At 40.9% G+C, this 137,893-nt stretch overlaps 5 protein-coding genes and 1 long non-coding RNA gene across 10 annotated transcripts; 3 read left to right on the plus strand and 3 right to left on the minus strand.

Moving 5' to 3' along the window:
* Positions 1 to 4,647: 4,647 nt before the first annotated feature.
* LOC135488005 (solute carrier family 15 member 4-like) lies at positions 4,648 to 25,540 on the minus strand. 5 transcript variants are annotated; one of them, XM_064772360.1, is made up of 11 exons: positions 25,099 to 25,540; positions 24,586 to 24,754; positions 23,945 to 24,353; positions 23,517 to 23,692; positions 22,266 to 22,408; positions 17,306 to 17,550; positions 15,817 to 16,010; positions 14,383 to 14,788; positions 14,014 to 14,154; positions 12,423 to 12,551; positions 4,648 to 9,571 (listed from the first exon to the last, which is right to left on the minus strand). In XM_064772360.1, exons 3-11 carry the CDS (start codon positions 24,285 to 24,287, stop codon positions 9,387 to 9,389), a joined length of 1,962 nt encoding a protein of 653 aa, XP_064628430.1. In that variant the 5' UTR covers positions 24,288 to 24,353; positions 24,586 to 24,754; positions 25,099 to 25,540; the 3' UTR covers positions 4,648 to 9,386. The 5 variants fall into 5 exon arrangements, with proteins under 5 accessions (XP_064628430.1, XP_064628433.1, XP_064628431.1 ...); XM_064772363.1 differs by lacking the exon at positions 24,586 to 24,754 and having other exon boundaries at positions 25,142 to 25,540; XM_064772361.1 differs by having other exon boundaries at positions 23,945 to 24,754; positions 25,142 to 25,540.
* A 5,631-nt stretch (positions 25,541 to 31,171) lies between these two features.
* Positions 31,172 to 42,996, plus strand: LOC135488538 (death-associated protein kinase 1-like). The gene is made up of 8 exons (XM_064773172.1): positions 31,172 to 31,248; positions 31,937 to 32,118; positions 38,102 to 38,158; positions 38,421 to 38,610; positions 39,552 to 39,622; positions 41,391 to 41,558; positions 42,261 to 42,557; positions 42,886 to 42,996. Exons 2-8 carry the CDS (start codon positions 31,951 to 31,953, stop codon positions 42,994 to 42,996), a joined length of 1,062 nt encoding a protein of 353 aa, XP_064629242.1. The 5' UTR covers positions 31,172 to 31,248; positions 31,937 to 31,950.
* An 821-nt stretch (positions 42,997 to 43,817) lies between these two features.
* LOC135488008 (uncharacterized) lies at positions 43,818 to 48,565 on the plus strand. Its single transcript, XR_010446912.1, has 3 exons — positions 43,818 to 43,887; positions 45,835 to 46,018; positions 48,377 to 48,565. It is a non-coding gene; the product is annotated as an uncharacterized LOC135488008 (long non-coding RNA).
* A 524-nt stretch (positions 48,566 to 49,089) lies between these two features.
* On the plus strand, positions 49,090 to 70,761 carry LOC135488539 (transient receptor potential cation channel subfamily A member 1 homolog). Its single transcript, XM_064773174.1, has 13 exons — positions 49,090 to 49,205; positions 50,408 to 50,570; positions 52,383 to 52,531; positions 54,495 to 54,613; positions 56,356 to 56,711; positions 57,221 to 57,399; positions 58,952 to 59,105; positions 59,659 to 59,796; positions 65,034 to 65,234; positions 66,399 to 66,593; positions 67,994 to 68,062; positions 68,842 to 69,123; positions 70,100 to 70,761. The coding sequence occupies exons 1-13, from the start codon at positions 49,090 to 49,092 to the stop codon at positions 70,352 to 70,354; spliced, it is 2,376 nt and encodes a 791-aa protein (XP_064629244.1). The 3' UTR covers positions 70,355 to 70,761.
* Positions 70,762 to 100,256: 29,495 nt separating this feature from the next.
* Positions 100,257 to 102,423, minus strand: LOC135488540 (uncharacterized). The gene is made up of 2 exons (XM_064773175.1): positions 101,867 to 102,423; positions 100,257 to 101,078 (listed from the first exon to the last, which is right to left on the minus strand). Exons 1-2 carry the CDS (start codon positions 102,371 to 102,373, stop codon positions 100,257 to 100,259), a joined length of 1,329 nt encoding a protein of 442 aa, XP_064629245.1. The 5' UTR covers positions 102,374 to 102,423.
* Positions 102,424 to 122,347: 19,924 nt separating this feature from the next.
* Positions 122,348 to 123,766, minus strand: LOC135488541 (uncharacterized protein K02A2.6-like). Its single transcript, XM_064773176.1, has one exon. It carries the CDS (start codon positions 123,764 to 123,766, stop codon positions 122,348 to 122,350), a length of 1,419 nt encoding a protein of 472 aa, XP_064629246.1.
* Positions 123,767 to 137,893: the final 14,127 nt, after the last annotated feature.

Consider the following 137,893-nt stretch of genomic DNA (forward strand, 5'->3'; position numbering starts at 1 on the left):
TCTATGGGCGATTTCATTGCAACAAAACTCGGATTTAAACTAAATTCTTTCGTCTTTTATTTTCCACCGAAACAACCAACATTCGTCACAATCCACATCGGCCGTGCACTGCCGAAGACACTTTATCTCGTAAACACTTTCCACTGACGAATATTCCAAGTCGGGATTCGCTTTATCTCGAAACACAAAACCTGCGACACCGCGACAACTTTGCTTCAAAAGACGCACGTTCTCCCCATAATCACCCGAACTATGACCACAGATATATTCTTAAGACCATTTTCTTGGCCTCTGACGAGTGAATTTCGATGCAGTGTTTTAACACGGTTTTGAGGACAATTACTATCGCGAAAATTCACACTTACCGTGGTTTGTAGAAAACTGTCCTGACAGTCTTATTCGAATAAATACGCGATATCAATTTATTATTTTTCATTTCGCTCACTTACATCAAAATTACTGACGGAATCATGGAAAAGAAGTAACATAAAACACTCCAGATCAACACCAGAAAAACCCGACCAACGCCGTCCGATAGAGGCCGCCAGTGTAATCAGTCACGTGCCGCCATTGACGAATCAGCTCGCAGCAATCAATCACAATGGCAGCCTCAACGAGATGCGGTATCCGTTTGAATTACGCTTTGTTATCTGATATAAAATTGCCGAATTACAAGAGAGAAAAACGAGTAGTCCATAATAACACCAGTCAAGAGTTTTATGATATCTCAAACCTGGATGCCAACAAGACCAACCTCCACCCCACCCCACCCCCACCCCACCCCCACCCCAGCCCCACCCCCAAGGTAGGAGAGGCCAAGACCACAGTAAACCCCCCACAAAATGCCCAACTTTTTTACATTAGACAATTAGATATAGGAAAGCTACCATCAGTAATAAACTTTGGGTGCAGGGAAACTGGACTCATGCAGTCATGATTAGCATGATCATCAAGTGAAAAATGAATTTTCAAACTTCATTTAAAATCTAGAGTGAAAAATTTAAATCTCAGTAGTATCAGAATGATGGTGTTTCACATTAGCATGAAACAAGCACGATTTAAAACTAGGTATATTGCATAGATCAACCCCCCAAGCTCCCTAGTGACCCCCTCGCAATGACCAATTCAATTTTTTGCTGTCACATCATTAAAACCTCCAATTTCGGCATGCAAGTGGACAAAGAAAAAAATGTTCCAAAACACCAGAAGCAGTGTTATTATGACTCTAGATGGTATTGCCCTCTCGCGGATCTATCGGCAACTAAAATATTATCTCTAGAAATGCCAGTTTTTGAGCCGTAAAAACGCCTCAAAGGCTTATTTTCCTGATTTTCCCTGTTTGAACTTCATCAATGCATGCAAAGCGGCGGTACAAAGGTGGACAAAGGATTTTTTTGACGAAATTCACTGAAATTTTGCACAGTATTAGCTAGACATTAGAGGAAACCAATGGGCTATCGGCAAAGTGCGTAATGCTCCCCACCGCCTGATTAACTCAGCTTTTGGAGATTGCCCTAAGCTAAGCGCACTACTGCGTTGATCGGCCGAGATGGTAATTAGTGCGCATGCGCAAGTTCGAGGTCGGGGATTTCTGGTATTGTCGTTTACAAGCGTAATGTGACATCAAAAAATAAAAAGTAACTTCGTATCTAGGTGCAATAAAATTGTTCAATGTTCACCGGTCGGTTTGCCAACTTTGAATGAATCGAACATCGATGCGTGAACACATTATTGTGGCAGAAAAATAATATATCTCTCACCGAAATGTTCATGTCTCTTTGTTCCTGCAAGTGGATGGGAGGCTGAGTAATTCCCCTCGGTTTCTTCTAAATTTCTTGCATGGAATTAAGTGCATGTAAGTGTAGAAATTACATGCCTGATTAAAAATGGTAGAATCACAAGCAGCACCCATGGTCCGTAGACATAGACAACAGTTACTGTTTTTACGAATTGTAACTCTGCGATATCTATATACCTGTCAGTTTTGTAGCAAGCTCACGGGTTCGAAGGATCCCGAACAAAGCGACGCCACAAAGCGATACCACCAATGAATATTCATAGGTTGGTGGGTCCAGACCTATCAATTAGATGCGAGTATGTTTTTAACTATCAAGTACATATTTGGAGAGGTATTGAAAAAATATTTGCTGTGGCAAGTCTATAGATATAAAGAAATTGTTAGATGAAAAAATTAATTTTGAATTTGGCTAATTTGGCAATAGGGGGCGTGTTTTGAGATTTTTCTGCCAGTTGGCTGAAACGAGTGGAAATATCAATGTCTGTCCAATTTGTCGATTTTCCAAAAATTTCTGTGGTCAACTACCAGTTTACTTTTTAACCATTTACTTGCTTGACTGTCCGGAACATCATATCAAAATTTCAGATTCACAACCCCACGCAGTATTTGATGCGTCGCGGTCAAACATTGACAATTTAACTGCTAAAAGGCTTAAAAAATCAATGGTGGTCTTGTCTCGTGTGTAATCTGTGAGCGTCGATGTCGAATTGACCATAATTTTATAATGTACATGTAACATTAACACATTGCACGTTTTCCAAAAAATACCAGAGCAGGTAGCCAATCTCCTCCACATATTTAATGGTCAACTACTGAGCACGAGGTAACTATTGCGAGTGGGTTCAATGTGCGATTATATCGATGGATAAGAAAATCTCACCCAACTTCATAAGTTAATAACTCCAGATTTTTTTTTACCCGGTAATAAAATTTGATCCATATAGAGATCTAGAATGTATATGCTTATTCTGACAATTTAGTACAGAAAGCTTTGTTGCTCTCTATTTGACAGCAAAATTTGTCACAAATTGCAATGTCCAAAATGGTCATCGAGACATTAGGGAGGTTGAGAACTCGAACGATCAACGACAACGTAACGACAATGACGTCATCCTCCAAATCGTCTACCGTTTCAATAATGAATAAAACGTTGTTCGGTTCAGAAGGTCATTACAGGCATATAATGCTGTTCATGCCACATTCGCCTGATCCTTTTTCGCCTAAGTCCACTTTCGCCTAAAAAAAATCCACATTCACCTATTCCACTTTCGCCTAATCCACATTCGCCTATTCCTTTTTCGCCGAATCCACATTTGCCTAATTCCATTTTCGCCTAATTCCTTTATTGCCTATTCCTTTTTCGCCTTATTCCACTTTCGCCTCGTTTCACATTCGCCTATTCCTTTTTCGCCTAATTCCATATTCGCTTAACAGGTACCACCCCTATCACTTGGACCCTTCCAGTCAGAGGGGTTAAGATTCCTGTGCCAGATTTTAGGGTTGGGGGAGGGATTTTGAGCTATACGGTAGACTCTTTTTTTTAAATCACCGGCTAACTTGAGGGGGGGGGGGTTAGTGGATGGGGCTCGGAGGGTTTATTGCTAGTAACTGATGCTTTTCAACCCAGAAAAAAGAAGTGTGCGCATTAATGTACAATTCATAATCTTTTTGACATCAATCAAATCAAGATATATGATCGATTCCATCTCAGTTTGTTTAGACAGGTAAAAGCATCAGTAAAAGCATCAGCACAAATTATGTAAGACAAAAAAATAATTTATGATTCATCATTTATTCAAAGGGGTGGAAAAGCTGTCAACCCAAGCTAAGACCACTTAACTTGAGTGATGGCCTTTGGAAAAGGAATGGTCCATTTTATGGATAACCCAAGCTAAGATCACTGAACCAAGGAAATGGCTTTTTGAAAAGGAATGGTCCATATTATGAGTAAGAATATTCCATAACCCAAGCTAAGATCACTGACCATAAGATATGGCATTTTGGAATGACCCATTTTATGTGCCACAGGGGGGTTAGGTATATGCCAAAATAAGGCGAAAATGGAATTAGGCGAAAGGGGAATTAGGCGAATGTGGATAAGGCGAAAAAGGAATTAGGCGAAAAAAGAATTAGGCGAAAGTGGAATTAGGCGAATGTGGATTAGGTGAAAAAGGTTTAGGCGAAAAAGGTTTAGGCAAATGTGGATTAGGCGAATGTGGTTTAGGCGAATGTGCAAGACACCTATAATGCACCTTCATTGAGCGCAATGCAGACCTTTATTATGATTATGAATTGTGCTTTCACACACATTGATGATGTAATCCATAGAGTAGCAAACTTATAACTTCATGTGAGATAATCGTAGCCCAGATGAAACCCTGTCAATCCGGGCCGAATGATCATTCACTTCTGTACAGTCACTTAAGTGGAACATGCCACCGAATTCTGACGGTGCCGCGCCTTCGTTGCCCATCGTACAGCAGCAAAAGATCTTCGTCATTTTCCCAAAAGAAGTGGATCCATATTGGTGTTGACCAATACTGACAACAAAAATTGTATCGAAAACCTACACGTCTAAAGTTGATGCGGTAATTCATTGAATAGCCGTGTATAACAGGCCTTGGAAGGCCAAGAAATTTTCGCGCAGGATTCGGATGTTTTTCCTAAGCAGAATATGGTCATAGTTTGAAACAATCGTTCTATCAGTTGGCGTATGGAGGAAGAGGCTTAGGGCAGTTTAGTAGCAAGATTGGCCAATTTCCCTTAGCGTATGGCCAAGTTAGGACTCTCAAGCAATGAAATTGACTGCTTTTTCTTTTATTTAGCATTACCTAAACACTCATGACAATCACACACGCTGCGGGGGAAGAAGGGATAAAAAAGGCATGAATTTTCATTACGATTGGCAAGGCGGCTTCTGAGATACAGCACTCTGAATTTTGGGATGACATTTGGTCTTGACGATGTCATTCTGGTGATATTTGGACACTGCATATTTTGACACCACATTTTAATTTTGCCATAAATCTATTATTATCAAGCCCATTCTTAAGGCTGGGGTTCACCTATGACACATCTATTGTGCGCTTCAAACAAAAATATCTATAACATATTGATCACAAAAGAGCACCCATTTATTTTAATGGATGTTATAGTTCCGACCTTTATCTTCCCACTCTGCATAAGAAAAAAAATCAATTTTGACCGGTCAGAATAGAGTTAATCAGCTTTTGACTAGAGGTCATAATTTGAGTTTTGAAGAGTCATGCAGACTTTACGATGCGACATATTCAGATTTGAACTCTCACATCGAGGCATGGTGCGTGCAGGTGCTAACGATATGTTTTTTCTAAAAATACATTCCATTTAATTGGTATAAACAATAAATTAATGCCTTACATTCTTTTTGGAATATTGCCCGTTTCTGGCCAAATATTTTTTAAAAAGCGATCGTTAGCATCTATGCATTGATGGCTATATTGTACAAAAATAATTTTTCAAATATATCCATCCATAAAAGAGAAAACTCGTAACAAAACTCGCCAGTTACAGCTTTGTTATTGATATTCACTTCATTCCCGCCACGACCTAAAAAGCTGTTCGGATATCATGTGGTCAATATTGCGAACCCGATCAATGGGCCTATCTCTGACTGACCGACCATGAAAGTCGACAACTACATTAAAATACATTTTTGAAAAGAGTAAGGTAAAATGGGGTTATTGTAGCCCCTTTTCACCTACAACTTAGGTTAGGCAGGAGATTTCCCGGCAGATTCACAAAAACCGGCCTGGATCTTGTAGTGGGACATCTTCCAATAATGCTTCTGAGACACAACAGACTTGTGGTCGGGGGCTACAATTACTCCGTGGATTTGGGTTAATTGTAGCCCCTCAAGTAACTTGTTTTTTATGCATAAGAACCCTTTTTGTTAGGTGTATGGTCTTTATTGGTAATAGAACATTTAATATTGTTACAATCTAGGTTGACGACGTGATTTTGCTGGTATCAAACGGTATTTATTGAACACATTAAGTGATGTTCGATGCAATCACTTACCAACAATTTAAACAATATCGTCGCAAATCAAACTGATCTTAAATTGGTGTAGAAATATTTATCGCCTCTGTTGTAATTACACCTTGTGTCAGACAACAGCTTGTGGTATTCTGAATTGACTGACGGTCTCGTCGTACGCCGTTAAAAACTTAAGTTTCAGGGATGGGTCATGTATCAAACCCAATTATAGCTGGCATCACTGAATGGTAATGCAATGTACATGTGCAATGAGAAATGCTGCTATCTAGTCAATGGTGTGGTTTTAACTAGAGACACCAGTAACTTTGAAAATATTTTATTTCGAAATAATGTTAGATAAACTAGTATGAAACTTCAAATATATCATTGATGGTACATAAAGGGTTACCATTGTATCTATTGTATCTAAATCAGATAGATTTATGATCAAAACATATAATTCAGTTATAAGAATAAAGAAACCTAGCATCTTCATGATTCATAACAGGAGATATTGAGCTATTTATAGGGGCTACAAATACCCCGAACCAACGGGCTACAAATACCCCGAAGGTACCTTGGTCAGAACAGTGTCTCTGAAAAAATTACTTTTAATAGTGACATCAAATGCCGCATAAAACATTCTCTACACTCAATACTGATCACCTGAATCCACGTACCCGTAATACAGTTTTAAGCTGTTTTCCCTTTAAAACCGTACTTTCTACATGCTCATAACTTTTTCCGAGACGTAATCCGGGAGGAACGCTTTCAAAGCCAAATAGACCTATCCTAGCCTGTCAAACCATGACATTTTCGTTGCACGTTATGCATGATAATTTCAGGGTTTGGGGGGGGGGGGGGGTCTGAAGTTAGGGGGGGATTTTTGACGGCTTTTAACCGGCGAGTCAGCTTTTTCACCACGATGGGTTGAATGGAGCCTCAAAACCACATAAGTAAGCCAATTGGACTGAAACTTCATCATTTTCTTCATTTTAAACACACCTTATTCTAATCTTTAGAAAAATTATATCTTAAATCGAAAATATTATTCAACTGATATGGTGAGACCACGCATTGATCTCAAACGAAACTATTTTCGTGAATGACCGCGTGCTGATTGGTTTCATACAGGTGCGTGACCTGAACCAAGTTTCAAACTTATCAATGCTCTGTAAGTGTGGAAAATTCATACCTGCAAAAAGTTCGATCCCAACTTTTTGTGTGCATGTGTCTGATTTTTTTATTTCTTATAGCCATAGCTTTTACATAACATGTTGCATAATCCAAAACTATTTATGTTGTGATACTCAAGAGTCGCCTCTTTCATATCCATGCTTGGGTTGACTGAATCATTCCATGGTTATCTGAAACCTAGTCAGGGGCTGCAATTAGACCGGGTCTATAATTACCCTATTTTACCTTATATCTGCGCCACGAAGAGAATTAATTTGCATCTAAATGGCGTGAAGTAAGCACTAGTTCAGAGGATCGGCCCTTGTCAAAAGTGCTGGCTGTATGTGAACCCCAACCTTAAGCAGAATTGAGAACGATGTAAAGAACAGTCAGGACTTACTACTCACTTAATCTCATTGCCATAGACTGGATATTATCTTCGTAGTTAATAACCCTTAAATCTCGGGGTGGTTTTTTATCCACCCGATATAACATAAACATAGTAAAAGCGTAGAGTTATTGAAGGAAACTACCAATCGACTATTTCATACATCGAGACATCAACCACTCGCTTGCTTACATTACAGAGAGTGGCCCGTAACTGGCCAATAGTGGTTACACATTGGTACCTAGTGGGAGCTCATAATGGTCTTAGGCTATTACAATCAGAGTTTATTCAAGTTGACAAATTTAATAAAGTCATGGACATTTTAGTCCGTTGGCTTATGTAATTTATATGGGTCTTGCGGGTACAGTAGTAGGAAATTTCTGGAGTTGTTAGAAATGACCTTAGAAGTTAAAAACTGCATGTTGCCGAAATGTTTGTTTTTCAAAATTGTCGCCAAAAATGACACTTTTTCGCCTATATCTCGAATTCTACTGCAGTTAGTCACATAATTCCAACGCCTACCCCCAGGTTTTTGGGTTTGCCGAATCGAATGAATTCATCGAAATCGAGGCCAGGTGGCCGCTATATTGGATTTCAAGGTGGTAGCCCCCCAAAAGTTTTCACTTATATCTCAAGTATTATGATAGATAAATCCTGTACCCAGCTTTCTTAATCCATCCAATCAAATGCCACCATCAAAATTTTGGCGGCAATCTTGAATTTCAAAATGGTCGCCAAAAGTGACACGTTTTTGCCTTGATCTCGAAATCTACAGCAGATAGGAATCTAATTATAACGCCTACCCCTAGGTTTTTGGGTCTATCTCGAAAAATACGCTTCAAACTATATCTCGAGTATTGTAATAGATAAATGCTCGATTTCAACGCCTATAACAAACTTTTTGAACCCAATCAATCAAATGGCGATTTTTAACTTCTAAGGTCATTTCTGACAACTCCTCAAATGTTCAACTACTGTACCCGAAAGACGCATATAAAGCCATTTTTGCATACACAAGCCGATGGACTATTTTTGCACTTTTTACACAGACTGTGCTCTTGACGATTTCGGAGACAAAAAGTATACCACTTGAAACGCTAATGGCGTTATCATTCTCTAATTTTCAATTAACATTATTGCGAGTACACATCAACAAAAGTGAAATCGATTTCCTAACAGTGAGGCTCCTTTTGGCTTTGACGGGTCCTTGACATGTATACTTGACTCCCTATGTTATGCAACCTCGAACACCGAATTTCAATCCGATCTGATTCTTGACTTGGCCACGAGGGGTCCAGACGTTAAAACATATAAAGTGTGATATCTCTCTCATGAGTGACTCGTTTTTGATAAAATATTTATGGTAGGTTTTCCTTGCAAGGATACATCACATATAATAAGGGTTTTTGATTTGACTTAATTTTCAAGGTCACATAGGTCAAATGGCGTAAATTGGTCATTTGAGTGTAACTATGGCACGTTTCTTAACCGCTGAAGCTATAAACTTTAAATTTGGTGCAATAGGAATTCAGTGAAATCTTTCCCATACGCTGAATGTGATGTTTAAGTAGTTTGAATCGCCTCAAGCCTGTGCTCAAGTTACATGTATTTCAAGCAATTCAAGCTACATCCAAATATACTCTAAAACCTCCAATACAAGGAACGAAGCATTCGCCCCAATCATAACAATGGTTTTGAATTGGGATGGGCCAATAAGTCAGGCATTATTCTTTTATAGATGGCATTGGCCACTGGAGTCGCATGTGTTATGATCACACTCTTATCTTGGCCGACATTGACAGTGAAACGAAATCAACATCACTTGTTATAGTAGGCCCATTTCTTCTAATAAAAGAGACCCATTGTGTCGTTTCTTTAGAATAGATATTGTGGTTTTCCCCTCCTCCTTTTTTTCCCTCCTCCATTGTATTAAAGGGGGGCGGAGCCTCATTCCCTGTATTCGAGGTTTTAGAGTATATAACTGCACAGCTGTCTTCATTAGCCATGTTAGGCGAAATTTCCTTCTTCCGTATCTGCACTGTAAGGACATTTCGGCTCCTCCAATCTGCATTTGTGTTCAATTAGGTACTGCCTTGCCAGGATGGTGAAGGCCAGAGTGACCAGTATCATCAAGACGGAATGCCCGAAGTAGACATCCTCCATTTGGATATCGTTCAGGTCTTTGAGATCAACTGAAAGAACACAAAAGAAAAGATGTAGGCTATTGGACCCCAATATAAAAAATCTGCATTTTAAGATACGGTGCAGTAACCAATAAAAAAATGGAAGGGATTATTTGGCAAGCCCGGCTTACCAAACAGCGACTTTTGTTGCCCAAGATGGAGAGCCGAACTCATATTATCCTTTCAGGAGCCCATTATCATCCCTGGCAACGCAGTCAACAAGGACCTTAGAAATGTAACCAATGCATTTATTACGCTTATCGGTTTATCACATCTTAAATTTCCGTTGTATCCCATACGTGAATACACCTCTTCATTGATTATTGACAAACCACGAGTTAAGTAAAAGAAAGTGAATCGAGAGCGAGAACCTCGCCATTATTAATAATGCGCCAAGTCCAATATGATGTCACTGCTCTCTGATTGGCTAATGCATGTGTTGTAAAGTTTTTGGCTCGCCAAGCAGGGAAGAATTTTTTACCTGTTTAGCAAGCCTGGGTTGATTTTCAGTATTGTAGTGATGCTATAGTTCGACTAGCGGCTTGGCAAATATCCCTTGCCCAAACAAATATTACCATCTCGCGGATCCCATGTAAAAAGGACTTTAGAAAATTTCTGAATCTTAGTTCACTAATTTCTCCTCAGAAATTCTGATTCTTACAATTTTACAACTGGAGGTACCGCGTTTGGCAATGTTTTGTGGCAAATGGAAGAGTTATGGAATGTATTATAGCAAAGAAGCAAGCTGAGGACACCCGAATTATGTTGTTGGAATTTACCCGATTTATTTACGGAAGAAAAGTGTGTACGGATGAGATACTTTGAATTAATGTTATAGATATATGTATCAGTGAGGTAAATATTGAAACGATTGGCTATCACTCGCTCGGGCCTGAATGAAAGACGCCACAAAGTAGCTATAACTCCAATCATATTTTCTGGTCATAAGAGGTCCGTCGCGTGCAGTGTCCAGTGCTAAATCGTCGGAGAGAATCAGATTGCTGAGTTGGGGGTCTTTGTTCAATTGTTGTTGTTACGTAGGTGTACTGTGCATACCAACGAGCACAAAGGCAACGCTAAGCGTACGCATATCCCAGCGAACAAAAACGAATGCGGTGTACGCGACACCCCTTTGACTGCTGATACACCATCCCTAAAATGTTGGCCCAAAATCTGCCTTACTTGCAATGTCACAAGAAGGGTCAAAGGTCGTCCGCCAGTCGGCCGTCTTGAATGCTAGATACGCTCATTATCGAACTTGGCCATGATATTAACCCCATACACATGCATGCAAAATATGAAAAATCTACGTTAACCCGTTCAGAATGTAGAAAGATCACAAGGCATTTCTGAGATTTAAAACTCAATATTGGCCTCTAGTCGGCCATCTTTAATGCGAGGTTCACCATTATCGAACCTGGCCTTGATGGTCACCCAATACACATGCACGACGAATATGAAATGTCCAGGTTAATTCGTTCAGAATATAGGGAGGACACATACATGTACGGACGGATGGTCAGACGGATATAATGTGAAAGGTAGCTAGGATGATGAAAACGGTAACATGACCATGCAAGGAGGGACACAGACGTATGAGTAGCGCCCATACCAACGTTGTTTTAAAAAAAATCGACATTGTATATAGCGCCATACAAAAAGGCTCAACTTCAACTTGATATTATTATTTAGGGTCTATATAAATATGTACGCAAAGTTTGCTGAAAAAAGCGTCAGATACGTTACGTGTAAGGAATCGAGGCAAATTTTCACATACATTTTGTTTTAATAATTGTACATCTGTAGCGGCCTACTTTTTGTTCATTACATTACGTCTTAATAAAAGTCTGATCACACATAACACGTAGCCGGAAGGCTGATTGAAACAAAATTTAGCTGCGTAATCGATGCAATATATAACTTCAGATTTCGATGATTATGGCTAATTCCGGATATATCTAACTTTTCATAATTTCGTGGTGCACTTTTTTCTTTACTTCACGAATCTTTAGGTACATGTAGTCGAAGTAAAAAAAAAAAGAAGTGGTATACGGCGGTGTTGGGAAGCTGGTGGACCACTCGCAATTAATACAAGTTAATTTGATTTGCACCTTGTCAAGAAAGCTTCGAAAATTGATTGTTTCATTCCCTAAAATGAGATATATTAGGTGTGTCTCTTCCTCGATGATCTAGTGTAATACCCGAAGTTGTTACTTTGGTCACCAGCCTAATGCTACAAATGCCTTGAAATTACTTTTTGGACATTTAAACGCCCGCTTTCAGATTCACAATGACTCAGCAACATGCCGAATCCGCTTTGTAACAGTATTCTGGCTATTAGAAATCCTGATTCATTCTCTTATGTATCCAACAGGACATCAGCCTGTTTTTGGCGGGATGTAAACGGCAGTTGGGGTAAATACAGACCGGATTCCAGTTCCGACATGATCAACATGCTCAAAGCAACATTGGTGTCTGAGTTAAAGGAGGAATATTGCGTGATAATGCCATTGTTCCGTCATTGGTTGTTCCCACATTTCACTGCAATTTCTGATCAACACAATAGACAGCTTTGAAAAGGAGATCACGACTTTTCAATCGGGGAACCAGATAAAACGTGTAAATACGTCTTCAGCGTTCCTTAACAAGAAAGGGAAATGCTCGGAATCGGAAACACTCAATAACGTTACACCGGTTGAAGCATGTAAACAGACATGACAAAGTAGTACTTGATCCGGAATGCATCATAGGTGCATATATCTGATGTACCGCCGCTTACACAGCACGCAACTTGCCAATATTACCAGCCTGGCAGTATCTCGCACTCTTTGATTTTGATTAGTTCTGGTATATAACTTACTTAACGAGCCTGATTCCGCTACATAACAGAAATATGCAATAAAACACCCAAGACCGTAAGTCGATATGAACATGCCAATCGTGAACCCTTGCAGTCCAGGTAAACTTTCGGTACTGGCGAACTCATAGGCTGGAAATTAAAAAAAACAACGGTATTGGGACATTATTATCAAGCTTTCGGCTGTTCAGTTTATACCCAGTCATCTTCCAAACAACAACATTAAGTTTCCATCATGCACGCGAAGAAAATGGAAAAAGTAACATCAGACGGAATTATCAGGTTTTTCCGATTACAATTCTGACTGGCCCTGATATCAGTCCGATGGCGTCATAAATGAAATCTAGGTCTAAAAAGCAACCAAGTTCGGTGGAGTCAAGTAATTTGAATCTGTGGCTATTTGATTAGAAAGACATATTCCGTGCATTCCCTCACAGAAGCATTTATTTGAATCTCTGAGGTAAGGGGGAAAATATTCAAAATTCATATTTTCAACCCACAACACAGGTGGGATATATACTTTTCGGATATCAGGAAGGCATTAGACATGTCGTATGTTTTATCCTTTTTGTATTTACTTTGTATCTTCACTATGAGATTCTTTTGCTCATTTGAATACATCCCGAATACGAACGTAGAGAGTGGCTCGCAAGGGATTTGAACCTCCGACATTTATCCGAATTCCTTCACTTTAACCACCAAGCCCTGCAGAAAGACTACTCGAAACTTATCAATTCCAATGATGACATTGGGTGATTTCAAAGTTGGTTTTGGTTTTAGTGTTGGGTGTTAGTGTCAGTTTTATTCTTAATTTCTACCCCTAAAAACCTATGTCTGGATAAAACCAATTCGAGGTTTTAGTTTAACACCAATGGCAATACCTGGTTTTATCTAAACACCTAAAACCTGGGCTGAAACTAAGAAGAGGTTTTATTCTGCAGGTAAAACTAAAACCAAGATGGACAGAGATAAAACCTTGGAAAAACCAAACATGCATGTTAGTGTCGTTGTTACTGTTGTTTCCCTATTGTAACCACTTCTGATCTATATAAATTTGGTCGTCTTCTTTCACATCCATCATTATTCCCATCAGCGTTCAAAATACCGGCAACTACTTCTTGAAATGGTACGAACAACATGATTTTTTCCCTTCTTAACACCAACACCAACTTTGAAATCCACTCGGTGTTAATGCCTAAGGTGTTAGTTTTATTGGTAATACAAAATGCACTACAAATCTTCCAAATATAACACCGAGCTGGGATTAAGATCAGACCTTGGTGTTCCAATTGGTTTCAGTGTGAAACTGAAACCTAATTTGAAATAGGATAATGCTAAAACTGAGTGTCAAAACTAATACCAGAACTGATTTCATTTCTGGTGTTGTGGAGAGTGTTAGTTTTTGACACTAAAACCATCCCTTAGTTTTAAGCTAAAACCGGACATAATGCTAAAACCAACAAACACCGACTTTGAAGTAGGATGAAACTAAAACCCACTTCATTTTAATGCTGGTTTAATCAAAGGTTCTAGTGTTCCATTTAGTTTTAAAACTAAATCTAAAAACTGACTTTGAAATCACCCATTGACTTACCAGATATTTCGGCGACTTCTCCTATCCCCATTATAACATATTGTGGTACCTGGCAAAAGACAGATAACGTGTATTTCTTGCGCATAGTCTCGAGAATCCCAGCACAAAGAGCAACAATAGCAGCGCAAATGAGACCAATTCCTGAAATAGAACAAGAAAATAAACTGGGAAATGGAGTTACATCAGTTGATAGATATGTATTGTACTTTGTTGACGCAATAAAACGTTGATTTTATTTGAAAATTTTAAAGAAATGAATATCATTATTGGTTCAAAAATGTTCAACTGACGAACAGGGAGTTGCGTATTAGGCATTCATTTTTGGATTGACAATTATCTAAAAAGGTTATGTGTTATTTGTTCACATACCCATTCGAACCAAAAGGTCACGTCTGTGTTTCGTTATAGAAATATCCTCTGCGATTTGTCGCCTGAGCTGTTCATTGAGCGCATCTGCATTAAATCCACCTGAAATGCTACTGAAGTTTCTTGTTCTTGATCCAAAATACTTGCTAATGCTGGCTCGGCGCATGACCGAGGAAGGCTTTTTATTTCCGGTTCCGTCATCTTTTGCCCATTGTGCAATCACGTCGTCTATTTCCGCCTCCGGGACGTCATCAGCCGACTGTTGCTTGCTTGCGAGGCATTCCAATAGTGGCACCGAGAAAACTACGACCAGGCATGAAAAAGCGTTCATGAAGGGCAAGGGTAGGTGAACGGTAATGCCAATTGGTTGTGACAGCTCTATGAACTGTAGCATAAATATTGAAATTTTCTGAAAAAAGAAGTAACATATCAAAACATGTTATACAGTCACATTCATAACAAGGAAAGTCCTTTCAGTCTTAGTTTTACATTGATACTTGATACCCCCAACCCCCAAGAACTGTCTTGTAGTCAGGCGTCTGACGTCCAACGTCAAACCACTTTTTTTCGGCGGTTCATTATTGACAAAAGCCTTACAAAATCTCTAACGTACAGTCCTTCCAGAAAGTAAATGTCATCCGATTTTTTAATACCACAGAGATAGAATAAGATAATTGAATGCGGTTTTCAGCAGAGAATGGTATATCTAGTTGGGCATGTATCTGTTGTATTTGGGCCCAGCTAATCCTGTCTCTTCATTATGTAACAGGCAATTTTAAAAATGTCCGAAAAGTAACTTTTTCATTTTCGTTCTTTTTCACAATGGATGGGTGAACTATGATGCAACAAAGGTTTTTTGTTTTCATTACTAGAAAATTCCTGCTAAATTCTTTCATTTTGAAGATTAATTTTAGCTCACTACAGGTGATTGTTTTTTCAGACAGCTGGTGACCTTTGAGAGCACCCCTCATAGTCAGCAATACAATGAGAAAGGTAGGATGATGAAAACGGTAACATGACCATGCAAGGAGGGACACAGACGTATGAGTAGCGCTCATTCCAAAGGTGTTTGTAAGGAAAAATCGATATTAAATATTGCGCCATACAAAAAGAGCTCAACTTCAACTTGATATTGTTTAGGGTCTATATAAATATGTACTGCAAAGTTTGCTGAAAAAAGCGTCAGATATGTTACGTGTAGGGAATCGAGGCAAATTTTACATTTACTTTCTGGAAGGACTGTACATGTAAACATGTAAGAAAGCATGTGTAACAACTGACCGCTAGCAGGATTCTGAAGGCGTGTATAGTGATAGGTAAATTCGAATAGTCTGCATTTATTATGCAGATGAACGAACAGGCCTTTGTCTAAACATGCGCCGAAGTTTATTTTCATTTGCACCGTATAGTAATCAAGGCCAGACAGTGGTTACCTACCTGATAAGCAACAGCCTCATATATGGCGTACAAGGAAATCAATGCGGCCATGATAAGGGTAAGCCGGAAAATTGCCCGTTTGTAAATATTCATTTGGTCCCTGTACTCCTTGTGTACACTGTTGTATGCCGCAAGTTCGTTCATCCTGCGGTCATGTCGAGTGAAACAGAAGATATAATACATGTGGTTTCCCCCTGCAATTGAAGTATAATTTATGTCTTAAATACTCCATGGATCGAGGAAGGGGAAATCATCTTGCCGAGGGAACTCGCTATGGTCACCCTCAACAGTTTTTCCGAAAGTGCGTCATTGACTTAAGGATGTTCTCTGAATTGCCAATGACACCCATTTCAAAACGGGTTTTGAAAGCGCTTTTCAAAGAATGACCAATTGGTTCTGTTACACCACCGAAAAGGCAGTGATCTCCTCTTTCTGCAGGAACTCACCTCATTTATTAAAGGAATACAAGTCAGAAATTAGCGCAGTATTCGCTCCAAGCACTTGAGGCCACCCAAAACTGAAAATTTCAAACCAGACCCCCAAATCACTAACGCGATTTTTAAAGGTTTTCTTATAGATAAATAAAAAAACCCGGTTTTCACGTGAAGCACCATTGCTAATGCTCCAGAAACATGCGATGAAAAATGTAGTTTTGTCGGCTCAGTTTCGAAATATTTTGATTTTTGTCCAAAACAAAAAAAAAACGCCAAAAATTGGACTGTGCAACAGCTGATCACCGGGCCCACACACACACAAATCCAGTGAACGCCAGCATCATCACCATCATAAACATCACCAAGGGTATTTTTATGACAAATATACAGAGTCCCCTAATAGAGGCCCGAATTCAGAGTTGAAGTTCAAACAGGTCAGATTTCATTTTTGCGGCATGATAAAACTCTTATTCCGAGTTTTAAAATGGAGATTAAGATGTTTTTGTTCCAATTTCAAAGCCTATTTCGGTTTTACGATAAGCGGTGATTCAGTGCATGGAGAAACCTGACGCAAGGTCCGACTTTTTCAATCCTTTTTCATTCACTCTGTATGGTTCCAGTTCAGTTTTCAAGCTTCATGTTTTCAAGTTCATGTTATAGTGGCCCATAATGTAATCATTATGAATTGGCAGGGTACACATTCCTCTTCTCCGGAGTAGGAAGGTATCGGGTTAAAGTTAGATGCAAAGAAACGGACCTTGTCCGTAGTTCGAGTTGGGAAGTCCAGGTAGACATATGGGACCGATGGGGGTGAGATTTACAAGCGCTGTTTTTAAAAACACTACAGCGACAACTTCAGAGTAACATGCAAGTGCGTCCAACGAGTTCGGAACCTACATGACTGAAGAAAACTTCGTACTATGGTTTAAAAGTACATGGTTTCGACCAAACCGGTCAATCAAACCGGTCAACAGGGGCTGGCGCCTCTACAAAATACAAATTGCACATGTAAACGTGAGGTACGTGGCACAGAAAATATTGGAGCGAAGACTTACCAGACGGTTTTATCATCTTGTACCTAGCCTTCCCAATCATGAAAATAAAAATGCCTGCTCCCACAAATACAACTTGGATAACATTCGCTACAATCGCCAAAATGTCCTTGTGATATGTTCCAGCTGTAGGTTCAACTGTTGAGGTGTTATGCGATGTCTTGGGTGGTACTGGTACGTAATTCAGCAGAAACATGGAAATAGGGCAGAAAGCTAACAGCCTTCCGAGGTTGATAGCAAACATGTACCTGCAGCGAGACATTGGAAGAGGTTAATGCTTAAGTTCTTGCAGAGGCAATTCGATCAAAACGTCAACAACTATAAATTTGAAAAAGTGAGGCATATCAAAATGAAACAAGCTCTTATAATACTCCAACATACATGTATATTGCAAGTGATACAATTCGAAAATCCTAAGCCTCAATCTGAATGAATCCCCTCCTAGCCCCCCCCCCCCCCCTCTCCACCCGCATCCTCATCCACAAATTATATAATCCACTATACTGTCGACTCACCGATCTAACACCGTTTGAGAATATGCAACCCAAGCCCCCATAGATACAATGCCTCTTGTAGTTCGATGCCATACAACATTGTTCAATCGAGATGGCCAATAGGGGGAAACACCAAGTTGTCTAACATTTCTGATGGTCATGACATCATGTCCTGCCCTTGGCGTTTTTTGTGTCGATTTCACAGCAAGGGTTCAGAATGACAGGCCGATACTTGAGAGGTCACACGATCTTTTTAATCAACTTATTAGTATTCGTGTCTTCATCAGGTATGAGGCAATAACATTATAAGTACAGGCTTACATCATCGGATTAAAACAGTATACAACCAACACAAATATGGCCAATGGTAAAAGTACAATGAGTAGCAATTAAGTAATTGGTACAGATTAGGAAAACACCAATCCAGTTAAGACAACAGAGAAGGCCAAATAGGCCGAATCCAGTGTGGGAGGCAGTTAAATGGAGTACATCTTGGGTGAAACGTACATTTTAGAAACCCACGGACAGATATACATACCTATACATCCGGACAGTTTCCATCCTCCCCACATGAAAAATACTATAATATACAGCAAAGCCCTGCGATACAACTGACTGAACTCAGAAAAAGACACTCTCAATCGCCAACTCCAGGACCTATCCCACGCATTCATTCGGTAACCACAGCACATGCACATGCCCAAGCAAACACCCAGGAAGAACGCAGACCCCGCTGCACCAATCGTCCACCGGCGGCTCGTTGCTCTCAACAAACAATGCCTCCCTGACTCTTCTTTCGAAATCGGTGCCAGCAGCCGCCAAGACGGAAAAGCCGTCCAGGTCCGAACTTCCCCGGCACGCTGGGTAAACCTCCAAGTAACCGGAGACGGCCGATCGACCGTTGGGAGGACGAATGGCGCAACAGGGGTCTGCGTTCTTCCTGGGTGTTTGCTGGGGCATGTGCATGTGTAATTATTCTATTCTTCTGCTTTCACACATCTGGCCGCACGGTCCTATTATTATGTAGGCCGGGTCTATTTGGCAAGCCGCTCGCCGAATAGGCATCTTTTTTTGTCCTGTTTGGAGAGCCGCTTGCCAAACAGCACTAAAAAGCCACCCTGTTCGGCCAGCCAGGCTTGCCAAACAGAGCAAAATTTCTTTCCTGTTTGGCAAGCCGATGAATAAACCACGCCTACTCATGAATATGCATAATGGCGTATTGATCTGAAAATGGTCTGTTACTGCGGTTTTTCCTTTAGAGTAACCAAATTCCTCTGAAGCGAAATGACGGCAATGGCACTCGATTGCGGAGTGCGTACGTTCGATCATTGAAGTTTTGTGCATAATCTGAAAACCCTTTTGTGCATAATCTGAAAATACTGACAGATGCACACGGTCTCAGATAACCGAATGGCCCCGGTGTCAGCAACCTCGTCCCCAGGGATTCTCGTGTCATTTTACATTGGGATTTCTGCTCATGTGTTACACTGGGTACGAGGTTACAGTGTAATTTCGAGTAAGTTACACCACAGCACGCATCTCCTGTCTCATATTATGCACTGCTGCAGTCATCGGTTCATTCTTTTTGAAGACAGGCTTATGTCAACTTCAATCATGAAGTTTAAAGTTGGCACACATTTCATTATGAGGAAGCCTGCACACTTTATGATGCATTCATTGACACTGGACTTGAAAGTGGGCTTCATCTTCAAAAGAGCCATACGAAGCCCCCACGCGCAACTTTTCTACTGATGAAATCGGCAAAGGTGGCGAGGGCTCCGCCATTTTTTCCCTTCTCCCTTTCCAGCCTCACTTACTTGAGCCTCTCCAGCGCATTACTAACTTATGAATATTAATGAGCCCTTGGGCATTTATAAATATTAATGAGTTCGGCTCTCAATTCAGGACAAAATAAAGTCGCTGTTTGGTAAGCCGAGCTTGCCAAATAGTCACTTCCTATTATGTATTTTTGTAGGCTGCATGGCGGCGAAGGTGTCTGTATTGTACACTTTGTATTTCATTCTGACCTGAAGAGGGATGGAGACGTTTGTCATGTGTTATTAAAAAACTGTGAAAATGAGAACTCTGGTTCTATTAATGTGTTCGTACCTGTGATACTATATTAAGTGCAACTCCTTGCCCAAACTTTACAACCTTAGTTATAATCATCTGATTATCAGCCGTCAAATTGAAAAGGCCAAAGCGATACCCCGCAAGGAATTACTCGAAGACAAAACGGCTGAACCAGATACAGACAGATTCCCTCTAGTCCTAACATACCATCCTGGACTAGGGCCTATCAGAAATGCAATTGAATGAGGCCAACAAATTGAGAAAATTACTTCCAAAACCACCTGTGATTACCTACCACCAACCAGCTAATCTAAAACGTACACTAGTTCACAGTCAGCTCTCGCCATGCCCAACTGATGGCACATTTCCATGGCAAACCTCGCTGCAAACTTTGCCCACTATCAGTAGTGATACAAACACCAGTACTGAATTCAACGGACACATTCTCAATCCAAGGACATGTCACATGTGAAAAAAAAACCTGTGTATACATGATCCGTTGTGTTATCTGCAACATTTTGTAAATCGGAGAAACGTGCCAGAAAATCCGGTCACGCTTGAATGGAAACCGGCAAAAAATAAACCAGCAAAATTTCTTTGTGCCAGTTGGTGAACACTTGAACCAACCTGGCCATTCCTGCAATGACATGTGTGTTTTGGTACTACTAAACTGAGCGGGAGGGGGAAGCCCACTTGGTGCAAAACAGTTAGAACAGTTCTCGACAGTGTGAATAAATTGGACTTGTATAATGATTTAGGTCGCAGTGTGTTAACGAAACCGATGACAAAAACTGTGCTCCGGGAATTTAAAGCGGCACTATTATCAAATCATGCCGAAAATTGGAAAGTCTCCGTCTACAATATGCCTAAATTACGGACTTATAAGAATCTACGGACTTCGTCACTGCCGAATATGTACGTGCGCGTCTCTCAATGAGGGACAGGTCGACTATCGCGAAACTACGAAATGGAACATTCCGCATTAATATTGAGTGCGGCAGGTATCTTGGGCTGCGAGATCGGCGAATCTGCTCGAACGCGAACTGTAACTCCATTGAAAACGAGGAGCATTTTCTATGCCAATGTGCCGCCTATGAGGTTGCACGTGAACTGTTGAAAAATAACATTACAATTAAACTGGGCCTTGGGGATAACATGTCCTTGGGTACACTGCTTATAAATGGTGGAGTGGCGGGACGGGTCTCGGCGTACTACCGTAGTGCTCTAGCAATCCGAAATGCTACCGGATAGATTTGGCACTGGGGTGGTGGCTGCGGCCTTCCCTCTGCTCTGTCGAAGGGTTCGTTAGCCATATTGATTAAAAGGTCTGTCGGCCCGGCTTCGGGGTGGCAGTGTGCATGTCGCATGGCAGCAGGTATGCGCTGTCATGTTGAGGTTGGTCTGGCACGGACAGTGTGGTAGTGTCTTGTCAGCCTATCAAGGCTGGCTGTACACATGTATACAGATGACACTTAAATAATAAATAAATACATAAAATAATAAATAATACTGCAAGGACATCTCTCGAACATTAGGCAAATGAGAATTTGCGAACAAAAAATCACTGCTAAATTTAAATGTAAAGACAGTGGTCTCAACAGGGATTAAATCATGAAGCTTATTAAGCGTCATGGCCAACTACTGATATGATTCCATAACATCTTGACTCTGATATCTTTTTGCATAAAATGTATTGTGACCTTATTAAGTGGCGCCGTTAATACTAGGCGTGGACCGTATTCCTATTCTGCACACCACATTCATGCTATAAATATTTATTGGTGTTGTTTTCTCTGGAATTTTGAGTCAAATATTAAAACATTTGTTTGTATCAGCGCAGTCAGCTTCCCTATACTGAGCACAGTAATTTCCATAATACTCCTCTGTGGTATTCAACCTTTTTTTATAGCTTTACCGTCAATGTTAATACGGAGCCGTTAATAGTTTGTTTGGACTGCTTCACCCAAGATGTACTCCATATTTAACTGTCTCCTACACTGGATTCGGCCTATTTGGCCTTCTCTTTTGTCTTAACTGGATTGGTGTTTTCCTAATCTGTACCAATCACTTTGCTACATTCATTGTACTTTTACCATTGGTCATATTTGTGTTGGTTGTATACTGTTTTAATCCTATGATGTAAGCCTGTACTTATACTGTTATTGCCTCAGACTTGATGAAGACCCGGTAGGGTCGAAAGCATGTCTCGAAAATAAATACAAATAAGTTGATCGAAAAGATGGTGTTATCCCTCAAGTTTTGTATTATCTTCGCAACGATCAACACGGCTACCTGGAATATCATAATATTGTAAATATTGTATTATATTATATTGTAAATATTGTATTTTATGTTTATGAAATGATATAAAACGCTTAGTCTAAAACAACTTTTACCATCTGTAGTACGACTGGATCTTTTGCGCGCTGAAGGTGGTGTCGTACAGCTGTCCTGCTCCGAATATAGTCACATTGGCCTTGTTGAATCCCAAACCAAGAGCTATTAGGCACAGTGAGGTTATGAAGAGGAACTTAGCCACCTGCCAGTAGAACGAAAGCATGATTTCGTTACTTTCTGAATTAACGAGAAAAAGTACATAGTTGACAGTGGTAAAAAATCAAACTTGTTCATAGTCAGTTCAACCGTCGTCCGAGTATTCCGACGGGCCTTTGAGGCAAGGAAATCACTGACCGGCATCTTGGAAAAGCATGCTTAAAATCATTTTGAATTTTAATTCAATTCTTGCCAAACAATATTTATCATCAGCATTTTGACCTCTCGTTTACTCTCTTTGTATCATTTTGACGGCGGTAATTTACAGCAACAAAATATTCGTTTGCGGCATGCTTACAGCACAATTGAAGCTTTCACCCTCTGCGGCCGAATAATTTCGGAAACAGCATCTTTTTGAGGACAATTTAACTCGAAGTTTGCAAAAAAGTTGCTAGCTCCGGCAAGTCTTCTAAATCCAGCAATACATAGGTAGGCCATATGCTGAGATATTTTTGAGTATTCGGAGACGAACGAAACTGAAAGGGAGGCATTTTGCATGTATCTTCAGGGAAAACTATTATCCACTGACAGGGAAGGTCACCCATCCTTCGTTTCACGGAAAACTATTATATCGTTTCATTTTTGACACGGATACTCATAAACCAAACGTCGAAAACTAGACAACGGGGCGTCCTTTTGCTCTTAAAGATCTTTTTGTAACTAGGCCCTAGAATTCTGCTTTTGAGAGGTTCACTTCGACATTCCAATATATACAAGCCTTCTCCAGATGAACTTTCTAGGACACTTTCCCTGATTTTGGAGAAGTTTGCATATACTTGACAAATGCTGATGTTTTTTCATAGCATGTCTGCCGGATCAGTGCATTTAGGGTTTATGATATGAATAGTTAACCAATTTTAAACCAAACTTTTTCATGGGCTGTCAAAAATTCTACAACGAACTTCATCGTAGAATCAATGATGGCCCCGTGGTAAATACGACCATGTGTTTTCATTCATGGATACTACTGTGCGATGGAGATTCTCCATCATAGATCCATGGAGAGCCCATGGTAGGATCATTGACTGATGAGTAATCGTCGTCATAGATCCATGGATGGGGACTCTTGCCTGTGTTCCCAATTCCCTACTTACCGGAATTGAAAGTTGCGGTCCGGCTCCAGTGTTATCAACATACACTAGAATGGCATAGATCAGTAGAATGACCATTCCGAGGAATTGCATGACGGCTCCATATAAAATTGCCTTGTAACGCCCAAGGGCGATGTCTCCAATAATTCCACCAATCAGCGGTAGGAAGAAAGCAAAACCTGAAAGAGGACCATGTCCATGACACATACACATACTTGTTACAGGTCTCAGTTGTATGCAAATTGTGCAATTCCCAACAATGTGATTTATCAAATTAGTTACTTCCAACACCAACATAATATGGAAACCTGCTAAACTCCAAGACTGCTTGTCAAACATTAGGGTCAAATTTAATGGGTTAAGATGATTTATGGAGGCCAGGTCAGAATGAAAGTTGCCGAACTCATAGATAATTACCATGTAGGACTCACCTGTAAACACTAATATGATAGCCGCGGCCTGGTTGTCGGTGTACTTCAGGGGGCCTCCATCCCTCATGTAGTACAAGCCTGGGACCAGCATGTAGAATGCAGCAGAATAGCAACTTTCGTGCAGCACGATGCACAACATTCCAATGGAACGGTCAAAGCCGATACGTTGACACGGTCTCCTCGAATCCGCAAGACTGATTTGCTGGTCAGTTTCACTTCCATGATGCCGTGTTTGGTCGTTGGCTCCATATGACCGTCTAAGAGAGTCACGCCGATTCTTGTTTCTAGAAAAGCTGGTACTTTCGTTGCTTTCACCGAGTCTCTCGTAACTAAAGGACGCCATCTGTCACCAATGACAGTCAAACCCAAATCCTTTGAGCAGTGTGATGTTTTTCTCGAATGAGTGTTTCTGTTTCGGAATCAGTGTTTTCCATTATTAGGCAGGTTTCGCAACCCCTACGAACGACGAAGTACACACGACGAAGTACAATCGACGAAGTACGCACGACGAATGTCTGTCCTGTCATCAAACCATGCGCTTATTCATTTACGCGACACTCGTAAATTATCTTTTGTACTAATTTGTACCAGAAATCGGGGAAACTTTCGAAAAAAGTCGTCAATAAAGTACATTTACATACTAAGTACTTCGTTGTTCGTAGCTCTTCCTAAGGGTTTCGAAACCTGCCTATTCTTAAGGAAACACGAGGCAATAGTAATCCATGCTTCACTGTGTTCCCCTATCATTATTCAAAATTTATGATTTTTCTAGCTGTCTTGTTTGTTTGAAAACTGCATGATGTGTGAAACCTTAAAAAAATGAACACAGGTATCTACCCAAGTATAAAATCATGATAAGATTCTTAGTTGTAATCTTATCTAATTTGTACATTTTTCACAAGAATCTTGTAAGATTCTTAGTAATAGATCGTGACTAGAAATCTTACAGAAATCTTGCATAAACGAATGTACATGTTCTTGAACACGAAACAGAATAAGGCCTTTACTAAGAATCTTATCGGGATTTTCGCCACTGGGAACTCATAAGAAAAGCCTGTTCTAATCCGCTACGATGAAATAATGAAATGGTGAAATACAGTTCCCGTAGAGTTACATCCAGGCGACCCATAAAATGCGAGTGAAGCAGCCTTTACCATGTATGTAGAGCACCTGGAAGTTCTTGTTCCACTCACTTACGTCTAGCTGAGGCTGAGCCACCCCTGTCTAGTCTGGTATAAAAATCAAGTTGCGAATACGTGGTATGGGTGTCTGTTTATCTTGTCATCCCTGCAGGTAGCCTCTAAAGTCAATTGCTTGTGCTTGCATTGATATGCATGCACGAGTAGGCCCTATATAAGAAATTGAGGTCATCCCTATGAAATTTCCCCTTGTCCTATGTTCGTTCATCTGTTCTGTACGTGTTCCCCAAACTATCATATAGACCAAAATACTGATTCCCGAGATAAATTGGTAACTGCCACCAAGAATGGGTAAGAAGAAATGAGTTCAGCGTTTGCTAGAGCGATATGGACACTGGTTCTCAAACGAACCATTTCCGCCAAATAGGTCATGACCCAGAATAACATAACGAGTGTTGATATTCCGCCAATCATTTTATTTCGAGTCAACAGTCATCTAAAAAATTATACGGTGGCCTATTCGAAGAATTTTCAAGTTTTCAAGATGAGCACAGGGAATAAACTTGACGCAAGGGCCCAACGCGCCGCGTAGCGGCAAAAAAGTGAAGCTGGCGAAACATTTATAACGGGTCACCGTCACTTATTATTGGACTTATAGCGCATTTACGGGGTTGCAACTATTTTGCTTTATAGTGTCACCAGGAAAGAAAAGCATGCGACCTAACGCCGATCTATTTGTATAAAGTGATAATTGGAAGGTGTAGAGTAGGAAATATATCAATAAGATAATCATTCCATGTCTTTTGAGGGCATTTTTGATTGTAAAAAATATATGTGTACGTCACCGGAGTCTCTGCAATGATCATTTTATCACAGCAGTCTCGCGCAAGTAGAAGTTCTTTACCTATTAGTTCTTCACTTATTAGTCTGGCGTAAAGCCAGACGTTTTCCATTGCGATTTCACTACGATGTTTGACCAGAAGGAGCAGTGCGCGAGATATGCTAATGAGCAGACTTCCCTCGCTTGAGTTTCGGAAGAATGTTCCATATCGCGCTAAGCTGACCACTGCTTACCATGATAGGCGTGCATTGGACTGGTACAGGTTGGAACTGAACATTGAATATGCTGGTGGTGACGCTTTCTGATGAGAAGTTGGTCGTGACTGATGCAGTATCCTTGGACTTGTCCACAGCATCGTTCAATCATTGCTCTCTGAGCTGGCTTGATTCTGTACTTACCCAAATACTGAGACCAAATGCCTGTTGACTGTGCTTTACGAGAGACTGGCGCCATGCCTAGTCTCTCTTAAAGCACAGTCAACAGACACCAACCCCCTCAGACTTAATACTTCTGGGTATTTAAAGTTGGCTTATAGTTGGCATTTATATCAATCAGATTAGACTTGTGCAGTTAGGGGGGGGGGAACTTGCCTGCCTTTTTTAACTTTCTCGGATAATCAAAGTGGACCCCCGCTATTCCAGAGGATAAGAGTAACACTATCAGGAACAAATCCATATGATGGAGAAACGGTAATTTTCAAGTTAAAGCCTGGGATTAGCTAACGTCACATAATGGGAAGGCCAAAAACACCATTCATGTCAGCCAAAAATACACAGTTGAAGAAATAGAAAGTTTGATTATACCATCATAATTTATAAAAAATAGAATCAATAAATTGGTCCTAAGTTATAAAACGTATTTGAATTTACCTTCAATCATAGGTTTTGGCAATAAAATGACTGGCGGAATATCCATACTCGAAAATAACATACATGTGGAGCACAGAACCAAGTGAACAAATTATGCATGTACAGTCCAGAAAGTAAATTTCCACCGTTTTAAAAAAATATCACGGAGATAAAACAAGATATCAAAATGCGGTTTTCAGAAGAGTATGGTATATTTAGTTGGTCACATATCTGTTGTATTTGGATGCACCTAATTCCATCCCTTCATTATGTAACAGATATTTCAAAAAAGGTCCAAAAATCACTTTTTTTATTTCATGTGCCTTTTCAAAAATTCACATGAGCCCATGAACTGTGCTTTATGACCATCATTTTTTGGCACTTGCAATTCCATATAAATTCATAAATTATAAAGAACATGACTAAAACAATCATCCGTAACGAACTAAAACTAATCATCAAAATGAAGAAATTAGCATGAATTTTCTGATGAAAGTGAGAATAAAACATTCGTTCATCATAGTTCACCCATTCATTGTGAAGAAGATCGAAAATAAAGTAAAATAAAAAAGTAACTTTATGGACATTTTAAAGATTGCCTGTTACATAACGAAGAGACAGGATTAGCTGGGCCCAAATACAACAGATACATGCCCAACTAAATATCCCATTCTCCGCTGAAAACCGCATTCAATTGTCTTATTCTATCTCTGTGATATTTTAAAAAACGTGTGGACATTTTCTTTCTGTTAGGACTGTACATGAAAACGTGACCGCTGATAGTTATCTGAATAACACACAATGGCTGAACGTTTCTACAATTAAAAAGACAAATAGATTACATTTTTCATATAGCAGATCGGAAGCTAAAACCAAAGCTATATGTTTTTGGGAGGATGACACGCACGAAAATGTAAGGAAAACGACAGTGCGAGCTTTGTGCAAAACCGCCACAAAATTAGTTGTAGCTACTTACCTCTGTAAATACAAACTGCGTTATGCGTACATCGGTAGGTCAAGTATGAACACTATGTTTATCTCAACCAGGAAGTTGATAATGGGGCATCATATGGTCATTGATTATGAGACAATACCGTCAATGAATATTTATAGGTCGGAGGTTCCAGACCTATCAATTAGACGCGAGTATATTTTTAACTATCAAGTACATATTTAGAGAGCTATTGAAAAAATATTTGCTGTGACAAGTCTACAGATATAAAGAAAATATTTGATGAAAAAATTAATTCTGAATTTTGCTAATTTGGCAATAGGGGGCGTGTTTTGAGATTTTTCTGCCAGTTGGATGAAAAGATTGGAAATATCGATGTCTGTCCAATTTGTCGATTATCAAAAAATTTCCGTGGTCAACTACCAGTTTACTTTTCACCATTTACTTGCCCGACTGTCCGGAATATCACATCAAAATTTTAGATTCACAACCCCACGCAGTATTTGATGCGTCGCGGTCAAACATTGACAATTTAACTGCTAAAAGGCTGAAAACATCGATGGTGGTCTTGTCTCTTATCGAACCGACGATCTGGAACCACTCCAGACTTCATAGCTGTTCATTAATTTTCGGCCGGGTTGTTAGGTTTCCATGTTGTATGATTATAGTCCCATTCAAAAATGTTATCTCTGCATCATTTGAGGCTCTGGAGTGCGAACTACTGGTCAGAGTTCTTTGAAGTTGGTTTGTACTGACCTGAGCTTCGAATTCTAAAAGGCCTTAGTCACAGTATATCATTGTTTCTAATACAAAATACATTACGCCTTGTTTTGATCGGAGCGGTCTTGGTATCGTAACCAATGACCGCCTGGGTAGGTATAAAATTCTGAATTTTAGCAGACGAATTATTTTCACCAAGAAGCAACGACTCAGCCCCACAAAACAATGTCAAGTGAACTGGCGAGTTCTAAAAAATTACAAAGGAGCAATCACCAGCTTCGCTTCGACAAACTTCTACAGTTATCCTCGATCCGATCCACCCGTCTCCACGCGACTTCAACTAGGCTTCTATCCGAATGTACTAAGGTCCATTCACAACTAACTCCTATCCGTATATCAACACTCAAAGTCTTTACAATTAAGTTCATTTGAAAGTCCAATCACGTGAAGGCCGAAGCGGAATCGGCCGCAAATATACCCTTTGCGGAGGGTTCTCTCAAAAACTGAGGGCTTGTTTAAATTTTGAGCCTTTAGGCTTTAACACTTATACGAACACTATAAATTGTCCACAATTACACAAGAACAAGTAAACATGAAACATTTTTTTTCTTGGTGCGATTTGACTTAGATTATATTAACAAAGATGACTGACTTGACCTGGAACTTAGCAATCAACCCAAATCTGAGTCAACTGCAAGGGCACTCTGGTTTCAAATCCACAGGCATTGAATAAACTCTGAGCCGCGGAGAAACAAGTATGGGTCTTTAGAGGCCATTGGCATACAGGCCAACTAAGAGCTGATAAACTGCAGTGAATCCCCAACCCTCCTACAGACCTAGAAAACTGTCCCAAAACAAGCGCTCACAGCGGAGCGTAGAAGAGCTGACCTAATTTTTAAATCCAGGAAGCCAGGAAGAGACGTCACGCAGACACGTGACCAACTCGGTAAACCCAAAACTCAAAAGGTCAAGGTCACCCAAGTGACGGAACTAAAAACGAACATCAACGAAGTGCAAGGCTCGACAAAACATCTATACTAACGTACATCATGTACATGCATGCATTCCGTCCAACTGGCCTGTGCTATCAATAATAAAACCACGATTTACAACGAACTACGTGGCAGAAACATCCGTCCGCCAAGTCACACTCGGGCATACAAATCTATTCAAAATGGTGGCCGAGAATGGCGGGAAACTACTTCGTCAACAACTCGCGCAAGGTGTAGCGAACAAAGTCGGAAAAACCACCTAAAACATGTCTAGGCCTACCTTGGAGCGCTCCAAAGAACTGCTGAGAAGTCTATCTACAGGAAATCCCGAAACATGACAGGAAAGCTGAACGAAGACGAACAAAAAACGGCCACGAAACAAACACGAACCTGCTAACACGACAGCAAGAATACGAATGGCGACGAACAAAAGTCACACGACCCGATTACGTCTACTTCACGACCTAGTCTCACTTCTGCGAGACCGTCGAAAAAGTTCGTCTGCTTTTTTCTTTACATTGCAACAACATCAAGAACACGAGATTTTGAAGTATTCCCCGATATTGGGATTTGTGAAGTAGGGAGGATACCCGAGGACTCTTTCGAGGTCGTCAGTCAGGATTCAGAAGAGGTCAAAGACGAGGAAATGGTAGAAATCGAGCTAGCAGACTGGGAATTCCCTTGCTGCGTGACGTCATCTTCACAAGCAACAATATGGCGGAGTTCCGGACACCAGGCTGGATAATTCTTTGACGAAAACGGAACATATATACCTTTCAAATCGTATTTAATTTGTTTAATTTTGAAACCTTTTAGAATAGAAATTAATACCTCGCTGTCGGTCATTGCTTGTATAATCAAGACCGCTCGGGTAGACCTCAAATTACGTCCAAAACCCTCGGCGAAGCGCCTCGGGTTTTGGACTGCATTTTCGGTCTACCCGAGCGGTCTTGATTTACAACCAATGACCGCCAGCTCGGTATTAATTCCTTAAACCAAACAAGACTTTTAGGGTGCAGGATCGTCAGCGCAAAAATTAAAAGAATACTTCAGCAAAGCCCAATGGTTATTTTGGGGGTCACCTGAATAGGTCGTATACATTTTGTTTCCGGGTATTTTCACTTACTATTTGCGCTTCTTGAGAAGTAATAATAATATGAAGATATCTTCCAGATTTGTCAAGAAATAAGCTGTACAGAGCGGAATAAGTTTGTTGCTGTTTAAATGTTCCAAAATCATCCGTGTTGAAATTTACACGAGATATGTAAAATACGTTCAGACATGTGTAGAAATTTTGGGCACTTTTTGTCAGTCCACCTTCTAGATACAGGCATTTTTTTCTGAATAACTCAATACAAAGTTGATGTATCAGTCTTCAAAATGGTTTATCCCTCTCACAATCCACAGCATTACACTGATTTGTGTTACCAATGGTACTCAATTACACACTCCAATCAATACAGTGGCCGTGTAAAAATCTGCTGGATATCCATGTAATTTTCTGGTTACTTTGTTGCAACAGCAAGACTCGCAATGCCGGTTACCGAACCAAAATTATGCAACTTATACTACACACGTAACTTTACAACATGACAGCCCAATTTCAGTAAATAGATTATAATTTGCGGCACATTTCAATGCTCGTTCTGTAGACACACGCGCGGAGTGAAAGTCGAGGTTAGAGCACAGCCTACATTTTGTACTGAGGGTTATCGGTGAAAGATGAGGACCTACCAGATCTAACATGTCAACCTGTACGCCCTGTGATTGCTGACGTCAAATTCCCATTGATTCTCATATCAGCTTCATGAGGTTCGTCAATATAATTTTTTTGAGAAACTTGTTATCAATTGTAAATTGTACGTGGTCACACATTGGTCAGTTGAGGCCTAGTCGTATTGACATTTTTATATGAAATCTTACGTTTACTAAATATTTTAATGATGTTGTATTTTGCATGCGTAGCCATGCTCATAAGCTGAAACATAATACGCGCGTGTATTGACGACTGTTATTACCCAGTTTTGGTTGGTGTCCAAAATTACGAAAACGGTGTTTTCGTCTCAATAGACGGCGGCTTGCGGAAAAATAAATTTCGGCCATTTTGAAAAGACCTTTTCTTAGGCAGCGTAAGTTTACCATGACATAAAAGTCATGTTTTGAATCAAATCATCACCAAAAGCATTCAAAATATCATGAACATTGGAAGACATGGACAATTTCAATTAAATTGCTCAAATAAGCTTGTCTATTGTTACTTTTATGGCATGGAAAACATACACTATGTAATGTAGGTTGCCTGTGAAAAGGGCATTTCAAAATGGCCGAAATTTATTTTCGCAAACCATCTATAGTTTCACCAAAAATCTGTTAACCAGAATGAAGCAATACCATAATATATAACGTTATAAATTTGTTTTAGTTCATAACGTAAGTTTAGTTTCCCGTAGATACATCGTTAATTTAGCAACAGGCTGTTCATTCCCGATTTCTAACCCAGCAATCCAGTGTAAAATGGATAAACTACATGGACTGTCCGGACAGAACGCCCGTGTTGATGAAGTCCGAGTGAAAGTGGAAGACAGTCCTCTACGGCATGAAGACCAGATGAAAGAAAATGGTCAGGTACGAAAAAGACGAATAACCGGGCAAGAAAATAGTGGAGTTTCTTTCGAGCAAAGAGTGAGTATTTTCTTGACAATCCCCGACTTTATAAAGTAAGGCTTTGTTCACAATTCTAAAATACCTTGGTACCGTAAAGTCAACTTTTAAATGGAAAATGCATAAGCCTCGTTCTGAGAGTGGAGTGTTTTGGACACGCAACCAAGATGCTCTACCAAAGTTCCCTCGGGTTGCACTAAAATGTGGAACCATGCACACAGCTCACTTCAGAAGTTTGAGGCTCTCAAAACACTGCTTCAAACACAAATCAGCCAAGGAAGCATCAACCACCCTAAGTTTTTTAATGAGCACTACACATATTTGCTGAGAAAAACGCTCCAAATAGCCCATTTGCGCGGATTTTAGCGTCACTTGAGCGAGCCGATCCGGACTTCCTATACGCGCTGCCGTAACATAATGTAAACAACGGCGCTACCGGCGCTCCGGGCAGGCGATGGATGGAATTTGCCAAATTCGCACATATTCAAGTTATTTCGTGGCCTATCTTTTTAAGTTTGAGGTATTTTAGAATAGAAATTGAACCCTCGGCTTCGGACCTTGGTTGAGTTACCAAGACACTCTCGGGTGGAGCTAAAATTTCGTCCAAACCCTCGCCTGTCGGCTCGGGTTTGGACTGTATTTTAGCTCCACCCTCGAGTGTCTTGGTAACTCAACCAAGGTCCGAAGCCGAGGGTTCAATTCCTTAAATAGAGGTATACAGATACTGTACTAATAAGTCAATAATGTATACAAAACTCTCTTATTTGAAAGAGAGCAATGATCTAATTTTACTTGAGCAATAGAAACATGTATTCAACACATTATCACATCAACAGTTTTGATTTATGACGTGCCATATGACCAAGTATTCTCAACTTTTTGTATAATTTTTCTTTAAACGCATAAACTAAAACTTACGCTGGGAATATGATCAAATAAGGTAAAAGGGGTATTTGTAGCCTCGGTCTAATTGTAGCCCCTGGCAATATTTTTGATTCATCATCCGGTAACCATGGAATTCTTCAGCCAACCCAAGCATGGATATGAAAGAGGTGCCTCTGGAGTGTCACAACATAAATAGTTTTGGATTATGCAACATGTTGTGTAAAGGCTTTGGCTATAAGATGTAAAAAAAATCAGGCACATGCACAAAAAAAGTTGGGATCGAACTTTTTGCAGGTAGGAATTTTCCACACTTATAGAGCATTGGTATATTCGAAACTTAGTTCAGGTGATCAGTATTGAGTGTAGAGAATGTTGTTTGCGGTATTTTATGTCAATATTAAAAGCAAATCTTTCAGAGACACTGTTCTGTTCAAGGTACCATCGGAGTATTTGTAGCCCGTTGGTTGGGATATAGCCCCAATAAATAGCTCGATATATCTTTCATAAATCATGATGATGATAGGTTTCTTCATTCTTATACCTGAATTATATTATTTGATCATAAAACTATCTGATTTGGATATAATGTTAACAGTTTATATATCAACCATAATACTTTTGGGGTTTTATTCTATTTTATCTATATATTTAAAAATAAAATATTTTCAAAGTTACTGGTGTTTCTAGTTAAAGCCCCAACACCATTGGCTAGATAGCAGGATATATCATTGCATTACCATCGAGTGATGCAAGCTATAGTTGTGGTTGATACATGACCCATACTTGAAACTACAGTTTTCGTGGCGCATGAAAAGACCGTCAGTCAACTTAGAATATCACGAGCTCTTGTCTGACACAAGGTATAAGAGAGTGGTAAACAGAACTTTGTGTTTCACACCAGTTTGAAATCAGTCTGATTTGCGACATTATTGTTTGAATTGTTGGTGAGTGATTGCATCGAATATCACGTGCATGTTCAATAAATACCATTTGTGTATGTTTTGATACCAGCAAAACCTCGTAGTCAACATTAGATTGGAATGATATTGAAAGTTTTATTAGGTCTGTCTCATTATAGAACGTTAGGGACAGACGGGAACCTAAGAAGTACCTAATTCAACGTACCATGCTTGTTAACTTTGATGCTATTGGTTACACGAGCATTACCACCAGGGCTGCGCTGCTGTGATGAATACATATGTAAGGTCCTTCTTCTGATTGGTGGTCACCAAAGCACATTAGGAACGCCCACCTATACATACAATAGCTTTTTGACAACGTGCGTTGGTTAACTGTCAATGAAGGGAAATCGATGTTACCGATGTTACCGAATAGGCCTTGTTATAGACAAGCGGTCAATTATTGATAAAAGCCTGGTTGGCTCGTATTAACCAAATTGAGTGTTTTTTTTTATCTAAGTAGTTACTATGCAAAAGAAAGCGGTTCATTGTTGGACTGTGGCTGAGTAACAGTAACAAGTTATGACTATGATAAGGTGGGGATCCTCAGACTTTGGGATCTCGATTGCGTGTACCGTTCCATCTATCGCCCCAACAGCATCTGGAATAGTATCCCAGTTGCCCCGCAGTTGTTCCCACTCTTCATCGGTCGGCCATGTTATACCGTCTTGAAAATAAGTCCACAAAACATCTGTCATAAAATAAAGTTCCCTGCAAACAGACTGCTTGCTGATATCAAACATTGCACTCATCGCAACAATGTCCGGATATTTCTTGATCCAATAGAAAAAAAGTAGTAAACGGTTCTCCACCGACAGCAAATGATCTCGGTACCGTCCTGGCCTGTTTTCCAGAAGGGGCGTAATGTCCTCTACGAGGTGCTGGAAAGAGGCCACTGTCTCACCTGATAGATACCAAAAGTCCATGTGGTGGTTTCTAATCCTGGTAAAGACGTCGTTACCACCGTATGGACCATTTGGTTGATTGGTGAGAACTTCATCAAGTCTTGGAGGCAACGGAGGCGGACGCACTTCTAAATTATGAAATGCTGGTGTGAGCAAAACTGGTGGCGGTGGTATGGGCGGCGGAGCAGCGAACAAAAACATCCTAATTCTCTCCATGGTGAAAGTAGTGTGAGGCCAAGCGACTGCTGGCCAACACAAACCATGGCAATTAAATGTTATCAATAATCAATTCAATTTCTGACAAAGGAATGATATTTTATTGACCATTTTCAATGCGTGTCTAATCATGTCACCACAGGGATAAGGCTATACGCATAATAAAGGAAAATTACATGAACCTTCCCATATGGGCGGTCTATTGCCATTGAATGCAATTATTCAGTGCAAAGATCATTGTTATATGGCCGGCCTCCATTCAGAACTTGGAACGCAAACGTACTCTACGTGACATGTGAAGGCCTATTAGGTCTGTCTCATGATAGAACGTTAGGGACAGACGGGAACCTAAGAAGTACCTAATTCAACGTACCATGCTTGTTAACTTTGATGCTATTGGTTACACGAGCATTACCACCAGGGCTGCGCTGCTGTGATGAATACATACGTAAGGTCGTTCTTCTGATTGGTGGTCACCAAAGCACATTAGGAACGCCCACCTATACATACAATAGCTTTTTGACAACGTGCATTGGTTAACTGTCAATGAAGGGAAATCGATGTTACCGACGTTACCGAATAGGCCTTGTTATAGACAAGCGGTCAATTATTGCTAAAAGCCTGGTTGGCTCGTATTAACCAAATTGAGTGTCTTTTTACTATCTAAGCAGTTACTATGCAAAAGAAACCGGTCCATTGTTGGACTGTGGCTGAGTAACAGTAACAAGTTATGACTATGATATTGGTCTAGTTTTAGCGCGGTTTTTAGTACAGTGTTGTCGAAGTGAACGAACGGTCATGTGTGATAGAGTGCTTGTTGGCATGGAGGAGATGGCCCTTCTCCGGGAAGGGTACCAGCGACGTAGAAATAATAATGTTCGCATTCTAGGTCACATCCGGCAAAATGTCAACCGTTTGCCGGAACGCACAAGGGCATTATCCGCTAGGCGAACCGCAAAACAACTCAGACGAAGGATAAGAGAAGTTATTGCAAGAGAAATTGCTGAGTTAGTACATGTATCGTATACCTCCCTCCACAAACGCACCCGCACCCCACACAACAGTAGCACAGTAACAAAGGGGCCACTTCCATATACCGATTATTCAAGGGGAGCACAACTCATTCCACGATTGTCGATAATGACCTGAGTGCTGATACAATATTTCTGGACATGGCCACTGTAGAACAGGTGCGGGGGATCCTCAGTCTCTGGGATCTCGATTGCGTGTACCGTTCCATCTATCGCCCCAACAGCATCTGGAATAGTATCCCAGTTGCCCCGCAGTTGTTCCCACTCTTCATCGGTCGGCCATGTTATACCGTCTTGAAAATAAGTCCACAAAACATCTGTCATAAAATAAAGTTCCCTGCAAGCAGATTGCTTGCTGATATCAAACATTGCACTCATCGCAACAATGTCCGGATATTTCTTGATCCAATAGAAAAAAAGTAGTAAACGGTTCTCCACCGACAGCAAATGATCTCGGTACCGTCCTGGCCTGTTTTCCAGAAGGGGCGTAATGTCCTCTACGAGGTACTGGAAAGAGGCCACTGTCTCACCTGATAGATACCAAAAGTCCATCTGGTGGTTTCTAATCCTGGTAAAGACGTCGTTACCACCGTATGGACCATTTGGTTGATTGGTGAGAACTTCATCAAGTCTTTGAGGCAACGGAGGCGGACGCACTTCTAAATTATGAAATGCTGGTGTAAGCAAAACTGGTGGCGGTGGTATGGGCGGCGGAGCAGCGAACAAAAACATCCTAATTCTCTCCATGGTGAAAGTAGCGTGAGGCCAAGCGACTGCTGGCCAACACATGGCAATTAAATGTTATCAATAATCAATTTAATTTTGGACAAAGGAATGATATTTTATTGACCATTTTCAATGCGTGTCTAATCATGTCACCACAGGGATAAGGCTAGACGCATAATAAAGGAAAATTACATGAACCTTCCCATATGGGCGGTCTATTGCCATTGAATGCAATTATTCAGTGCAAAGATCATTGTTATATGGCCGGCCTCCATTCAGAACTTGGAACGCAAACGTACTCCACGTGACATGTGAAGGCCTATTAGATTAATCCTACCACGCGTCCATGGACGTTGATTTTGGTTCCCGCCCGTCCCTTACGTTCTGTTATGAGACAGACCTATTAGATTAATCCTACTACGCGTCCATGGACGTTGATTTTGGTTCCCGTCCGTCCCTTACGTTCTGTTATGAGACAGACCTATTACAAATAAAGACCATAAACCAGTGAACAAAATGTTCTCATACATGAAATTTTAACTTTTAGTCAGGTGTTACAAATACCCCAAGGCCCAGGGGTATTTGTATTGTCTCTCAGAGGCATAGTTTTAGATTAAGGGCTCAGAATTACAGGTTGTAAAATTGGAAGAGGTGCAACTATAAGATGCAGGCCGGTTTAAGTGAACCTGCCGGGAAATCTCTTGCGAAACCAAAGTTATAGGTGAAAAAGGGGCTACAAGTACCCCATTTTACCTTACATTATTCATAAGTTCACAGTTAAATGGTTTTCTTCTTAATTTTTCTGAGTATGATCGCATAACACCAGTGCTCAAAGAGTTACACTGGCTTCCTGTGAAAGCCATGTGAAAGCCAGGATTGAGTACAAACTATTTCTGACTGTTCATAAGTGTGTGCATGGCTCGGGGCCCGTTTAACTGAAAGGACTGCTGGAGCCAAACCTTACCTCCCGCGGTGCACACGGACTGGGTCGGAGAATTCTCTGAGGGTGAATCGCACAAGGACTGCATATGGGGAACGCAGCTTTTCCATCTGTGGTCCAAGACAATGGAACGCGTTGCCATGTTCGTTGCGAAGAGAAACTGATATTGACATATTCAAGGCAGAGTTGAAGACATTTCTATTCGAACGGGCCAATGGTTCGGTGGTGCCTTGAGCGTGGTATACCACGGAAAGACGCCGCAGAACTATAATGTTTTCTTTATTATATTATTATAATACAGCGCAGTAAAAGTCGTCTCTGTAAAATCTGTCTCATTTCCAGGAACCAGCAACGGCTAGTCACCAATTCACATGGGAGATGAAAAGGGACCTGCAAACGGTATTCTCTATATCCCCCTTCTCCATTCGAATTCCCTTACCCATAAATTACGTGTGGACCGCCACAAAAAGTAATGGCTTACAGTGGCTTCGAACGAAAATTGTATTGGAAAACAAGCCTACTGTTTCATGACCGAAATTATGGGATCTATCCATTGAAAAAAACATTGTTATAAAGAAACATTACGATAAGGTACTTTGTTTTTTCAGTGTATTAGCATGATTTAAAAAAAACCTGTTTCTTTATGTGCCGTTTCTTACAGAATGTAGATTGGGGGGATGGAAAAGAATTCATCACACTTGTTCAAAAGGGCCTGACATATGGTCAGTTGATCTTCCTCTGTCGCCCCCTGAATGACCGAGATATTCCTTTGTTGCTGAAAGCGACCGGTGCTGGGAATCTGAGCGTCGTAAAGCTCTTGGTTGAGAGTTTTGGATCTATGAGGAATACTGGTAAGCAATTCTTAAACAACGTGCAAATAGCAAGTGTCTTAGATCGCAACATCTAATGTCTATGACTATCAACGTACTGGTCTGGGTTACTTGAGCCTGAATTTCTTCAACTTACATTCCATTATCCATAAAATTGCTAATTACCAAAAGGAGAATCAGCATGGTTGTTGCCGTCACCACCAAAATATAGTTTTGGTAAAGATGCCATTTAGCCCCTGCGTATTCGTTTACAATGCACACCGTAGAGGTATTTTAGTCAAATGAAAAAAACCCTTAAGAGTTTCTTCAGAATCTAAAAACAATTAAGGGCTTTTCATTTTGCCGAAAAACCTCCAGGGGGTGCATATTTTGTGTTGGCTGTCAAAAGCCGCAAAACCATTATTTCTCAGAGTGCAAGAAATTTAGTCGATAATCCTGAGCTTAAAAATCAGAATAGTGCACAATTTTTACGCGATGAAGATTTTATGTTTTAGCTAAAGTGGGCAAATAATAATTTTCTTTTCAATGTCTTTGTTAAATATCCTATCACCACATATCGTATCTCTGCGAAATATAGATTGGAATATGCTACGGTAGATGTTGAAAGACTGCCTTGCGAGTGCCAGAGAACGGGTAAAATAGGAATATATCCCTTAGTATTCGCCAAATCGCTGATGTCATCATAATAAGCCATCCCAAGTCTAATATAACACCAGTTCTTGCGAGAGTTAGACCTGTTTTATCTATTATGTACATTGAGCGTATCTTTATTACCAACATGATTTTGTTAACTATCACGACCTCGGTGAGAGAGTACGCCGCAAGGTTGTCGCTTTTTTTCTGAAGAGTACAAAGGAGGATGGTCCAGTTCTGATGTGCTTTCAGAGTAAACAGGCATGTAAACAAACTTTTGTGACAACTAAAACATAAACCTTACAATTTTTTCATGACTTCTTTTGCAGTTGTCGCCAATTCAGACTTCGATCTATCAAAAGCCCTTATTCACGCTGTTAGGTGCAAAAAGCAAAGAAAGGTTTGTATTGGGAACAAGTCGACTGATCGAAGATTCTTCCTTTATTCGATTCTTTGAAAAACTAAACACTGCAAGCATAAGTTGGTCTATGTAACCAATTCACGCTGGTTTATTACCAATGTCGTTTTGACTAGGCAATTGGTCAAGCGATAAGTTCAGTTGTTAACTGACCAAATGTCTTGGTCGACTTGACTTACAAGGTTGGTCAACGGGCCAATTGGCTGGGCCAACTTATTATCCGGGTAGGTTGGTCACCTGATCTATCGGATTGGTCAATGTTCGGGTCACATGATTAATGGACATGGGAGTAAATGGTTTGCTAAGAGTTGAAATATGGAATGTGCTGAAAAACGTCAAACTCAAAATCATCAAAGCAATATTTCATAAATGCTACGAGAAAATAGTCAATACAAAAGTGCACGTGAAAAAACAACAATATCAGGACAACCTAGTTCGACATGTGTTGAATTGGCGCTCCTTCTTCTACCATCAATCGTACTGTTATGTTTCATCTTAAAATGCCTTTCTGGTTTTCATCTAAAGCTATTACCTACCACAAAGCACCTATCCTCTCATCTGCCCTTTAAAGTTCAAAATCAGTCCATGCAAAATTTAGTGTTGCTTGCTATCGAGACTGGACAAACCAGAAGTGCATTTCCCTCTGATGCAATTACTGGTTGAGGAACCTTATTACCAGATGAACTACAGTTTGCCACACATTATATTAAAAAAGTTCGCCCTTCCCTCGACAGGCCAGCTCCGCATGTTGGGTGGTCAGTCCGATTAGCGGCCACCAGGGGGAATTTGTTGTGTAAACCTCTTTGACTGTTTAACATTCGTATGCGAAGGAAATATTATTGCACAGAAGACAATTCTGAAGTAAACGATCCACCCCAGATCGTCGTCTGTACAGCAGTGAGCGCAATTCAAAGCTTACCATGCAAGTGAGTTGTTGGTGCTTACCAAGCAAATTATTTGTTGATGTGGATTAACTGACCAGGTTCGACGAGCCATGGTAACATACAAGCGGATTAATTTAGCTGGATCTGCCAAACTAACTTAGTCAACTGACCAACTGGGTACGTAAACTGAGAAATATGGCTGGGAGACAGCATAAAATAATATTCGTCACCAGCAGTTGACCAACTGCAAACAACCAGTTTACCAATCTTTGACAAGATTACCTGTACATTCTTTTTCTTCAAATATTAAACTCATTTTATGTTTTATCAGGAAAACTAATGTCATAGTTTTGTGAGCCTGCCATTTCTCAACACTTTCATTAGCGTTATCTGGCATTACCAGTGGCGAGCACGTTGTTGGGGGGCGTGACATGTCGTTTCGAGTGTTGTTGTCGCGTTCCTGTTGGGACTACTCGGGTGACGCGTTGGTAGGCGATTGTCATGACGAGGGGGCGGGGGGTCGTCTCGGCTGTGTATTTTGCGAGTTAGGTGGTTTCTTCCTTTCATGGTCTGTCCTTGTTGTTAGATTGGTGCCTGATTGGTAGGCTAAGGTGGTCATGATACGAGGAGCATATTTGTTCTGTGGATTGAAGTTTATTATGATAATGTGTTCATAAAAGTGCATGGAATAACAGGGGTTGTACAGGATGTCCGAGTTTGTCCTTGTTCGGGACATTGATTTTTACTTTCACTCTGGGCCATATTATTGGGCGGTAACACTATAATAGGCATGACCAATAGTGTTCGGCACAGGCTTGACTATATTTGAAGGTTGTGTCTCTAGGTATTACCGCTTCTCGTTTCAGTCTAAAGGTGTAATCAGATATTTACTGGAAGAAGGGGCGAGGTTAGACATACGAGATGAAGATGACTCAAATCTACTCCACATCGCATGTGCTTACGAAAATGGGGGAGCTGCGAATATTCTCTTGCACGAGTCCTCTAAGCCTCCGCACCATTTATGCTTCCTAACGGTGATTATAAAATTCAGTATACTTTAAAGAACACTCACATGAAAGCCATTTTTTTGATAATTCTCTCCCAGTAGTTTTAATACAAAACAGATATGAAAATTATAGTTTTATTAGTCATGATTTTATTGCATACCTTACGTTATGGGTTGCAATCATTTGTCAGTACAACGCACACTTGAACTGTTTTCAACGCGATTTTCGCTTTGAGGCATGATTACCGCATACACTGGGCGAGCCCATAATACGAGTTCATTACAGGGTCATGTATAAACTGGATCCACTCACCAATAAGATCCCAAGCCCGACAATACCCGATGTGTATCACTGCCTCGATATCATTTTATGTTTTTGTCTTGGGTTTGGGAAGGACATTTCGATACAGTTGTACTAATTAAATTTGTCAGAAAAGTAAAAACGCCCCAGTGGTGTCATACTGTATGCACCGCCTTCACGGGTCTCATGTGAATGTAATTGATAGGGTGACAGTCCCCGACAACGTCGGTTTTTCCGAATCACCTGGTTTTCCACCTGAAGCGCAAATCACCCAAATATTATCAGAAGATAATGAGCCGAATTTGCGCTCAAACCTAATCCCACTGTGTCTGTGAAAATCATGTTTCAAAACCAAAATCTTGGTGCATACCGCCCAGGCATGTATTCCCAAATACCTTCATGTCAACGAAAATTTCGTGTCTTCTTTAGGATAAGGACAAAAAGAACAGAACTCCACTCAATTTGGCAATAGAGAGGAATCATGTCGATATGGCCAAATTGATTATCCAGGCCGCCACGACACTTCAAGAGCTCAATGTGTACACGGGCCACGAGGAAAGTGACAACAATAAGAATCCGTCGGCTGACGAGCCCGCCCACAACCTGGCGGATGATGCCTTGCACCCTGAACCAAGCTTGCATCTAGCTTGTCAATATGGACGAGTTGAAATCATTGACATGATTCTTCAAGCGGAAAAGAGGCTGACGAATGTGAACAAATCCGAGGTACATGTATAAAAATTATTCTCATTGCATAGATTTTGCAATATTTTAATCTACTTTTGATAGCAACCCTAATGTTGTTACGAATGAACATGCACATGTAAACGAAACTGAGATCTTTAACGAATCTTCATCTGGATGTTCGACCTCGGATTCCACTCTACATTTCTTGAAGTATCACAGCCAATCATGACTGTGTGTCGAAAGGAGTAACAGAAGAGGTCGTTTGCTTCCTATTCTGAAACTTCAATCAAAGGTTCCGACATGGCAATTTTGTTGGCGATTCTGTAGTTCCGAACTCTATTTGATAAAATGATGTGTTACTCTTCAGCTGCTAAACCTTTTGGACCGCAAAAATAGGACACCATTGCAATTGGCCATAGAGAACAATCATGCTGAAGTAGCTGTGAGATGCACTGAAGAGGGTACGTGCAGAGTTTGAGGTCTTCAATGAGATAATGAATATTCTGATTAATACGCGACACCTAACAGCGAAACTACGCCACTGCCGTTTATCAGGCTAAGTGACGGAATCAATGACGGTATCAATTGCCCGTTCCGCACTGGGTTTGGCTAAAACTCGATAACGCAACCAAAGATGCATAATTCTTTTCTCAACAAGTCATTTATCTTTTCGTTTCTGTGCTTTTTGTGTTGGAAATGTCAGACTTGTGATGACGACTTGTCAGTCAACAGATGGCACTAATACCATCGTCACTTTGCACGACAATCATAGAATTTATAGAGTTGAAACGCTACTCTGTAGTTATAAAAATCAAAATCACTTCCAGTTGTCCATTATATACATACATGTACAGATACCTGCAAATGAAAACCCCTAAACAGTAAGGCAGAAAAGCACAAGTGTCATGGAATTTGAGTTTTTCTGGAAAATCATTGACTGATAAACAGCACGCTAAGTAGTCGAAGGATACACAGTGGCACATGAATCCTGTGACCAGGGTTTAACATGTGTTGGCAAGATCTCTAGAACTCCTCATTTAGTTGATTTCTCACAATATAATTTCGATGACTCCGCCTGCACCTATGTACATTTTCTTACCGTGGGAGATGCGTACTGGCATATTCGGCTCTTGGCATTACAGCTGGCTCATTCTTCATTGCTTTCAGGTGCTGACCTTAAGTTGATGTCCAACAAGCAGTATAGGGACACACTTTTTCTCTATATATCCGCCACTGGTGCTACAAGTTGTATTTGCGCCTTGCTCGACTTGGGAGTTGACGTAGACGGTGCAGATGAACTTGGCGAGGCGCCTCTGTACCTAGCAGCTGCGAATGGTCATTCAGGCGTTTGTGCGGCCCTGATCGATCGGTAAGTCTCCCTTGGAAGGAAATCTGGGCAACCTTAACTGTGGGAAAAATGTAAAAGACTGTTTACTGCGGAACGGGCTAAATCAACTCTAGTTATTTTATTTCTCGAGCGGGGATGTCGAGTTGACAAGTCCGCGTGGTTTATACCGTTGGTTTGACAAACGAAACTAGAGTGGACTGTATGGCCTTCTGCATGATATAGGTTTGTATGCTCCTCAATCATGGTAAGAACTCGCAAACCGAAGTTCATTACAAATAATTTAAGTAGAGCATCTATAAAATGTCATTTTGGTTAACATAATAGAATGACCACTCACGTTCTTACAAATACAGCAGTGGTCACACAGTGGGCTTTAGAGCAAATATAATGCTTGCGAAAGCCAAGGGTTTTAACTCGTAAAATAAAAGAACACCCTCTTGATGAAAAATGAAAGCAATTTGTTGGAAAAAAGAATTCATTTGCTTTATCATCACGCAGTTCTTTTCTCCTGTGCATTTCCCTGTACGTCAATGTACTGCGATCTAGCGGATTGCATGATTGTTAATCTCCGTTCTTGGCACTAGAACAGTGTTGAAGTATGTTTCACCAGGAACTCTACGAGATTGAGGCATTTATCAAAGACATTTTTGTAGGACTTAAAGATGTCCTGCCATGATGCAGACAAGGAGCGTAAGCATCGGTATGAATAAAATACGAACAAAAATACAATCGAGTGCTTGACGTCAGCCGGGATCTTGGTTGATGGTCTGATTTAGATTGTGGTATACAATGAATGATAAATGGTGATGGTATATCCATGAGACAAAACATAAAATTTAGTACTGTGCCATCGTCTGGTGTCCTCGAAACTGGGTTATGAATAGGAACTTATTCCCGCCTTAGGTCGTTACTGGGCCGTTTAAAGGTGACCTGAAACGCTTTCATTAAAATTTTAACGTGGGATATAAATAATTGGGCATGACATAAGGAACCCAGGTTTGAAACCCGCATAAAAATCAAGCTGCTCATCTTAAAGTTATAGCAGAATATAATTCAAACATTCCAGGTGGTGCAGGAAGAAGAAATTGATGACGCACATTGTGCTGTATTGAAATAAAGTTTTGATAGTTCCATGCTCATATTCTAATTACCTTGCCACAGGTATAAGCTTTTAGTAACCATGTTAATGTACAATTTAAAAAAACTTTATTTCAGTATACAACACAATGTAAATCATCCGTTTGTTCTTCCTACACCACCTGGAATGTTTGAATTTAATACCTGGCATAACTTGAAGATGGGTAGTTCGATATTTGTGCGGTTTTCACCACTGTGTTTGTCATCTTATGCCCTATTTTTTTCCCTACGTTTTTAGCAGGTGACCTTTAAAACTCCCCATTTTTATAATCTTTTCGCTACAGGTTTCCTTCAAATCAGAAATACTTATATACGACCAACTTCAGGGAATCAGCTACCATTAATTTCACGTTGTTTTTTAAATCACCTGTGCCTGTTGATCGAGTCGTTTCAGTCCCTGGCTTGATCATGAAAAACCAATGCAACTCACACATGCATGAAATGTTGCCTCAATGCCCAAACACTAAGTTGTTCCTTATTGTTCACGCTGCAATGCTGTACGACTAATCATCGGGCACTATACTTTGTATTGCTGTTAGAACCCCGTTTAATGTGCTAAACAAGAGAACGATTCCACATCGTCTTTAATTACTAGTGATCAACACGATGGTCGGCGACCCTGACTTTGGCATAATTAGTTCTCGCACAAGGAATTAAGATTTCGTTTTCCTCAAGCCAAGCCTGAAGTAGGACTCTATATTGTAACGAATACATAAGAAAGAAGGAAGGGAGCTAATATTTATGATCAACTCACCACAAGAACTCAAGATATATGATATGTGCCACTGTTCTATTACTATAATTTCGAATAATAATCCCATACAATTCCAGAGGCGCTGATATAGAGAAAAGGAACAAAAATGGACATTGGTCATTGTTGATTGCTGCCAAATGTGGTCATTATCAAACAGTGAAAACCCTGCTGCAAAAAGGAGCCAATATCCTAGCAACAGATTCAAAAGGAAGGTCGGCATTACATTTTGCCACTCTAAAGAACGATACGAAAACCGTTGAGGTGAGACAGACGTCCACTCTGACTTTTCTTTTTGCCTTTTCACGCAACCCACTTGTAATATCTCCGAATCAGTCTTGTTAGATCAGGTTTATGATACGAGGTATTTTCGAATATGTCTGTCACTTTTGTACATTTAGGATTCAAACTACATCTTTGAATTCTATCCAAGTTTCGTAGATATTTCTATAGATTGGTCAGTTACTGGAAAAAACGAAACTTTACAGCGGGCAAAACCTATATATCACCAGTGTCCACACAGGCCTCATCAGGGCAAACTCCACGGCAGTCTCGTAGAATCTCGTGAGAAGACGCGAGGAATGGTATTTACGACCAACAACTCTGAAAGATGGGTCTAGAATGTGAGTAAACGACAGCTTAGTGCTAGTGAGACCAGTGTGTTGAAAAGGGGCCTGAGCTTTGCGATCACGCCGTCAAAATTGCCCTTTGCGGAAGTGATCACTGCAACGAAGAGTGCAATCAACCACAGTGCACTTCGTTTGTCGGACGCGAAAGTTTTACGTTACGATGTTGCCAAGGCGATCACGAACTCGGAACCCCCGAAGCCCAATATCACTATTAAGGAAGAAAGGGAAGCTCTCGACATCCTCAGTAAATAAGTGTGAAGAGGTGATTATTTTGCCGGCGGATAAGGGTAGATGTACGGTGGTGTTGGACTAAACGGAGTCGGACACCAAAACGTATACCAAACCCTTGGTAACTACCGGAAGACAGGCGCTATTGATAAGCCGCTTTACCACAAAACTGAGCACCAATAGTGAGACGCCACCGAGGTTTTATGGATTACCGAAGATCCGCAAACCGCAGATACCCTGACGACCTATTGTGAGCAGCATTGGCTCGGTCACTTATGCGCTTGCCAAACATAAGACCACTTGTGGGAACGTCAGAGCACCTTGTCAAGAACATCCAGGACTTTGTCAAAAGGATCAGGGATATTCGATTGGATTCCAGTCGGACTATCACTTCCATTTATGTGAAGGCGCTCTTTACGTGTATCCCCCCGGAGGGCGCAGTTGAGGTCGTTCGTGAATATCTTGAGGGCGACCCCACCCTGCCAGACAGGACCACGTTATCAGTGGTTCAGATAATATTTGAACCACTCAGCCTGTGCCTGGACACCACCTACTTCGTGTGCAACGGAAACTACTATTCCCAGAAACATGGATGTGCCATGGGCTAACCTCTATCTCCCATAGTGGTGAACCTTTACATGGAGAAGTTTGAGCAGAAAGCACTTGCCTCCTTCGCCGGCCAAGGCTCAGACCTTTGGCTCAGATATGTTGATGAACGTTCGTGATAGTACCAAAAACTGAACTGGGAGATTTCTTCGATCACATAAACTTTGTGGATCAAAACATCAAATTCACACAGGAGGAGGCTAACGATGGTCGCTTACCGTTTCTGGACAGTGCCGTGAGGGCTATTGGTGATGGGCACCTCCACGTATCAGTGTATAGGAAGCACACTCTTGTCGATCAGACCTTGGCATTCGACTCGCACCACCCGCTAATTCGCAAACTTGGTGTGATAAGGACACGGTGGTGACGCAGGACAGGACAGGACACGAGCGCATGAACATTTGCGGCAGGCTCTCCACCAACGTGGCTACGAGGATTGTACTTTTCAAAAGGCCATCCGACCCTCCAATACCACATAGGTGGCATCTGGAAAAGGACAACTTCCAGGCAGCGGTTCTCCGGTCACGATCCCCTATGTTGCCGGGTTGTCGGAAAAACTCAAGAGAATCCTCGATGCCAAGGGATTTTCTGTGACGTTCAAGCCGGGTAGCACCCTTCGCCAAAAGATGGTCCATCCCAAGGACAAACTCCCCAGAACTAAGACCCGTAATGTGATCTACGGTATATAGTGTAGCAACGTAGAGTGTAACGAACAATACATTGGTGAAACGATGCAGCCACTCCATAAACGCATGGGACAACACTGCCGTGCCAGTAATAGCGGATATGACTCCGCGGTCTTCAGACAGGACATTCATTTGACAACAAGGATGTTGTCATTCTCGACAAGGAGGAATGTAGGTTCGAGAGAGGGGTGAAGGAAGCCATCTGCGAAAGACGGGAGTCCCCCTCCCTCAAACGTTACGGAGGACTGCGTTTCAACGTATCACACGCCTGGGACCGAGCCGTTAATATCATCCCTCTAGTCTTCTCACGAGATTCTGCGAGGCTGCCGTCGAACAGCGTAGTTTGCCCTGCTGAGGCCAGTGTGGACACTGACAAAACGTAGGCTTTGCCCCTTGTAAGTTTCGTTTTCTTCCAGTGACTGACGAATTTATAGAAATATATAAATCGATCTACTTTGTATTTTATTTCACAGGTTTTGATGAATCAAATTAAAGAAAGTAATCATAATGCAAGCAACTTCCTTGACAGCAATAGGAATACTCCCTTGCATTACGCGGCAGAATATGGAAAGACGGAAGCTATGCAGGTACTCTGCAGGTATCCGCGACAGATGGGGTTTCTGGCGAACTGCTCCGGCTTGACGGCACTCCATCTTGCAGCCATGAAAGGACACATAAGGTATTTATTGCGTGTATGAAATTTACAGAAATTTGAATGTTGAAATTTTTCCCTTCTGCTGATCTAGGAAACATTACTTATCCAAAGCACAATGGTCAAAGCTTACAATGCGCCTGGTATTCTGGCATGCATACGGTAATTGTAATCTAAGCCCTTTGATCTCGCTAGACATATACTCGGTAATCGACTAATAAGGATTGAAAATGATAGTGGTACTCCTTACTGTTAGACTGATGTACGTAGAAGTAGAAAATATCTTCTGGAAAAAGTGTCCGGCCCACGTAGCGTCGTATATATATGGTTCCATAAAGGCAATGACGGTGAAAAGCTCGGAGAAAAAAGCGCTGAATAGAATCATTTGTTCCCTGAACATTATAGCAAAGGCCGCTTCAAACGTTTACATCGGAATAACACCTGTTTTTAATGTTTGTGTATGCTATTACATTTCAATAATCCAGCGAAGTTCAATACCTGGTACGAGCGCATGGAATCTCAACACTAGTGAACATGATAGTGCCAGTCCACGGCTTCACCGCCCTTCACTTAGCTGCCCAGGCTGGCGAGAATCGGATCGTCCGAATTCTCGTTGAGGGAGGAAATGCCAACATTGAAGCGAAGGCAAGGTACATATACATACTGTGTCAACGGGCAGAAATATTAATAATAAGCCTATTGAAGAGACACTCCTCCACTCCGTGGTAACCGCCATTTTATTATGAAGCAGTGATTAATTTTCATGCATGCAGGCCATAGACTGAAACTGATAATATCGATATCTATTACTCAAAACGCATGGGCACAGTGTAATAAAGTCAAATTTGTGATTAGAAGGTCGTGGGTTCGAGGCCAGTGCTACTATATCTACTGGTTTGAAATGGTTTGGGTTTGAAATGGCCAAGTGCAGGGCAATGTGTGCACGCTTGGGTGTCCACAGAACGCATGTTCGAAAAACATAAGATTTGACAATTAATTCATTTACTTTGAAATGCATGGTCTCACTTGCCAACTGGAGTGATGATAAAAACTATTTAAATTGACTATAGGCAGCACCCAGGCAGACAAGATAAAGTTACGCAAAGTTTCCAACAGGGGTCTCTCTCACCTCAAAGTACGTCTAAACTATTCACCCTTGCACGAGGAATATATTTAGTGAATCAAACATGACATGGTGCCCTTACAGCGCATATAAGTCATCCCAAAAGATGGCCAATTTAACCCCTATGCTCGTGCCTCTATATTCCCATTTCAAAGAACGAGATCAGGACGTGTTTTCATTCTTAGGGTGTTTGATGAGCTGAATACATGATTTGCTGAGGCGCAGGGAAGTAGATTAACCCGTCATTGACCAATGGCTAGTGTCGGTACTAGCATGAATTACTTTCTAACCTCAAAACCTATAAAATGAAGGCCGGGTCTATTTGGCAAGCGGCTCGCCGAACAGGCATCTTTTTTGCCCTGCTTGGAGAGCCGGTTGCCAAACAGCACTAAAAATCAACTCTGTTCGGCAAGCCGGGCTTGCCAAACAGGGCAAAAATACTACCCTCTTTGGCGAGCCGGAGAAGTTACAACATGTTGGCCAATCAGAGAGCAGTGACGTCATATTCGAATTTATATGCGCATATTTAACAATGGCCGACTTCCCGCTCTCGATTCAATTTCTGTTACTCAACTCGGGTTTTGGTCAATAATCCATGAAGAAGCATGTACATGTACATGACTGTATGGATTTACAAAAAAGCATCATGCTTATCAGTTAAATCACGTTTATGACGGGCTTGCCAAATAGTCACTTCCTAAAATGAATCTATTAAATGTACTTCTTCAGAATTACCTGGCCTCACCTGTCTACGTCTCACGTAATCATAACGCCGTTGCACTATGCCGCCAGTCGAGGTTTATTAGAGACCTGTGAACTTCTCCTAGATCTGGGTGCAGATGTGAACTCGCAGCCAAAACGGAGAAAACCAGGCGGCGGATGTGAAGAACAAGTAAGATAATTTTAATACTATGACAATTAGTGGAGAATTGCTGAATCAAAGAACGGAAATTAGGCGAAACAGGAATTAGGCGAAACAGGAATAGGCGAAACAGGAATAGGCGGAACAGGAATAGGCGAAACAGGAATACACCCAAAGAACAACTTGAGCTCAAAAGAGTAATGGATGGCCGAGGAAAAACGTCCGACTATTAAAAGTTGAATGTCCCAAGATTCAACCGAACATAGAAATGGCATTTACCCCGATAATATTACTGCTTCTCAACTGCTTCATTACCACAACAGCATCATTGCTCATCAGTTATGTTTACAGAGAAGGAGCCAATGTGACTAACATGAACTATGAACTATAAATGATAGACAAATTCGGCTGTTTACTGAGTATATCATAACCAAATAGACAGTTTCGAGTAACCATAATGATGTTCACAAGATAGAAAATTTATATTTAGGCTGATTGATAAAAGCCGAGGCACGCTTTTGCAGTCCATTGCGAAGGTTACTGATCATGAATTCTGATTGGCTGACAAAAACGTGACGTCATTGTAAATGAATGAGCATCTGTGTTAACAAGGTTTATGCCTGTTTCGCCTATTCCTGTTTCGCCTATTCCTGTTTCGCCTACAAAATTCCTGTTTCGCCTATTCCTGTTTCGCCTATTCCTGTTTCGCCTACTTTCCAGTACCCCTACAATAAATCGACTCTCCCACGGGGAACCTTAGGGATGCATGTCCTTTTTATGGGGAAAATGTGAGGGGACAATTAGATGATGTTAACGATGTGATGACAATTTGACTAATCAAATGCCATCAACTTTGTTATGCCATGACCGTTTTGAAAGAGTCACCTTGAAAGCGGGGACAGTCCGGGACTTATTTGACCATAGGACCATAGGACCATACTGACACACAGTAAAAACTAATAGATTAAGTAGAGTAAAGCAGTCGTTTATTTTATGAAAACTGAATTCATGAGTTTTTGATAAAAATACATAATATTGTACATTCTCATAATTATTTGATCAAAATCAGCTGTAAAACCCATGTCATAATATACATGTAGGTACAGCACATATAAAGTCAAACAAGGTGGAAAATACATATCATGATATTATGTCAGACAAGGTAACTGATGGCATCAACGTAACTCATTATGTCCCTCTCTCCATTGACGTATTGTTTCAATGCGTACATATGTGGCTCTCCTCGGGTTTGGTCGGTCAGTAAGGGACGGTTCATATTCCTACGTCTGTGGGGAGGTTAGCAATACATTTGAATAGGCGAAACAGGAATTAGGCGAAACAGGAATAGGCGAAACAGGAATAGGCGGAACAGGAATAGGCGAAACAGGAATACACCGTTAACAAGCCGTGAAAGCTAACATAAAACATTGGCTCAACTAGACAAAGTATATTTAATTTCAATAAATTTTCTGCATGTCTATGTCTAAGGAGTAACATATCTTGTAATTTTGAGTTACATGTAAGGAATATTGCCTGTTTGAATGGACGGACAAAACGATATTTTTTATCTATGACGTCATCGTCACGAGAAACAAATAATCAGGTTTTGGTGATATGTATTTTGGTACATGTATTTGTTCTAAAAGTTTAAATTAAAGTAAAATAAATAGCCTCTGATTTATGAATCTTTTCAGCAAAATTGTATAATTTGTGACGTTTTCGGAGTAGCGTAGTGAACAGCAATACGTAACCTGCAATCTGGCCTACTTCGATCAGTGGTGAATTAGTGTATGACACTCGCACTCAATTCATGATAATTTGTTTACGACGTCGTGTTTTCAGTTTTCACCTCTTCATCTCGCCTGCTACAGTGGGAATGCGCAAGTGGTCTCATTGCTCATTGAAAGAGGTGCCAGTGTTACATGCGTCACAAGAAGAACATCAGTGACTTACATGAATTGTCTGGATCTGGCGGTTTATGCTAATCAAACGTAAGATATATCTTCTCGTACATAATGGCTTGCATTTCGGATTTCAATCCTCATACGCTGAACGCCTTGCACAAGATTGCTTGCATTTCGGATTTCGAGCCTTACACTGAAACTCCTTGCAGAATGGCTTGCATTTCGGATTTCGAGCCTCATACGCTGAAACTCCTTGTACATGATGGCTTGCATTTCGGATTACGAGCCTTACACTGAAACTCCTTGTACACGATGGCTCGCATTTCGGATTACGAGCCTTACACTGAAACTCCTTGTACACGATGGCTCGCATTTCGGATTACGAGCCTTACACTGAAACTCCTTGTACATGATGGCTCGCATTTCGGATTACGAGCCTTACACTGAAACTCCTTCTACATGATGGCTCGCATTTCGGATTACGAGCCTTACACTGAAACTCCTTGTATATGATGGCTTGCATTTCGGATTAAGAGCCTCACACTGAAACTCCTTCTACATGATGGCTTGCATTTCGGATTACGAGCCTTACACTGGAACTACTTGTACACGATGGCTCGCATTTCGGATTACGGGCCTTACACTGAAACTCATTGTACACGATGGCTTGCTTTTCGGATTTCGAGCCTTGTACACGAAAAATCCTGGTACATGGAGGCTTGCATTTAGGATTTCGAGCCTTATACGCTGAAATTCCTTCTGCATGATGACTTGCATTTCGGTTTTATCCTGGTTCACTTAAACTCACTTGTGTTGTGTATGAATGTAGGCAATAAAGGCACTGGAAAAAAAGGCACTGGAAAAAAAGATACGGAAAAAAGGCACTAGGTAAAAAAGGCACTGGAAAACAGGCACTAGGTAAAAAAGGCACTAGGAAAAAAAGGCACTAGGAAAAAAAAGGCACTAGGTAAAAAAGGCACTGGAAAAAAAGCACCAGGAAAAAAAGGCACTGGGTAAAAAAGGCACTGGAAAAAAAGGCAATGGAAAAAATGGCACCAAAAAAAATGTATGGGAAGTCTCTGAGAAATCTCTACCACATAGATAAAAAATAAAATAAAAATTTCTATGTGCATTTCTATGTGTAGTTTTTTTCTACATCAACAGAATACTGGGTGGTCCAAAAAACGGAACAGCCTATTTTCAGTAGACAGTACCCTCCGACCAGAAAAACTAGCTTGGATAGGCAGGGAATCCTTATAAAAAATAATACAAAGATCATCCGATTTGGTCCAGTAGTTTAATCAAGTTAGATTCAGGGTTCCCTCACCAATAACCTATTTCTACAAGATACAATAGTTTCACAAGAGTGGCTATTGACATCTAGCAAAACATTCTTGATGAGTCTCATTGCAGTTTTATTGGTGAGAAAGACTTAGAACCACATTACACATAGCACATTACACCCCAAATGAATTTTTAACCTAGAGATTTCCTGGTGCCTTTTTTTCCAGTGCCTTTTTTACCTAGTGAAGCGATTTCCTGGTGCCTTTTTTTCCAGTGCCTTTTTTACCTAGTGCCTTTTTTACCCAGTGCCTTTTTTCCTAGTGCCTTTTTTTCCAGTGCCTTTATTACCGTCTACCGTTGTGTATCAGTGAAATCAGAATGGAGTTTGCCTTGTTTGAGTCAATACTTCAACATGAAAAAGTCGATATCGCCTAAATTTAAGGTTGCGATGCAAGCATCGTTTCAGCTGAATTTGTCGGAGACCTAGGTGTTTACTTAGACAGACTCATAACAATTGGGAATCACGTAATATTGGGATTTTTCTCAACCTTCCTTTATAAAACAGTTGTTATATATATTCATATTCTACCTTATCCATTGTATCAAAAATATATAAGCGAGCTCGCTTTAAATTTTTTTGATCGTATGCATAGAAAGGAGAAATTTCATGATTTTAGGGAGTAAATGAATTGTGAAATGAAGTGGCTGGAAGAATCTGCTTTAGTTTTCGATGCCTGCACTGAATTTCTTCATTTTTGACATACAGAGAGAATGCGTTGGCTGTGATCCGATCGAATAGATGGAGGGAAGCATTGATGAACGAGACCATTTTCCACGGAACGGCTGAAACGACAATCATGGCTAAACTGGTCAAGGTTATGCCGGGTAAGTTGTTTGCAGAATATTAGAAGAATCATGGCGTGAAAGCAAGAACTTGGAGCTCATATCCGGTGGATTAAAAAAAACCGCCCCGAACTTCAGGGAATAATCACTTCTGCTTCCATTTTTGTATTCTAGTGAAATGTAGTTCATTTATAGAGCTGATATTTTTCTGCTCAATTTAAAATTTCAGTGCAAAAAGGTTGATTAGTCTTTATTTGATAGCGAATTGAAACGAACTAGTCAAAAATTGCAATGTCCGAAATGTTTCTTGCGACGTTCCCTGCAGATGGCCAATTAAAGTAATACCTGTCAAACACCATTATGTTTATTTTTGGATCTGAATATTTTTCTAGACAGACAAAGAGCATAATCTGAAACAGTATGTTCACCAGTTGGTGCACGGTAGAAGAGGCTTAGGGCAGAATGGAAGCAGGATGATGTGCCGATTCATCACTTAGTGTAATTTGCAATGATTCTGACATTTTGACTGGCATTTCTTTTATTTGACATACCTTTAACACCTATGGCAATATCAAAATGAAATTTACCCATACTGTGGGAAAAATGTAGATTAAGATATACAAGCATTTTCATCTGGATTAACTGGGTGCCTGCGTAAAAATCCCCCCAAAATAATAATAATAATCTGTATTTATTACTAATTTGAACATTTTCACGATCATCAGGTTTGACAGTAATAAACAAAACATATAAAAGACATTAAAATACATCAAAAATGAAATAATGTTGAGTATAAGACAGTTAATACATGCAATAAGGAAAGGCCGAATTCCTATCAGACTGTTATGTACATTCTAAAATCTTTCTGAATAATGATTCGTATATTTTGAAGCTTTAATAGGCTTTACAGTGAGTTTTTCTAAAGGGTTTCACACTGTTCCTGTAGGTAAAAATGCTTACAATGTAGCTATTTGATTATGAAAACTTTCGTTTGCTGAGTGTCAAATGATTGAGTTGCTCTTTGTTTTACAAGAAACCATATAAAATTTGTTACATATTATGAAAATAACATCATTTGTTGTCTGGGGAAAGAAACCATGAAGGGACCAGGCCTTTATAAGGTAGGAAGTTGGAGTACCAGTCATACCTTTAAAAGTCATCATGGAAGTGGAAGTCATGGAAGCGTCGAACAAAGGTGGTTCCAAGTTGTGCGCTGATGGTTTTATTTACCTACGGTAAAGAAGAAAAGTCAAACATCAATTCATTGGCATGGTTTCTTTCCCAAAACAAACAGTAACACAATCATTTGACACTCAGCAAAGGCAAGTTGTCATAATGAAATGACTTCATTTCAAGGATTTTTACCTACAGGAACAGTGTGAAACCATTTAGAAAAACTCACTGTAAGCCTATTAAAGCTTCAAAATATACGAATAATTATTTTTTAGAAAAATACATTTTGGGGGGATTTTTACCAACTTTGAAAATGAAGGGATTTTTACCCAGTGGATTTTTACTTTCCCTTCACATACAGTGCTCGAATAATTATTTTTTAGAAAAATACATTTTGGGGGGATTTTTACCAACTTTGAAAATGAAGGGATTTTTACCCAGTGGATTTTTACTTTCCCTTCACATACAGTGCTCTGAATTGGGAGATAACATCTTTGTATCTTCCAATGATCCCTTTAGATTGTAATTATGTATTGTTGACCACTTCCTGTAAAGAGTATGCCGAATATTGACTATATGTAGTATTTTAACGATAATGTGATTATTTTCAGTTGTGGCAAGGGAAGTCTTGGATAATTGCTTAGAGTCATCGCCAAAAGAACAACCACGCGAGCAAGGCAGAGAAGAACCGGGGCTGGAAACGACATCAGACCACAAGCAAGACAAAGAGGCGTTTGACAATTTAGAACATTCAGGGATGCCGGTGTTTGATCGATTAACACTCCATCAAGTACCTGGTAGTAATAGAAAAGAAAACGAGGAGGAATTTGCATTTAATGACGAGTTCATCTCCGATGAGGAATGGAGGAACGCGCTGATCAAAGACCGATATGCGAGAATAGTTTCAGGAAAATTTACCATAGATCGAATGCTTGTTGTCAGGAAAGGTGACTGTCTCAGACAAATGGTAAGAACCCCTTTTTGATTTTTAGCTAATATCAGTTTGAAGATCCACCCATTCAGCTTTTGAACAGCTTTCTAGCTACAGCATTGTATCCATGACTTGCCGACTGTGTTTCCTCGTGAGCCCTCAATTCAAGGGTCATTTGTGCAAATTGATGCTCTGACAACGTAAGGCGTAGTTGGTTCAGTCTGTGATTTGAGATATGAACAAAAAAGGTTGTCCAATGATAGCAACAGAAGGTAAGAGTTGGGGTTATTTAGCATTATCATAAAATTGTCTGGTGTGGACTGGAAAAAAGGTTCATGGCTCCAGGGGTTAGCATTAGTACATAAAAAGACGGACCCTTTACTCATTTCGTTTAAAAAAAACAACAAATAACATGTTTTCTTTCTTGGGTAAGCGACAAAACATTTCACTTCTTTTCAAATGGCGTGCGAAACAGGAAGGAAACACTCTTAATGCATTCTTTTCCTTTTTTTGGATCTAACCAAATTTCTGGATTCCACTTACAGATCCGTCACAATAGAGTGGAGCTTCTCTCCCACCCACTGGTCAGAGTCTTGCTGCTACTAAAATGGAGGCGATTCGGACGGGCGGCCTTTTTTATGAATCTGCTATCGTATGTGGTCTTCCTATTCTTTGTAAACGGATATGTGCTCTCGACAGCGTTCATGGCACCTCATCAATACAAGTAGGTAATTTTTACTCACAGAACATATTCAATTGAACCATGGTATGAAGGAGGAAACCGGAACTGCGAAGTAAACCGACATAACATGGTCAAATGAACTCTGTGCTTGTGTTTAATGACCCAATAGCTGGGCCATATCATGATCTAACTGATGGAACCGATGGCCATGTGTATGGCAAGCCGTATGTCCAATAACTAAGAAAACCTAATTTTCAGTAAGAAAACCTGGTTTTCTTCTTTTAAAACTTAGTTTCATGGAAGAAAACAATGTTTTCTGGAATAAAACCAGGTTATATACATGTCTTCATCAAAACCTAGTTTTTATTGAAAAAGACCAGTATTATATTTCTTTTAAATCCTGGTTTCCAATCCATATGAGGGAAAACCTAGTCTTTTTACCCCGTACCAACAACATGGCACGCATGGTTCGTCTGGGGGAGAGGTTGGGTTGGAGACCTGGTTTTCTTCTTTTAAAAAATTAGTTTCATAGAAGAAAACCATGTTTTTTTTCAATGAAACTAGGTTATATGGAAGAAAACATAGTCTTTATCTTTTTTGAAACCTGGTTTTGAAGAGAGAACATGAAACTTATACTTTTTCGAAGAATACTAAGTTGTTTTTAAAAACCTTGTCTTCTTGAAAGAAAACCTAGTTTTTTTCCCATATAACATAGTTATATGAAAGAAAACTATGTTTTCTTCGATAGAAACCTGGTTTCATTGAAAAAGACCTGGTTTTCTTAAAGGTCACCTGCAACACTCTTTACCTTAGGGAAAAAATGATAGGGCATAAGATAACAAGCACAGTGGTGAAAACCGCATAAAAAGCAAACTACCCATCTTCAGGTTATGGCAGGTAGAAAATTCAAACATTCCAGGTGGTGCAGGAAGGACGAACTGATGATGTAGATTGTGCTGTAATGAAATAAAGTTTTTTAGAGTTTCATGCCTATATTTTAAAATTGCACATTTACCTGTTCCCTAAAAGCTCATACCTGTGACAGGGTAATTAAAATATAAGCATGAAACTATCAAAACTTTATTTCAGTACAGCACAATGTACATCATTAATTTGTTCTTCCTGCACCACCTGGAATGTTTGAATTACAAACTGCTATAACTTTAAGATGAGTAGTTTGATTTTTATGCGGTTTTCACACTTGTGTTTCTTATGTTATGCCCTATAGTTTTATACCCCAAGTTAGAATTTTAATAAAAGCATTTCAGGTCACCTTTAACTTCCATCAAACTGATTTTTGAAAGAACCTAGGTTTTCTTAGTTATTGGACGAACGGCTTGTCATAAACGTGGTGTGAAAAACAGTCTGATGTTCAAACAAATGCTCGATTATCCTATTTTCAGCATTATTCTTACGATGTGCCATTAGGCTGGCTTTTCGGGCTCGAACAATTTTTTGCTAGTGGTTGAGGGTGCGTGTTAGCGGTCATGCTTTAAATTGGGTGGCACGGTGATTTAATTATGAAGCATAAACCCACGTCACCGTCCAGTGGTGGCACTGGGGACAAGTATTACAATATTCTCTTGCTTTTTAGAGACTTACACATCCTCCAAGACCTCAACGGCACAGACTGTGAGAGGATCAGGCATCACACAGCAACAGTTGGCCCTGAGGCTCTTATATCAACATTCGGCCAGGTTTGCAGGATCGGCATATGGATCCTAGGCATTTCGCTGCTGCTTAAAGAGGTAGGAAGCGTGTTCATTGCACTAAATGGGGGTTGCGAAGTACCAACTTTCGGAAAAGTAATTGAAAGTGTTTGGAAGTTTGTTTGGCAAAAATACACCTTAAAAATTGACTGTGGATGGGTCTTGTATTTTTGATCGTACCCCCCCCCCCCCTGGAAACCCAAATAACGCCAAAGAAGTCCATTGTCCCCTGAAGCCGGGGTGGTCGATGGCATCCGACGTTCACTTCAGTCCTGTTTTCCTTGAACAAGTTTCAGTACTGGCTACACAGATCCCGCGCTCTAGGGTACACTGTACAGCCTGCTTGGGACCAGCCCATGGTTCCCAGTAGCTGGGTTTGTTAAAGCGCTGTCCTTGTCGGGGTGTGTGGTTGGCGAGCAAGTCTCAGCCTCCAGGTTGGCTAATGCATACCCCACTTCCTTCAAGTGTGGCATTCTTAAGGGACAACCAACTATGGAAAGCCCATCAGTTACCCAACAGAAAATACAAGTTCGAACTGTAACTGTCAAAATTCAAGTTGAAAACAACTATCTATTACTTGAATATATTTCAGGTGATTCAGATCCCGTTCTCAGGGCTAGCTGGATATCTCAGTGGTATTGAGAACTACATCGAGTGGTTTGTATATCTAACAGCAATCCTCCTTGTTGTAGATTTTGAACAGTGCCAGACTGAAACAGGCTTACGATTGGTAAGTTAAAAAAAAGAACAATATTATTTTCTTCCTGATAAAATTCTTCAAATTTTCGTTGAAAAACAGCCACGTACCGACTTTTTTATGCCTCAGCCAATATCAGTCGCAGATAAGATTGTATAGTCTGCAGTGTAGATAGGTGCCCGCTAGTTTTTTTTCCTAATACATACCGGGTAACCATTGATTTGTGCCATATGAATATGGCTCTGTGAGCTTACATTACATTAAAGCTTGTGGCACCCTGGACGCCAACTCAAGCGTTCAGAGAGGGGTTTGACAGAACACCTCTCGCCGCCAGAGTTAGTGGCACGATGATCCCGAAGAACACACACCTGGCGGTCAATGGCATCATTTGCCCGTTTCGTGGCCAGCTGATACCAATCATAGACCACAATTTCAATGGGAGGTGCTAATTGTCCGTCATTTGGTTTGGCTCATTATCCTAATGCAACTTCGGAACCGAGGAGCGCCACTATCGGTGCTGAGACAAACCAGGCTACTGGGTGAGAAATTTCTTTTTGCGGGAATGATTTGTACTGCGGTCATGAATAAGAGAGTAAAGTTGGCCCGCCTGGTTAGTGCCCGTGCTAGGGGTGGGAGTGGGGGTGGGGGATCGGGTGTGCAATCACCGTCCTTTAACTACAGATTTATTATCTCTTTATTACTGCATTAGGGGCAAGTAACTTCAACTGTTTTATTATCCGGGATCTCAATTTAGGCACAGGTTTATGGGGTCGGTGAAGGGGGGGGGGCAACCTGCAGCGTGTTAAAAAAACTTGACTCAATTACAACTTGATTCCCAAACACGTGATTTCTAGGCCACGTGAGTGATGTAAATGAAAACAAACCCTCTCATTGGTCAATGACTAAACCCTCTCATTGGTCAATGACTTCGGCAATCATCGGAAATTTCTGAATCAAACCAAACGATGGACAATTAGCACTTCCAAATTTCAATACGTGTTTTAGTTCCAACCGTTATCTTCCCATTCTGAATAAGAAATAAAGAATTGAATTAATTAGCTTAAAAATTGGAGGTCATAATTTGAGTTTTGAACAATCCTGCAGACTTTAGGATGCGACATACTCACTTCAGATTTGGACTCTCACATCGAAGCATGGGGCGTGCAGGTCCAAAAAATACATTCCATGTAATTGGTATAAAAATATTAGGAAAATTAATGCTCAAAAGGCCAAGATTTACAATTTTCTGAATGTTGCACATTTCTGCCAAAATGTTTTTAAAAAGGCGATCGTTAGCATCTGTAATGCACAGGTGGCTATATTATACAAAATACAATTTTTCAAATAATATCCATCCGCAAAAGAGAAATCGGAAAATATCGCGCGCCGACCGCCAGTTTGGCGTTGCTATTGTAATTCACTTCATTCCCGCCACTGCCAAAAACTTGTTCGGATATTTTGTGGTCAATAACAAATCAGGTTAATTGGCCTATCTCTGACTGACTGACTGACCATGTAAGCCGAAACTGCATTGAAATATATTTTTGAAAAGATTATATCTGCCCGACGAAAGGAATTAATCTGCATGTGGATAAAGCATTAGTTCAGAGGATCGCCGCTTGTCAAAAGTGTGGTGAACCCCAACCTTCAAATTAAAGAAATTTAAACTCAGCTCAGAGTAACTTGGCATCCATCATAAAGTAAGAGGATTTGCTCATTGTATTCTGAAATCAAGTAACCAAGTAACTTAACCCCAATCAAGTAACCCAAAAATGTCCTGTCGGCCGCAAACTCCTGACTTTAGTTACACCATGCCACACTGGGGATGCCACATTGGGGAATTTTCTGGCGTTTAGGCACTGGTTGCGAAAGAAAAACCTCCTCTGGACGTCGGAGATGGCGTCTGGTCTGCCTAGCGAAGACGTCCCTCTTCCCTTTTTGTCATGTTTGTTGGACACCCTGTTTTGGTTAGCTGGTTATTATTGAAGGGTTTTGATGGCAGTAGTGATTGTGTCAGCCCCTGTGGTTTAGAAATAGACACTCTTATAAACGTTTAGACTTTATTCAGAAGTAATAGTGGTTCAACTAGGCCTGAATGCCTTAGTGTTGGGAACTCTCTATTGTGTAATGTTTACGGGGTATGAGCTAATTTTGGGTGTTTGAGCAAAATACAAAAACACTTCCAGAGTCACTGGGTAGCGTCTAGGGCCTTTTTGCAGAAGGAGCTCCTGTTCTGATATCCTGGCGCTGGTGCCGTTAAAACTGCTAGACCGCAGTGGAACCTTCTAGCAAGAGTCGTGTAATGCGGCTTGTCCACTTGCTGTTGGCAGTTGTCTGAAACTTTCCTGGCGTTGGTGCTGTAAAGTCGTGTGACGCGGCTTGTTCACTCATTGACAGTGGACTGATTATTCGTTCAGTGCCTGAGGGCATAAGGGGTTGAGGCGACCCAAAAACCTGCTCTACACTGGTCTCACCATTATGTTGTGGAAATACGATACGGGAACAGCCGGCCGGAGTTCGCTACGTTGTTTACTTATCCATCTGTTGCTCGTACCCCCCTGTACCCCACAATAATTGTTGTAAATATTTAATCAGTTTATTTTAACCACTTATTATTTAGTTCTTGCCCGGAGGTACCAATAGCCTTGACGCACTTTGTCATAGCTAAGCCTAACGGTTATCTAGGGTGGTTGTACTTCATTAAGCCCGCAGCACACTAGCCGCCAACTTTGGCGACAAGAAGCGTTCAGCTGACGCCTCTCGACGTCGAAGTTGGTGGCCAGTGGATCCCGGTCAGAGCACACCTGCCCAGAGTCGGCGTCCAGTAGCGTCTTTTCCGCCACTTTAGGCTGCCATTTTAAAATCATGTGACATCAACACGCATACTGATTGGCCATAGCCTCACCGCTGACGCCAATTCAGGCGGCAATCCGTAGCACACCTGCTTCTTCTTGCGTTTAAACGCGGCGACACGCGTCAAAAATCAAACATGTCAAATCAAACATTTGGCGTTTAGTTGCGGCAAGTGGCGTCAAGTCGCGTTCGCCGACGCCGTTCGTAGCAGACTAGGGATTTTTCAGGCTTTCAGGACTCTTGCGGCAAAAACGCCAGTGAACGCCGAAGTTGGCGGCTAGTGTGCTGCGGGCTTTACCGATACTTCATTTAAGGAATTTATACTGAACTGGAGGTATTGGTTGTTTCACCAAAACTGCGAGGGTGGAGCTCAAGTGTAGATAAAAACCTTGGCAGATTCTCAATTTCAACAACAAAAAATGTAGTTTCAATTGCATTTGACAGCTTCCACATTTTGCACCAACCCAAGCGGTTATTATTATTCATTTATTTATTTCTAACGAAATGTGTGAAGTAACAGGCTTTATAACAAGAACATGATTGTTGTATTGTCACAGTTAAAAACGAGTTTCACTCTGTGCATAATACATTTATCAACTGCTCTACCTCTACTCTTTGTAGAATAGCAAACTTCCTGCGGTCGCGCATTCTCAATAAGTCCCTGATTACTGGTCCGTTAGGCTCCCTTTCCTCGAATGTCTCTTTCTTTAGGCACCTATTCCATAGAGCTATACCCTATACTATACTAAACGCGAACAATAGTTTCATGGTCATGCACCCTTTGTGAAGCCATTGTTCGCGTATAGTGTAGTATAGGGTATAGCTCTATGGAGAAGGTGCCTTAGGCACCTATTCCATAGAGCTATACCCTATACTATACTATACGCGAACAATAGTTTCATGGTCATGCACCGTATACCATATACCTCTATGGGGAATAGGTGCCTTAGGCACCTTCCCCATAGAGGTATACGGTATACTACACTATACGCGAACAATGGCTTCACAAAGGGTGCATGACCATGAAACTATTGTTCGCGTATAGTATAGTATAGGGTATAGCTCTATGGAATAGGTGCCTTACAGGTAGATTATCAATAGTACAGCCGAAAAAGTCACATACTTTCGCCAGATTTCGTGACACACTCGTTCCTCCCAGAAGAGTCAGTTCAACACTTATTTATATTCTCTTGCTTTCACTACTGTCCATACAGCTTTTAAAAAATCTCACAAATCTCTTAAAAACCTGGGCATCGGACTGTTCGGCTCTACAAATAGACGGCAGCAATATACGATGGGTTCTGAAGGGTAACCTGAATAACTTTCAAATGCAATTTCTCCAAGCTGTGTTGAATCTGATAAAAGATCGATGAGAATAGTTCCACAGTGCGCTACCGTAAAATAACATTACATAAGATTTAAACAGCCTGTACTTTACTTCGAAATCACAGAAACCGAATAATGATATCATACAGTTTGTTCGCTTGTACATTTCCGCGATGACGTCGTTAATGACGTTCTTCTTAACGTCAACGCCAACCAAGTGACCTAGGTGTTTTGTATGATCTTCGGCCATTATTCTGCCGTTCCATATAATGAAAATCTCTTCATTCGGCTCTTTTATACCGAAGAAAAGCAAAATACTCTTTGCGGCGTTAAATGTGACATGATACTCCACTGAGAAAATATTGCATATCTTCAACATTTCCATCAACCCACATTTCATTTGAGATAGAATAACAATGTCATCGGCGTAGCCAAACGCCCCCATAAACACGTGACCAATATGACATCCTAGTTTGGAACATTCCACTCGTTGAAGATGTACATCCATATACATGTATATGCAAAAAAGAATTGAAGATAAAACTCCCCCCTGTTTAATCCCATGGCCTGACGCTATGGTTGCCTATTCTGAAACAATTTAGTTTGGAATGAACCGCACATTACAATGTAAATGCATATGCGCCAATGAAGCCTCGTTTTGAATTCAGTAGTTTGGGTAAGGAAAGCATTTCAAAAGCACTTAAAACCACATTATTTGACGTTTAATTTGAGATGCTTTAGAATAGAAATTGATACCTCACGTCGGTATTGATTTTCTCCCAAACCACTCGGGTTGAGCTAAAATATTTGCCAAAGCCTTGGCTACGCCTCCGTTTCGGTCTACATTTTAGCTCCACCCTCGCGGTTTGGGTGAGACAACCAATAGGCCTACCTCTAGTTCGGTATCATTTCTTTAAACCATAACCGCTGAATTCAAAACAAGGCTTCGTTTGCGCATAGTGCATTTACACTGTAAATTGTGGTTCGTTCTACATGTATATGACTATGGCAACTAGCAGGCACTTGTCATCACCGTGTATTGCATTTCGCCATAACTTTACATCTTGCTCACTCTCGTTCCCTTCTTTCAGGACTGGCAATGGCAGCTTGGTGCACTCTCTGTGTTCTGGAGTTGGATCAATCTCCTCCTATTCATTAGGAGGCTACCCGTGTTCGGTCTCTATGTCGTTATGTTCACCACCATCCTCCGATCATTCCTTCTCTTCCTACCCGTGCTTCTTCTCTTCATTGTGGCCTTTGCCATCTCCTTTCACTGTTTACTGGCAAATCAGGTATGTAGACCTACTGTGTTTCAAATAAAATCATATCCTACTTTAGAGTCTTAATCGCTGCCGTTTTGCTTCTTCATAAACTACTTCAATCACCGACTAGTTCAACAAAGTGTGTATGCGTTTTTTTTCTGTTCAGATAATCATTACACTATATTGCTTAGTGTAACCGTTGATGATACCGCGAATCAACGGTTTAGGAAGAAGCCAAATTTTGGGAGGATTTTATCGAAGAATCAAGGCCTGAGGGAAGAAGTTTGCACTGTACAGAACTAAACAGAAAAATCAAATTGGCTCAAGTCACTTTTTTCAACCCTCCGTGTTCTCCATTCGTATACACACGCAATTATGTATAAACCCTGTCTGGCACGTTGAGAACTGCGTTATAGGTTTGCGTTCAGGGTATTAACTGTGTCATCCAAACTACTAATAAAGGCATTGCCGAGTTTGGTCCCTAGCACTTGTTGGGTGACTGACACAGTTTGGCCTTTTACACGGGACCAAACCGATCAAGATTGATCTGCAATGTACATGTACACGTAAACGCGCATAAATGTGATCTGGTCTGGTCTGTTTTGATGTACATGTACATACCAATACATGTACGTCATTAAAGGCCAATACACCAGGTATTTGGCCATTTTCCCGCTGTAAGACAGTATCAGAAGTGCACCAAACAATTTATACAACACAGAAAACCCCAATGATGCAATTTGCCCCATTCACCCACAGGCACTTGGGAATAATACCCCCCCCCCCCCCCCCCCAACTCGACTGACAACCCCCCCCCTCCCACTGACTACACACGTGCCTGTGGCGTTACCGTGTAAATGGCCCTAATAATCCAGCGGTGGCTCTTACTACAGACAGCACATCCTAGGACCCTAGCTATCTATGTGTATGCCAGTGGCAATATTATTAGACACAGTAGCATTAGCCATGTTAGCCAAAATGTTCTTGCAAGCTGTGTCCGGCACGCCTCAACTTTTAGACTACCAAGCAGAATCTTGTTCAGTGAAAGAGGGAGGGGCTGTATGTTCGAGGACAAACTCTCGAGCAAAGATCTAGAGGACAACTTATGTTGGGTAGAGCTTTTTCGTGTTTGGTGATTACCAAACGTCAGTCCTTGGATCTGTGACACATTACAACATTCAAACCTAATTTCAGGTATCATTTCGCTATGAGATTACCTCTATCATAAAGACCTTCGTCATGATGGTCGGCGAGATGGACTACGGTAATATGTTTGATGACCGAGCAAGCGAACAACAAAGGGGAGTGATGATTTGGTACGAGGCCGTCACCTATGTACAATTTGCTCTCTTCCTTGTGGTTATGGCGATCCTAGTCATGAATCTATTGGTAGGTAATCATACAGAAATGGAGTAACACAAATTGGTGCAACTGCGGCTCAATAAGAGCTATAAACATTGTAAAACAAAGAGTTCCCCCGATATCCAATGAGCGGGTTCTTACTTTGACCACCAGGGCCCATATTCATAAAACCCTGCTAAACTAGCAGCCAACTAGGCCTTAGCAGACTGCCAAATGCCTAGTTGGCTGCTACATAGTATGCTGCTATTTTCCTATTAAGAAAACCCTCCTAAGAACATTGCCAGGTAGTTAGTTGTCAACTGAGATTTTGTTAGTTGTTAGCTAGGCATTTGGCCTTTGTCCCAAACCACATACCACAAGGCGCGTTAGTTTTACTTTCAAAAGGGGATGGCATGCAAGCATTTTGTGTGTGCCTTTCGACTTGATATCAACATCTAAAATAATTTGTAACTCCGCATAGGATGGACGGTTTTTGATTCCGTTTGCGGCATATGGTTGGAATTGTCTATTATTTCCCTATAGGCTTTTTTTCAATGTTGCAGGGTTTGATAGTTTGATTTTGAGAATTAAAAAAGGCCCCCCCAAAAAAAGATATACCCGGTTGATTAAATTTAGTTTTTTCCACGTTTTTGAGTTTTGCTGGAAACTGGAGTTACTTCTAATACTTTAATTAAAACGAAATTTTCATTTAATGTTCGTGATATTGTATAGAAATTATCAAAATGTTGACATTTTGACATTTTGACATTTTGATATTCTTTGATATTTTTTTGGGATTTTTCAATGTCATTGAATACTAGAGGGGGTAACATGAGCATGCCTAAAACATCAAATCAAAATATCACCTGTAGAGGCAGAAACATATCAAAACTAGTATGATTACGATGATATAATATATCGCTCAAAATTTCAAGATTTCAACATGTGATAATGCTCAAATTCACGGAATATGTCATGGAGGGAATGAACAGAACACAGTTGCATTGCAAAATATTGATATTTTGATATATCACAAAAACAAAATAAGTATGACTCTGAATATCCCGTTCTTTTCTCTTCACACTGTGCAATTTTGCCAGCTCCTGAATTCATCTTGTCTCTGACTTCAAGGTAGAATTGACAAAATTAGTTGCAAACTAGTGACTTAGAGCTACCCCAGAGCACCTCTAAAGTTAGCACACAACTTAGCACCAAACTGAGCTTAGCAGGGTTTTATGAATAACACTTAGTATCCAACTGCGCTTAGTTGGCAGCTAGGGTCAAAAAAAGTTGCCAACTAGGCTTAGCCGGCTTTTATGAATATGGGCCCAGCACGACACACAAGTTAAAAAAAAATGTAGTTCTTTGATTTCTTCTGTTCCCTTCATGAAGGTTTAAAGTGAAACATCCAATTTGTCGTCATGCATATACCATTTTGATCATTACAGGTTGGTTTAGCTGTCGATGATATTCAGGAGGTGATGAAACAATCACAACAGCAGATGTTAGCTTTACAGGTGAGTATCTTGACCAACCATATTCTACATCCACACTGATCATGAATCGTGCAACTGGAATTGACCTGTCCCGAAACTGATGTTTTTTCGCCGAACTCTCAGTCACCAGGCCAATAAATCGAGTTTGGGCATGACCCTACAATGTAGTTGCACGAAGAAACAATTACCTACATGTAATTACCCTAATGCAATTACATGTACATGTACTTGGAGGAGGAAAAAAACTCTCAAGAGCCGAGCACACGCTATATGAAAGAAGAACAAAAACTGGTTCAAACAATTCAAAACAAACCACTTCGACCATTGCATTGATAGAGAAATCGCAGAAATTGATCGTCTCTCATCATATCTTAACAAGTAGTAGCTACCGGACCCTGGAATCCTTGGTCCTAAGTGGGCCCGGTTGTTAGAAAGCATGTCTTCAGCTGGTAACAATCATGTCGGCATGTTGTTGCATATATATCAATGTACAAGTACATGTATATGAAACAACATGTAACATGATGTTACAAGCTGATATACTTGCTGACAATCGGCCCCTGGGGCGTAGCTAACCTTTTGGTCGGGGAAGGGGAAAAAAGGCTCCTTGGGCACAATATCACTTTTTGATCTATTTTTCTTCTCCAAAATCACGGACAAAACTATTTTTGGTGGCTTTCCGGGGGGGGGGGGCATCCCCGCGCAAGTTAGGCCTCTGCCAAATTATAAACACTTCCGACCTCACGTTTTACTTCTTGCACAACACGGTATAATCATCATTTCTTTAATTTTTTTTCTAGGCAAAGTTTCTCCTCGATTGTGAACAAGTGATTGATGAAGTGCTTTTATTCCTCAAAAGGCACTCTGGTGGTTTTCTCGCGAAGGATGGCAGAGGCAAGGGAATGGCCGAAGTTGGGCGGGGGGATGATTCGACGAAATGCACTTATCAGGACATTGTGCAGAGGGGACCAAAACGCAACAGGATCTGTCTAAGGAGGATCACGGGGCCCATGGCAAGGATAGCACGGAATTGGGTTATGTCTGAGACCGCCATAATAGAGGAATGGTACAATTCACGACAGGTAATTAACACAAACTTGGTTTGAAATCATCAGAGTGTGATCAGATTATTTCTGTTCAGCCCACACTTAAGTATTGCCTACAATGTCGAGTTAACATGAAGGTGGATTATGGCTGATTTGCAATTCACAATTCACGTGTGTTTCTGTGGCTTCATACGGGTTGATATGTCGATTGGACAATCATTATTTTTTCACTTGATAGTCACGAGGCATGACATGCGACAATGTGATTTATATGTGAACTCGGTCTCATCAGAAGACTCTAGTAACTCTGTTCCTCACCGCTCAACATCGGAGAGCTTCTGCCCTATTTTAAAACGCGCTGCCATAGCGGACTCGCGTACCATGGTCACGTGAACCACCCATTGAAGCTAAAGTAAGCTTACAGAGAGTTTGCACACCCTTCCTTTTCTCAGTCTGACTTCATCTACGAAGTTGAGTCAGAGTTTCCTGGTTAAACTATTTGATTTAAACTGATTGACAAACGTTTCCACTGCATCTTTAAAAGAATATTTTGAATTCCAAATTTAACCTGTGCATAAGATGGATGAAACGAATCGTTATCGAAGTCGTAGGCCGTCTCCACGACTTGGAATACGTTCGTCAATTCTGTTGCATCGAAGTAAAAGTCGTCATAAGACGCTATGATAATCAAAGTGGGAGTCTTAGATGATACGCAACCTCATATACGATTGCTGATTCACACGAGAAAGGAACTCATCTAAATTTTTCAACTTTTAAAAAGCTCAGTTTTCGCATTTCTATGTCATTAGTAGGCTGGGGGACCATTTTGGAACAGTTTTGGAATATCACGTCAACTTGCTTAAACGCCGCTCCAGCCAAACTCACTTGCAGTCGTACAAATAAGCATGCTGAGATTTCTCGTTGAGAAAGTTCGGGTAGGTATGGGAAGAATATAGACCTTGCCAGAAAATGTCCGCCTCTCCCTTTATACCAATCGGTTCCTTTCCTTCAGGCGACCCATGGCAAAACAGACGAGGACATGAGCAGGATACCAGAACAGATTGAAAGCTTGGCAAGGAAGCATAAGGAGCTACAGGAAGGCTTGGTAACGGTCAAGGAAGAATCCAAAATAAGTGCTCGAGATATAAAGGAACAGATGAAACGTGACATGAATGAAGTGAAAGAAAACATAAACGCAGAGTTCAGCAAGATGACAGGAGAAATGAACAAGATATCTAAGATGTTAGAAACATTCTCAAAAACCTAATTCTATTTCAATAGCAATCATTTCACATGCATTTTATATAATTATCTGGACGTACCTGAACTGTATAAATGATTATGGAGCATGACTTAAAGAAGATCGCTAAGATGTTTAAAAAAATTCTTGAAAACCTTTTAAAAAATGTCAGAATGTTTTTAAAGCAAAAAAATTAGGAACATGTCCATCTCCCTCTCTTCAAAAACAAAAAGTTCGTCTACTGGAATCAGAATTCTTTCTGAATAAACAAAATATCTAGAGAACCAAAAAATAGAGTTTCAAACTAAAAATATTATGTATTTGGGGTATGACCGCTACCTGGGGACCGAATCGCGGCCCCTTGTGATGCCCGGTTTGGCCACCAGGGGGCTTTTGGCAAAAACACAAAAAGTGCAATAAGTCCGTAATAATGGTCGCATCACGCTGACATTTTTATGGGGATATCACATATCAAATATGTTTTTGATTTGACAATGCCGCCACACGTGACTTTTGAGAAAAGGTGGCCGACGATCCCGTAAATGCCGGCTTTGCGATATACACAAAATAATGTGTTTATTGCAACAGACTGCAGTTTGTTTTGCAAAAATGGAGAAGCTGTTGGAAGAAATTGATATCCGGATGTAAAAAAATGACCAATAAGGTTAGTGAGTAGTTTTTGTAATTTACGCACACACGGTAGTGTGTATGGCTATTCTTTTTTACGCTACTTTACCCTAAAGATACTCGGGCGTGGCGCGAGAGCGTTCAGGTCTCACAAGCCAGTGCGGAGAATGTCTTCAGCTAAACCAACGAGTAGGCCCAGGTCTGGGACGCGAGGCATATCATGGAGTCTGTTGCTGACACAATTCAAATCTCCCTCCTTGGGACTTTCTCCAAGTGTTAATTGTTGATTTAGGGATGTTAAGGAAGTCAACCTTAGATTCGTATATATTGTCAGTGCTGGTCATGTTTCAAGCTTAGACTGCCAAGCGGCAAATGTTTGATTTGCATTGGTACGCATCTTGATTCACTTAGTATTTTTACACACTTTTTCAAGTGTCCTGAGTTTGCCATACTTGGGGAAATACTTAATATTTGTAACATAATCGTACCGATTGTTAATTTGAGTCGAGACTTCACGGTGAAATTCTGTTCTCACGTTCCGCTTCGAAGTTCCACGATTTATTGTAGCATTTTTGTATTCTGGTTTTTTTTCACTCTGTCGGGGGGGGGGGGGGGGGGCGATGTAGCTGACACAATTCAAATCTCCCTCCTTTGGACTTTCTCCAAGTTTGGTGCTGTCATCTGTCCTTTATCTTCAAAACCATAGGGAAGTTTGCATCAGGGCATGCTCGTGAGCATGCTCAGACGCAATCTGGGACCCATTTTCAAACATACTTTTATTTATATTTCTCTCCAAAAACACCAAAATTTAGGTGAAACCATTTTTTGTACAAAGTATACAGCATGGCAGCACCCTCAACATAATCCCTGCTCCCTGCTCAATGTTACAACTATAAGTTTCAACTTTCATAAAGGTAAATATTTGAGTAACATTGCCACTGCCCTCAGGCCCTTTCCTAATCACATGTTCATCTCCTATCCATACTACAGTCAGTGCATTGTGCACTGATCTGCATATATCCTATAGTACATTGTCAATTGTGTACATTAAATTTAATTGATAGTGTTTACATTTGGCTTTTCTTTTTTCTAAATTCTATTGTGCTGTCACGCACAATTTAGAACAAAAAATGTCACATTCTAAATTACTCTTTTGGCAATGTGGCTCAGATATTTATCTAATATCTCAATTTTAAATTATTTCACACCGTTCCTAGATTGCCTCTCATGCTCGGCTCCACTCCTACACCCGTCATGCCAAAAAATCCAGTGGTGCCGGGAATTGAAAAAGGTCAGAGCGTCTAATGCTGGTTTACTGACCAAGGCGTGTAACAAGGCTGAGAAAGCGATTGATGATAAGAGATCTAGGGCAACACTAAGAGACTCGTACGATTTTGTCCTGTCAATACTACAAAACTTAAAGGAAACTAATGATTTTTTCAAGTCCGCATTGACTGATCCGAAGGACATTGGGGAAGCTGAGTTGTGAATGAGCAACCGGTCAGGACATGCGAATAACACACTACAGGCATTAGTTACGCAAATCGCTTTACCTTACTCTATGTCGTTCACTGCAAGTACGTCCTCAGAAGTGCCACCGGATGAAGATGTTGAAGTGCTGCCTGATGGAGATGTTGACGCACTACCTGTTGGGAATGTCGAGAAGCCACCTGATGGGGATGTTGAGGAACCACCGCCAGTTTGTAAGAAGAAACTCGACTTCGGGAATGATGCTATGTCAAGGCTTCGTGCTGCGGTTCAGCAGTCGAAATCCAAACATGAACGCAATCAAGCCTGGCTGTTGTCCCACCCGGGGAGTTCTCATAGTTTGAAAAAACCAGACACCACCCAACTTCAACCAAAGGTCGAGTTCATAAAAACACCAGATGACAAGAAGCTGTCCAGGGACCTTATTCACAAAAGACTCTTAGCGGTTAAGTGTCTCTCTTATGTCTCTCTACGGTCGACCGTAATATTTATCTCGCTATTCACAAAGCCTGCGTAACTTTACGCAACGTGTGTAAAGCCTTACTTATCTACTTGAGCTCGACATCATGCGTAAGTCGTACGGATGTCTTCAATAGTCATCTGACAGCTAAGCGTGCTGTACAAGACACGTGATGCTATGGCGGCCGCGTTTTTCGCACTCGAAGAAGAGAATCGTCGGGCACTACGTCGAGAACGGATCTTTCGTGACCGAATCCATCCATTTGACGAATATGACGATGTGGACTTGCTTAAGCGATATAGGATGCCAAGACCCGTGCTGATGCAAGTTGTTGACCTATTGTATGACGATGTCGCACACCCCACGAACCGTTCACACGCTGTTCCCGCCTCATTGCAAGTTCTTTGTGCTATTCGGTATTATGCAACGGGCAGCTTTCAGTTAGTTGACGGTGATACCGTGCATCTGAGCCAGGCAACTTTGTCTAGAATTGTAACGCGTGTCACTGACGCGCTAGCTAACAAAGCAAGTATTTTCATAAAGTTTCCATTCGATTAGGCCTCGCTAGATAGGATAAAGCAGGGATTCTACACAGACCGGCACAGGATACCAAATGTTGTAGGCGTGGTAGACGGCAGCTTAGTTCAAATCAAAAGTCCATCTATCAACGAGCCGGCATATGTTTGTCGTAAGGGCTTTCACGCAATCAACGTTCAAGGGATCTGTACCAACTACTTGAAGTTCACAAGCATCATTTCGTCTTGGCCTGGCATTACGCATCTGGTCGAACTGTGAATTAAATCGGAAGCTACAACGAGGAGCTGTAACCGACGGTTTCTTACTTGGTGACAAAGCTTATCCGTTGCGCCCTTGGCTGTTAACTCCTATTCGTAGACCAAAGACCAACTCCGAACTTAGTTACAACCGGCACCATCAAAGAGCAGGACAGAGGATTGAAGCGACGTTTGGCAGGTGGAAGACAAGATGGCTTTGCTTGAGTAAGGATGGTAAGTTCACACATCTACATTAATCCTTACCCACAATGTCCACAATGTTAAACTTCAACCACCACTTCAGCTCAGGCCACGCCTGATCTCTGAAAACTGTCAAGGAAAATGATTTGGGCTCAAAACAGTTCAGATCACCATGGACACCATGAACATTTATCTAATTCAAAATTTCATTATGATCTACCCTAACGGTGCTAACGGTACTGTTAGCAGCATAAACTGGACGAGGAGAGACACTTACTTCATTCACTTCGTTTATCTTACCTCATAATCAAGACTGACTCGTCCTTACAATAGTTTCAATAGTACAAAGTTTACAATTCATCCGACTATCCGGTATTTATTACGTTTTTCTAACAGACAAATATCCTATGTTTCAGGTGGGGCACTTACTCTAAAACCCGACAAGTGCTGCAAAGTTATTGTTGCGACAGCCGTGTTACAAAACATATGTGAGGAGCATGGCGTCCCTGTTCCTCCTGACGAACCGGTAAATGATGAAGATGCGCAAAACCTAGACGATGATTAACCACTTGGCGATGAAGACGACCGAGACGGTCAAAGAAGGAGGGCCGAACTTATCCGTGAACAGCTCTAAACTAAATCAAAGAGAGAAGAAAAAGATGAGGTTAGCTTGACAAGCATTTACCATTTTTTACAATAGGCCTACCAGTAATTTTTTATCAAATAATCAATTATACTCGTATTTCAATTGCTATGAAAACATAGCCAGCAATACACTTGTGTGTTATTACTTTAAACCGAAAGTTTCAAAGAGACTCTGTTTTTCCACGCTCGATAATGCTGAACCTTTCTTCGATTTGGAGTCATCTTGCAGTGTTAACCGTTCTAGCAGTCGCTTTCAGTTGCTGCTGTCTATGGAATGCCAAAGCGGAATAAACTCAACACAAGAAAATATCTCAAGATATTCTAAATTCTCTACCAACAATCATGAACTTCAACCAAAACTTTAAAGAAACACCCTCAAAACAAAAGAAAAGACGCAAGAAAGAGGAAACAGCTCAAGATAAAAAAAACCTCCCTCAAAGAAAAATAATTCGCCTCAACATTAAAAAAGTCCCTCAAGGCAAAAAATTCCCTCAAGATATAAAAAACTCCCTCAAGAAAAAGAATTCGCCTCAACATTAAAAAATTCCCTCAAGATATAAAATTTCCCTCAAGATATAAAAAACTCCCTCAAGAAAAAGAATTCGCCTCAACATTAAAAAATTCCCTCAAGGCAAAAAATTCCCTCAAGATATAAAAACTCTCTCAAGATATAAAAACTTCCTCAAGAAAAAGAATTCGCCTCAACATTAAAAAAGTCCCTCAAGACAAAAAATTCCCTCAAGATATAAAAACTCCCCCAAGACTCACGTGACCAGGATCAAGAATCACGTGACCAGGATCCGTTACCCATGTCACGTGACCCGCGCATACCGATGACAATGAGCACCCGGGGATGAGAATCTATTCGCGATCTGATCATTATCATGATGATGTTCACAGCTAGTCATATCACAGAGCCAATGGCAAATTCATGAGGAAACCGTAAGTAAATATCGTAATAAACTGCAATGCAAAGTAAGGATTTTGTCAGCCGTGGCGTTGTGCGGCCGGCCTGCATGGAGGGTTGGTGTACATGACCCTGTTGTTGCAGTGTACGTTAGTGTTAATCAATGTCACTGCCCTTTTGCTTTGGTCGCTGTGCAAAAACTACTGCTGGGCCGATTTCTTCAGAGGTTGGTTTTTCTTGAATCTAATTTCGGGACCCAAGAGGACTTTTTCTTAAAATGTTGTTTTCAGGCTCTTTTTTGGTAATTTTCTTCTGTTTCTAACAAATGCATCTGTTTGATTTCCAGCTATTTTGATCATGCCTCCTCACAGCAGTCGAAACCATTCTGACAATGCTGAAGACTTTTTGTTGTTCCTGCCACGTTTTGTAGCTGAGGCAGATGCTGAAAGGAACACATTTGATGTCAATGTGGCTGAATATTATCGGGGAAGAATAAATGACTATGCCGAGATAGCTGTCACCATTGCTGCAGAAGCTCAACAAACTCAGGCTGATGATTTGCTTAATTCACTGTTTGACAATCTGTTAGCTCTGTTACTCGAAGTTCGGCTACGATTTGATGAAAGGATTTCATCCTTGCTCATCACCTCCACACCAGGTTTGCCAAGTTCTGCTACTGCTGCTGCTGCACATCCACGAGAAACAGAAACGCCTGTTCATGGACAAGATGGTCTCATGCGGACTGGATTACCTGGGCGTCCATCGATCGACATCCCTAAACACCAAGTCAAACAACTATGGGAAATGGGATTCAACTGGCGGTCAATTGCTTCTATGATTGGTGTCAGTGAGAGGACTTTGCGGAATCGTCGCAGTGAAGCTTCATTTGAATCATCTAAACTTGAGTATTCTACTATAACTGATGACGAATTAGATGAAGAACTTGGACGCATTCGTCTGATTAGCCAACGATGTGGAGAAACACTTATGATTGGTGCTCTGCGACAACGAGGTAAATGCGTGGCAGCAATGTTTTTCCTTCAAAATGATGTAAATCCCTTTATCTACACTTAAAATTAGGTCGTAGTAAATATGTCCTACGCTTTGCCTTGTTATTATTGCATCGAATGGCCAGACCACTGACCTCTTACACAAGAGAGTATTTTGCTGAGGAATTGATATAGTAACACTTCAATAAAAAAACTAAATATGGATATATTTCAGTTCCCCCTCCACCCTTGAGAAACCAATGGGTTTTAGGCCAAAAAACCATTCGAGGTAGCAACCCAGTTGAGTTACTAGGCATATTGTTTTCCCATTTCCATTAATATGGCAATGATTGGCCCCTCCTTAATTTTTTGAATAATTTTATATTTTGGTTTTACAAGCAATGTGTTGTGTTGTCTAAGCCCAATGTTGTCCAATGCTTTTAAAATTGGTTCTTTTTCAGGTATTCGAGTCCAGAGATCAAGAATAAGAGAAAGCCTAACAAGAATTGACCCAGTTGGTCGAGCTTTGAGGCGCCGGCGTGTGATATACCGCAGAATATACACTGTTCCTTCACCACAATATATATGGTACAAGATTCTTTTGATACATTTGTACTGTTGGTAGCAAAACGAAATTATTCAAGAATTTCTCTTGTCTTATGTACTATTGTAACGAAGACATGGTCGTAATCAGTGAACCTTTAAAAAGAAACTTTCACTGGGACATTACATGTACATGTACACTGCCAACATATCATCTGCCAGATATGCTGAATAAAATATCTATTATTGTTTTCTGAAGACCTGTCATTGCCGTTTAAGCCATAGATTTCTTAACAACTGGGTATGACTAATTCCTCTGAAGTTATCATTAAATAAATGACCTACATGCGATGCATGTGCAAAATCATGAAATGTAAATCATAAAATATCTTTATTTAACAGGCACATCGATGGAAATCACAAACTGATTGATCCCTGGGGTTTTGTGATCCATGGTGGTATAGATGGTTATTCCCGGCTGTGTGTGTATCTCCATTGTTCGACTAGCAATCGTGCTGCACCAGTGTGTGATCTTTTCAAAGGAGCAGTTTCGTCGTATGGATGTCCCCTTCGTGTGAGAGCTGACTATGGTATGGAGAATATTGAAGTGGCAAGATATATGCTGAAGACTCGTGGGCTGAATAGGGGCAGTTTTTTAACTGGTCTCTCTACCCATAACTAGCGGATTGAAAGACTATGGCTTGATGTGAAAGAGGATGTAACTTGTATTTTTAGTGACATTTTCTTTTATATTGAAAATTCTGGTATCGCTGACCGATACAACAAAGTTCATGTTGCAGCTATGCGTTATGTTTATTCTCCTAGAATAAATCGTGCTTTAAAAGAATTTGTAGGTCAATGGAACAATCACCCTATCCGAACATGCAAAAATCGAAGTCCAAATATAATGTGGATCGAAGCTATGATGCGAAATCCCAACCTTTTGGAGTTGGACGATAGCAACATTGAGTTAAATGATGATGATGCGCCTCTGCCTGACATGCAGACTTATAACAATGTCCAAGTGCCTGATATATCTCTCAGTCTTTCAGATGAAGTATGGTCCAGATTGCAGGAATTGGTGGATCCCCTTGCTGATGATCAGTGTGAAGGCATTGGCCTTTTCTTAGAAGCAGCTCAATTTCTTGGACAGTGTGCCAGACTAGATAACTAGGTATTTCAGTTAGGTCCATTTATCATACAATACATGTAGATGTATACCTGCAGCCTAGCAGACATTCTTCTGACATATTCTATTCTGTGGCTTAATTTGGCACTATGTTTACAATGAGATGCAAGATTTATGCCATCAATTTACTGTCATCAATAATATAATAGCGGCCACTATGTGCGTTTGGTGACCTTGGCTTTAAAGGCATACGCTGTTCATTATGGTCTCCACACTCTCAGTGGAGACCATCTTGATATCACTAGGTAGGTAGGTTCTGTTTCTTGTTCTTCTTCCACAAAACATTTATGGAGCTTGTCCAGCCAAACTGCTAAATAGATCAAGGATCAATCACTCCAATCCCATTGAAGGAAATTCGATGCATGGAATATCACAAAAAGATTTTCAATATTCTCATTATTTCCATGACTTTGAAGCGTTTTTTGGTCAATTTTTGGCCGAGAATATTTTCCGGACTTTGCCGAACCCGCTTCCGGACTTTCCCGAATCAATGCTCGATGACGTCGATTGGGTCGAGTGCATGTATCCATTTGCGCATGCTCATTAGTTCATCTGAGGATAATATTTTCGATGCGAAAGGTGAGTGTGTATTATCGTCAGAAAATCTGTAAAATACCAAGCGATCACAATAATTTATGACTCACTCATCAGGGGTTGAGTACATTGGCCATTAATGTAGCCAACTTTCCTGATAAGAGTGCATGATTTTCATGTCATCTGTCGCCTGACGAGTGATACGGACGAGAAACGTTCGGAGTGGCCGCGCCGTCATCCATGTATGCATGCATACTGTGTACCGGTACATGCCATGTGCAGGCAGAGCTTTCCCGTCGATGTTCGGCCTTGGTGTTTGAAGGAGTTCTGGTGCAAATAACATTGGCAAAATGGAGTCACTTTGTTGTCCAAGGCATATGATTTGCTGCCCTATAAATAAACCATGCAATACACGTTATTTTTCTTTTCAGTTTTCATCTTCCGTATCGTCCAGTCTTGATCGCTGGTCCCTTACCCTATATAGTCGGCCCCAGCCAGCTGTTGCTGAAGTCCAAAGTCAGTATAGGTTTGTATAAACATGTGCTATACACCAATTACAGCCTTCCCTTATTTACAAACAAATTTCACTTCCCAGCCTGGACACAAAAATACTGATTAATAACCCTGCACCTCAGCTCCATTTTTGCAATGTGGAACCTTGAGTCCATATCAGGCACACTGTATATTCGATTAAATGTTAACCTGGACTCTCTTAGCTGCTCTACTAAAGAGACTTAAGAAGCAATATGCCTGGGGACGGGGATTGTCCACATGAAAATGTACTGGAGTACCATTTAGTTCATCGTTATTGGACATAAACCACTCATATCCAAGCCTCCCATCGCACCTCATTCACTCAATTAATACTTCGGCCCCAGAAGTCTACAGACTATGCTATTCTATCATACATGTCATTTATTCTGATTTTCTGGCAACGATATTGATGTCGTCTGGCATCCTGATGGATATTTCACCGCAGGAAAATTCCCTCTGCTACATCTTTTTCCAGTCTATGCGTACATGGTGAGATAGGACTTGAACTTAAGCGTACAATCAACCATGTGCATAATGGAAAGGAGTTCTGAATCAGGCTTTTGGTGCATATCCTTTATGGGTGCTCCTAAACTAGATCTTAATGCCGTCGTATTTTTTTCATGTTCAGAATGATGCAGTACAGATGGTCAATTCCAAATCCGGCTCGGGCACCGTGCCTATCCGTCGCGTACTCATGCAAGATGAAACTGGGACTATGCAATGTACCCTATGGCGTGAGAACTCCGAAGCCAACATTGCTCCAGGTGACTTCGTTAAACTGACAAATATGTATTTGTCAACATACAGGCATGAACAGACACTGGGAACAACCCAAAGGACAAACATCACAGTAAGTACGTTAATTAGGCTATTGACCACGGTTAGGTGCCTTTCCAAGTCTTATTCATGTTATTTGTGGAGTGTTTAGGATGTAACCCTCATGTCTGACAATATTCTTTCTCTTCTCCCTCATCACTCTCGCTTAATTAATTTAAATCCAAATACCCACATCGACCTACCAAGACAAATTACGTACCAGGCTTCAACACAACACCATAGTGTTTTCAAGCTGCCATTAGTACCAACCAACCAACCACACAATGACCTAACCATTCGTCAACCTTAACCTTTTCACCTCCATTTCCCTGTATAGATTCTTCCAGTCAATGCATTACAAGTGTCCATTCAGAAAACTGGGGGTGTAAAGCTTAAAAGCACTGTCTCCTTCTATATCAATGTAAAATACAATCATCCTGTTCGATATTTCCAGATTGAAACTCAACCTCCAAGAGAAATGAATGGACAGCTCCACGCCATCCAAGACAGTACGGCTAACACGGGCGATGATCATGCAACCGTCCTCATTCAAGAAGACGATAACTTCACCGAATACTTGTGCCACACCTCGGCCCTCCAGACATATATGCAAGATAACGGCTATGTCTTTGTCTCAACTGATGATTTGTGCACACAAATAGCTGCCTACCTGCCTGTTGATGTGAATTTCCTCGCTCATCCTGTAGACGCAAAGATTCTGAGCTTTCTAAATCAGTAATCTTGAATTGTCAACATACTAACCCTTCGTAATTATGAAACCATCAATATCATGATGCTACTATTTTCACATGTTGTTGATGTTCTCTTTTAGTAAACTGTTCCTCCACATTTGTCTTCGATAATCATCATGGATAGAAATTACAATTAGGAGTAAGGGTTCGGCTTAGGCCCGGTAGAGGTAGCAATAAGTGTTCCGAGTAAGGGACAGGATTCGGTGGCTCAACTCCTAATAATTCCAATCTATGATCAGTAAGTGCACAGATGCTTTTACTGATTATAAATTGGAATTGTCTTCATTAACAGTTGAGCCATCAAAAAGATTGATTTCAGCACTTTTAGAGAAACAATACATTTACCCCAGAGATATGGGAGAGGTGCAAGTAATTTGTTTATTTTGGTACATTTTATCCATGCTGCACTAGATCGGGAATTTGTTTCAGTTCCCGTTATTGACTTGTTTTTTCAAATAATTTGATACAATGTAGATAATGTCATGCCTTCACCTGCCTGTTGAATTGTCAACATACTAGTCTAAGGGTTAGTGACCCCTTCGTAATTATGACACCACCAATATCATGATCCTAGTATACAATTGCAAAAGTACTGCTGTCTATGAGGACTGAACACGTGAGAAGTTCAATAGAAACGACTAGCGCCAGCTCGTAAGCCAGGCCATGGTTGGTCAATTTCCATGTGCACTTATTTACATTTTCATGATTGTGTTGTTGATGTTGTCTTTAATAGTAAACTGTTCCTCCACATTCATCTTCGATAATCATCATTGATAGAAATTACAATTAGGAGTAAGGTTAGGCTTAGGGGGAGCAGTAAGTGTTCCGAGTAAGGGACAGGATTCGGTCTAATAATTCCAATCTATAATCAGTAAATGCACAGGTGCTTTTACTGATTATAAAATTGGAATTATCTTCATTAAGAGTCGAGCCATCAAACTCACTGATTTTAGCATTAGCCTAGCAACATTTATTTCGATTTCATCCCCAGAGTCATGGGTGGGTACTACATGTACGGTAGTAATTTCTTAAGTTTTGTAACTTTAATGCACGTAGCACAAGATAAGGCATTTATTTCAGTTCCCGTGATACTTGACTTGCCAAACTCAGCTCGACGCCGAACTGCAGCGCCACTCGCGGACAAAGATATAACAACTGGACATTTTTTTCACCGGTTTTCTCGCTGCGCATGCGTACCAGCGGAAATCAACAAAAGATGACGCTGGTACGCATGCGCAGCGAGAAAACCGGTGAAAAAAATGTCGAGTTGTTTTATCTTTGTCCGCGAGTGGCGCTGCAGTTCGGCGTCGAGCTGAGTTTGGCAAGTCAAGTATTGAGTGGTGTTTTCAAATAATTTCATACAATCATGTACATAATGTCATGCCTTCACCTGCCTGTTGAATGGTCAACATACTAAGAGTATATAGTAACCCTTCGTAATCATGCTTTTACTCATTATAAATTGCAATTGTCTTCATTAAGAGTCAAGCCATATATTTTTATACTATGTACGTCATATTTTTAAAGATATAAAATACCAATTTGTTCAGCTGAAGACTTCTCTTCTTTCGTTGACACACGTCACTCGCTACAATGTTCAGACGTTACATTTTCGGACCTGGTTCACCCTACCAGTAATTTCCTCGCTATTCTTTTCCCCGTTGTTTGGAAACTCTACGCCAACTACTTCAACTTTCACTAGTACTCCATCTATAACTGCACCTAGGCCTCTTATTCCCAAAACCAAACTGTGGCTTCATATGAAGCAAAATCACCATCCATTGCACAGTTTTCCCTATGTGGGGACCATCAAATTTGATTTTGAAAATTTCCAATTGCGACAAAAGGTTCTAAATTAAGCTTCAACATTACCGTTGTGTAGACTGATCTACAAATACCATTTATAAATACCAAGTTTCAGCAAGTTCATAATAACTGCACTACGGCATTGTGTATAAGTGGATTTCTATTCAACTTGCACTACGGCATTGTGTATAAGTGGATTTCTATTCAACTGGATCACATTTAAATTGAACTGGGTATAAAGGAGATTACAGTGTTTATACATGTCATCAGCCAAGGAGTTCGTGTTCTCCTTGTGACGTGAAAAAAAATCGCAGGACTCGGTATGAATGAGGGACTGAAGGCAGAATTGGGGTCCAAGGACAAATTGGTCGTGTTCATGTGACTGTCATTGAGGGACTACTTGGTTGTGTATGTATAAGCATGAATTGGGTGGGTGACTGTAAATCAAGAAATCAAGAAATAATGAAATCTTGTAAAATGAGAAATGTAAAACGAAAATTGAGTAACTTTACTGTAGATAATCAAGTTTGATATAAAACAGCTATATCACGCTGCATCATTTTAAAGTGCTACATGTATCTTCTCGACAACAAAATATTTTGGCAAGATATCCCTTTAAATGACACAAATGATGTCAGCCTAGTCAAACGCCACCTATAGCAGGAGCAGGAAGCTCACAGTATTATAATTATACTATAACTTCCCAAAAAGAGACCACTGTAAATGATAAAGCGCGGGGCTTAGTCAAGCGCCACCTATAGCAGAAAGCTTGGAGCATCATTGACTTCTTGATTTACAGTCACCCACACGAATGCTAACCAGCCTGGTAACAGCCTTCTCAAATGTCAAAACATGTATATGACGCTCATGAACATTTGTCGTCAATAAAATATATCATAATACAATTTATTGCCTTCTGCAGTTGCTCTTGCTTTGAGGAAACATTCTCCTAGATATGCATATCAGACCATCAGGACTTGTGGGTGCTCTGCATGTCAGAAGAGTTGGGAAATAATCGAGTCTGCATGAATGTTAAAGTCTTCTGAAGGGTTAATTTTAAATATGTTTTGGTTGTGAAGATTGTACATTTGCCATGCAACTCATATGCAGTGGAACCTCCCTTAGCGGACACCTCTATTAAGGACAACCTCTCTATTGAGGACACTAGCTTAATTTGGTCCCAAATTGGTTATTTCCATTCAATTTGACCTCTCTAATCAGGACACCTCTCTATCAAGGATAGCACTTGTCAGTCCCAAGGGTGTCCTTAATAGAGAGGTTCTATACTGTACATGTATTTGCCATAAAAGTCATGTCGTGTAGATACGTATCCCTAACTGCATCGGTTTGATGAGGCCACTGGAAGCGTGGAGGTCATGGCGGTATACAATTTTTTTAGGACAACCCAGACAAGTCTTTGAGCACCAAAGACAAACTTTTAAGTGGAGCAGTCTGGTGTTGATCTGGTGAGGAAAAATTTACTTTCAAGCAAGGTAATCATTCGTGTGGGCAATAGACCAAGCGACTCCATTTCCAACGAGCCAGGTTGATATCAAGCATCAGGTACATGGAACTTCCCAACCTCCCGATTGTCTAACCATTTTGCCACTACGAAATCTGGAGTGCCATTGCCGAAGCGGCTAACCAAATTGTCAAAGCTAGAGCAGGAGGGATGCTAGTTCATCAAGGGTTATTTTCCCAAGCAAGCCTAACCCAATTCGTACATTACTAGTTGCTACCAAACTGTATACATGTACAATTGGGGAGCAGGGGTTTGGTGTCTGGAAGGACACGAGGACAAAAGAATGGTCAAATATGACATCCTGATTATAAGCATGGAGCTCCAAATGTACGAACAACACATAAAACAAACAAATATGGAAAAAACAACATGTTAACTACTTTTATTAAAATTTCGAAAAATGGAAACTTCAAATGCAATAAAAATTTGTCGGGACTATGCCCCGGTGAACATATTGCACAGTGTGAGAAGTCAGTTACCATATCAATCTACAGAACGAATTCCACTGTTTGCAGTAATGTGCGATTCAGTAAGCTTTTCTCGCGATAAACACCTAAATTTGTGTTTGTCGAATTCATCCCTATGACCATGCAAACAAAAGAGCAGTGGATGGCAATCCAACTTGAGCATACTGATCCATGTTCAATGGTCTTCAATAGAACTCCTTGTACATGCATTAGTATTCTGACTATGTCATGATGTTTTAATACAATGTAATCTATCAATATCATCCCACAGTGAATATTCCACCGTAACACTGAAACTTGGATTTCAATCAAGGGAGACTAAAGGTCATGTAGGCAGGAGCAAGCAGGCAAGACAATGTTTTAACAGTCATCAATAGGGGTTCCCCCTATCTTACAATAAATCATGCAATACAAGTTGCATGAGGATACATGTACATGTATTATCATTCAATGGGTTTAGCACAGTTCCATGACTGCATAGAATTCACCTGAAAACCACCAAAATTTACCCCCCCCCCCCCCCCCCCCCATCTCCTGCCTACAAGTCCCTCTCTGGTCTGGAGGCTCTGGCAGACAATAATTTTCAACATTGTCAACAAAACCTACACATTTTAGGAGACCCCTTACCTTTCCCTTAAAATTGACTTCGTTTTTTCTCTCCATTTTTTGAAAGTATAGATCAACACTTATTTCGAAATGAACATTGAATGTCACTAACTCACTCCCCCAAGCACAACACTTATTGTACTCTTTTGAAAATGTTGATAATCATTTATAACCCCTAAATGATATCTAAAACAATATTATTTCAACTCAGAAATGCCAAAATGAAATGGCCAGGGGCCATTGTGCTCATCCTAAGAATATCTACGTAGTAGACAATCAAATCATAGTTACAGAAAGTGCTACAGTATCTAGCCAGATGGAAGTTCTGACCCTTGAAAAATAGGTGAAATCTCAAACCGGTATGATGTGATGTACATGTATCTTTGCAAAGAGTAGGCTACCTACCATAAAATTTTATCGAAAACAAAACAATAACAATATTGCACCAGCAGTATCTGAGTCCTAATTACACAAGTTTACAAATAATAATGCTATCTTAACATCATTAATATCCTTGTCTAGCAGTCACCAACACTACGAGTCCTAATGACACAAGTTCACCAATGCTATCTAAACATCATTCATATCCTAACCAGTTCTCTCTAAAGCAATGTCAAAATCAATATAACAGTGATGTCAAAATGACATCTCGTTTTGTTCTTGCTCTGGAAGGAAAACATTAATCTTTTTATCAGGAAGACACCAAAACGCATTTGTCACCAACAGGGATATTTTACAGTATATTGAAAGTCTTCAAGATTGCAAAAGAAATACATATGTATTGTATGATTTACACGTGTTGCTGAATAAAACATGCTGCAGCCCCTAGACCCCTAGCTCCTGACTATAGGCCACCGTCATCACCGTTACGACGTCAATTTAAAGGCAAATCTATACAGATCAATGCAGAATGAAACGGCCGGGGGCCATTGTGTTCACCGTGAGTATATTCAGTAGACAATTAACTCATGCTAGTTACAGAAAGTGCTACACTATGAAGTGAAACGGAAGTTTTATTAGGTAAAATCAATGAATGGTCCAGGGACCATGTGCTCACCGCAGTTAATGTTAGTGCATGTTATTTGCAGTGGATGTACATGTCACATGGAAATTGGTTGACATCTTATCAACAGTTTAGGGAACAGGGTTTCGTTGAATTTTCAAGATGGCAGTCTGGCGGTCATATTTGTCATCAGATTAGATTGAAAACTTGGGATAACGTGAAGAGTACATAGATACATAATCACATGAAATTTGGTTGCAATCCAATTATCAGTTTCAGAGTAAGAGGACTTCGAATGCTTTTCAAGATGGCCGCCTGGCAGCCATATTAGGCGACAGATTTGACTGGAAATTTTTGACCTCCGTGACCTTGAAAAGTAGGTCAAATCAAAAACCCGGAGGATATATGATGTACCTTTGCTAGAAGTACCTACCATATTTTTTCAAAATTTTTCGACCGGTAATTCCGGGAGATATTGCATACTTTCACTTTTAACGTTTGGCCACCAGGTGGCCAAACCATGAAGCAAACCGGACCGAAACTTGGTCTCCAAGGTGTCATTACATAAGGGTACATGTGTACCAAGTATCAACTCAATAGCTCTAACAGTTACGAAACGTGCCCTGCTAACGGACGCCGGTTGACGACGACGGACACTGCGGTATTGTATAGACTCCCCTACGGTGAGCAAAAAAACAAATGTTTAAGAAAAGTCTGATCAGGCAAACTTGTGTCTTTCAATTGCCAAGAATGCATGGACTACTGAGGATAGCTTCATCCATGCATTCTGTGAAATCCTTAGCACCCTCGTAGGGCCACAGGCGCAAAATGATTGCTGGTCCACACGTGCTGCTGCCAGGAAATTTATGCTCAGGGTGCTGGTCAAATATCAAATTCGGAATTTTGTTCTCACCCCACCCAAGGATTGGTATATCTTCCAGGGCTGTAGCAAACCTCAAAAGATCTTTTGGTTTTGCTTTAGTTGAACCTGAAAAAAAGTTCGTCGTTTTGAGTTAAAAGGTGAGAAACTAATTTTATAAATAAGGCTAACTTGCAAATGACAACATGACCATGTATGACAGATGAATGTTGCAGTGTCAGAATCAAGACTTTCCATTTCGAAAAATGTTGAGCTGGAGACTTCCGAAGAATTGATACAAAGTACGGTAAATGTCTCCAATTTATGGGTCAATTGCAGGTAATGTTATTGGTACTGTCAACAGTGGTCAAAGATTTATACCGGTATACTTACTATTAAATGGTAAAAAATGTCACAAGTACATACCCCCCCCCCCCCCCTCGCACCAACACACACAACCAGTATTTACCTTTGTCCATGTCACCAATATATGTGACCCAGAACATCATCTGTGCTTCCTCAGCCGCACAATGAATGGATCCCTCCTCCGAAAACAGCGGTTTGAAGAGGACCATTATGTCGTCTGCCTTCACAGGCGGCTGATCGGTAGGTACAAATAATGTCCTCAAGGCCACTGTGTTCTCCTGAATCAAGTCCAAGATCGCACAGTGCCGCAACCCTCTCCCAAAACTTTCTAACTCTGATCTGAAACAAAAACAAATGTACATGTAATACATATGAAACCTCTTGCTGGCTGACTAACTGGCTGTTTTAGAGTGAAGCATGTCCATTTAGATGCCGATTTAGAAAATGTGCTCCACCTTCACTCAGGTTTTACTTCAAAGTTTCCATTTCGTAGTTTACAAGATTTCTGTCCTTAGTTATCCCAAGAAAAAAAGTGACTGCAAATCAGTCCGAGCCCTGGATTTACATGTACTGATCTTGGTCTCGAATATTGGCAAAATCATGACTTACCTGTATAATCCAAGAGAATAAAACTTTATCAATCTCCTTACGACAGCTGGTAAATCGCCAAAATTTGGGTTTGGGCTTACACCAGCTGCCAGGAGTAGGGAAGTTCCATCCTCTTGGGTTATGTCATCCACGGTTGTAATAATCGATACCATATCTGCCTTCGTCGCAGCCGTACTGAGCTGAAATACAAAATTTGCAACAAAATGTCAGTTACATTCTTAAGTACTGAACCGGCATTTCAACCCAATATAAGGAACCACATATCATGGCTATGATGCAACAAAGAATCTTGTGTATCCATTTTTGAATTTTTATCATTAGAAATTCAAGTTGTCTGGCCAGGAAAATATCAAATAATCAAAAAGGAAAATCCTCAGTCATCTCTTGAAAGCTGCAGATTTGAATCATGATCAGCCTTATAATATTGATTGCAGCATTGCAGGGTGATTCATCATATTTTTCTTTTGTTCCACAATGGTATGATGGTATTTTGAGAATAGGGAAAAAAACGTCAGAGAAAAACACCTTTGCAACTATACTCTGACCAACTCTAAGATAGCCAACTTTGTAATAGCCAAATCAACCACATCATACCTTGGTTATAAAGTCCCTCACCACCTTGGAAGGGATGTCAACGATTCCAGGGCAGGCAGCATCAAAACCTGTCACCAGGTATTCGTATACAGCTGGTGAAAGTACTGCCATGAGGGCCCCCCCGTGCACAAGAATTGTGGCCATTGCTCGCCCAGCCCAATAGTAGAGCTGCTTCTCCATATTTTCAGCATTGTGCGTTACGGTCAGGGCACAATCCTTGTACGCTGTTGCCTGAAAGATACCCCTCCGTCCGCTGCACATGTCCTGCAGCAAACGGAAGAGAAATTCCCTCCTAGGGCCACCGTCATCCACTGTGCCCAAAGAGTCAAAAAACCGGACCTCAATGGGAACCGTGTCGAGGAAATCCTCCTTGCTCCATTCCCTTACGAAGCTGAGAAATGGCAGGCGCCGACTTGTTGTGGTTGGTTGTGCCTGTGGCCCGAAGAGCTGCTGGACATGCTGTTTAAGTATATTGGTTGGGTTGAAGGCAACCTCAGGGTCAGTTTCATTGCTGAAATGGAAAGAATTGTATTGTGTAGTAAAGAAGTGAAAAAGGATGGTTACTGCATGTTTTGGTAATTTTCTTTGGAGGGGGGGGATCTGGAGACTAAAAGGCTTATACTAAAGACTTACATGTTGGTCACATACATTTATTCATTTAATTCTTGTCTGTGACTCTTTGGGCTCTGTAAACAAAACCTGTTACCTGTGGTTATGACGAAAGGTAATTATTAGGTCATGTGGTGACTGACCCAAGGAAAAGCGAAAGAAAGGTTGAGACATAGTGTTCTGCGAGAAAGAGTAAGAAGCCAAACTGAAGATAGTCGGTGTGCCGGGCTGTGCCCTCCCTCCAAAATGGACACTAAACTTCCACTTGAGATCCCAGCCAAAGAACGTTTTCAAGAAAAAATGCTGCCGCAACAAAATGACATAAACCTTTAATTCAGCAGCACTTTCATAACTTAACACTTACGGAACAGGAATGTTTACTGGAATTCCGTCTTCCAATAGCTGGACGTCTTCCGCAGTTTCAATGCAGCCATCCTCCACATGTACAATCTCACTCTCTGCCTGTAAATTGGGACAGTAGGAATGTGTGGGGTGCCCATCTGAATACGAGGGTGGGATATTACAGGCAATAAAGGCTCCGACGGCTCCAATGATGTACCGGTAGTTGCAGTTATGATCGGTATGGCTGGTGTTGTTAGTTCGTTGTCATCTGAAGACTGAAACAAGACATGACAAGATGAATGAAGATGCCGAGCAGACCTTGGACATCACCAGGAGCCAATGTGTTCACCGGTTGAACTAGCATAATACATGTAGGACAAACTTCATACAACTGATCACAGACACTGTGAAATTGAATAGACTCTGTCTCAGTTCACCCTTCTCTTTTCTTTGCCAATTTTCCTAATTACTGCCCTTCCAAATTTCTGGAAGTAACACCAAGTCCTTGAAAAGACCCCAAATAGAAATTACCTTCGAAAACCTAATCATCAGGTTTACATTAGGTATTAGGTGCAAGTTATATAGCGTCATTCTAACGGAAGATGATGAATAATAGACCACAGACAAGACCAGGCACAACAATTATGACAATATGACACAACCAATTCAAACACTCATTATTACCTCTTCATCCAAACAATACAGCTTCTCATCAAAGCCATCCTGAATTCTCTCGCTTGCCATTAGGTAAACATTTCCTTTTCCAGCAAGGTGGAAAAGTGTCTCACCATCATATATCATGCCTGGAGGTATATTCGGCTGGTAGACTTTGTTGCGGTCCGCCTTCATGAAGGTGAACCTACAAATAAAAATGATTACTAGAAATTTAATAAAGAAGGTGTTGTCATTGAATGCAAAGACAAATGTCTACCTATACTTGCCCCCTAAATACTCATTTGAGGATGGGGGTGGATATGACAACTACTCTAGTCAAATTATCGAACATTATTGAGAAATTTCTCGATTTTCTGAACAAAGTGGTTGGGTCAACTGTAAAGGCCTAGCTCATTCATCATCATAGATTGGAAAGTGAAACTTTCATTCGATCATTCAAAGAACTAACCTTGGAATTGCAACAATGTTTCTCAGTTTTTCTCCGAACAGGCTCTCCACCAGTTGTTGCAACTCATCTGATGTGGCATATTTACACAATCAGCCACCCGCCCGTTGGCCCGCATGTCCCCTTTATCTGTCGGAGTGGTTGTCATCCCCTTGGATAGAAGGAAAACAGTCTTCTTCATGGTTTTTACTGAAAAAGATCATATCATATTTATATAAATTGATTAAATATCAACCAAAAATGTATCTGTATTGACCCAATTGATAACTAGTGGTACCGCATTTGCTGGCAAACGCTAGGATATCCGCACTTAGTGAAATCAGGTTGATGGAAGTGTTATGGAATGGTCACCAATCGGCCATCATGAATGCAATGGAATGGCTGCCAATCTGCCATCCTGATTGCAACATCAGCCATTATTGAACTTGGCCTTGATAGTTGGCCTTGATAGTGATACACATGCACACCAAATATGAAATGTCCAGGCAAACTCGTTAAGAATGTAAAGAGGTAACAAGAGTTTGACATACAGACGGACGGACATATGGTCGGACAGACAATCCTGATAAAACAATATACCCAAACTTTCTCCAAAAGTGCGGATATAATAAGAACTGGGTTCATGCTGTCTAGATAGTAATGATTTCTAGATAGAGTGGAGCAAATTATTGAGGGCTCCAAGTCAAGTCAGCGTTGGTGTAACATGGGGGCAGGCAGGAAAAAAAAGAAAGCGAAATGACATCCATAGTAAATAATACAAAGTAAAACTGTTTTGAAATCATCCAAGGGCTTCACATGTAATTGCAACATAGCAGTGCTATAGTAAAGTCAAATGTACCTTTCTTTACGGTGGCCTGGCTTGGTTTTGCACTAGCAGTTGCAGTTGCACGTGGCCCTCGACTCCTTATCCTACTGCGGGTTTGGGAAAAAACAGATCGCAACTCATCCCCCATAGTTCTGGCTGGTAACAAGGATGTGGTTGGCTGGAATATAAACAAATAAATTATGAAAGTAAGAAATCCGGCCCTTCACCATTTTTACCTACCTTTACCAGTCCATGCGAGTTGCTCATTAAATCGGATAACACCAGTTTGATAGGGAACATTTGTGCACTCGGTCAGACTCGATTATAAAGTGATGCAGGGGATTCAACGCTCACCTTACATATACCGGTAGCCTACAATGAGTAGCTAGCTGTACGGTTCAGCAGGGCCAAGTCATTGATATATTCGCGGGGCACAGGGTGGTGATGGTTGGGGGGGGGGGGGGCCTGTGCCGATGGCGATGCTCTTGACCTGAATTTGCATGCATGATATTGATAGTGCTGCTAGGACGTGCCATACTCCACAGATGAGATAGCTGATAGGCCTATGCAAGGATGGCCATGCCATGACACATCTACTGTTTACGGTGATTTTGGCCGAAAACTTCGAAAAGGGTCATTTTGCCCCCCCCCCCGACCAAAAAACTAGCTACACCTCTTATATATATGATACGGCTAGGCAAAAAATGTCAATTTATAGCTTTGGCTAAAGAGTAATGTATAACAATGAATGACGTCAAGTATAGGCCTATAGAGGTTCTTCACGTGACGTCACGACGTGACGTTTTGACGGCCAAAATGGCCGCCTGCCAATGCATTTTCCTTTACGTCGTGACGCGTTGACGGCCAAAATGGCCATGCAAAACCATTGTCGACGTCATCATGTGACGTCAGTGAACAACCTCTATAGGCCTAGTAGTGTCACTCAGTGCATGCTCACAGCTCAGCATGCTCAGTGACAGTTTTGTTGTCAGTTACATGTGGTCAAATGTCATTAGCAGTGTCAATGCATTGCGAATTGGATCAGTTGGCATGCAGCCTATGTCATGGTGTCCCGGCATGATGTCCGGGCATGATGTATAATGGTGTAGCCTATGTAGGCCTAGCCTTTAGCATAGCCTATGCATGCTCACCTGCATGACCTGAATCACTGGCGCTGCTGCTGCTGCTGTTGTTGACCCCGCTGGTAGTGGTACTGGTAGCTGGCGCCCTATCCCTGCCATGTACGGATGATCGAGCAGCTGCCGGACGATGCCACGTACGCCTTCGGGAGCATCGGTCGTATTACGACGGAGATCTCTTAACAGATCCTCCATTTGAGAGTCCTGGAAGAGTCGATCAAGCTCAGCCTGCTGCATGTGCTGCCTCGCCATCCTCAAAATGTCAAAGCTGACAGCTCGCGCGCCGACGTCTGACGTCAGGGATTTATGCGTTATTCTTGATCCTGGTCACGTGAGTCTTGATCCTGGTCACGTGAGTCTTGGGGGAGTTTTTATATCTTGAGGGAATTTTTTGTCTTGAGTGACTTTTTTAATGTTGAGGCGAATTCTTTTTCTTGAGGAAGTTTTTATATCTTGAGGGAATTTTTTGCCTTGAGGGAATTTTTTAATGTTGAGGCGAATTCTTTTTCTTGAGGGAGTTTTTTATATCTTGAGGGAAATTTTATATCTTGAGGGAATTTTTTAATGTTGAGGCGAATTCTTTTTCTTGAGGGAGTTTTTTATATCTTGAGGGAATTTTTTGCCTTGAGGGACTTTTTTAATGTTGAGGCGAATTATTTTTCTTTGAGGGAGGTTTTTTTTTATCTTGAGCTGTTTCCTCTTTCTTGCGTCTTTTTTTTTGTTTTGAGGGTGTTTCTTTAAAGTTTTGGTTGAAGTTCATGATTGTTGGTAGAGAATTTAGAATATCTTGAGATATTTTCTTGTGTTGAGTTTATTCCGCTTTGGCATTCCATAGCTGTCCTTCTAATTTTTAGCTGAAGACGTTCTCGTTCTATTTCCAGGCGTTCTTTTTCCACATCCAGCAAATCATTTCCGCATGAAGATTTCTTTAAAGGGGTCTGCTGACGGTTAGGAGTCGGCGTGGATTTAGTTGCAGCCGGTGCACTTTTGCGAGTCTTCGAGGGGCTGAAAAATATATATCTCTTTAACAGACAAATTGTTGTATTGTACTGGTTCCCTTATAGTCCGCCGGGGTAACTATAGTTAACCTGGTGGATTGTTCGTGGAATTCGGGCATCCTGCCGCGAGCCTCCCAAAACTAGAAACATCATGTGACCGGCTATAATTGGCTGGCCCTTATAGGGCCTGTATATAAACCAGACCACAGGGCGCCCATCTGAGAGAGAGAGAGCTAGACAAGGAAGAACATCAGGGTAAAAAAGGGAAAACATACCAAGGCCGTTTAAGAAGACCTCTCGAGTTTTATACATCTTCCAAAATAAAGAACAAGGGTAAGTCCAAGAATTGCGTTATTATCTTCGTGGTCGGATGACCTTGTCATTAACATATATAAGGGGAAGGATCTCTGGAGACAGACGGTCGAGCATCTGACCTCTGGGAGGCCGTGGACATTTCCCCCTCCAAACGTGACGGCTCGGGGCGGTTCACGCCCTGTACGTTACAGTATGTTGCTTTCTTCTAATGGCAATAATGAAGGTCTTCTTAGTGACATGGTTGTTCATTTTTTCTATTCCATTACCTGAGATCCAATGAGAGCCGCCTATGCCAAATGCCACACTTGACAAAAAAGTTTCTGCGTTTAATAAGAAATCAAAATTATAAGAGGCAGCGAAATATTTTCAACTGAATTCTCAATCACCGCATAAAACGGAGTGTGATTTTTCCACGACGGTCTTATCGGATTTAGGGTAACAATGATAAATATATTAATTAATCTATGAGAGTTGATGAGTCTTTTTAGCAATGAGATTTGGTCATATCTCAAGAATAATGCCTTCCTGACGAAAAATCTCGGAGTAGTGTAGTCGAAGGAGAACGTGTCTTTCTGCTGATCACCATGTTTCCGGTCAGTTGGCAGACGCGTTGATGATTTAGGTGGTTTTGGCGGTGACGGACGCGACCTTGCTGACATCCCGGTTCCTCTGCCTTGGAAAAGTGACTCTTTGGCAGTTGCAGGAGTTCGGGCCGGATTGGTCGCTAAAGGTAGTCGGTGATGTTGGCGGGGTCGGCGATCTTGGGCTGTAAGTCGCAGTTGATGTCTTTCTTCTGCCTTTCGACGGAATGGTGGCGACCCTTTCCGGTTCCCAAAGCGAACCTCTTCGTCTTGGAGGAAAGTCGGAGAAGATGGTGGGGTCGGATCTGGGAATGCACTTTCCGGAACATCACTCTCGAAAAACCTCTGCGAATGCGGCCCAATTCCATAGGCAACCTGAAAAAACCGGACACTTTCAGATGTATGATCGATATTTTTCCCATGCAAAATTCAATAGGCCTATTCTTTTAATTTGGCTACTCAATGGGAGTGGGTAGCAAAAAGTCCGGGGTGGAAGGGGGTAGGTACCACTTTTGCGAATTTATTTTTCGTTCAATGAAACACGTTTTTCATCCGCTGGCGGCATTTGCGCGCCCGCTAAACCTGCTACTTTGTATGTTGTCAGAGGATCCATTGATATTATCTAACAGCAAGGGAATGCCACAACCTTAAGCCAGTTAGGCCCTGTAGAATTTCACAGATATATGCAGATGACTTCAAAAGGTAGGCCTACCGATAACGATAAGCTAAATGTAGAATAGAAAATGCAAACAATTAAATGCTGTGAAAATCGTGATGAACATACCTTCTTTGAAGGTCGGGGATCAGACAAACGTTTGTCGGTGTCGATTCCGCCTTCAACTCAGTAAACAAGGTCATCGCCTAACCGGCCAATGATCCGTTCCTCCATTTCAGTTAATGCTTCAGATCCTTGGTCTTCATCTCCCGACAGCGGCAAATTTCCCGTCTCGTTCCTGGTCCCTCAAAGCCTGTTTGCCTTCCGTTTGGCTTTTAGTTTTAGATCGTCCCATTTTTTACGAAAAGTATCGGTTTTCCTTACTACATCAGAAATGGCATTTACTCGACGAGTGATTTCATTCCACCCTTTCTGGGTTTTTTCACACGACACAGTGCCATTTAGTTTGCTTGAAATAACCATATAATTCAACTCTACCAAATCTACCAACTTCCCAACTTCCTTGCTGGTGAAGTTTGCTCCGCGGGCTCTCTTCCCTGCAGACATTGTGGCTGCCAATTCAGAAATGAAACATATGTGCCAGAAATGAACTTGAGTGTACGAGTTACATCATCTCACGGCTCGCATTGGCCGCATAAAGGCCAATAAAGTATTGAACATTTACGTGTGACTTATGCCCGCCATACACGATCCCATTTTATAGTATAGCAAATGCTATACCATTTTATTGGACCGTGTATGTCGGGAAACTTTGTCGAAACTTTTTAGTATAGCAAGAAATACACGAATAGGTTCTGTCCTATTTTTCTTGTACAATTAAATGCTATACAATAAAATCATACGGTGTATGTCGGGATAGCATTATTATTGTACAATTAACCCTGCATGCTTTTGGCGCGACGAGCATCGCGTGTCTATCGGGTCTACTTCATACGTGAATTTGTAGGTTTGGCCTGCGCCGGGCTGTCCGCGTGGTTCATTGCTCGAAATAAATCAAGGTTAGATAGCGCGATGTGCACGCAATTGTACTACGTGCGTTGCGGATGATGTCATCTACTCATGTCCGATTTCACAGCGATCAGGGCGACCAGGCAAACGATCAATGCGACCCGTGCGACCCGTGCGACGCATCGCTATGAAGTATAAACTAGCCTTATTAACCATGGAGGTATTATTAATAATACCTCCCTGATGTAACGAAACCCTTTATATCTGGATGCGTTCATGAGCAAGGCTCACATTACTACACCAAGCCCAGTTATGGCAGCACGTAGGCCAATAACTACATGGAATCAGGTCGACGTCGACATCCTCATTGAGGAATATCGGCTCCGGGGTGAACTTTATGATGTAAAGGATCCGAATTATCATAACAGGATAAAGAAGGAGTTGGCCTACCAGGAAATTGTGGAACAGCTCCAGAATCATCGTTCCGATTGCACCGTGGATGGCGTAAAGAAAAAAATTAATGGCCTTCGGAGCAGCTATTCGCAAGAGCTTGAGAAAATGAAAAGTAAAAAGAAGTCGGGCGCTGGGACAGATGACCAGTACACTCCAACTGTTTGGTGGTTTAAAAAACTACATTTCTTGAAAGACCACGTTCAAGCATGAACAAGCACAAGTTCAATGGCGAAATCCCGCAAGAACGTAGACATGGTAGATGATAATGAAGAAACCACTTACGAGGTAATTTTTCTATACGGTTCTTATTTAGGGGAGCTTGCATACATTTTACCAATTTTGAACAAGTACTGATTTTACAGATTTCAGGCCCGAAATGACCAAAGGTTTACATTAATCAGTTTTTTAGGAACACCTGTTTTATGCTACAAGAATCATAAAACCTACTAAAACATACACAACCTGCAAGCTACCTTTATAGAATGCGGGTCGGAGTAATCATTTAAATGAACTTATTCTGCCAAGGTACGCGTCCGTCATCACTGTTGACGTATCGACGCAACTCATCCCTGATATTCTGTGCTGTATAGGTCGTTCTGTTTCCACCTTGCACAGACACGTCCACATATGCATCTTTGGACTTCTTCACATTCCTCCAATGACCTTGGCATACAGTACCACGTGCAGTAACTTCCCGGTCGAGCGATCCAGGAGGATAGAATGAATTTGTTTTTTTAACTCGTAGAAAATTGTGAAGGGCGCATGCAGCTAGAATGAGAATTTCAACCTTTTCTGGAGACAACAGAATTGGTGCTAAGAACACTCTGAATCTATTAGCTAGAATTCCAAAGGCGTTTTCAACAACACGTCTAGCCCTGCTCAGTCGATAATTTAAAGTCCTTTTGGAAATATCCATATCACGGAATGGGTACGGTTTCATTAGGTCTTTTTGCAATGGGAACGCGTCATCGCCCACAATGAAATAGGGGACTGCCATTTGACCACCTGTTAAACGTTCGTGCGGAGGGAAATTTATGGTTCCATCTTTCATCGCCGAGTTGAGGTCACTTTTCCGAAAGACTCCACCATCTCCCACACGACCGTTGGTTCCCGCATCCACCATTAGGAATTTGTAGTCTGAATCAACAAGAGCAAACAGAACAAGACTGTGTGTACCCTTGTAGTTGTAAAAGTATTATCCCTGGTTAAGTGGTGAACGGAAGACAACATGTTTCCCGTCAAGGGCCCCAAGACAATGTGGAAAGTTCCATCGTGTTTCAAACCCTTTTGCGATCACCAGCCATCTTCCGTTGAAGGTAGCTGGAAAAGAAGAATATAGGTATTGTTGAGGAACATTGTATTTCATTGTTTAATTTTTCTCTTTAAGGGCGAGCGTACTGGTGTGTCTGACGAAGAAAGCATAGTTGATGATATGGATGAAGCTTCTACGAGTGCACCTCAAACCAAGACGTCCCTAGGCCTCATTCCCCCGAGCCGTGGAAAGAAGCAAAAGAAGGGGGGAATATCTGAAGAAAATGCCATGATTCGAAAGGCTACCAACGTTCTAACTGAACTTAAGGATGCTGCTTTAACAACACCAGTTGACGATCCATGCGCAACATTTGGTACATTTGTTGCTAGTGAACTAAGGGCAATTAGGTCACCTCATGTTTTGCAAAGTGTAAAGCGAAAGATTACTATAGCCCTGTTTGATGGTCAAGACCACGACTTGATGAGTAAAATCAATTGATGGGTATGCTACCACCAGAAATTATGAAGTAGGCCTATCAGCATCACATCCTGGTACAGAAACAAATGTAGGCATATCTGGGATGCAACAACCACAATCAAGATTGTTTAGACCATATTCTCAAACTCAACATGTTACTGACCAATGTTATGAAGGCGTCAATTGTAGTCAAGTATCAGAGCCCTACGATTATAACCACATCTAATGATGTAACATTTTCATGCTGAAATACAAGATCAATCTATTGAATTAAATCTTCATTAAGAAACAATGTTTTTTTCTTCATTTTTACCTTCAGGTAGTCTTCTTTTAGGCATTCATATAAATGTCTGCACACCTCAGGCACGAATCTTCCGATAGTGGTTGCACTGACTCTGGTAGAATACTCCATACTCTGATATGTTTCACCTGTTGCGAGAAACCGGAGGGTTAATGCCAATCTCTCGCCAGGGGAAATGGCTTCCCTCATGTTGGTATCCGCTTTGGTAATCAGTGGGGACATCTTTACCAACAGTTCATTAAAGATCTGCTCATCCATTCTCAGGTAGTTTCTGTATGAGGCAGGGTCCTCAAGACGCAACTCGTCCATTAAAAGGCTATATGCCCCTTTTAATGGCCTCCGCAATATCCATTTTCTCGTCCAGTATCTTCGCCTCCTCCTCGTCGTCCGTTTCTTCTTGCGGCAAGAAACTCCCACGGCCAACAGTACAACGGCTGCAGAAGCCGCCGAAGCCAGTTTTGATAGTACCTGTGGCATTCTGTTGTCACGAATGGCAAAGCTAGAAGTGCGAGGGCCTATATAGGCCATAAGAACAATACACTGAACAAGACATGACACTTGACATTAAAATCATTTGATGTTACTAGCCAATAAAAGGCCTACATTAAATTATAACCCCGCCATACACGATCCCATTTTTGATGTTGGGTAATATTTGCTATGAAATAATTAGGATGGTGTACGGCGGGGTAGCAAATATTTGCATCCAATTAAATTGGACGAAAAATGGTATAGCATTTGCTATACTATAAAATGGGATCGTGTATGGCGGGCATTATGCCCGAGCCACACGGTAAAATATAATTTGACCAAAAAAGTTTGACCAAAATGTTTTACCGTCTGGCACGGGGAAAATCCACAAATTTGACCAACCAGATTTCCAAATCCAAAATTGTTTTGGATAGAACCCGTCCTATTTTTATCCAAGGATTTGACCAAATAATACAAGAATCCTACCGTGTGGCGCGGGGAAATATTTTTATTGTTCGATTAACGCTTTGAACCCAGTGACCAGGCCTTGTGTTATGGATAGCTATGTCCTCATATATGTCATTTTCTTGGTGTTGAGGCCTATTTTGAATGGTTATGTCACCTACACTGTGCATTTCCTTCACTATATAAACAGATAAGGGTATCTCGTCAGCACATAAGGCCCAAAAACTGCTGGTATGTGGACACAAGAACTCACAGACATTTTGATCGAGGAGTACAGGGCCCGCCCTGTACTCTACGACACAAAGAATCCCATGTACCATAATAGGGTCAAGAAAGAAACTGCCTACCAAGGTATCGTGGACAAACTTTCCCCAAAATGTGAAGGTTGCACAGTTGAAGCAGTTAAAAGGAAGCTGAATGGACTTTGAAGTCATTTGTCCAGAGAATTCGACAAGATGAAGAAGAAGAACAAAAGTGGAGCAGGGGCCAACGACATGTATCAACCAAAAGTATGGTGGTTTCAGAAGATGCTGTTCTTAAAGGACCATCTAGAGCCGAGATGCAGTACATCTACCATGGCCGATGAACATGACGATCAAATGTACAAGGTGAATAGACAGTTAATATGTTTATTTTATATCAACACATTCATGTACATTGCACATCGAAGTATTTCTACTGACAGGCTCAGCTGCAAAATCTGTCCTGCCATGCTACTCGTCCGATGCCATTCACATAGCCGCGCAGAGCATCTCTTTGTGATTGTGCATCATTGGCATAACGGTTTCCAGACTGATGTTCAATACCTTGGAAAGCCCCCTCAGCTTTCTTAACTGATCTCCAATCCCCCTTAGCTACAACACCGCGGTTTAATTGTTCCCTATCTACTGCCCTGGGAGGGAAGTACTTGGCCGAATTATGGACCCTCGGGAAGTTGTGCAGTGCACAAGCAGCCAGAATGATCATCTGCACTTTCTCAGGGGATAGCAGAATAGGAGCAAGAAACACGCGAAATCTGTTAGCTAATATCCCAAATGCATTTTCAACCACACGCCTAGCCCGACTCAGGCGGTAGTTGAAAACACGTTTGTCTTTATCAAGATTTCTAAATGGATACGGCTTCATGATGTCAGTTTGTAAAGGAAAAGCATCATCTGCTACGAAAAAATAGGGCATGGTGGCATCGCAATCGTGTAAGGGTTTTGCCTCAGGAAAATGTATAGTCCCATCCGCCATAGCGTTATTGAGATCGCTCTTCCTGAAAACACCTCCATCTCCGACACGACCGTTGGTTCCAGCATCAATCATCAAGAACTTGTAGTCGGCATCAACCAATGCAAACAGAACAATACTATGGGTGCCTTTATAGTTGTAGAAATAGGAGCCATAGCGCAATGGTGGGCGGAAAACAACGTGTTTTCCGTCCATTGCACCCAAACAGTGGGGAAGGTTCCACTTTGTTTCAAATTCCTCTGCAACCTTGAGCCATTCTTGTTCGTTCGACGGCACCTGAAAAGATAGACATTTATTTCACGAATGAGTGACCACATGATATCTTTGTTTTTTCAGGATCTGTCTGATGACGACGAAGTATCCGAGGATGAATCGGACAAAGTGATACATGTAGATACGCAACCATCGACCTCCAAGATCGCTGCTAAGGTGTCTTCATGGAATCCGAAAAGGAAATCATCAAAATCGGTTTCAGCGGAAGTGTCAATGTTTCAGACGGCCACCAACACTCTGGCGGAATTAAAAGATGCTGCACTCGCATCAAATAGGCCTCCGCCAACAGAAGCGAATGATGTATATGATGTGTTTGGGAAGTATGTAGCCTCAGAGATTCGTGCAATCGAATCTCCAGATGTACGACAGAATGTAAAAAGAAAGATCAGCTTAGCTTTGCTTGACGGACAGGAGGCTGATTTGAACACCAAGAGGAATTATGTTAATGTGAAAAATCGCAGCTATCAGGCACAGCCTCCGTCTGAAACTTTCTTTCCACTGTCTGTTGAGAATGCAGTTCGACCTTCCTGTCAATTTCGTAATGAAATGGTCACTCCCCGGTTTTCCACAGTTCCACTCGGCCAAAATACAGGTTCAGGTACAAGTGATATTGTAAGTCAGGCTATGTATGAAGCATTCTCGAATCATTAGAATGTTGTACACTTGTAGTCAACAACATACATAAGAAAATAATACATGATCTTCCTACAATTTCCTTCGTTTGTATTTCAATTCCAGAAAATGTGACAAATGAAAATCTGATTATCTCGAAAGAGATAGTTTGGACGTACCTTGATATAATCCATCTTTAAGGTTTCGTAGATTGCACAGCACGTTTCTGGTATTATTGCACCGATTGTTGAGCGACTCAGCCGTGTTGAAAACTGAAGACTCTGGAAAGTTTCCCCAGTGGCTAGGAACCTTAGAGTAACCGCCAGACGTTCTGCTGGAGTAATTGCCTCGCGCATGTTGGTGTCTTCCCTTGCCACGTAAGGCGTCACCAGTTGAACTAGGTGCTCAAACGTCTCCTCATCCATCCTCAAATAATTCTTGTATGATCCTGGATCCTCTAGTCGCAACTCATCTACTAGCATGGCATACGATCCCCTTGTTTTTCTCCTCTGGATCCATTTTCTGACCCATACAGTTCTTTTAGTACGGCGACGCTTCATCTTGTGGTATGCCACAGCTGCAGCCATTGCAGCAACAGCTGAACCAGCTGCCAGAGCAAATAGAAGTCTTGACTGGACGGGTGCCATATTCGAAAAGGTTGACCAAATAAATCCACCGTGTGGCATGAGTGGGCAGAATGGAAAAATTTGACCAAAAAGTTTGATGAAAAAGTTTGACCAAATAATTTGATAGTGTGGCTTGGGCATTAGTTACGCATTACATACGAAAGACTTCAGCGGGTTTTGTGAATAAAGCGTAACTGATACGAAACTATTGCGGAAAGTTAGGTTACGCATGACTTAAGTATACGCAAATCACTCAATTTACGCAACCTCTGTGAATAAGGTCCCAGGCTTTTTGGATCTGAAAGGAAAACCTCATTATGAAATGTTCTGGCTGGAAAGCATATCAATGTGCCGATGTTGATTCAAGGTGCGCCAATTTGACAATTCGCAGAGAATTGAATTGGTTGTTGAATTTTGTGAATGGACGATCAACTGTTGTACATTATTGTTCATGGATACGAAAAAAACATACATGTCAAGTTGAGGTAATAAGCCTACCGAGTGGTGGTGGTGGTGGTGGTGGTGGTGGTAACGGGCTCCTTATTGGAGATTCGTACGGATTATAACGTTGGCCCGGCTTTCTTCTTGTTGTTTGCTTTGGTGGGCTTTGGTTCCTCGGCGAATCATTCAGATTACAACCTCCCCATGGACTTGGTACAGTCGGACTGACAGATGATGATGTATGTGGGCTGGTGCTCCTTATCGGCGTTGAATCATAGGGATCCAGACAAATCGATGTGGCGGATGCTGATGGCTTTTTTACTCTCTGAAAGGCAAGCAGTAATTTGTAATAAATATTTACCAAATTCGGCCCTAGTATAAATTGACATGAACACATCGTTGTCCAATTGGAATTAATGACTTGGCAGCCAGTTGCAAATCCAGATCCTTGATGCAAGCAAGTAAAATTAGCCATCATAAGAACACAGGTTGTGGTCAACTGTGGTCTACCACAATGAAATTGCTTGTCTAACACCATAGCCCGCTATCAGACATAGCAAACGTATTGTCATCGACCATGATATTGTATAGTCCAGGTACTCTTAGCAATACAGAATGTTTCATAATTTGTAAGGTATTATATCAGTCTCACCTTTGGAATGGCAGTGATTTCATGTCGGCCCACTTTTTTTGCAAACCAAGCACGGATCGGCGGCACGGTGCAATTGCATTGATTTAATGGCAATTGTTTTCCAAATGTCGGATTTGGCTTTGTTAGTAATGTTATCGCTAAACTTTCTATTAAAAATTTTAAAATTAGCCAATACTAGGTCCACCAACTTTTCTAATTCCCTCGGTGAGAAATTCGCCTTCCGAGGTCCCTTCTCTTCAGTCATGCTGCTTGGTGTGTGCAAACTCTTCTGCGACACGCTATTTTATAGGTTTATGCCACATTCGCCTAATCCTTTTTCGCCTAATTCCACTTTCGCCTAAAAAATTCCACATCCGCCTATTCCACTTTCGCCTAATCCACATTCACCTATTCCTTTTTCGCCTAATCCACATTTGCCTAATTCCATTTTCGCCTAATTCCTTTCTCGCCTAGTCCTTTTTCGCCTTATTCCACTTTCGCCTAGTTCCACATTCGCCTATTCCTTTTTCGCCTAATTCCATATTCGCTTAACAGGTACCACCCCTATCACTTGGACCCTTCCAGTCAGATGGGTTAAGATTCCTGTGCCAGGTGTTAGGGTTGGGGGAGGGATTTTTAGCTCTACGGTAGATTTTTTTATTTTAAATCACCGGCTCATTATTTTCATAATCGAGTCTCAAGGTATAGACTATGGAGAGTAGAATTTTTAAGTGATGCGGGGATCTCTGAATTTCAGGTCCTGTTACTAAGGGGTTGCCCTAACTGGGGGGGGGGGGGGGGTAAGTGGATGGGGCTCGGAGGGTTTATTGCTAGTAACTGATGCTTTTCAACCCAGAAAAAAGAAGTGTGCGCATTAAGGTACAATTCATAATCTTTTTGACATCAATCAAATCAAGATATATGATCGATTCCATCTCAGTTTGTTTAGACAGGTAAAAGCATCAGTAAAAGCATCAGCACAAATTATGTAAGACAAAAAAAGAATTTATGATTCATCATTTATTCAAAGGGGTGGAAAAGCTTTCAACCCAAGCTAAGACCACTTAACTTGAGTGATGGCCTTTGGAAAAGGAATGGTCCATTTTATGGATAACCTACGCCAAGATCACTGAACCAAGGAAATAGCTTTTTGAAAAGGAATGGTCCATATTATGAGTAAGAATATTCCATAACCCAAGCTAAGATCACTGACCATAAGAGATGGCATTTTGGAATGACCCATTTTATGTGCCACAGGGGGGTTAGGCGTATACCAAAATTAGGCGAATATGGAATAGGCGAAAAGGGATTAGGCGAAAATGGATTAGGCGAGAAAGGAATTAGGCGAAAATGGAATTAGACGAAATGGGAATTAGGCGAATGTGGATTAGGTGAAAAAGGTTTGGGCGAAAAAGATTTAGGCGAATGTGGTTTAGGCGAATGTGGTTTAGGCGAATGTGCAAGACACCATTTTATAGGCCTCTACCCGGCCACAAGCGTACATTTCTGTACCACAGGAAGAAAAAGTCCATTGACAATATATACTTTGTTGTAATTCAAAAACAAGTGAAAATTCCCTGCATAACAAAGATAATTTATCAATGGACACTTCCTCTGGCCTCCGTCCACAGTGTCCCCGTAATTTTGGTGAATAGGCCCCGAGGAGAAATGACCAACGTAAGCCTACATTATCATGTAATCCTACATGCGCACATTTCATTATTATGTAGCTACGCATTCACTTAAGTTTACAGACTACGTGGGGTTTGTGAATAAACTTATGTCTCTCTTACGTTACACTTAAGTGTCGCGTAATGCCCGCCGTTCACTATCAAATTTAATTTGACCAAAAAAATATGACCAAAAAGTTTGATCGTGAACGACGGGAAATTGGATGAAATATGTTCCTAGGATAAAAATTGTTGTGGATAGAACCGGTCCTATTTATTTAGTACGATTCGGAAATATTGGATCGTGAGCGGCGGGGTTGGACTTTTTCTGTACGATTAACCGTTTGAGTCAAAGTAGCCATTTCAATAATATCGGGCCATCAATCAATGAACACCTCAATTAGATGGGTTTTTTTCAGGTGTGACGCCCATGGCGTTTTTAGTAACAATTAAAGCATGGTCTTTCACTATCCGAGCTGTCCAAATAGGTAGGCCTATTCATATACTGTACCGATCCTTTGTGAGCCGGGACAGCGACAAAGACAGTTAATAGTTATAATAACGAGTATTACGCGCCAAGAAATAATTCAGGTACACTTTATACAAGCAACTCGCACCATACCTGCACACTCGGTCGAAACGCAGGCTTGTACCAAGATGGTTTGGACACAAAATGCTGTAGATGTGTTGATCGAAGAGTATAGGGCTCGCAGCAATTGCAGTTATGGCTGCACATGCAGCAGCTGCCGCAATCAGTCTTGACTGCACGGGAGCCATATTGGAAAAGATTTGATGAAATAAATCCATCGTGCACGACGGGCGGCTGGACTAGAAAATTTGACACAAAAGTTTGACCAACAGATTTGACCAAAAAATTTGATCGTGAACGGCGGGCATTAGTCAACCTTACGACAGTTACTTGAGAAATCTTTGTGAATATAAATATAAGTTTAATACAAAATATATACAGGAATTCTATTCAAGAGTCACTTAAGAATGAGTTTCGGCGCGTGTCGACATTATTGCGTTTCGCGAAAGGGGGCAGACTTCGATACTAGCTAGATTTCGGCGCTTAGTTCAGAATATTGATATACCTCAGCATACAGGCTAGACACGCCTCGTGGCTTCCAGAATCATTCGTACACGTGCACCTACATCGGTTCCCTCGTGGACGTCTCGTGACACTCCCGAACCATTCTTTCTCGTACAGCATACTATTTCGTTTCAACCGTTGGCGGCACTCGGCCTCAGCACTGGGCTGGCTTCCTTGTATCCAGCCTAACTCCGGGGTTCCGTCTCAACCTTGCGAGCTTTTTCGTTTGCTCTCAATCACGTTCTGGCTTTCTCGGCGTCACTCTCAAGTCTGCTCTCTCTCGGCTCAAAATACAAACGTTCTAACCGTCTGAGCTAGGGGGGCTTTCTTGTGAACTGCTGCCACCAAATATATCTTATATGAATGGAGATTATGCTTTATTTTTGAGAGATGAACTAGACTGCGCATACACAATCACGCACACCAAAAAAAGGACTTTCTTCCTGCAGTTGCCGACTGGAAGCCGCTCAAAGATGTTGAACAAAGATTGCACACAAATGTTTGCACATTCTATAAAGGCGTATAAAACGACAGGCATTTCAAGCATAAGGATAAGAGTGTTGGCAAATAAAACCAGAGGTCTCGAGTTCGAGTCCCGATGAGAGAACCTTTTTATTTTTTTCCTTCCAGAATTCTCTGCGAAGGTCTGCATCGTCCCACGTCTTGCTGGTTTGTCATGTTTCAGGCCGTATTCAGAAGGGTTTTTCGGTTGTTTGAATTTATTACTATTGCCGCATGGGGTGCTCTGGTTTTGTGCATGCAGTTCAGCTTTAAGTTTCATAACACACCAAAGTTCATGTAACACAAAGCTCGCGTAATCTCTACGGCCGACCAAAGTCAATACAGTGAATAGTCAATACAGCGAGTAGTTTGGATTATAACAATTGCATGAAAATAAAAACATCGAACCAAAAAAAGTATTATTGTATAGTAAATTGATTTGGAATAAAGCAACACTTCACCCGCCATAATGTAATCAATTGTTATTGGATATACAATAGCTCATTGGTCGATTCATTATTCGATTAAAAACTGTAAGATAATGATTGTAGGTGGTCAATATTCAACAAACGTATTTTAAACACGTTACCAATGCAGGAATACATTACTTGAATTGGATGTGAAGAAGACTCATGTGATTGTTAGGTAACAGCTGAACTGGTGCGAGTGTAGCGAGTGTAGCGGTGCATTAAAGAAGTTTACCGACATTATTACGGCATTGTTGTGCACATGGCTTGCTCAATATCTTAATCGGAAATTGAAAGGCTGAAAATAAATATTGGCCCTACAATCATATGAATAGGCATTATTGCATCGGCTCCGCGTATAATATACGGGTAGGTTAGCACATTCGAAAGGAACACATTTCCTCCCAAAACATTTCCACGGTGGATAAACGTATCGGTTTAGCGACCAATATGTACGGTTCAACGAACTTCCGTTTTGCCATGATTTTACAGGTAACTAGTATCTTTACAATTTTCGGTAAGTTCCTGTGGTCTAATCCAGTTCTGCTTTTTATGCATGCATCATCGGTCGTTGTAGTTCACATCAGTATGCCCAGGTGGATGTAACTTAGAGAAATAAGCTAATATTCACGTCGAAAGGTGAAACATTGGTGATGTTCAAAGACATCATTTTATGGCGAAGCCTTTGAAATTGACGCCATTCTTGCAGGGCTATCTTGTACTACAATGACAACAGTAAAGACTGACGAAGTAGCAAGTCATAAGCATTTCGCATTGCTGATATACAGCGTAAAATATATTGATTTCAGGAAAATGTACGGTGTTTAACGATACTACTGTACACTGGTTGTGTATGGGTTGTATGGTCCAACGATTAAAATTTTGTTCTCGCATTTCACTTGAAATTTGGCCCTGACAGGCATATTTCCCAATCTAAAATGTAACCTACTACCAATAGTTGATCGTTGATATCTTCGGGCCGCGGGAATTGCCTTCAATTAGCCAAATATTTTACTCTATTTCAGGATCGATATTACTGTGCAACTTTTGTGAGAAAACGTCGACGGAAATGCACTGTCTGGTCGAGCACTATCTTATATACCATCCCGGGGAGTGCAGTTTATGCTTGTAGGTCTTGTCGCAGACCGCACACTTGTAAAGGTTCTCGCCAGTGCCATGTTTGAGTGCCTTGCGCTGATTGAGCTTCCATTTTGTCGCACACATCTCTCCGCACAGATCGCACACCAGTGCTTCGGGCTTATTACGAACTGTTGCTCTGACAACAACTTATTCGTTGAAAGTTTAACTAAAATTCTTTCATTCAAATTGTTGTTTGCTTACCTTTTTGTTCTGTTTTCTATAGAACCTTATTGACGATTCTGGATGAGATGGTCATGATCATGTAGACATGGTAGACAAAAAGAACTGAGATCACCATGCCGGTACCGTGCCATGGAGTGCTGCAGTATATGTTGCAAACTGAATTTTCGACGTACATATTGCCTTTGTTAAGTTGTACTCGGTGAAGTCGCTGAATCGTACTCGAGGGTTCGGTAAACATGTACGCTAATTGCAGGAATCCGTCAAAATCACAAAAAAAAATTAAGAAAAAGGCAGAATTTCGTATCAAATACCACCGAACACCTACCCAGAGGTTGACTCCATAGCTTCGAAGGAAATCTGACGGCCTACCGTTGACCAGACAGCGATTACGTGGTACCCTACTAAACTTGTTAAAGATTGTAATTTAAACGTAACCTTATAAAAGACGAAAACAATCGCACTATGATCTAAAGGATAGTCCATTATATTTAGCAAGAGCCCAGGCCGCTAATATTAAAACAATTATTCATATCTTCCATCTTTTATTACGTCGTCTGCTTGAGTGCATCGGCAGAAGTTCGTTGAACCGTACTTTTGGTCGCTAAACTGGTACGGCTATCCAACGTGATTTCTAAATCGAGCGACATATGGGGTGATATGAATAAAGAGTAGTAAATGCTTTTATCTAAAACTCCATGTACATTTACACTTGGCCTTTCTGTACAAAATTGAAGTAAAAGCATTTGCTAGCCTTTATTCATATCACCCATGGTCAGCGGATAAGTTTTGTGTCAGTCGATTGACTTGATAATGCGTATTGTCCACTATGATTTTGAATGAACTTCACTCTACAGTGTGAATGCACTATGCGCCTTCGAAACCTTGTTTTGAATTCAGCGGTTTTTATGGTTAGGCAATCAAAACCGCTTTGTTTGATGCAAATATTGAAGCAGACGAAAAGCATTTAAAATTGCATTAGTTTAATTCGTTTTAGAATAGAAATTGATACCTCATTGGCGGTGTCGATTGTCTCACCAAAACCGCTCGGTTTGAGCTTAAATGACGGCCAAAAACCTCGTGCATTTGAGCCTAACCGTCGCAGTTTTGGTGAGCAAACCAATACCGACAGTTCGGTTTCAATTGCATAAGAAAGCATGGCCTCTTCGAATTTGAACTCCTTCTTTGAACGGAATGAGGGAACGTGATAGGATTATGCTCGATCATCTAATTAACGCATATGTTTTTCTCATCTCCATGACTCCATTACTAATCGATAATTTTGCAGAATCATCTCCTGTAAAATATTTTGAGTATCATTTGTCGTCTAACATAATATTTCAAATATAATAAAACTTTAGTTAGGTCGCCTGAAAGTTTCGTAAATAGAAGATATGATAACAAGCTCTTGCTTGGCTCAAAGTGTTCTATGAAGTGTCGTAAATTGAATAAAAGAAGGACTGTCCGCTATCATGACTATGGTTATCTGTGTCACTGTCATGACTGTACAAGTGTAACCATAGCGGACAGTCATGGCAATGCATGAAAGTAACCATAGCGGACAGTCTGCCGTCTTATATATATTACATTTCAAGTCACTTTATAGAACACTTTTAAGCTAAGTGCTTGTGATCATATCTGCCTATTCCGGTGTACACGCAATGATCTTTACATCTTAGGTTGATACTGTAGAAATAAGCCCAATTTGTCCCCTAAATTAGGCATGGCATATGGGACTACAAAAACACTGTTTTCTCTATTTATTCAGGACAGCTGCACCGACACAAATCTATTAACAGATGTGTTAAAGTTATCATCTAGAAATATCTACCAACAAATCCATGTCGAGTGCCGTAGAACAGGAATTATTCGCCGTTGAATCGACCTGAGTTCGTCTGCTAGCGCTGTGGTAACCATAGTGGACACTGTACGAATCCCCGCACTGGTTACGTTATTTTCAATATTGCTTTTCTAGGTCTAGAATTTTTTTTTCCGAATCAGCTACAAATTGTGCCTACGACGATGACTGTCCTGAGTACTACAGATGGGCCGAGATTTACTTTTTTGCCGCAAATACTGTCAGTAAATATAGTAATGGTCACAACCGAAACAACTGTAGCAGAATATTTGACACAACACTTGATTGAGGCTTGTGAAACTTATTTAGTACTCATCCGGTTATGGTAGATTCTGCGTTTAGCGCTTGGTCATAATCTATGGGGGCATTTTTATTCATTGCTTGATTTTCTAAACCTTTAGAGCAATGAACATTTAAAATGATTGGTTCACTACTTATTATCCTATTACTGCTACTCGATGGACACTGGGGTTTGCTTGATGAAAGGACATTTGCTTGGGAATTCACCGGGCAAGTGTGTGTACTCTGAAAAATAAAGTATTTTAAGCAATTTTCGACAACTCATCAGCATTTACCGACTTTTACATGTAGTCTTGGCCGTCCTTTTTGGCGTATTTGCCAACGCATATTCGCCTTCGGTTATCATGGCTGTAGTGTTGTTCGATGTAGCTTCCACTTAAAGGTTGTTATTTTCCCCGGGAAACATTTGAGGGTTGCGTACCTTAATTTTTAAATGTGAAAGGTATTTTTATGATGATTTCGCATCCCTATGTGCGAAACGTCTACGAGAACGACAACGTGCATTGATGTGTTGTTCATTTAGTTGTCATGTTCAGATGTGAATGACTTGATGTCATTTTGTCGAAAAGTGACGCATAAAGGTGGAAATTATTGTCCACAAACGCTCGGTTATGCGCTCCTCTGGTAAATCGAACCAAAACATTTTTGATTGAACACGTTAAAGAGTAAGTAGAAAGCATTTAAAATCGTTCGAAATACAGTTTACCCGTGAGACATTAACTCGATATATCACAAGTGACAAAATTTATTTGCCGAAATATTGCCACATGACTTATATCGAAGATTTAAATCGGCCGTTCAAGGGGAAAAAATCTTGGCGCCAAAAACACACGTCGTCCATGTTTTGGAAAATAACGTCATACCATGTAAAATCCGAGAGGACTGGTCGGGTAGGTGGCACTACACAGTGGGGACGGGGTCCACTTTGTCCCCCCCCCCCAAAAAAAAGTTCTTAAGACGCAGGCCGTTTCCTTGTTCATGAATCGGTCCATCCTGTTCCAAAAACTATTTACTTTGACGCCCTGGTATTAGTTTCCATCTGCAGAGGGATCTTTGGCGATTTTATGAGCTTGGCATCTGTGCCATTTGTAGCGGGTCTCAATCGTCAGTTTTGCCTGAATATGTAACATACTTTCCATCTGCAACGTGAGGTTGGGCGTAGTTTTGCGAGTGTCAATTATGCTCGTTCAAATTCTAGGCCATATAGCGAGAAAAAACAACCATGTTTTCACATCAAATAACGAAACTAGATGCATTTGGCTATCAGTTGGTCGTAATGTCATTTCCAAATCATTCATTTTGAACTAATTTAGGCCGGTTTGAAGATCGAACACTCATGCCATTTCTTGGTTAATTCTCTACCATTTTCAGGATCCAAGTGGTGTCAAATGTGGCGCCACCTATCGGTGCATTTATGAATTAAATGCAATGAAAATGCCGGAGACTTCTTCTTTGGATTCATACGAACCTGGAAATGGATAGATTATGGTGCCTGTGATGTATGAATTGGCCTCAGCAGGAACTGAAAGACTACCTCGCGTCGGTTGCCGGGGGCCTATTTGACGTAAAAATCAGGAAAAAGTTATAAAAACCGTTGAGATCTCGGAAATAGCCTCCTACTAGTGATTTGAGCCTCAATCTGAGCGAATGTGTGTTTGTAAAACGTTATGAAGATACACTTTATAGCTTCAACAACTGGCTATGATTTAAAGTTAGTTTAATTGTCTCGTGTTTCATGCTTTTTTGCAAATGTGGTAATTATATGATATAGTATAACATATGATATTGCAATATGTTGGTAATTTTTAGAAGTGTCTGTGCACTATTCTCCTTAACATTCTTCCTCAAGGCCGCCAGGTGGCGGCGGTAACACAAAGAACTTGTGACATTGCGTCAAAATCAAGGCCATCTAGTTGGTTCCCCAGCAATGTTTAAACCAGTTTATTGTCTGTCATGTTCCATAGTTTGCTACTAACATGCACATCACATTTTTGTTATTTGCTGTCCAAGAAACATTCTCTATAACTGCTGAAGGTAGTGGATTCGCAGAAAAAGTGGATATGTGGGTCCGTGTACGATCTGTTGCATTGTCCGCAGTATTTTTCAGTTGGTTCAATACGAAGTGTGCACAATTTTGCCAGAAAGGTATAATTGGATGCTACGTTCGGATCATTCTTTGCACAAATCCAAAGCATGGACGGAAAGTCCAGAGTTTTTTATATATCTATTATTCTCTGATGACCATTTTCTTGGCAGTCTAACACAAATTTGTTTTTTCAAACAATAATGTTGCGTTCACTATGATTTTCCAGACACCTTTATCTGGAAAGCTACATGTATCAGATTCAAAATTATCATTCAGATATTCGGGGCAATTGTATTTGTTTGTAAGTTTAATAAGATTAGGAACAAAGACTAAAATTTTTATTAATATTGTCTTTGACCGCACGTTCGACCACATTAGCGTGTCGGCATTTTAGAACTTTCAAAGGAAGTGCGTTTTCAGTCATTTTTGCAAGTTACCCGAAAAATTGTAAACACCTCCTGTCTAAGTAACACTGCAGCGTAGGACTGTCTACCATTGCTTGGCACACAGTTGTTCTATTTAGCCGATTGAATTCTTGCATCTTTTTAATACCGCAACGATGGACTCTTTCTAGAATCAGTGGCTCTGAGAGAGCAATTTCCTGACACCAACTTTCAGCTCGATATAGAGCTCTCGCAAGACAAATCGTTCTGTACATCATCAATCCGATGAACATTACGCTTAGATTTTAGAATGATGTAACCATCGGTTTTGCCGCGGCAGCAAAAAGTATCAAAACTTATTGATTTTCCCACGTAAGATCTAGAATACTATCTCGACTTTCGACCTGGGCATGCATCAACAATAATTCTCTTAGCCCCAGATTCCCCAGGGATCGTTTTTTACATAGAAACATGGCTTATTGTGGTAAATAATGAACTGACAGTGTGCACTTTTTTTCAGCTCTTTTGAAACTTGAGCCTTGCGACAAATCTTCAAGCAGCATCAGGTTGGTACGAGATGTTGAACATTCATCGGAATTAAATACTATGCACAATAAACTGAAGACGGGGCTTGTCAACATGAAACACTGCAGCTGCATGCTTGATGAATTTGCCCTTTCACCTAGTACACAAAGGGCCAAATTAGCTTAAAATAGCGTTTTACTACTGAATAGACAGATTCAAGTCCTTCATCTTCACAGAATACGAATAGGCCGTGAAACTGATTAGAGAGAAGTTGCACACGTTTAACCCTTTAACGCCCTTTATGAATTTGGCCAATGATGTACCGATTTTCTGCTGTCTGCCTTATGAAATGCAAGAATTTATTGTGTACTCGGGGTTAAGCCGGTCCAGACGGTCTCCGTGTAAACAATACTGATCCTACGCATAAATGTTATAGATATCGTTTCATGAAATTTTACACTCCCCTATACCAATTAGGTTTTCAAGGGAGGAACGAATTGAATTAAGATACACAGTAAACAAAGTGGTTTCCACTGTAAGTCATGAATGAGTGAGTATTTACTTCGCGTAGCAGTGAGGTTAGTAAATCGTTTGCCGAATTTTGTTACGAGAGTCCGAATTATTATTTTTTTCACTCTGCTGTTCATTGATAATTTCTGAATTTGCAAAGAATGTCTAGTTCATTATACGTTTTTGCGCGAACTTTATTTGGATACAACGTGCGCATTCAGCGGCTACAAATCGCCGACGAAGTATACAATGTAAAGGCCCATAATTTTGATTCCATCGATTCATGCCTGCACTTTTGAAAGATCTACTGTGCATCGGGGTTATCTTATCGTTTTAGTGTAAGAAACCTCCTTTGTTTGGCGCAATTCTTTTTGCTTCTCTTGAGATGTGGTAGCGTGCCTCGCTATATTATTTGACGAGTCTCTTAAGAAATAACGGGCGTCCGCGACTGCTGAGGCTCTGGAGTCTCTCGTTTTTGCCTTCCTATGATCAATTTTATCTATTGCAGACTTTACGAAAATGCCGTTTACGTCACCTCGCTTAATCATGGCGATATAATTGCATTCCATGCCAATTCCTATGCCGAACTTCCTTTTATTAACCTAATTACCCAGTTCACCGCAGTCACTGTGGTTGTTAACATCAAGCTATCGTGTTTAAAGCAGTTTATACACAGATGGGATCATCAATTACTTTTTTATAATTCCGCCAAGTCTTACAGTTTTTTCCTGAGTATTCGGAACGGAAATACTCTTCATGTCATTGTCAGAACATTGCGAAAAAGATTTGTCTATATGACGAGGGAAACATTAAGTTTCTCTGAAGACTGGAATGAAGTACTGTTTCTGATAAAAAATAAGCTGCGATTGATTGATGCAGCAACATTTGTTGTATATCTAAATCGAAAAAAATACAAAGTTGAGAAAACTTCGAGTTCGGAAGTCAATGAGCCCTTTCGGTTACAAAAGAAGCTGACCTTTGGTAAAGCTTATACTGGACATCGTGATTGGGTCTTTTTCGGATGGATAGCAAATTTAACAATATTTCCGAACATTCTACTTGACGAGGACAATATGAACGACTGGAAGAACAACTCTATCCAAAACATTGAACGGTTCTGCTTGTGCACAAAGGGATGCAGAAGGTGTCAATCAGGGTGTTATTCAAACAGGTTAAGAGGGCCTTTTAATGAGCAATATCAATTGAGATCGGGTAGGTTTTCTGGGTGTGATCATTCATGACTGTTTATTTTGACATCGTTTATGAATAACCTCGGTCCAACAGCAAAAGGTGGAACCACGAACGGCATCACGAGATTCTTTTTCAGTGATTTAGTTTCTGGTCGTTTCCTTAACTGTTAGTTGCTTACAATATCTTTCTAGGAACTTGATATTTGAAAGAACAGCAGTGTATATTAGAGGCCATAGTCATCCGGTCGATACCAGCTGCAGATCTGTTATTAGCTGCAATGGCCACTGTAGACATTCAATATATCCCACTCAGCTAATCTCAGTGCATCAAGATACATGATCGTGCAGTGTCTATTTTCATATAAAACTTAGAGAGAATCAGGTAAACCTTGGTGCTCATAAGGACGTATGGGGTGATAGTACAAATGAAAACTGCCTCTGATAAAAGGTTTCAAGAAAAAACTTTTAACTTGGGGTTTAAATCATATGGAACAAGATAACAAACACAATAGTGAAAACCGCATGCATATTGGACTAACAATTTTCAAGTTTTGGCAGGGATAAAATTCAAGCATTCCCAGGTGGTGCGTGCAGGAAGAACGAACTGATGATGTGAATTGTGCTACTGATATAAATCTTTTGAGAGTTAAATGCCTTTTAAAATTGTTGTACATGAACACTCTATCTCTGGAACTATAACACCAGACAAAGAAAAGTCACTAGGCCCACCTTAATGGTGAATATTCATTTCCCTAGCAAAAGCCTATTATAGAGCAAGGCCTATCAGTCATACCTGGTCAAATAGCAGAAGTTAAGGTCTAGGCTAAGGCTGGTCAGCGTTGATGACGCCATCCTTCTTACGTCTTATTTCATGCATCAACCCACCAGAAATAAGCCGGTCATAATTGTAAGTCATGGTGAATATCAATTGACTGGTTCGGGGTGGAGTTATCTGATGTTATAGTTCCGGAGATAGAGTTTGTTCACTAAATATCATACATGTGACAAGGCGTAGAATGTATGCCGGAAACTATCGAAAAATGTGTGTCAGTAACAACACAAGGGGCATCATCATTTAGTTCTTCTCGCACCTGCTGGAGTGTTTAAATACTTTAAGATGGTTGCTTCGATTTTTATTCGGTTTAACCATCCATCGGGTTTCTTATTTTTATGCCCTATTATCTATATCTAAAGTAAAAAATGTGAAAAAAGCTGTGAAGGTAACCTTAACTGCTGATACAGACTTTTGTTAACCACACAATCTGTGCTTTTACATCCTGTTTTAACTGCAAATCGAAATATTTTCTCCCGTCTCGTCAACGTCTTTAGAATCGATTTCAGATGCCTATTTCATGAAAACGCTATCTGACTTAGTCTACCGCCAACGGCATCAACAGTTCGTAAGGTCGAACCTAGAGTGTTTCAGCAAATTGATGCATTCCCCAAGAGACATCAGTCGACATAATGCCGACGCTTTCTATTCTCTCGAAACTGGGGCATGTGATTTCCTTGTAATTGATAATATTCTTGAGAGAAGAGGGCAGTCATGATGTTCAAGTGAGGTTGCATTAATTCTGGAGTGAAATTATCTTTGTTGGTCAGATCTCAGTCGAATCATTCAATGCCTGGCGCAGCTTGATCAAAGATAACTTCTCGTTCCACCTGACCGTTCCGCACGTAGAATACAATGTCGAACAGAAACCGAGGCGGAGTATATTGAAAACCTCTGGTTCTGCAAGGGTGAATAGAAACTGAATGCTGGATCGAATATCCCGATTATCAACTAGATCGTTTTCAACTTCGTGGACATAATGAATTTGCCTGTATATATCGATATAGTCGTCACAAGATTCTTGTACGATTTGTAGTTTGAACAATAGGATATTGAGCAATTATGCTGTGGCTTCACCTTCTATTAGACCGGTTGAGTAGTTACAACGAAATCTAACCCTTCTTTGTGCTACCATTCCAGGTCTTCAAAGGCCGATAGACACTCGTGTGGAAATGTTAAGCTTTGGCACTTAGGTTTTTCTACAAAAGCCGAACCTTTTTTATGGCGCTCCATCGGTGTGCCAGCGTTAGTGTTTGACAGGGACTGGAGTCATGGTATACATATGTCCTGGCTGAGTTTGGGCGCGAGGAGTCGGACTCACAACATGCAATATCAAAACTCAACCTTGCACCTTTGCGAATGTATGTTTGATGTCTTCAAATTAGTAAAGAGTTCAGTCTACGGTAAAACTATAGTTTTGTTCAAGATATTCAGAAACTTTAAAATCGCTCTTATTTTCAAAATCGCTCGTAGATTTTCATGAAACTATAGTTTGTTCATGAAATGGACAATAAGATGACATATCTTCGAGCAGTGTTTATTTATCCATCTTCAATCTCCGAGGTGCCCGTAGAGACACCTAGTGTTACAGCAAGTGAACTAAACGTCTTGAGGACAGAGACAAGCATCAATCTACATCCTCCCCTTTGTGATTTTAGACTGGGTGTCAAAATTAAATGTTACACTCACTAAAGAATACCCCTAATAACTAGTAGGGTCTACCTGTATAAATTTGTCGTTCAGTAATACATGTATAGCAAATTCCAAATACACAGAGACTATAAATCGTACCTCAACACATCAATACCAAAAGTCCAGGGTATACCATCTTTCATAAGCGGTCAGCTTAGCTACGCCTAGTCTTAGTAAACTTTACAGTACACAGTTCAATGTCACAAGTAACTCAACTTCAAATGAAACTTGAAAAAAATGTCTCTCTGATTCTCTAATTGAGTAAGATCTGATAGTCAAACGAAATACCTGATTAGGCATAATACTCTCACAAAACATGAAAGCCTTAAACGATTATGGTAGGCCTATAGTATGCATCAAAACATGAGAATGGTTTACCGCAAGACCCACAATGGTAGCAGCATGGTAGAAAAACATATTCATCATGATACAGCGAGAATACACACATCTCAACGAACCAATTACAATTACTTCACAAAATCATTAAACCTGGCAGGTGGTCTAACAACTCTACCACTGCTAGTAGTCTCAGTTGATCTAGTTTGTAAGCCAGTAGCTACAGGAGTAGGTGCATTTACTGCTACAGGATCAGTAGTTGGTGGTGTGTTATCAACTGAAGTATTACTGTACTGATTATCAAGAGTTGCAGCTGGTTGAGAGATTCCTAAGCTATTTCCTGAGTTTACATTTTCCCCCCTTGATGGTTTACAGGCTGCCTTACAGTAACAGAATTTGGCACTTTCAACAGATGTCTTCGGTTCCTTTGATACACTCTACTGCCTGGGGTCTCAACAATGTAGGACCTAGGTTGATCTGCTACTCGAACTACAACCGCAGGAGTTTCAAAGCCTTTCTTAGTCTGCATCCGAACATTGTCACCAGAGATCAAGGGTGCCAAAGGCTTTGACCTTTGATCAATATATTTCTTCTGAACCTGTCTCAAATCAGTGAGACGTTGGTGAACCTGGGTAGGTGCAACTACCTCTGGTTGAAGCAATGATTTAGCTATAGGCAAGTCAGTTTTGGTACTTCTACTCAAATTTCGCTGTGCAGGAGATCGCAACACAGGATAACGTGGAGTATTTCTCCAGTGGAGCAAATTTAGGTGAAAATCAGAATTTTCCTTCCTAGATTTTTCCAACAAACGTTTCGCTGAATGGACTGCCGTTGCTTGAATGAAAGTACGGACTGCTCATACAGTGCTGAATTCCCCAATCTTGGGTGAATGACTCAAACTCTTTCGAGCGATACTGTGGCCCAGGATCTGAAATTAACATGCTAGGGATTCCAAATCTGGAGAAGTGTACCTTTAACTTCTTCACCACAGCAGAGGTGGTGGTACTCAACATTTTGTCTATTTCGAACCAACCAGAGTAGGAATCAATGGTGACCATGTATTGGTCATTGTTCCATTCAAACAAGTCAGAGCCTACAACGTCCCAAGGATGGTTTGGCACTGGGTACAGCTCTAGTGGTTCACGCTGTTGGTGGTTTTTCAGACCCTGGCATACAGTACAAGAAATTACAAATTTCTCGATGTCTTTTGACATGTTAGGCCAAAACATGACTTCTCTCGCGCGCTGAATGGTTCTATCACATGCTAAATGCGCAGCGTGTGATTTCTTGACAAATTCAGCTCTTAGCTGTTCAGGCACAACTATCTTATGACCCTTGAAAATTACACCATTATCACACATGAGTTCATCACGGAAATGATAGCACGGAGCAAGATCTGGATCAGTGTTTTTCTGATTCAGAGGCCAACCTGAGTAAAGGATTTTACTCAACTTCACCAAGACGTTGTCTTTCGCGGTTTCAGATCGGACCTGTTCCAGTTTGTTGTCAGATATGGGTAGCACAGTTAGTACTTCATAATCGACCCATTCGGTTTCTGGCTTGTCAGTGCTCGGTAGGTATGCGCGCGATAGAGTGTCCGCTAAGAATAGTTCTTTCCCTTTCTTGTAGACAAGCGTTATCTTGAAACGCTGCAAGCGCAATAAGAGTCGCTGAAGCCTAGCCGGTGCACTGGCTAGTGGCTTCTTCACAATACTGACCAGAGGTTGATGGTCAGTCTCTATGACCACGTTCTTGGAATAAACGTACGGATATATTTTTTCACATGCAAAGGTTACGGCTAGCAACTCTTTCTCGATTTGAGCGTAGCGTTGTTCTGAATCACTTAGAGCGCGTGATGCGAATGCTATAGGGCGGTCATCCTGCAGACACGCGGCTCCCAATTCACCTTTCGAAGCGTCACATGTTAGCACGACATCCTTCTTTACATCGTAATATGCAAGCGATGTAGCGTTAGCGATGGCGTCCTTCACAGCTTTAAAGGATTGCTTCTGTGGGTCATCCCACACCCATGCTCGATCCTTGTGAAGCAAAGCATTGAGCTGCTCAGCTTTATTGCTCAAGTTAGGTATGAACTTACACAAGTATTTCACCATTCCGAGAAATCGAAGTAAGTCCGTAGTGTTTTCAGGATCAGGCATGTTCACTATCGCTTCCACTTTCTCGTGATCGGGCTCAAGACCATGATCAGTTAGATAGTGACCATGATATTGTACTTTCGGTAATTTGTACTTGAGTTTACGACGTGAAGCTTTGCCCCCGATTTCAACCAATCTCTCACATACGCGTATCACATTCTCATCATGCTCAGTTTCATTGTCACCATGAATGATCATATCGTCCATGATGGCTTCAGCTGGGTAACGGTCTAAGAGATGGTCCATGGCTTGCTGGTGGACTTCCGGTGCGGAGGAAATCCCCATAGGCATTCTCAAGTAACGAAATCTACCAAAAGGAGTCCCAAAGCAGGTGAGATACGACGACTCTTTATCCAATGGAATCTGGTAGAAAGCTTGACTCAAGTCAATGACTGTGAAAAACTTAGCGTTCGGCATTGAAGCAGCGACTTGCTCGATAGTGTTCATCGGGTAATGTGGCCTCTTGATGGCTTTATTGAGATCAGCCGGATCAAGACATACCCGTAAATCATCAGTCCCTTCTTGGTTGTAACGACGAGAGAGGATACCCAATCAGTTGGGTCGGTAACTGGTGCAATTATCCCCTGTTTTACCATGCCGTCGAGTTTATCCTTCAACTTGTCCTTGATTGCGTGAGGAACATTGCGCACAGGGCGCACGACTGGTTGCACGTCCGGATCAAGCTTGATGTGGTATTTGACAGGTAACTTTCCAAGTTTACCGTCAAATAGTTCAGGAAAGTCAGTGAGTACTCCTGGCAATGGTGATTCAGGCATGTCAGGTGTACCGGAATGAACTTCGAAAACTTCTGAGCTTAGTTGGAGTAGGCTCAGTTTCAGACAGTCTTGTAGGCCCAGGAGTGTCCTTACGTCCCGATCGACTACCTGGAATGCAATGTTCACTTTACCATTACCCTTAGGCTCACAGGTAACGATTGCTTGACCGACAGATTTAGTCTTATGGCCACCAAATCCTACGAGTGTCACGGTTTTAGAACGATCAAGTGTTCCTTTTAGACAGTGAAGTTTGGAGAGGCTAATTATGTTGCATTTGGCCCCAGTGTCTAACTTCACCTTTATCTTCACTCCGTTGAGAAGTAGTACCGTATGAATGTCCTCTTTCGTGGTTGGATAATTGACTGATTCTATGAAAAAGTCTCCATCTGAGTCAGGTTTTAACTCATGAACATATTTCTTTGTTTTACTAAAGAAATGTTTCTTACTAGCGCCTTTGTGTGCCAGTTTGCCAGATGATCGACAGACTGAACCCCAGTGGTTCCATTTTTCACACTTTTGACATTGCTTACCAAAAGCTGGACACTGTTCACGACCATCCGTTGCGTGCGACGTACCACAATTACCACAAGAACCGGTACTGCCCGATTTGGCAGCTTTTGACGCGGCTGGCTTGGAGTAGCGTTCCTTTTTCTTTTTCACAGTGTGTACTTCCTTGTTCGGATTGATTTCTTTTGCGTCCCGTTCGGACACTTCATGTACTTGGCAGATTCGAATCGCTCCTTCAAGTGTGAGATCGTTTTCCCGGAGTAGAATTTTTCTGACGTTTTCTTTGCGTAAACCGGTCACAATCCTATCTCGGACCATTTGGTCATGCATGTTTTAATGTTGGTTATAACGAAGGATAAAGTCGGGTTCACAAACTTAAACTTGTTTATTCAGCCATGATGAAAGTAGTACCAAGAGCTTAGGCCAGGTGTCACCACCTTACAGTGGCATACTGTAACATCCTCTTTCCTTTAGATGACTGTTCTGATAATAATACTGTCCACTCACAATTAAACTGTCCAACACCAAGTTACTACAAAACTTGTCTAATGCACCAAACAATTAAACTGTCCAACACCAAGTTACTATAAAACTTGTCTAAATGCAACAATATAACTGAACTGTAACTTATACCTCCAAGAACTTTTATGATCCACAATTTCACAGGCATTTGGATTAGTAGCAAGACTGGAAAGAGAGGTTACTAGCACTTCATTTCCATAACTATTCACAAATATGTTACTCCTCGTATCTTTTGGGTTTACGTACAATTCTTCCGAGATCTGGTTGTACGGATTTCTGGCTCGGTACCAGGCGCATGTGATTCTACACGTACCAACTCCTGATTGTTCTGAATCTCATCGCTATGATTGTCCATGGTAGGATTGTTCTCTGTCTCTGGCATGTCTGGTTGTGACAGTTCCACGGATTGTTCCATTGGTGGTGGATTTTCCTCCGTTTTCTTCAGATGTACACGATTACGCCTCAGTATTCGATCTCCGGTATCGACTTCATAAGACCGATCTTTGAGTTGTTTGGTCACTTTTGCCCTTTTCCATGATTTTTCTCCTTTTCGCATTGGTTGAAGACGAACAGTATCTCCCGGATGCAATGGGGTCAAGTCCTTTGCATTTCTATCATAATAATGCCGTTGTTTTTCTTGACTAGTCTCAATATCTTCCTTGGTTTTCTTCCAGTCTACAGTTTCTGGTTTCAGCAGTTCTGATCGGGTTGGTAAAAGTGTCCTGGTTCTTCTACAATGCAAGCGTTGGACTGGACTATTACCAAGTCCTTGCGACGGGGTATTTCTCTGATCAATAATTGCCAAATACGGATCTGACTTTGACTTTAGCGCTTTCCTCAGAATTTTCTTAGCGGACTTGACAGCGGACTCAATTTTTCCATTGCTCTGCGGATGGTAAGGATCTGTTATGTCATGCTTAAAGTCCCAGTCTTTCGCAAATCTTCGAAATTCATGAGAATCGTATGGTGGACCTCCATCACTAATCACCTTTTCAGGAGAACCATAACGCGCAAAATGGTTCTTGAGTTTGAGAATCACCGCCTCGGCCTTTGTGTCCTTCATTCGGTCGATTTCCCAAAAGTTGCTTAGGTAATCAACAGTGATCAGGAATTTCTTTCCTTCAAAATCAAATAAATCTGTACCAATGTTTTGCCAAGGACGCTCAGGAATTTCATGGTTCACCAGGGTTTCTTTCTGCTGTTTTGTCTCGAATTCTCTGCACACTGCACATTGGCTCACTTTGCGTTTAATTTCAACAGTCATTCCCGGCCAGTAAAGAGCTTCGCGGGCTCTACCAATGCAGCCGTCAATACCAATGTGAGATGAGTGAACTAGACTACACATTGTCTTCTGCATACTCGCTGGTACAATCACTCTCAATCCACGGAAAACAAGATCACCTTCAGCAGAGATCTCATCTCGGATGGAGAAGTAGTGTCTAATCCTTTGAGGAACAGCTCGGATGCTAGTAGGCCATCCTTTGAGTACAGTTTCTTTCAAAACTTTCAGCTCATCATCCTTGACTGTTTCATTGCGCAACTCGTCTAGTCTTTCCTCACGAATAGGAAGCGTTTTTGTGGCGTTCACAGCTTCGTATTCAGTTTGTTTGCCTTCATTTGGCAAATAAGCGCGCGACAGTGTATCCGCTACATACATTCTTGTGCCTTTTGCATACACTATTTCAATGTCATATTGCTGTATTCTCATCAGCATGCCTTGCAATCGTTTTGGCGCGCACACGAGCGGTTTCTTTAGAATCGATTCTAATGGCTTGTGATCTGAAATCACCGTGGTATGTCTACCATACGTGTAATGAAAAGCACACTGCAAGCATCTCTTTTTCTATCTGAGCATACCTGCACTCCGTTGGCGTAAGTGCGCGACTTGCGTAGTAGATCGGGTGACCTTTTTGCAAGAGGGACGTCCCAAGTCCACTCTGACTCGCATCACATTGTATTGTCAGTGGTAACTTCGGGTCATAATACGCTAACACAGGGGCCTGTGTCGCAAGAGTCTTTGCCTCAGCAAAAGCAGCACCATGTACTTTAGTCCACTTGAATTCTTCTTCAGAATTCATTAGCTTTCGCAGTGGCGTCAATGTTTCTGATAGTCTAGGCAAGAATTTTGCCAGGTACTGAATAAATCCGATAAATCGCTGAATACCAGCACGATCAGTAGGTTTAGGCATATCTTTCACAGCCTCAATCTTGCGAGGATCAGCCATGAGACCCTTCGCTGACAGAATGTGTCCTGAGAACCCTATTTTTGGTTCACATAGCTCAACCTTATCCAAGTTGAATATAACACCATTTTCACGTCCTCGTTGAAGTAAGCAGCGAATGTTCTTATCATGGTCTACACATGCCTCTTGATAAGTATCCCCAACACCATACGCGAAGACGTCATCTGCTATGCACAACACTCCTGTCAAACCACTCAGGATTTGTATAAATCGACGTTGAAAGATTTCACTAGACACACACAAACCAAACGGTAATCGTTTCCAACGATATCTGCCATAACGGGTTTGCATTGTAGTAAGGTAGCTACTTTCTTCGTCGAGAACACAGTGCCAATACCCATTAGCCAAGTCTAGTTTCGTAAACACTTTCGCATTCGTGAGCTCCGGTAGGACATCATCTATTATGGGTAGCTGATAATGCTCACGTCGCAATGCTTTATTCAATGGACCAGGATCCATGCATAGCCTGATGTCACCATTTGGCTTTTCAGCAATGACATATTGGTTCACCCAATCGGTAGGTGTCTCAACAGTTGCTAGTACATCCTTTTCTACCAGCTCATCGAGTTTCTTTTTGAATCTCTCCCGTAAGGCTATCGGTTCACTCCGTGGTGGATGTACGACTGGTTGAATGGAATCGTCAATGTTGAGATGAACCTCTCCAGGAAACTGTCCAATCTTAGTCCTGTCGAACACATCAGCATAGCCTTCCAATACGGGATCGTTAAGAGCCTTGCTGTGTTTACACGCTTGAAATTGCCCTGATTTACGACGATGAGTTTCATGTGCTCGACAGCAGAAAGACCAAGAAGGGGCACAAAGTCCTCTTTCACGATGACAAACTCAATGGAGTACAGTTTCCTATTTTTAGGATTACGGACATGCATTCTGCATTTCCCTTGGGGAACCAAACGCGCTCCGTTCCACATTTGCAGAACTTTGTTGCACTTTTGCAACTTGATCGAACTATTGACATGTTTAGCGGGTAATATGTTCACAGCGGCTCCACTGTCCAATTGAAATTTCACTCGCTTCTTCGCAACTATCATTTCTGCGTAAATCTCCTTGTTGTCATTATTGCAAACTTGGTTTATCTCTGCAAGATGCACACACCCAATCACATCATGCTCATCGTCAGAGTCATACTCAGAATCGGTGTAGCCCACTGCATGTACACTTCTTGACCTGCATTTTGACTTGAAATGATTCAAACCACCACATTTGTGGCATTTCTGTCCATTTGCGGGACACTCCTGACGGTCTTTAGCATGCTTCCGTCCACAAAATCGACAGTCTATCAACCAATTCGACGTGTGGTGATTCGATGCACTATGCTCGTATTTCTTTGGCATTGGAGTATCGCCTCCTCTCGACTTTGGTTTCGATTTGAATCGTGACGACACCTTTTTTACATCTTCAGTCCCAGAAGAACCGATAACTTTGAGTTGAGTCTGTGCTAACTCAGCGGACTTGCAAATGTCAATACTCTTTTTCAACGACAACTTACGTTCTTGCAATAACCTTCGACGAGTGTTCTGATCTCGGTTGCCAATCACAATTCGGTCACGAATCAGTGAATCCTCCAGATTTTCGAAATTACAAGTCTTTACCAACTCTCTCAGAGCACTAAGATACGTATCAAATCGCTCGCCAGACTCTTGGTTACGTGAATTGAACTTGAATCTCTCATACGTCTCATTTACCGTTCCAATGATGTGATCATTGAGCTTTTTGACAATGTCCTTCAAACTTTTGCTCGACTCACCAGCAGCTGCATCAAATGTGAAGCCGTTCAGGATCTTGAGACCCTGCGTTCCAAGCGCACTCTTGAACAATGCAACTCTGTGGGCCTCGTCCCTTCTTTCCTAATCAGCATAGTTTGGCATAGTTTTCCCATAGTTGCAACCACAACTTCCACCCTTCAACCGCATTAGCCTCATCATATAAGTCAATTGGAGCGGGTGGTTGTATCGGTAGAAAGCTCTGGGCCAGGGGTGCAGGCACTGCAGCAACCGCTGCGGGACGAATGTCCGGCATGTCTGGTTCACCACCTAGCATCTTCAGTGTTGATTATACATGCAGCAATACACCCGTGCATATACACTAAAAGCACATGCTTTCACACTATTGACAATGTCACTTTGACTCATCAAATTCTCGGTTTTACTGCCTTTACTATCACTTTGACCTGTATCGGAGGTGACTCGGGTACTTTCTTCTTTCTTTCATGGAGCCCTTAAGCTGTCACCATGTTTTAATGTTGGTTATAACGAAGGATAAAGTCGGGTTCACAAACTTAAACTTGTTTATTCAGCCATGATGAAAGTAGTACCAAGAGCTTAGGCCAGGTGTCACCACCATACTCTAACAATGCAGATCACCGAACTCGCATGAGCTGGCTTTGTTTTTAAGATCTGACAGGAACGTAACGAATGCTTCACCGTCCTTTTGAATCCTTGAATTGAACTTAAAACGTTCTAGGATTATGTTTGTGCGAGGGTTACAGAGTTCACCGAATTTACGCTTGAGAACTTCAGGATCATCCCGTGATTCACTAGGTACTGCAGGGAATACGCCTCCAGCAGGGTTGGCACGCTCTGGTATGCCTGGAACATAATGAAATGAGCGTTCCCGTTCTATTGCCCAGATCCTGCTAAGTTGAGCAAGATTGCGGCTTTCACTGCATCACCTTTGTCACTAAAACCAGCATTTACGAAAATGTCATACTCTCTCTTGAACACACGCCAGTTTTCTGCTACATTTCCCTCAAAGGAAAGTGGTGCTGGCTTGCGAAGTCCGGAGTCAGCCATCTTGTAGTGGTTTTCAGTGCAGCCGTGTGCAATGTACTATACGATGTACACAGACATGTTGAATGCACACTCGTGATTTTTTTCGGGAATCATGGGCGAGTTCTCTGGCCGGTTTTGTCCGGTTCCAGCGTACTTACCCGGTTGACACTAATGTGAACGATTGTTCATAGTCTTTTCCATCGGGCTGATAGAAAATCCCCGCCTGACACCATATAGTTTGTTAATGAAATGGACAATAAAATGACATATCTTCGAGCGGTGTTTATTTATCCATCTTCAATTTCCGAGGTGCCCGTGGAGACACCTAGTGTTACAGCAAGTGAACTAAACGTCTTGAGGACAGAAACAAGCATCAATCTACAGAAACCTACCGCAAATTGATTGTTGCAGCATGTCTGCAACGACCGGTCGCTTCTTACTGCTTTGAAGAATAACAATGAGGCTTCCAATTGGGCTGAATCTAATTTATTCCGCTCGTACCAAACATACGACTTGACGCCGCTCGTCCCGTCTCCTCGTCCGGCGGCGGAGGTCATGTCGTCATGCATACATTACTAGTATACTCAGTTCGTCTCACTATCAGCTCCTATAAATGAGCTGAACTTAAGACGGCTCACGCATCATCCCAATTTGCAACCGAAAACGCAAATTTTAAGTCACAGAAATATTTATACAGTAATATCAACATGTCCTTGAATAATTCACTTTACATGTCTTCTATAAGTAAAAGTATAGTGCGATCTACGATTATCAATGATTGTTGTAGAAAAAAGGGCCAAAATAAAAAAGTTAAAGTTGCCATAATTCCAATACAAAACCGAATAATCTAGCATGCACTATCCTTTTAGTCTACACTTTCTAGTAAGTGCAGAGTGATGATGTAACATAACTTATTTACTGGTTTTCCAATTCAATAAATACAAGGATGAAGAGGCATAAGACTTTTAGTTACGTCTCTAGTCCTAGAGAATGGTTTAGCACCAAAGGTGGTGAAAATAAAAGAGCACAAGAACCGACACCTTCAGTGGTAAAACAAGATATTAAAGTACTATCCTGTTCCTAAGAAGCAAGACACTAATTTCACATATGATTTCTTTAACCTAAAAATAAGTGTAAATACTAATAACTTTTTTTACTCTGAAGGAAACCGACATAGTTCAAGGACTTTTAAGATTGAGAAACAGGGGAGACTGTTTAAGGATGCAGAAGCAACTGCTATTGAATTAGGTTGGGAAGTTGACACGGAAAAAAATCAATCATTAGAAGAAGATCTTGATCAAGCTAAATATGATCTTGATAAAGTTAAAGATGATCTTGATCAAGCTAAAGGTGAACTGATTCATGAAAATATTGAGATGGATAAATTACAGAAGAAAATAGATAAACGAGAAGACAAATTGTATAAGGAAAAGGAACAGGTCTGGTAGATGGACAATGAGAGGCAATCACAAATTGAAAGAGCTAAACGTTTAATAAAATATGTTTTAATTAAAACAGAATCAACTATTCCACTAAAGGATAGAATTAAGTTACTTTTTAAGAGTGAAGGTTTAACCATAGGTGCCATAGTAACAGCTGTAGTTATGATCTTCACAATTCTAGGTTTTGTTATCAGTAGCGCACTGAAATCTGCCCCTAAACCTACACCACCAGGACCTAAACCAGGATCAGAACCAGGACCTAAACCAGGATCAGAACCAGGACCTAAACCAGGACCAGAAACAGGACCAGAACCAAAACCGTCAATATCAGATAAAGTCAAAGAAGGTCTCAAGAGGTTTGCTGATTGGCTTAAGGAACTTGCTAAAAAAGCAGCTGCTGCTTTGTCTGGAACAATCGGGTCTTTCGTTTCATTCCTATTGAAATCAGTGGCTAGTATTGTCGGTTTTCTGGCTGAACACATGATAATAACAATGATTATTATTATTGGGTCAATAATCTATGGATTGATAGATGGATTTAAATCAGTAAAAGAACGTAAAAGTTGTAAAGATAATAGTAAGAAGTAATAATGAATTTTACGAATAAATATTGAATTTTATCAATAAATAGTGAATTTTACATTAACAATTAGAATGGCAACAGGCTATTTATCAAACACTGATAGAGCACATAAAATTCCACTTGGATTTAAGGCTGATAGACAACATCACATTATCACTCATAATCCCTCTTCTGCTAATCCCAAAGAAACATTGTATGTTAGAATACCGGCATTGAGAGAGAATACATTCTTTGTACCAAAATCTCTTTATCTGTCTGCTGATGTTGCCATTTCAGATGATTCAAAGAAGAGTGTGGTTAATAACCTCGGTAGAAACTTGATATCAAAGATGGTAATTAAGTGGGCAACAGAACAGATATTTGATCTCAACGAATACAGTCATTATTCCACATTCAAGGACCTGTGGTTAACAGAGGAGGAAAGAAACGATAGGGTGTTTCAAGGTATTCAATCAGTCAATCTAAGGAAGTTAAGATCTGGTGTATCTGAAGCCAATGTCACTGGTGAAACTAGTGATGAAAAGACACTTAAGAAAGTGTTCAGTACTAAATACAAGATACCGTTAGATTTTGAACTATTCTACAACCATGCTCCATTTTACAAGTTTCCAATTTCCGAGGATGTGATTATTGAGATTTCATTAGCACCTAAGGAGGAAATAATAGTAACAGACAACACTGTAGCTATGAACTACAAACTTGAAAATATCTGTTTTGAGTGCAACACAGTAACTAACAAGATTATTGCAAGTCAACTGAGTATCAGGTACAACTCTAGATTTTCAATCTTTTATGATTGGGTGGACCATTTCAAGACAGTCAATGTTACTTCAAATGAAACATTAATAAACGCGAACATTACTTTTCCAAGGATATCAATTAAAGGCATATTGCTTCTATTCGTGTCTGATTATGCCGATGGATCCAGAGTTTCTGAGATGTTCGAAAACCCAAATATCACTAAAGTACAGATTACAATAGAGGGTGTTTCTAATCAAGTGTTCCCCGAAGGAATGAGAATGTTGGATCAATGGGATGAGATCAAGAAACACTTCATTTCTGAGGATTTGAACAAAAATAATGACTCTTACATGACAATGGAGAAGTATTACGGTAACTCGAATCACTACGGGTTGTGGTTGAAGTTGAGAACCACAGAAGACAATCGTCTCCATGGTTCAGGTAAGAAGCTTCAAAACACAAAGGATGGAATACGATTATCGATAACAAAAGAAACAGGAAATGGACCATACAAAATGCACATATTCGTTGTTTCTGATCCTCAGGTAAAAATAACTAACTATCAAATTGCTTCTTTACAACATTAGAGCAACGCTCTTAGCAACAAAGTTGTATCAATAATAGATATTTTTGCAATTACTTAGTGATTTTCCATCTTAATAAATGGATAAAGATGAACCAATAAAGCCAACTTTAGTCAATGGACTGTATCTAGGTGTATTAGTAACAACCGGAATGACTGTTTACTCTTACTTACTAAGGAGGATTTTAAAACTCAACTTTGGTTCCCCTAGTCATCCTAACATAGAAGAGATATTTAAACTGACTGGAGTTTTAGTTCTTAGTACTTGGACAATAGGATACCTTCATAACAAGGGTATCATACCCATAGCAATAAATAATTAATTATGTTAGTTAATTAAATGAAAACTGTGTTAAACATTGATTCTAGAGACTACCCAGAACAGAGTTCAAGTGATTTAGTTATCAATCTCAACAAAAAAATTCAGAATGCATCTGGTATTGTACTTCAACTTATGCAGGAATACCTTGTTCCTTTCACAACATAAGTGAAGCTAGGAAGAATAACAAAATCAAGTTAAGGGATAAATACATGACACTTATTACCATACCTGATGGTCTTTATGACCTAGAAAATTTTTCAAAAGAATTGTCTTATCAATTGAAAGAAAACTTCTTAAGTAGAAATGCTGTTAGATTTGATTTAGAAGAACCCACTGGTAAGACTATGGTACACTTACTTAAGTGTAGACATTTTACACTGTGACATAATTAACACTAATAAAGTACTTTGTAAAGGGGAACCATCAAATGTTCTGGTCATTAGACCGATTAAGGAAGCTGATATTGGAGATACTATTACATACACATCTGCTAAACCAATACAAATATCATGCAAATCAAGATTCAATAAAATAGAGGTCAAATTAACAGATGAACACGGTGACATTATCGACCTTAATGGTTTTGATGTATGATATCAATTGTTGATAAAGAGAAATCAACCTAATTAAATGGCAGGTATTGCTATGATGATTGGAGGCGCTTTAGTCAATGCATAAGCATTCACAGGATCTGGTTACCTTTTTAAAGCAGTAGACAAGAACGGTTATGAATCTGAAACAAAAAAAGACATAATAGGGCTATAGAAGAGATAAATAAAACATCAGAGGAATATGAAGAACATAGAAAGAATGTAGTTGACTTCGTTAACCTTGAAATGAGGAGAGAGAACCAGGTTGCAATTGATTTTAATAATACTGATGCTGCACTTTCATTGTACAACCACCTTCGCCCTGAGAAACTAGTATCACTATCTAAGAAGCCTCAATTAAGTGAACATTAAAAACCTAGTGATGAAATGAATAAATACGAGTACCTATGGATTGTCCTAGGTATGAGTGATGTAGGCATAGTGGTCTACTACTTTTTTGTTAGAAAGAGGAAGAGAGAGTAAACCCGAATAGATGTTGTAACCTGATGATTAATTTTGATCCCCTTCAAGTTCAAGTTCTTCTATGTAATACTGTATTTGGCCTTAGGAATAACACTATTTTCTTCTAAGGCATCTTTCATGGCTGATTCATCCTTGTTGAAAAACAGGACTAAGAGTCTGGTGTTCTCTCTGAAATCATTAACGACTGAATTGTACTTTTGAACTAGTAACCCAACAGTCAGATTGTAGTGCCTACCGGAAAAGGCAAGATAACATAACTCAGACACCTTCTTCTTTGTGTCTCTCAAATTAGCACAGTCATCCATTAAAAACGATGTGTCTGACCCTGCAAAGGTTAGAGTAGCAAATTTAAGCACAAGATCCAAATGACTGGCCACTGCTTCAGGATTAATTATGTAGACGTGGTTGTCTTGATAAATCCATTTCCTTTCATATGTCTTATAATTGAAATATGTTGGACAGAAAATGACTATGCTCTGGAACTTGTTACGATACCCTTTTCTAAGAGGTCAAGGACAAAATATGTCTTACCACAATTGGTGACACCAGAGATGAGCATGTTATGTGGTTCGTGAATAAATACTTCGCCCATTTAAATGAATACAAATCAAAGTAATGAACAGTATCTGTAAGGGGTTTGTACTACAACCCCGAGAGTCCAGTGGCTTACAGTTCTTTGAGTAAAATGTGGAAACAGGTCAAAGAAGATGATATGACTATGACTTCGTCAAGAGAACATGACAAAAGTAAAGAGAGCAAATCTCGACAAAGTTCGGCTTCATCACAAGAGCATAGCTCTGATAAACGTATTAAGTACAAAGAAGTGAAAACATTTCCAGACACACTACCAACACACCAACTACATAAACTGTCTGGATTACACTCAAACGGCCGAGGTACTAGCCAAGGGTGCCTCAAAAGCTTTAGCTGCAATCCTCACTAAACACTTTGCCACGGCATCGGGACTTACGTATAATTCTTACGCTCGTCTATATGATGCACAAGTCGTGCCAGTTATATACTACTGCTGTGGGGTCAGGGGTTTTAAGAGCTACAGCCAGTGTGAAAAGGTACATTTACGGAGTATGCGATCCTTTCTTTGGGAAGGTAAATTTTCAACTATTCCATCACTGGAAGGAGACATGGCTTTTATCCCGTTATCGATCCGTCACCATGTAAAAATGTGTAAACTTTGGTTCAGGCTCTACTCATTACCGGTCAATAGAACTTTGAAACAAATCTTTCTGTTGGATCGTGAACTGTCTAAACAAGGAAAAGACAACTGGTGTAAAGATTTGAAGACAATTTTAGACAAGTGTGGTATGATAGATTTATATAATGATAATACAGAAGTAAATAGGGAATTTTTTGAAAGTGATAGGAAGGCATTGCTGTCGGAAATTCAGTATGCGCTCTTGACTGTAGGTATATTGCTGAGTGGCACAAGCCAAAGTTGCGCATATACAAGTTGCTTAAAAGGATTTTAGTGTTGATGGTTATGTGGTTACGCCGCTAAGTAGAGTGAAATGGTCAATCCTTGCAAGAATGTGGAACGGAACTTTTCCGCTCAATATCCAACTCGGACGATACAGGGGTATACCCCTGCAAGATAGAATTTGCCGAAATTGCGATAAGAATATGTTGAAGACGAATACCATTTCCTTCTAGAGTGAGGATGACACAGAGAGGAACCATATATTCAATCATTTCGCAACGTCATTTGGCGTGGACGTAAGGACTATCTCACGAGAAGAAAAATTGAGGGTGCTTCTGTCTTGCCCAGCGGCTGGTCGGGTTGCGGACTACATACGTGTACGTCACATTTATGCACTGCGTAACTGAATACGCAGTTAAAACGCAGTTTATGTTGCTACCATCTTGTATGTGTTTTGTGTTTCATAAGCCTAAAGGCCTCCATACACTGCATGACAAAAGTCATTTTGTGGCTTGTTTCCCAAAAAATGTTGCAATGTGTATACGATTGGAACTTTTGTTACGAAGTATCCATATGTACCGCCTTGTTGAAAGTTGTAAAACGTTAACCACAAAAGTCAATAGGTGTGTGTGGATGATTACGACTATTGTGACCGTGTTTCAGCTGGCCGCTTCAGCTTCAAACTCTTGAGTCATCTTTTACAAAAGTCATTCAGTGTGTATTCACTCAGTGACCTTTGTGGGCATGTTTACCCCTGTGGAAAGCTGTGGACAGCTGAATTGAATATGTTCAATTTTTGGAGACCTGTTGCTCATGGGACAGGAAGATGGCTACGTGGTATTCAGAAAAAACATCAAGATTTTGTGATCTTTGGGGGGTGCAAGAATGTCTTTTCAACGTCAAGTCCCCTCTGTACCACGATATGAACGAAAAGAGCTACTGAATTGGACGTCACCGGTAAGGTTCACATTGGTAATGTTGGTAAATATGCCCCGCCCAATTTCAATACACGTTTACCCAAGAAATAAATGAACAAAATATATCAATATCCAGTTTAATATTATTTGCTTGGAAGACAATACAAGAAAATTGGGTGTAAACCCTGTGATTTGGATTGCAATTCATCCACTACTTATGAATCTATGTTGGTCGTTTAAATTAGAATGAGGACAGAGCAAATCGCACGCGTAGCCACTTCCCTTTGCGTGGTACACAGGCTACAGTCCTATGGTCCAAAGATTCTGAGGCAAAATGTAAATCTCATTCATGTTGATTATACTTGAGTGCTTGTACTGTTTTGATACCCGCCGTTGTTTATGCTAACAGCAGATGACGAAATCAAGAAAATCGCATTCGTCTGGTTCGTCTTCGCCGAATGATGACAATATATATATATATTTCTTTATTTCCTCCTTGTTAGAAGATTACAGAACAACAGTAATGTATAGTTATTTACAACAAGCAACAAATCAAATTGCACGAGACAAATCAAGAAATTAAAGTAAAGGTGTCTCTGAACTATTTCGCCTTAAACATTTCCTCACGGCCGCCAGGTGGCATCAGTAACACCCAGAACTTGTGACATTTCGTCAAAATCGAGGCTATCTGTTTGCCTCCCCAGCAATGTTTCGACCAAATCACTGTCCATCATATTCCACAGTTCGCTACTAACATTAACGTCACATTTTTGCTAAATGCTGTCCCAAAACCGGTCCCTGTTACTGCTAAAGGCAGTGCATTGACAAAAAAAGTGAACTTGAGGGTCCGTGTAGACGCTGTTACATTGTTCGCCGGATTTTTCGGTTGGTTCGACACACAGTGTACACAACTTTGCCAGAAAGGCATAATTTGATGCTAAGTTCGGATCGTTCTTTGCACAAATCCAGAGCATAGACGGAAAGTCTAGAGACTTTTCAATGTTCAGTATTCTCTGATGGCCATTTTCTTGGCAGTCTAACACAAATCGTTTGTTTTCAAACAGTAATGTTGCTTCGTTCACTATAATTTTCCAGATTCCTTTATCTGGAAAGCTACATGTATCCGATTCAAAGTAATCGGTCAGATATTCACGGCAATTATATTTGTCCATAAGCTTTACGAGGTTTGGAACATAGCCCAAACTTTTATTACTGTCTTTACCCGCACGTTCGACCATATTGGCATATCGGCATTTTAGAACTTTCAAAGGAAGGGAATTTTCAGACATTTTTGCAAGTTGCCTGAAAAATTGCAAACACCTTCTGTCCAAGTAACACTGTAGCGTAGGACTGCCTATCATTGCTTGGCACACGGTTGTGCTCGTTAGCCGATTAAATCCTTGCATCCTTTTAAGACAGTAACGGTGGGCTCTTTCTAGAATTAACAGCTCTGAGAGAGCAATTTCCTGACACCAAATTTCAGCTCCATAAAGAGCTCTGGGAAGGCAAATCGTTCTGTACAAGTTGTGGCTTATTATTGGGTTGAAACCACTTGGCTGCTGGTTTGGCCCAATTATGCTCATGAGCGTATTCTTCAGTTTCTGAGCAGCTTCAATAGTTCGCTGCGTAGACTTTAAGTATTTATCAACTAGTATCCCGAGGTGAACATGAGAGGATTTTTCATTGACCGACTGGTTACCTAGCGCCGATTTCCTTTCATTTTTTGTTCGCTTCCATTGCGCAGCGGTTTCCCCTAGAACTATAACACAGCATTTTTCGGCATTGTAGTCATAGCGCCACTTGACTGAATACCGAAACGAACATGACATCATCCTATCAAGGCCACATTTTGCGAGAGAGAGTAACGTGAGATCGTCTGCGTGACACGGTGAGCTGCAGTTTATATTGTCAATGTTTAATCCGTCTCTGGTGTCATCGAGCTCGTCTATTAGCGCGTTGATAAACAACAAGTAAAGCCACGTTGACAAGACGCCACCTTGTCTCACGCCTTGTTTAAGCGCAAACCACGGCGAGGAGAATTCGTTTTCTGTGACACAGCTTTCTATTTCTGCATAACAATTCTTTGTAACTCGCCAGAATTTCCCATTTATACCAAACATAAATAGTTTATACAGGAGACCTTCAATCCAGACGGTATCGTAGGCTTTACGGGTGTCCAAGAAGCAAGCGTACACTTAAGAATGTTTTTCGATCTGATGGTATCATCATATCATCATATCATTACCGGCGTCGTAACCCTATTGGATTTTTGCCGGAGGTATTGAGTCCACTATAGGCTACTGTCCACCTATGTGGGATCTTTTACTTGCCCTGGCATAGACACTCAGGTACAAGGGACCACGGCTTTTAGTCTCATCCGACAGACCCTAGAGTATTTCATACGTTAATGTACGTGTTGTGAAGAGCCAGAAATTTTAGTTCCTTGAAAGCCACGCCGGTTCATCCAGAAATACAATCCTGGGTTCTCCCCGGGATCGAACCCGGGCCCTATTGCGTGGTAGACAGCAGTGTTAACCACTAGGCTATGAGGCTCAATCATGACAAATGACGTGGATACACAACTGCGATTTTTCTGATAGGCGCTTTGTTGTGGGTTCGGAAAGACAATATTATTGTCTGCGGTCCAGTTTTGCAACCGAGTCAGCAGTAGCCTTTCAAATAACTTATACAAGACTGGTAACAATGTGATAGGACGATAACTATTCGGATCACTCCTGTTCTTCCCATGACCTTTAAACAGTGTATGTATAACTCCCCGTTTTGCATCTCTCGGAATATGTTCATGTTTGAGGAACAGGTTAAAGAGTTCTGTGATTTTGACATGAAGGGCATGCCCGCCATATTTGATGTGTTCGTTGCCTACTCCATCATGCCCTCCGGCTTTCCCGTTCTTTAGCTGTCGAATCCCACTTTTTACCTCTTCAGTGGTAAAGGGGGCGTCCAATGAGGGGTCGTGATTGGCAGCCGATTCTCGCATCATTTCCTCTAGTTTGGTATCCACGAATCGTTTGAAGGCGGCGTCATAACTCACACAACGTAGTGAGTGTAATGGTTACGTATGTATATAAAGTGTAAACAAAATTCATATATCCATCATGTCCATCGAATCTGAAAAAATTTGTGCAGACCCATGACAGTTCCGGTTCCGGTACAGTTTGTTGCATTCCATACGGGCCGCGCTTGCCGATCCTGCTTTCACGACGCACCGCAACCACAGTTACCATGATTCCCGTTTTTGACGCAATTATTTCATGACGTCATGAGCCATTCACCAATCACGCAAGTAGATTTATTCACACCGGCGCCACTGTCTTGAAGTGTATCTAAAAATCGTCTGCTAGAACATACAGGACAACAACGTCGGCGGAGACAGTTGTGACATTTCATTGCAGACGAAGTAAACGTCCACTTCTTCTCGATTTACGTACTTTACTTCAAAAAAGTCAGTTTTAACACTACTGCACAAATATAGAGTGGTCTTAAAGTTCCATTTGGATAGAGATTTGACGGACTGATTTGGAAATTCATTCCAACCATGCAACTGTTTCAGAAATGAGAAAAAGCTCCTGGGTGTCATGACATGCATGATGTGTCTTGCCTCTGCATTTTTGTACTCGGACATGTCAGAGGGCTTT

This window comes from Lineus longissimus, chromosome 5 (assembly GCF_910592395.1).
Source record: "Lineus longissimus chromosome 5, tnLinLong1.2, whole genome shotgun sequence".
Lineage (NCBI taxonomy): Eukaryota > Metazoa > Nemertea > Pilidiophora > Heteronemertea > Lineidae > Lineus > Lineus longissimus.

Coding starts and splice junctions, on each gene's coding strand:
- LOC135488005 (XM_064772363.1), bottom strand. CDS start 24,287: ATGGCGTCCTTTAGTTACGAGAGACTCGGTGAAAGCAACGAAAGTACC. Junction 16,011..17,305: donor CAAGATGATAAAACCGTCTG/GTAAGTCTTCGC, acceptor CTTCAATTGCAG/GGGGAAACCACATGTATTAT. Junction 14,789..15,816: donor ATGAGGCTGTTGCTTATCAG/GTAGGTAACCAC, acceptor TTCTTTTTTCAG/AAAATTTCAATATTTATGCT.
- LOC135488538 (XM_064773172.1), top strand. CDS start 31,951: ATGGATAAACTACATGGACTGTCCGGACAGAACGCCCGTGTTGATGAA. Junction 38,159..38,420: donor TGAAAAGGGACCTGCAAACG/GTATTCTCTATA, acceptor CGTTTCTTACAG/AATGTAGATTGGGGGGATGG. Junction 41,559..42,260: donor ACCATTTATGCTTCCTAACG/GTGATTATAAAA, acceptor TGTCTTCTTTAG/GATAAGGACAAAAAGAACAG.
- LOC135488539 (XM_064773174.1), top strand. CDS start 49,090: ATGATAGTGCCAGTCCACGGCTTCACCGCCCTTCACTTAGCTGCCCAG. Junction 49,206..50,407: donor AACATTGAAGCGAAGGCAAG/GTACATATACAT, acceptor GTACTTCTTCAG/AATTACCTGGCCTCACCTGT. Junction 50,571..52,382: donor GCGGCGGATGTGAAGAACAA/GTAAGATAATTT, acceptor TCGTGTTTTCAG/TTTTCACCTCTTCATCTCGC.
- LOC135488540 (XM_064773175.1), bottom strand. CDS start 102,373: ATGCCACACGGTGGATTTATTTGGTCAACCTTTTCGAATATGGCACCC. Junction 101,079..101,866: donor TAAAGATGGATTATATCAAG/GTACGTCCAAAC, acceptor CTATCTTTTCAG/GTGCCGTCGAACGAACAAGA.
- LOC135488541 (XM_064773176.1), bottom strand. CDS start 123,766: ATGTATGTAGCGGATACACTGTCGCGCGCTTATTTGCCAAATGAAGGC.